General features: G+C 46.4%; 4 protein-coding genes and 1 long non-coding RNA gene across 7 annotated transcripts in view; 4 read left to right on the plus strand and 1 right to left on the minus strand.

The window, feature by feature from the left end:
- Positions 1 to 40,640: 40,640 nt before the first annotated feature.
- Positions 40,641 to 59,791, minus strand: LOC135810699 (uncharacterized). The gene is made up of 6 exons (XR_010552332.1): positions 58,961 to 59,791; positions 55,175 to 55,397; positions 51,881 to 52,039; positions 46,517 to 46,674; positions 42,011 to 42,132; positions 40,641 to 41,202 (listed from the first exon to the last, which is right to left on the minus strand). It is a non-coding gene; the product is annotated as an uncharacterized LOC135810699 (long non-coding RNA).
- Positions 59,792 to 63,122: 3,331 nt separating this feature from the next.
- On the plus strand, positions 63,123 to 70,843 carry LOC135808211 (zinc finger protein ZIC 4-like). Its single transcript, XM_065321368.1, has 2 exons — positions 63,123 to 63,136; positions 67,864 to 70,843. Exon 2 carries the CDS (start codon positions 68,094 to 68,096, stop codon positions 69,552 to 69,554), a length of 1,461 nt encoding a protein of 486 aa, XP_065177440.1. The 5' UTR covers positions 63,123 to 63,136; positions 67,864 to 68,093; the 3' UTR covers positions 69,555 to 70,843.
- Positions 70,844 to 74,463: 3,620 nt separating this feature from the next.
- LOC135808212 (zinc finger protein ZIC 4-like) lies at positions 74,464 to 94,507 on the plus strand. Of its 3 annotated transcripts, none has more exons than XR_010552063.1 (3): positions 74,915 to 75,047; positions 83,264 to 83,365; positions 91,293 to 91,324. XR_010552063.1 is itself a non-coding variant. In XM_065321369.1 (2 exons), the coding sequence occupies exons 1-2, from the start codon at positions 74,909 to 74,911 to the stop codon at positions 92,711 to 92,713; spliced, it is 1,560 nt and encodes a 519-aa protein (XP_065177441.1). In that variant the 5' UTR covers positions 74,464 to 74,908; the 3' UTR covers positions 92,714 to 94,507. The 3 variants fall into 3 exon arrangements, 1 of the variants encoding a protein (XP_065177441.1); XR_010552064.1 differs by having other exon boundaries at positions 74,921 to 75,047; positions 83,267 to 83,365; XM_065321369.1 differs by lacking the exon at positions 83,264 to 83,365 and having other exon boundaries at positions 74,464 to 75,047; positions 91,293 to 94,507.
- A 4,859-nt stretch (positions 94,508 to 99,366) lies between these two features.
- On the plus strand, positions 99,367 to 105,224 carry LOC135808217 (zinc finger protein ZIC 4-like). Its single transcript, XM_065321374.1, has 2 exons — positions 99,367 to 99,939; positions 102,598 to 105,224. Exons 1-2 carry the CDS (start codon positions 99,801 to 99,803, stop codon positions 103,833 to 103,835), a joined length of 1,377 nt encoding a protein of 458 aa, XP_065177446.1. The 5' UTR covers positions 99,367 to 99,800; the 3' UTR covers positions 103,836 to 105,224.
- Positions 105,225 to 143,794: 38,570 nt separating this feature from the next.
- The window catches only part of LOC135808214 (zinc finger protein ZIC 1-like), a 15,538-nt gene continuing 15,153 nt past the window's right edge, over positions 143,795 to 144,179 (plus strand). The window contains exon 1 of the mRNA XM_065321370.1: positions 143,795 to 144,179. This exon is cut by the window's right edge and continues 185 nt beyond it. Within this exon, the coding sequence (XP_065177442.1) occupies positions 144,103 to 144,179 (77 nt within the window). The 5' untranslated portion in view covers positions 143,795 to 144,102.

Here is a 144,179-nt window from a genome sequence, read left to right on the forward strand (position 1 = left end):
CAAAGTTCTTGTCAAAGCAGCATGCCAGTTCAAGAACATCTCGTCAGACATACATATCAATATATATCCGATGCACTCTCACTAACAAGCAGGCATAGCAGGCTACATTGGCACCAGCAATCACAAGAAGTTGTAGTGAGTGAATATTTCTATAAAATTAATAATAATAATAATGACAGCACTGGAATATCGAGGTGCGATTTCTCACGAAAGTGTGCAGAAAACAAGGGTATACAAGTAAGAACTAAGCGTGACAAGTGTGTATCAGCAACAAAAACAAAAAAGTGAGAACGAATGATAATAATAACACTAATAAACAAGAAGGTGACAAAACACATTTAGGCACAAGTGGCAACAACGTTGCCACACTACACAACAGAACATTATTTGAACAATTTTAGGGTAATAACACTATCTTTCTGGACACACAAATTCGGCTTATGAATGCGCTGACAAACAGCTTCCAAAACTTGTAACTGCAAAAGATAACCATGACGAGCACGGCACAAAACAGAAAAACAGGAATCAGAATAAGTACGACAACAGTCAGTACTAGAAACCAAATGATTGTATACTGAAGACTTGTTATTACGAGACGGACGCACACAATCTCGACTCACGCGCACACCCTCACACTCACTCTCACCCTCACTCAGCTCACCTTCTCCCTCACTGTCCGAATCAGAACCTGCTCCGTCATCCACCGCGGTTTGACTCTCCTCCTCACGTGCATCGTCCTGCGTCTCACCTTCACCACCCACGCCAACCGTGAATGCCGTTGCCTTCACGTCAGTCGTCGTCCTTTCCGATTGTTTCCTTTGTATTTTTACCGTGAATTCATAGGTCCGGTTGTAATCTGCTGTAGATCTCCGTGGTCTGTCAACAACTAATCCACAAAACAAAGCAGCAAATGACAGACCACGGAGATCTACAGCAGATTACAACCGGACCTATGAATTCACGGTAAAAATACAAAGGAAACAATCGGAAAGGACGACGACTGACGTGAAGGCAACGGCATTCACGGTTGGCGTGGGTGGTGAAGGTGAGACGCAGGACGATGCACGTGAGGAGGAGAGTCAAACCGCGGTGGATGACGGAGCAGGTTCTGATTCGGACAGTGAGGGAGAAGGTGAGCTGAGTGAGGGTGAGAGTGATTGTGAGGGTGTGCGCGTGAGTCGAGATTGTGTGCGTCCGTCTCGTAATAACAAGTCTTCAGTATACAATCATTTTTTTTATTTTTTATTTATTTATTTTTTAGTATACAATCATTTGGTTTCTAGTACTGACTGTTGTCGTACTTATTCTGATTCCTGTTTTTCTGTTTTGTGCCGTGCTCGTCATGGTTATCTTTTGCAGTTACAAGTTTTGGAAGCTGTTTGTCAGCGCATTCATAAGCCGAATTTGTGTGTCCAGAAAGATAGTGTTATTACCCTAAAATTGTTCAAATAATGTTCTGTTGTGTAGTGTGGCAACGTTGTTGCCACTTGTGCCTAAATGTGTTTCGTCACCTTCTTGTTTATTAGTGTTATTATTATCATTCGTTCTCACTTTTTTGTTTTTGTTGCTGATACACACTTGTCACGCTTAGTTCTTACTTGTATACCCTTGTTTTCTGCACACTTTTGTGAGAAATCACACCTCGATATTCCAGTGCTGTCATTGTATCGTGTCACCCTACCTTGATTGCAATAATAATAATAATAATAATAATAATAATAATATTAACTGGTTTGAGGGAAAGAGACAAACGGGAAAAGTCTGAAGAAAAAATTGACTGTCACCACCAGGACTCGAACCAGGGACCTTCGCTTGTAGCCAGCGATGCTCTAACCACTGAGCTATGGTGTAGTCGTCATTCCAGCAGAGACCGTTCAACGTTTTCTTCAGACTTCGTAACTCACACTTCCTGTGAATCCACACAGGCGGGTGGGACGCAGCCCCCACTGTAACCCACACACTTCACGTACAAACTAGCACGCGGGGAGCCCCAAGTCATTAACTGGTTTGAGGGAAAGAGACAAACGGGAAAAGTCTGAAGAAAAAATTGACTGTCACCACCAGGACTCAAACCAGGGACCTTCGCTTGTAGCCAGCGATGCTCTAACCACTGAGCTATGGTGTAGTCGTCATTCCAGCAGAGACCGTTCAACGTTTTCTTCAGACTTCGTAACTCACACTTCCTGTGAATCCACACAGGCGGGATAATAATAATAATAATAATAATAATTTGGAAAGGATTGGGAGAACTTCATATTCAAAGGATCAGTCGGGGAAGTGAACTGCCTGAAAAGAGAAAAAAACGCCAGACCCACCAGGACTCGAACCTGGGACCCTGCTTGTCATGAGCAATGCTCTAACCACTGAGCTATGGGACCAGGCTGAACCTAGAAGGCGCTGACAAGTTTTTCACTCCAAAGGCAGCTCACAACACGTGCCACACATACTGATGGCACTTGGGTCTTTTTCCCTCCCCCAGGGGACCAACCACGGTCAGTTTCTGGAAACTACCAGAGGTGAAAGAAAGTGATTAAATTTGGAAAGGATTGGGAGAACTTCATATTCAAAGGATCAGTCGGGGAAGTGAACTGCCTGAAAAGAGAAAAAAAACACCAGACCCACCAGGACTCGAACCTGGGACCCTGCTTGTCATGAGCAATGCTCTAACCACTGAGCTATGGGACAAGGCTGAACCTAGAAGGCGCTGACAAGTTTTTCACTCCAAAGGCAGCTCACAACACGTGCCACACATACTGATGGCACTTGGGTCTTTTTCCCTCCCCCAGGGGACCAACCACGGTCAGTTTCTGGAAACTACCAGAGGTGAAAGAAAGTGATTAAATTTGGAAAGGATAGGGAGAACTTCATATTCAAAGGATCAGTCGGGGAAGTGAACTGCCTGAAAAGAGAAAAAAAACGCCAGACCCACCAGGACTCGAACCTGGGACCCTGCTTGTCATGAGCAATGCTCTAACCACTGAGCTATGGGACCAGGCTGAACCTAGAAGGCGCTGACAAGTTTTTCACTCCAAAGGCAGCTCACAACACGTGCCACACATACTGATGGCACTTGGGTCTTTTTCCCTCCCCCAGGGGACCAACCACGGTCAGTTTCTGGAAACTACCAGAGGTGAAAGAAAGTGATTAAATTTGGAAAGGATTGGGAGAACTTCATATTCAAAGGATCAGTCGGGGAAGTGAACTGCCTGAAAAGAGAAAAAAACGCCAGACCCACCAGGACTCGAACCTGGGACCCTGCTTGTCATGAGCAATGCTCTAACCACTGAGCTATGGGACCAGGCTGAACCTAGAAGGCGCTGACAAGTTTTTCACTCCAAAGGCAGCTCACAACACGTGCCACACATACTGATGGCACTTGGGTCTTTTTCCCTCCCCCAGGGGACCAACCACGGTCAGTTTCTGGAAACTACCAGAGGTGAAAGAAAGTGATTAAATTTGGAAAGGATTGGGAGAACTTCATATTCAAAGGATCAGTCGGGGAAGTGAACTGCCTGAAAAGAGAAAAAAACGCCAGACCCACCAGGACTCGAACCTGGGACCCTGCTTGTCATGAGCAATGCTCTAACCACTGAGCTATGGGACCAGGCTGAACCTAGAAGGCGCTGACAAGTTTTTCACTCCAAAGGCAGCTCACAACACGTGCCACACATACTGATGGCACTTGGGTCTTTTTCCCTCCCCCAGGGGACCAACCACGGTCAGTTTCTGGATACTACCAGAGGTGAAAGAAAGTGATTAAATTTGGAAAGGCTTGGGAGAACTTCATATTCAAAGGATCAGTCGGGGAAGTGAACTGCCTGAAAAGAGAAAAAAACGCCAGACCCACCAGGACTCGAACCTGGGACCCTGCTTGTCATGAGCAATGCTCTAACCACTGAGCTATGGGACCAGGCTGAACCTAGAAGGCGCTGACAAGTTTTTCACTCCAAAGGCAGCTCACAACACGTGCCACACATACTGATGGCACTTGGGTCTTTTTCCCTCCCCCAGGGGACCAACCACGGTCAGTTTCTGGAAACTACCAGAGGTGAAAGAAAGTGATTAAATTTGGAAAGGATAGGGAGAACTTCATATTCAAAGGATCAGTCGGGGAAGTGAACTGCCTGAAAGAGAAAAAAAACGCCAGACCCACCAGGACTCGAACCTGGGACCTTGCTTGTCATGAGCAATGCTCTAACCACTGAGCTATGGAACCAGGCTGAACCTAGAAGGCGCTGACAAGTTTTTAACTCCAAAGGCAGCTCACAACACGTGCCACACATACTGATGGCACTTGGGTCTTTTTCCCTCCCCCAGGGGACCAACCACGGTCAGTTTCTGGAAACTACCAGAGGTGAAAGAAAGTGATTAAATTTGGAAAGGATTGGGAGAACTTCATATTCAAGGGATCAGTCGGGGAAGTGAACTGCCTGAAAAGAGAAAAAAAACGCCAGACCCACCAGGACTCGAACCTGGGACCCTGCTTGTCATGAGCAATGCTCTAACCACTGAGCTATGGGACCAGGCTGAACCTAGAAGGCGCTGACAAGTTTTTCACTCCAAAGGCAGCTCACAACACGTGCCACACATACTGATGGCACTTGGGTCTTTTTCCCTCCCCCAGGGGACCAACCACGGTCAGTTTCTGGAAACTACCAGAGGTGAAAGAAAGTGATTAAATTTGGAAAGGATTGGGAGAACTTCATATTCAAAGGATCAGTCGGGGAAGTGAACTGCCTGAAAAGAGAAAAAAACGCCAGACCCACCAGGACTCGAACCTGGGACCCTGCTTGTCATGAGCAATGCTCTAACCACTGAGCTATGGGACCAGGCTGAACCTAGAAGCCTGGGGGAGGGAAAAAGACCCAAGTGCCATCAGTATGTGTGGCACGTGTTGTGAGCTGCCTTTGGAGTGAAAAACTTGTCAGCGCCTTCTAGGTTCAGCCTGGTCCCATAGCTCAGTGGTTAGAGCATTGCTCATGACAAGCAGGGTCCCAGGTTCGAGTCCTGGTGGGTCTGGCGTTTTTTTCTCTTTTCAGGCAGTTCACTTCCCCGACTGATCCTTTGAATATGAAGTTCTCCCAATCCTTTCCAAATTTAATCACTGTCTTTCACCTCTGGTAGTTTCCAGAAACTGACCGTGGTTGGTCCCCTGGGGGAGGGAAAAAGACCCAAGTGCCATCAGTATGTGTGGCACGTGTTGTGAGCTGCCTTTGGAGTGAAAAACTTGTCAGCGCCTTCTAGGTTCAGCCTGGTCCCATAGCTCAGTGGTTAGAGCATCGCTCATGACAAGCAGGGTCCCAGGTTCGAGTCCTGGTGGGTCTGGCGATTTTTTCTCTTTTCAGGCAGTTCACTTCCCCGACTGATCCTTTGAATATGAAGTTCTCCCAATCCTTTCCAAATTTAATCACTTTCTTTCACCTCTGGTAGTTTCCAGAAACTGACCGTGGTTGGTCCCCTGGGGGAGGGAAAAAGACCCAAGTGCCATCAGTATGTGTGGCACGTGTTGTGAGCTGCCTGTGGAGTGAAAAACTTGTCAGCGCCTTCTAGGTTCAGCCTGGTCCCATAGCTCAGTGGTTAGAGCATTGCTCATGACAAGCAGGGTCCCAGGTTCGAGTCCTGGTGGGTCTGGCGTTTTTTTCTCTTTTCAGGCAGTTCACTTCCCCGACTGATCCTTTGAATATGAAGTTCTCCCAATCCTTTCCAAATTTAATCACTTTCTTTCACCTCTGGTAGTTTCCAGAAACTGACCGTGGTTGGTCCCCTGGGGGAGGGAAAAAGACCCAAGTGCCATCAGTATGTGTGGCACGTGTTGTGAGCTGCCTTTGGAGTGAAAAACTTGTCAGCGCCTTCTAGGTTCAGCCTGGTCCCATAGCTCAGTGGTTAGAGCATTGCTCATGACAAGCAGGGTCCCAGGTTCGAGTCCTGGTGGGTCTGGCGTTTTTTTCTCTTTTCAGGCAGTTCACTTCCCCGACTGATCCTTTGAATATGAAGTTCTCCCAATCCTTTCCAAATTTAATCACTTTCTTTCACCTCTGGTAGTTTCCAGAAACTGACCGTGGTTGGTCCCCTGGGGGAGGGAAAAAGACCCAAGTGCCATCAGTATGTGTGGCACGTGTTGTGAGCTGCCTGTGGAGTGAAAAACTTGTCAGCGCCTTCTAGGTTCAGCCTGGTCCCATAGCTCAGTGGTTAGAGCATTGCTCATGACAAGCAGGGTCCCAGGTTCGAGTCCTGGTGGGTCTGGCGTTTTTTTCTCTTTTCAGGCAGTTCACTTCCCCAACTGATCCTTTGAATATGAAGTTCTCCCAATCCTTTCCAAATTTAATCACTTTCTTTCACCTCTGGTAGTTTCCAGAAACTGACCGTGGTTGGTCCCCTGGGGGAGGGAAAAAGACCCAAGTGCCATCAGTATGTGTGGCACGTGTTGTGAGCTGCCTTTGGAGTGAAAAACTTATCAGCGCCTTCTAGGGTCAGCCTGGTCCCATAGCTCAGTCGTTAGAGCATTGCTCATGACAAGCAGGGTCCCAGGTTCGAGTCCTGGTGGGTCTGGCGTTTTTTTCTCTTTTCAGGCAGTTCACTTCCCCGACTGATCCTTTGAATATGAAGTTCTCCCAATCCTTTCCAAATTTAATCACTTTCTTTCACCTCTGGTAGTTTCCAGAAACTGACCGTGGTTGGTCCCCTGGGGGAGGGAAAAAGACCCAAGTGCCATCAGTATGTGTGGCACGTGTTGTGAGCTGCCTTTGGAGTGAAAAACTTGTCAGCGCCTTCTAGGTTCAGCCTGGTCCCATAGCTCAGTGGTTAGAGCATTGCTCATGACAAGCAGGGTCCCAGGTTCGAGTCCTGGTGGGTCTGGCGTTTTTTTCTCTTTTCAGGCAGTTCACTTCCCCGACTGATCCTTTGAATATGAAGTTCTCCCAATCCTTTCCAAATTTAATCACTTTCTTTCACCTCTGGTAGTTTCCAGAAACTGACCGTGGTTGGTCCCCTGGGGGAGGGAAAAAGACCCAAGTGCCATCAGTATGTGTGGCACGTGTTGTGAGCTGCCTTTGGAGTGAAAAACTTGTCAGCGCCTTCTAGGTTCAGCCTGGTCCCATAGCTCAGTGGTTAGAGCATTGCTCATGACAAGCAGGGTCCCAGGTTCGAGTCCTGGTGGGTCTGGCGTTTTTTTCTCTTTTCAGGCAGTTCACTTCCCCGACTGATCCTTTGAATAATAATAATAATAATAATAATAATAATAATAATAATAATGGGATGACGACTACACCATAGCTCAGTGGTTAGAGCATCGCTGGCTACAAGCGAGGGTCCCTGGTTCGAGTCCTGGTGGTGACAGTCAATTTTTTCTTCAGACTTTTCCCGTTTGTCTCTTTCCCTCAAACCAGTTAATAAAAAATAAAATAATAATATAGAAGAGAAAAAAAGGACATATGGATACGAGTTTAGAGTAACTCTCCATCACTGTAACATGATACTATATACAGTCAGAAAGTGCAATAACTAGGCACACAACTGACAGAGTACTGAGACATTCGACGTCCTGACACCTAGCTTCAACACATCTTCGTAGCGCTAACCGACAGCCTTCCAACTTGGAAGGTTCAAGGTTATGGAAAGACCAAAGAGGGGAAGGCAAGCACAACGAAAACGAGCAAAAGCTACAGTCCCAACGGAACAAAGAATGTCGATTGTTACTGGACGATGACATATATATGTATATAGTATCATGTTACAGTGATGGAGAGTTACTCTAAACTCGTATCCATATGTCCTTTTTTTCTCTTCTACATTTATTTATGGCTCAACATCCGAGTTTCAAAATAATAATAATAATAATTAAAAAGCTTCCGTGGAGATAAAAATGTAATCAACGCAATGAATAGAGTAAGCTGCGCACTCAGTACAAACATCATTAGCAAAACTTGTTTTCATGTAAATAAAGAAGCTTGTTCCTAAACGTTTTCGTTGCCATCTCATCAGAGGATGACTGTCAAATCAACAATAGCTCTAAACTCAATATATATACGCACAATGCAATGCAATTATCACATCTTATTTACAACTTCGAGTGCCGGCAATGTGAGAGCCGGTATGTGGGTAGGACCCTTCAGCACCTGGAGGCACGGATCCACCAGCATGTGCCTCTTCACGTTATGCCTGTTGAGGCACGGTCGTCAAGGCCTAGACGAGGTCGTCCCCCAAAGAATGGTACTGCGACTGGAGGTGCATCCTCGCTGGGGACGGAACCAACTGGGGTGTCGTTGTCTTCTTCGTCGGCATCGGCTTGTTCGTCATTGCCTTCGTCTTTACCGTCTCTTCCTTCTATCCCGTCATCATCGTTGGTATCTGCGGTTTCGTCTTCTTTGACTTCCTTGGTACCGTCATCCGGTGTGTCCACCTCCGGTGGCAAAAAGCGTGGCCGGCCACCGAAGAAACCACCGGATGGCGTGTCTGCGGGACCAGTGACTCGCTCTAGGGCGAGGTTGGCAGAGTCTTTATCGTCTCCGTCGTTGTCGTCATCGTCATCGTCAGCATCTTCCTCATCTCCCTCCTCCTCTTCATCAACACCAACGGCCATTGCAACGTCAAAGGGAGCATCATCGCCGCAGGCAGTGCCAGTAACGGACGTGCCTTTGGTACTGACATCTACATCAGCCTCGTCTGGATTGGCAGTAGCGGCAAGGAATGTCAGGTCGGTTTCATTGTCACGTAATTCCAAAGTATGTACTGGTTCTAGTAGTGGTGTTAGGGTGTATGAATCTTCTGTTGCTAACCATCTTGTTCAGAATAGTGGTTGTCGTTTTAGTTATACTGATGATTGCTTTTCTTTTTGGTCTCGTTCACGTAGTCAAAGGTATCTGCGTGTATTGGAGTCTATCTACATTTTTACCACCAAGCCGATTTTGTGTAGGCAGAAAAAGAATTTGTTTACGTTGAAATTGTTTGTGAATTTAGATCAGTAGTTCTCGTTTGTGGTTGCATGGTTACTTTCTAGTGGTGAATTTATCGCATCTGTTGTCACCTGATATCGTTGATTGATGTAATGTTTCTTTCAGCTCTCATTTTCTCGCGCTAGTTAGGGTCTAAATTATTACTTGCATTGTGCGTATATATATTGAGTTAAGAGCAATTGTTGATTTGCCAGTAATCCTCTGATGAGATGGCGACGAAAACGTTTAGGAACAAGCTTCTTTATTTACATGAAAACAAGTTTTGCTAATGGTGTTTGTACTGAGTGCGCAGCTTAGTCTATTCATTGCGTTGAATAATAATAATACTAATAATAAACACAGCTCGCATCTTCCCTGAACCTGTTAGACAGGAGCAGAGTCGACGCATCTGTCAACAGTGTCAAGCCAAGTTAGTCTATCTCCTGCAGCTTGGAGAGCGCTCTCCACGGAGAGATCCGCTGCCTTCAGGTCGTGCCGAATCGTATCTATCCACCGCAATGGCGGACGGCCACGGGGTTTTTATGTCGTTTGTGCTGATTGATAGCTCCAGTGCTTGGAACGAGGCGGATTCTGGACCCTCTCGCACCACATGGCCAAACCACAGCAGCCTGCGTCGCCGGCATGTGGGACTAACTGGAGATTGTTTTTTTCTGTGTATAAGTTGTTATTGGTGATGCGTTGCGGGTAGACAATCTGCAGCAGTACGCGTAGCTTTCTCCGTTGCCATTTGTCCAGTTTGTCGTTCAGCAATTTGGACAGAGTCCACAATCCACAATTGTACAGAAGGATCGGCATTATGAGGCAGTTAAACATACACAAAATTAATAAAGTATAAGGAAAATACGACATGGACAAATGAAGGTGTGGAGGATCGCCCAAAAACACTGACAAGGAGACAGTAAACGGTACACAGTACTCGCATGCATGTACAATTGCAAATATTATAATACACGTTATAGCAGCACAACGAGAAAGACCAGGTACCATAATGTTACATCAATACATTTTACAGAGTTATTTTGGGAGTAGGAATGAAGATGTGTTCGAAGCAGTAAACTGCGTAAGCACTACGTTGAGCCACAATATTAAAATAGAGTTCCCTGCAGTCAAAACAAGACACTCATACTTCTCTGGTCTAGTTCTCCATTCTTATCGCTAACATAACTTGATTTCTTACGATGGTTCTTGAGAATCGATCAATGATGTCTTGAATAGATGTCTTCCCTGAACGACTTCAACTGAGAGGTAATTTCAGTTTCAACAAGCTGGACATTGTTATTCTGTGGAGTCTTCCACAAGAAAGACAGAGCTACACACACGAAGTTGCTTGCTGTACTCAGTACATGTACCTTCTTGGAGATGAAGATATTTTCATTTCTATCTTCATTATATTTTCGTCTTTGCATCGTCGACGATGTCCACTTCTGGCTCCGTAAAAAACACAAAGCGAGTGCTGCTTGTATGCTGGATCAGTTGAAATCAGTCTCCGTTCTAGCAAGATCGGCATGCAAAAATTACTTGACTGAAAATATTCCGGAATAGCTTTTCTGAACGACGAAGCTTCAAATATGACGAATGGCACAATCTACTAGCCAGAAGGTCCTCTCAAAAGAGATTCTATCTGAAGCCTGCAAGATTTTTCGACCACCCTTCGTTTTGGAGAGGAGCCCCGACACACACCAGACTCAAGCAAACAAGTAAACTACCCGGAGATAGAGAGTTGATCGAAATATTTCTTGCTCACTTCTGAAACCTGTGAAGGAAAAAGTTTGCTGATCCCGTGAATGCCTACAGTTGAGACGTAATATTTTGACGTGGATCCTGTGACCGTTCACAGAGAAAGTCGCGGCTGTTTGTGACTGGTCATCGGGATTCAAACTGGTGTGTGACTTTATGACTGCTCTTCGGGGATTTGTGACTGTTTGATTGGTCACGGGGATCGTGATCGGTCATCGAGACGTGACTGCTCACTGAGTCCTACATACAGACATGTAGTATATTCCCATACAGGCAGGCATAGTGGGATGGTCTAAGACCATGATTGAGAAACAGTGGGTACCAGGTTCAAGTCCTGCTTGGAAGCGGAAGGAAGTTTTCCAACCGTGCTGCGACCCACAGTTAATTGGGAACTCGTGGCCTGGCACGAGGGTAACACGGATGCAGTTAATGGGATTTCGGTCTTTGACCACTTTGTGGTGGGTCTGATCTACTCACCTCCCACCGTTTAGGCGCTGCATCTGCCCCTTGATCCTAGAGGATGGTGGCGTTCGTACGGATGCGAAAACTCGGCTTCCAGCCGAGTCAGAGCGCGAACCGTGAAATTTTTATTATATTCCCATTCCGTTTTTGCTATAGTGTAGCCCTTTTTTTACTTTGTTTTACTTCGCAAAATCCAAACCGGAATTTCCTCCCAATGACAAGGTAGCGAAGAGACAAGAAAAAAGAGAGAGAGAGAGAGAGAAAAAAAAGAGGTTGACTCTCTTTTCTACTCTTCTTCTCTCCGTATTTCTGCCTCTCTATCTCTCTCTCTCTCATTGGCCCTGTTTGTGGTGCAACCTAACCCCCTCGATAGGCGAAAACCTTTGCGGAATCCTTAAACAATCAAATTACAAATTACAGTTACCTCTACAACAGCAGCGTTACAACAATGACCTGGCCGGTCGTCTCTGTTCTCTTCTGCCGTTTGTGCAACAACAGTAGACGTATGGGCTGTGCGTTACTTTCTTCATTGAGTGCATGTGGTGCTGCTGCTTATCGAATGTTTGTTGTATATAGTCTTCACCAATTCGTCTCAGCGAAGCAACATGCACCGGACGAAGCAAGGAAAGCACACTTCCACACGCTCATTGGTCGCCTAGTGTCCCACTGTGGATAACGCCATTGTTAGAGGAGAACTGTACCCATTTCATCCACTGTGCACATTTGTTTCGCTCGCCGTGAGACCTTTTCAAACATTTTGTTAAAATATTTGAATGGGTCGAGTATGTACTCCAAACGCCAGTGCAAGCATGTTGCTCCTGTTGTTGTTCACATTTACAAAACGTCGCGCCATAAACAGGCGGTTTCGCATCCTTTCATACATGTGAGCGACAGAGGGAGAGAGGGAATGAGAAAGAGAGATCAATTGAAATGGGAATACTTTACTTGTCGTGAGAAATGCTCTAACCAACGGAGCGACGGGCCAGGCCAAAACTCTAAGGCGCTGACAAGTTTTTTTTACTTCAAGGCCTTGGCAATGGCAGCTCATGGCAAAAAACCTCATGACAAGCAATGTCCCGGGTTCGAGTCCTGGTGGGTCTGGCATTTTTTCTCCCTTTCAGGCAGTTCACTTCCCCTGTTTACCTTGAATTTGAAGTTTATCCCATTCCCATTTCAGAGAATGGCAAGCAAATAATTTAAAAAGGGCGAGTCAACCTCAAGGCTAATAATAATAATAATACTTGATAATAATTGGAAACTCGGGTATTGAGCCAATAATAAAAGTAGAAAGGAAAAGGACATATGGAAACGAGTTAAAAGTAACTCTCCACCACTGTAACTAGATACTATTATACAGTCAGAAAGTGAAACAACTAGGCAAACCGTCCGCCCCACACCCCGCCTGCCGCATTGTCAAGCCGTGCCTGGGCAGTTGATATTGTCGTCCGATGGCGAAACCGCTCGCCAGTGATTGGCTGAAGATGAGGCTCCACCGCAACGTTATTAATTTTGCCACTTTCCGGAGCATGCTGGCGGTTACGTCACGTACCTCATTGTGGCGTAATGTTGGAAAGCCACCCTTTGGCTTTGGGCAAGATATGGCGTGGCACAGATCGAAACTGGCCCCACAGGCACAGCTACTGGGAAGACCAGTCAATGGCCAGCCATACCGAAGGGCAATGCCGTCCCGGAAATCACCCTTGGTCAGAGCGAATCCGTCGCGCTCCATCGGCCGGCAAGTCAGCAAACTGGACCCCCATGCTGGGAGGCCAATTGGCCAGAATAGGAAAGTTCTGCCGGCGCCGCCGCTAGGAAATCAAGCACTTTGCTCTTCGTAGAACGTCTGTTCGCTGGCGACAACTTGCGCTTCGCGGAACGAACACAATCCAACGAGTCGGCCAAGGGGAGCCTGAGAACAGACGCGTTCCACCAGAGACGCTGTAAAGGTCTTCGATGTTGTGTGCTGGTAGTTTAGTTTAGTGGGAACTACCATGCCCAAGCCACCATGTTTGTTTGTTTCTTTTATTTGAATTCGTTTAGAGCACAGGCTATTCTGCCTTCTCACCAGAGGAAAAACCTCCGGTTCCTGCTAAGAACGAATATAATATTATGAGAGGTCATAACATGATAATTTAAAAGCACAAAGTATGTGCAGTGTCATGACCCAGGGGCTGCTGAAGCCTAGTGACTGCCAACTTCCCCGTCTTGGCGCGACGGGCGAGCAGTACAGTGTCATGCCCCAGGGGCTGCTGTGGCTGTCGACGTCGGCCAGTCGCGAGGTGCGTTCGCAGGCCTTCATGCCGGCACTCGGACAACTGCAATACTTTTTTTTTTTTTTTTTTTTTTTTTTACTATTGAACACTCACTGCGTGATGAACTAAAATGAGGAGAAGAACTCGACACAATGGTACATATCCAGCAGGACTAGTACACTGACTCTCACTAGCTATATAGTACTTTGATTCTGGCACGTTATTTCTGCATTGAATAGTGATTGATTTTCCCCGCCGAATTTCCGACGCTGAATGCATGTCCAATGCGCGTCAACAGTAATTCACACTTTTCTTTTTCCCGCGTTATCACCTCAGCTGTGCCAGTTTTGTATGTGAAAACCCCCTATATAATAGCAGTTTGGTCTATATTTTTAATCATTCAACATCTACCTTCACTGATGAGCTATGTATTAACGAAACAGCTGTCTGAAGGAGTTTATCAATATCGTCTACGGAAGTGTCCTCGCAATGGTGATGGCTGTGTGCAGGAGGGTCTAGTCGGCAAAAGAGGGCAGTTTAATGGTGGAGGTGACTCAACATTCAAAAAGTATGTATATAATTCAAATGGGTGTGTGCATGTGTAAGCATGCAGTGAAGAACACACAGAGAAAACATGCAGTGATGTGTAGGGGTGCCGAGGAAGGAAGGAGCGCGATTAACACTGGTTACAAATTACAATAATATTAATTCTGTTCAGAACCAGTTTAAAGGTAAAAGCCTCCCTGTGGAGGCGAATATCGCTGGGAAGGGCATTCCAAAGAGTGCTTCCCATAAATGTCAATGACTGACGACCGGAAGGTCCAGGAAGGAAAGGCACTTGCAGGAGCCGCTGTTCCTGTCCTCGAGTAATTCGGCGATCATCCCGGGATGCTTGGCCTGTATTAGCCATTAACTGAAAGTAGGTGCAGAAAAGAGGACTTGCAAGATCATGTAGGCAACAGAAAACAAAAACAAAAACCTTGTAGTGAAAAATTTGAGTTAGGGATCGAATAGACAAGCTCACGAGGAGAGGGGCTGTGGATGCACGGCTGGAGAGTCGGAAAAGTGCACGAATTCCGGATTTGCTGGATTTGATTAAACGACTCTGCAGCTGCTGTGTCAGCGACGGGAAGAATGCATTGGATGCGTACGTTAGTCGTGCTTGCACAATGCCAATGTACCAACATCTGCGGGCTCTTATGGGCAGAGATCGCCCATGGCGCCATAGCTGGCTGATGGCGACTGACGCCTTCTGCACAACACTGGACACATATGGCTGCCAGGATAGCTGGTCATCAATGGTTACGCCAAGGTATTTGGCAGTGGAGGTAACATTTAAGGCTTGATCCTTACATTTCACGACTGGTATGCTGCCAGTGAGTCCCCGAGGTTGAATTACCATGACTTGGGGTTTGCCGGTATTCAGCAGAAGCCAGATTTCGGAGAGCCAGTCAGACAGACGTGTCACAGCCGTAGTCAAAGTCTTGCAAACAGTGTCCAGATCTGAATCAGAATAATCTAGGATGATGTCGTCCGCGAACTCCTGATGAACAACAATGCAAGGTATGACGTCGGAAATGTCACTCGTGTAAAGGACAAAGAGAAGCGGCCCAAGAACACTGCCTTGGGGCACACCTCTTGAGCATGGGACTGCATCAGAGAGAGCCTCACACACCTTGACACGCTGAGAACGACCAGACGGCAAGGAAAGTAAACCATTTCTCTCTCCATTTCATTAGGGGGTATCCAGTTACCATTGGGAGGAGCTTGTGATGAATAGCCTCCTCCAACGGCTTGACGGCTTCTGCAGCACCCTCCACTGTCCGGCAAAGAAACGTCCATTTACTCTGCAGCGCATTCACCAAAGCATGGTAGGCTGCCTGCGGCTGCGACTCAGCAAACTCACACAACTTGTTCACCTGCCCGAGGAATCCACTCACTCTGTCAGCCAGGTATTCCTCGACGAACGAAGCAGTGCCGAGGTCTGCAACAAGATAACGACAGCCATCCATCTTCACTTGAACGCCTGTGTCAGGGACTAGATTAAGCACCGCATGATACCTGTCTGGATTCACCAGAAGTATCGACTTGGTTGGATTCAAATGGTACCCGTAAGCTTCCCCACGGCTACTCAGGGAGTCCCACCACGCACGAACTGCCGGCAGTCGGCCTGCTCCGGAAGAATCATCCGCAAACCATGTTTGAATGATGTCAGCCGTTGAGACGCCCCCAATCAACGGCAGCCCCCCCCCCCCCCATGGCCCCAGCCCATACATGGTCATTGATAAGGTATCTCCCTGCGTGATACCCTCTGATGAGTGCACAATCTCACCATCAACATACAGACGGGCGGGATTACGGTATGTGTTGATGGCCGCGGTAGAGAGAGAAGGGCATGAATGACGTATATTTTGTAGACAGCATCCGCCATTCAGTCTATTTCAAAAATGCATTTGCGAAAAAAGTGGCGAGAATCTTTGGGAAAGGGCTACTGCTAACTTGCTAAAGGTATCGTGGATGGAGAAGAGAACAAAATAATGACAGTATCTTGGTGGAGCCACAAAGTGCAGCGACAGCGCAAACTAACGGTTAAACCTGCATGCACAGTACAATCATGGTAGTCATGGTAGTCATGGTAGTCATGGTAATCATGTACATAATTATATTGTTTGGTGGCGGAGTGAACTACCGTCAGCTCTCACTCTTGTGAGAGTACTCGTTCTTCCAGCAATGTGCTGAGCCTGATGAGCGGCGGTGACGCTAGAGATGAGGGATGTTGTTCTGTTTTTAGGAGACATGGCTCGGGCAAAACCCGGTGCAGAGCGGGAACGTTCAATGCTCGCTCGTTGAGAAGTAAAATAAAGAAACAACTTTTTATTCAGGACTTTGAACAATACGACCTAGACGTGCTCGGAGTGACTGAGACCTGGATTGACGGAAATGGAGTTGACACAATGGACAACGGACATGTCATGTATCGCTCTGGAGGGTCGTCTGGTCGTGCCGGTGTTGGAATACTTATCCACAAACGGCTGAAAAATAATATTGTCTCGTACAAATTCTACTCGGAACGAATCATCTCGATCCGACTCGCTATAAATCCGCGCAGGGACAGCAGAACAGTTACCGTCGTGTGCTGCTATGCTCCAACCCTGCAGCGCTCTACAAAATATCCTGCTGAAGCTGACAGCTTCTCCTCCGTCCTGAGTTCCATTGCAGGCCAAGTGAAACGGAGAGATGAACTGTGGATGCTTGGAGATTTTAACGCCACAGTAGGAAGCTCGGTCGGAGGGAGAAGTGGCCCAGTAGGTTCTTACTCCAAACATACCTCTAACAATGCCAATGGTGATAGACTCTTAGACCTGTGTGGTGAGCATGGGCTGGTGCTTTGCAACACTCTGTTCAAGCACAAATTACAGCATCGCTCCACATGGTTTGCAGATGGATTGACATACTCTGACGGCCGTGCGGTGCGGAATATGATTGATTTCATCGCAGTGAAGACTGGTGGACTAACATCAGTCACCAATGCAAGATCATATGGAGGATTCCGCACCAGATCGGATCATCATCCGGTAATTGCCGACTTTCGTCTCTCATTTGGACCAGCGAAGCCTGCGCCAAAGTCTAAGGAGCGATGCTTCTCCAAATACAACCAACCTACAGAGATAACCAGGAAACTCCATCAGTCAGCACTACTTGAAAATCTTCCGGAGATCCAGCTCTCCCAAGTATCGCCTCAAGTTATTGATAACCTGTGGGATGGCTTTGTGACGGTTGTGCATGGTGCAGCTCTAGGTGCATTTGGGAGGGCAAAGGTTGGACACAAGTCGGTCCGCGGCATGAGTACTGAAGTGTCTACGCTGTCGCAACGGCAGAAAGAGCTTCACATCCAGAAGGATGCGGAACGTGATCCTGAAAGACGGCAACAGCTAGCAAGAGAACGCAATCAAATACTGCATAAAATACGATCAATATTACGAAAGGAGGGTGACCAATTTTGGCAGGAGAAAGCAACAGAAGCAGATGCATTACGGCCCGACGCACGGCCATACTACAATGCAATTCGTAACATCCGCCAACTTCGTTCCTTGGTCAGCCAGCCACCTGTCAGACTTGCAAACAAAGATGGTGAAATCATGGCGGACATCCAGTGGAATCTCGATGAATTCCGCAAGTATTACTTGTCCGTATTCCATCGCGATGACGTCCCTGCTGCAGTCGACCACCCAGCAGATGGAGAGGTAACACCTGATGAGGAGCTATTTACTCAGGAAGAAGTTCGAGCAGCAATCTCACGGCAAAAACCGGGTGGTGCTGTTGGACAGGATGGAGTTTCCGCCGTTTTGCTGCAGGCCGGTAAAGATGCAATCACCACTTGGTTAACAACATTCTTCAACGCTGTTCAACTGGCAAAGTATTGTCCAGAAGACCTCAGACGCGGTTTGATCGTGCCCATATATAAGCCAAATAAGCCTGCCGGCTTCCCCAAAAGTTACCGACCAGTTATGCTTCTGTCGGTGATCAGAAAGGTCCTGACCGGTATTCTCACACAGCGCTGCACTACATTCGTGGACTCCTTTGTGCCTGAAAGCCAGGCTGGCTTCCGCCCTGGGCGGTCGACTGCGGACGGAGTATTCTTCACAAGAATGATGTGCGAGAGGGCCTTGCTAGGAGACTGGAGTTACTCAGCGGCGCTTTTAGATTTCAGTGGCGCATTTGATACAATAATCAGGCAGACTGCTGTTGACCGTCTGGCTTCGGCAGGTGCACATGTTAGCACTATTCAGCAACTAGTCTCCGAAACCTCTGCTTGCGTGAAGCTGGGAAAGCAGCTCAGTCAGTCATTTCCAACTAATGTTGGAGTGGTACAGGGGGACCCCCTGTCACCCCTTATTATTGTCTACGCAGAAGGTGCAATGCAGAGGATCAGAGAAGCCTGCCCAGAACAAGTCAATCTACCTACTAAGTTCACCCTGTATGCAGATGATACAACAGTGCATGACCACAGCCGGACAGCAGTTGAAGCAACCGTAGAGAAATGCGAACCCATCTTCGCAGAAGACAACTTAAAACTAAACATCAGCAAAACACAATTTGTAACAGCTACAAAGTCAGATGCCTCCTGGAGGTCGGTCAAACTGTTGGGTTCTCGTCTGGGGTCAGCGGAGGACATTGATGCACTTATCATAGTGTAGCGTATAGCGTATCCCCATACGTTAGCATATCCCCGTACGTTACTGTATTCCCGTACGTTAGCATATCCCCGTACTGTATCCCCATACGTTAGCGTATCCCCGTACATTAGCGTACGGAGTTTGCCTGTGCATTAAAGCCACTGCTCACGATTCGTTTATAGCCAGTCAGTTAATTTAGTTGCCAATCAGTTAATTTAGTTGCCAGTTAGTTAATTTCGTTGCCAGTACATTTCAATTGCCAGTTGCAGTGTGTTCACTGAGACCCGTGTGCATTTGCCTCCGAGAGAGACTGCGGCCCGCTACAAATTGGTGGCAGCGGTGGTTAAAGTCAACTTTGTCAGATTCGACCCCACCTGTTTTACGCGCTACAAATTGGTGGCAGCGGTAAATTCATTTTGTTTTATTCTATACCTAACTGTGTTACTTTACACGTTTCTCGGACCCCCATGGCTCAACCCGCTACAGCTCCGTGCGACGAATCAAGATGAGAATCATGTTTCTTGCCTTCCTGGGCTTGGCCCTGCTTATTAGCCTGCAGCACAGTCAGGGTGCTAGCGTGGATCACCCTTCTCTCCGCACGGCACTCACTGGAGACTCCAATGGCGATTCCAAGCGACCAGCTACCTACATGTATACTACCGGTGATGATGGCGAAGCTGATGAGGACGACGACATGCAGGCTGCTGACCAAGACAAGGAGGGTATTCCCCAAGACCAGCAGCGTTTGATTTTTGCCGGCACGCAGTTGGCAGACGGCCGAACCCTGAGTGACTACAACGTTCAGCAGGAGTCCACTATTCACTTGGTACTTCGTCTCCGTGGTGGGATGCAGAATTTCGTCACCACTCTTCCTGGCTAGACCATCGCTCTTTACGTCGCGCCAAGCGATGCTATCGACAATGTGAAGACCACGATTCAAGACGAGGGGTGATCTGTGTGACGCCGAGCTAGCCGCTATAAGTGACCGGCTCAACCAAGATGAAGATAAAACCTGGCTCGCCCTCCGCCATAGCTCCAGCCGCCGCCGTGGTTACTTACGCTGATTCCAGGTATGGCATTTTCTTTCCTGTCTTCCTTCAGTCTCCCTGTTCTCTTCAGTCTTCCTTTATGCGAGTGTGTGAATCCAGTTTAGTTTGGTAGGCGTCCGATCATGGTGAGCCACGGTCTACCGAGCTAACCTGGGACAATGTGTGTGACAATGCCCTTATAGTGAATACATGTAGTGATAATTATATAGTATAGTGTATTCAGTTCGGTTTTTGAACTGCGATGTTCCTGGCGGGTTGTGCCAGCCTTGTGCAGCAAGAGTGCTGTGGTTTTTCAGGTCCTATTTTGAGGACAGTTCTTTCCCCTTTTGACCCCGTGAGATCGTGTGAACCTGGTGTGCTTCTACTTTATGATTTGTTTATCAGTTCATTCTTCTGTCTATTCCAAACGTTATAATTTCCGATATTATTTGCCATATTCCGGTTGACGCTCTCCCAGTAATTCGCGATCTACTATAATGTTCACGCTACATACATGTACCTGTATTATATTATGCAAGAAGTCCATTCTGCCTATCTAGTATCTCCTATCGTCGAGTTTATTCCGACGCGACAATGCATGCCGCCGGTTTCTTCTAAATACCAACCAGTTGTTGGTGTCCAGCTATCACCTAGTATTCGAATCACGAGGACGTGATTGTATTTGAGAGGGGAGGTGTAGCGTATAGCGTATCCCCATACGTTAGCATATCCCCGTACGTTACTGTATTCCCGTACGTTAGCATATCCCCGTACTGTATCCCCATACGTTAGCGTATCCCCGTACATTAGCGTACGGAGTTTGCCTGTGCATTAAAGCCACTGCTCACGATTCGTTTATAGCCAGTCAGTTAATTTAGTTGCCAATCAGTTAATTTAGTTGCCAGTTAGTTAATTTCGTTGCCAGTACATTTCAATTGCCAGTTGCAGTGTGTTCACTGAGACCCGTGTGCATTTGCCTCCGAGAGAGACTGCGGCCCGCTACAATAGCAGCGAACTGGGCATTTTCCAGTGTATCATGGAAACGCCATACCCAGCAGTCCCGCTTTTAAAAGCATGTTCGACTGTCTCATTTTGCCAGTTCTCCTATATAACTGCGCGCTATGGACTCTAACAAAAGCCTTAGAAAGCAAAATTGATGTATGGCACCGCCGTAAACTCAGATACATACTTGGAATCATCTTTCCCAAAAAAATTTCGAATAATGCTCTTTATGCTAAAACTGCTCAATGCCCAATAAGTGCAGTCTGTAGACGCCGGCGCTTATTATGGTTTGGACATGTCATTCGTGAAGGGAAGGACGCTGTGTCCTACAAAGCCCTTCACATGGCAATGAATATAACAGATATAAAGAAGCCCAGAGGTCGCTCAGTGACCAGATGGGTAGACAACATTAGGAATGACCTTTTACTTCTCAATATGTCTCTTTTGAAAGCGGAGCAACTTGCCACAGACAGAACGCACTGGCTCGACGTTGTCGACAGATGCATGACCCTCATTTGATTTTTCATATGAGCTATATGCGTGCTGTATTATTATTATTATGTACATTATATTGTTAGATTGACAGCATGAAAAAAGGTGGAGGACACTAAAAAGTTCAGGTTTCAGTAGCTACATGACTACCAGGACGACATCCAGGGGCGATCAAGGAATACACGACGGACGTAAGGAGAAGTCTAAAAACTCCCCTAGCACAATGAGGGTCAGAACCGGGTTCAACACCCATAATTATGGTTTAAATGGTCCGCAGGGACCGGGGCTCTGCCAACCGCGGAAGGTTGTAGTAAGGTCACTGTTTCCGAACACAGTGTCCTCCACCTTGTTTCATGCTGTCAATCTAACAATATGTGTGAACTATAACAAGGTTTATCTAATACTAGTTTTGAAATAGTATTGGGTTATATAAGTCATGTCCCCGGCTCCCTCTCTCTTTCTCTCTTTCTCTCTCCCTCTCTCTCTCTCTCTCTCTCTCTCTCTCTCTCTCTCTCTCTCTCTCTCTCTCTCTCTCCCTCTCTCTCTCTCTCTCTCTTTCTTTCTCTCTCTCTCTCTCTCTCTCTCTCTCTCGCTCGCTCTCTCTCTCTCTGCTATTGGCGTGCCTGGTTGTGATGAAGCCGAGACCCAAGGTCGGCAGAGCATCCCAGACCACGCCACCACTCCTCTTATTCATGGCTCACACATGACGGGTTTACGTGGCTCTAGTAAACACTTAAAAAAAATGTACATGTACAGCCGCCCATCTGATCTGGCTGCGAGCTTGTTAGTGATGTAATGCTCTGTGTAGCAGAGGGTATGCGAAAGCACGGTCACCTTAAGGCGAAGATTTCCTTTGTTGACAATGCATGTACATGTATGGTCTCCTAGCCTGGACAGGGAGTGGCATGTCTCTGCATGAGAATTCTCAGTTGGCACGTGACAGAGTTGCCTGGTAGTCACATCATGCATCTACTGCTTACACAGCTGCAGAATGCCGTTTTCTTCTTTAAAAAATTCTCATTTTTGATTTATTTTCTCACTATTACACAGAGCCCGTGCGCCTCAACTTGCAATAGTGCTCAAATCCCCGGAATGGGCAGAGCGTTGTACGCAAGAGGTACACAAAAGGAAGTAAATAGAGCTGTTTTTTGTTGTTCCTCAGAGTTTCATGGTAAAAACCCATCATCAGAAAGACAACATAAGGAGATTAGAAAAAAGCGCAGGCACATGTATATGAAGGCAATCGTGGGGTTGTTCTTCCAGCCGGACGAAATCCGAATGATCAGTTACCTCCTCCAGGACACCGTACTGAGGGTTGTACTCCCATCCGCTAAAATATATATATTTTTAATGTCACGGTTCGCGTGAGACTCGGCTGGAAGCCGAGTTTTCCGCATCCGCCGTGGGAACGCCACCACCCTCTAGGATCAAAGGCGCAGATGCAGCGCCTAAACGGTGGGAGGTGAGTAGATCAGACCCACCACCAAGTGGTCAAAGACCGAAATCCCATTAGCTGCATCCATGTTACCCTCGTGCCAGGCCACGAGTTCCCAATTAACTGTGGGTCGCAGCACGGCTGGAAAAATTCCTTCCGCTTCCAAGCAGGACTTGAACCTGTTACCCTCTGTTTCTCACCATGGTCTTAGACCATCCCACTATGCCTGTCTGTTCTTCGCCTGTTCTTCCCATCCGCTAAGGGCCCGTCATTCCCCACTCTCCGCGGCACACCCCAAGGTGACTCGTTGTCTCCTGTTCTTTTCATTGTGTACCTTGAGGGTGCGCTGCGTGATGTTCGGCTTCTTCTTCTACCACAACCCCCTGCCGATATCTCCCTGGGATTACCAACTGAAACTGCCTACGCCGACGATGTGGATTTCCTGACTACTACTTATTCTTATTTTAATCTTCTTTTACTAGGGAATTCCCCACAGACGTCAGCGCCTTTTTACTAGGGAATTCCCCACAGGCGTCAGCGCCTTTTTACTAGGGAATTCCCCACAGGCGTCAGCGCCTTTTTACTAGGGAATTCCCAACAGACGTCAGCGCCTTTTTACAGAGAACCCTAGGTATAATTTGATGGATGAGCGAAATTCAGCTGGTGAACTAGACATGCGGCAAGACAGTGGAAGTGTATTCCACCTGACAGCGCCCAAATAAGAAATTGCACTAAAGCCATATCGGGTGTTAGCGGGGGGCAGAACAAGAGCAGCAGAGACTTGGCCACGGGTGGTGGCTGCAGTGTGAGCACCATGGGCGCGCAAGGTAAAGCGGTCTCGCAGAAGAGGACTAGCAAGTCCATTCAGGCAGCGGTAAACAAATACATAGGTTTTGTAGTTGAGGCGTTTCTCTTCTGATGGTGAGAGGCTGAGGATTCTCCTTCCAACCATATCCAACAAGCTCCTCGAATGGGATTTGAAAGTGAATGAGACAAAAACAGAGCACACGCACATCGAACGGCACACTGATCGCATTGAGGAGGAGTGGCGAACCACCAAGAAATTCGGGTCCCTATTAGGTGATGCCGAGGATATGCTACGACAACAGCAACTGGCAACTGTTGCCTTTGGTAAACTCTGGACGCTGTGAATCCGTAGGTCGCTAGTTTCGGAGGATCTCCGCATCCGGCTTTATAATGCCTTTGTGCTCACTGTACTCTGCTACAATTGTGCAACATGGGCACCAACGAAACAGCAGCTGAGCCGTATTGAGGCCTTCCACCGAAAACAGCTGCGGGCGTTAATCGGCATTGTGTTCCCGAATCGGATCAGGAGCGAGAGGCTCTATGAGCGTACCGGCGCGGTTCCTCTTGGTATTATCATCTTGAGAGCTAGGCGGAGGCTCTTTGGGCACGTCCTCCGGCTCCCGGCTGACTCCCCACCATCACTGGCCATGGGAGTGTACTTGGACGCGGACGCTGAATGTACGCGTATCGAGGTAGTTCTTAAACCAACTCGTAGCCGGAGCATCGCAGATAGTCCCGAGTTGCTGGAGAAGCACGTCATGCGGCACTTTATCGAAGGCCTTCGTAAAATCGAGAAATGCAGCATCGTAAGGGATGCGTTTATCCATGGTCGATGCGATCTTAGTAGTGAGCTGTATCAGCTGGTCAACTGTGGAGCGATCACGGACAAAGCCGAACTGTTCCGGGACAATGATGTTGTTGACCTCGAGATAGTGACCGAATTTGGTGGCGACAATCTTGTCTAGAACACATAGCAGGGAATTCCGTCGCTACCCGTGGCCTTCCTCTCGTCTACCTTCAGTAGGAGAGCAAGCACTTCTTCGCATGTGGCTGGTTCGAAGCGGTTCAAGCCATCTGCTATGCCCGGTCCCTCAGGTTGGGATAGGACATCAGGTCGCTGTGGATCACTGACAACCGAACTGAATTGGGCATTGAGGGCAGACGCAGTGAGCCGAGTAGGAGTTGAAGACTTCTTCCGACCGCAGAGGTCGTTGAGGACCTTCCAAGCTTTCCGGGGGTTGGATTGACACGTGTCCAGTAGTTGTGTGTACTTCGAAGTAGTAGGATGATTTCAGCTGACGAGCAAGCCGCTTTGCTGCTTTGCGGGCATCTGAAAATGTGTCGTAAAGTTCCGTGTCCGTAGGTTTTCGGAGCCAACGATGGTGGGCATGATTTCGTTCGCGGACTGCATCATGGTAAACGGCCGTTTTCCATGGGGATCTTGTAAGAATCTGATGTCTAGAGCTGGATAAGCGGTGCTCCTGGACAGGAGCATGCCTGTCAAGGAGTGAGGTGACCTTGTCATACCATAAAAAAGTAAAGTAAATTATCGTGTCCGTTCCCGAAGGGAACTCACGACGGCCGCTAACACCCGGTAAATCCTAGCGGCAGATGCAGCGCCTAACGGTGGGGGTGAGTGGATAAGTCTCACAACCACTGGCACAAGTACCGAGAACGACCCCATTAGCTGCATCCATGTACCCCTTGTGCCTGGCCACAAGTTCCCAGTTGACTGTGGGTAGCAGCACGGCTGGAAAAACCGCTCCCAGGCAGGACTTGAACCAGGTACCTCTCGTATCTCAATCATGGCCTTTGACCAACCCACTGTGCCTGCCTTGTCATACCATAGCTGCCACATATCTTCCAAGGATTTCGCAGTGCTGAAGTCTTCTAGACGAGAGTTGACCAAGTCCTGGCAGAGCTGCGGAAGATTTATTCCTCTGGTGTTTCGGCTAGATCTGAGTACTGGCACGGTTGGTATTTCGAAGGCAAGGGTAGCCAAGATGGGGAGGTGGTCACTGAGGCTATGCGGGAGAACGCGGCAAGAGCCCACTGCACCGTCCTCAGCCAATAGGAGGTCTATGGTGGTTCTGGACCCACCACGTCCAACACGCATCGATTCAGTGACGTGGTTCAAAATACAAAAGTTACCGCAGAAGTGTTGAAGATGCGTCAGCTGGGCGGCTCTGGAAGACGATGTGTCGATATTGAAATCTCCGACCAAAGCAATAGGCGTACCGGCCCTGGGCGCGTGGACTGAGTCCACCGCGTCAGTCAGCTTGTCCCAGTACGAGACCAGCGACCCAGGAGGTCTGTAGACTGTGCCGAGGATTAGCTTACCGTTGAGGCCATGAACGAGGAGAAAGAGAAGTTCAAGATTACCACGAGCAAAGTCCTCTAGCCGAGTAACATGAAGTGAGCTCCGTACATAGGCCGCTACTCCACCACCGAAGCCAGGTCTGTCTTGACGGATAAGTTTATAGTTTGGGATGTTGACAAGGCTGTCCGGGGTAATAATAATAATTCGCGGGATTCGCGTTGGCATCGCTTGAATGTTCAGAAACACACAAACTAGCCTTCGCTTCCGCAGGCCACCACTATGCCTATGCCTTGCACACCTTAGTGGTCTCTGAGGTCAGGAATGTCTCGGCGAGACACATTATGTCTATGTTGTGCTTGTGGATGAATTCCTTGACCTCGTCCTTCTTGTTAAGCATGTGACAAATGTAGAGGAAACTAATCTGGAGGCCCGCTATCTCAGACTGAGAAGCACTACTAGCACTGGTGATCGGGGGTGGTTCAGATCTAGTACCTAAACTATGATGATGATGCAAAGGGTTACGGGATTGAGTGAAAAGACCCGGAAAAAAGGGGGCAGCATCAGGATTGAGGTCAGACATAGGTGAGAATAATGATAAGAAGGTTATAGCGTGGATATACTAGAATAGTTACCTTGCAGGACACTGTGGCCGTTAGCAGCTTTCTCTGCGGCAGCGGATCATCATGTTGAATGCTGCGGTTGTCGGCTGGGGATACTGCTCATGGGTGAGGACGCGGGGATGGAATGTGTGTTTACCTGAGGCCAGGGTAAAACCTTCCTCATCCGGAGACGCATGGGCCGCTTTGCCCCGTGATGCCAGCCGGAAGGCTGGAATAACAGGTGTAGTTTGGCTACTGGGAATCCTGGAGCCCTGCTTCTGCTGCTGCTTAGGCAGTGGTAGCCGCGGCTGCTGGGGATCGGCCTGCTGCCCTTGGGCTGGTGCATGACGTGCCTCGCTGTGGGGAGTTGCCGCACCAGTAATGCCATGTGCGTCCGCTGTTCCAGCAGTAATGTCCGCGGACGCCACTTGCTGCTGCTGCTGCGTGTCGTCACTGAGACCAATTTCCGGACTGGAAGTTTTCTCCCAGCCACGCTTCTTTCCCTTCGTACTCAGGACGAGTCGAGCAGGAAGACGACTTTTGAATTTCGCCGAACGAGCGCTGATGACGTAATGAGGGATTAGCTTGCCAGTGGAAATGCATCTGCGCACATACATTTCACATACTTTTTTTGCCAATTTTCAATCGAAGAAGAGGTTGTTTTCTATGTTCTCTCAACGTCGTGAGCGATCCCGTCTTCTATACCCTTCCAGGTACCCTGAAGGTCCTCCAGAGGAGAATTTATCTCCAGCAAAGCGTTGTTGATCCGCTAAATTCGTCTCGAGACATATTCAACCAGTGCAGTGCTGATAAATTTAGAATATTGAATCTGTGATAATTGTCGACGATGGAGAGAGAGGTTGATAGCCGCTGTCGCAGGGAAAGTGAAGCTGCTGGAAGTAACGACGGGGAGCTTGTTAGCATCACATGTGCATCCAGACTTCAAAGCAGCTTGACGGAATCGGGGAGTACTGACTTTTTGTCTCGCCCTCAGTTTAGTGAATTTTATGACCAGAAATAATTCGATCAGGATCCCTTCTACAAGATGTGTAGTGTAGTACAGGTGATTTCTGAACTTGACGATATGGAGACGGAACAGTAGACCTACCAACAACGTGTACCTGCAGGAAATTCACCCAAGGCTATTGCTATCCTCTTCAGTGGCTGTTGTTTTTTAGTAAAAATATGTTCACTTCTCTCAACATACTCCTGCATGGCAGTAAGAAGGTGCGCTGTGGAATTCAACGCCACAATCTTCGCCCAGCTGTGGATGAAGCATGGTCAAGTCATGGCAGTACATATACTTGAAACAGATGGGAAATTGAAGTTCATTTGTGATGGGAAGTTTGACAGCCCCAGTGACCGAGTCAAGCGTTGTCTTTTGCCGTGGCACAAATTGCTGAAGAATCCGAAATGGTCTTGGAATTATGCACATGGATACTACCAAAAATAATGGTGGCATGAACCATTGTGGAATAGGACAGCTCACGGAGAATACTGGAATAGCTCAAGTATCTCTAGGTGATTGTAAATCCTGTTCTGGCTGATAGATTTGGCCTGCTGCGCCCGTCCATGTACAATGATGGTAACATGCATTTCTGTTTTCTACATATTTGCCGGCTACTATACTGTGGTATTACAGTTGCAGGTCCCTTATATAGAAATATGTTCACCCCCCCCCCCCCCTCCTACATACCCACATTCTAAAGATGAACTAACAATTTCACTGTTGGACTCGCTGGCGGCTAGAGAGCAAAGGATTAATTTATAGCAAAGAAAAGGACCAGGGAACTACAAGTTACGCTATAATGTCCACGAACAATTTCACTGTATTTAATTCTTGTAGAAGTTCCTTTTTCATATGTCTCGTCAATTTCTTTCCACATGTTGTCTTCACTAACATTACCCATGATGCTGGCTACATGTATGTAGCGTCAGTAGAATTGCAGCTCAACATCCTAATCCGCACTGCCTTCAGTCTTGTTTCTACCCACTCACTGTCAGGATCGGGTATTTCCCCTCCAATTAGTAACCATAGTACCCGTTTCTTTTTAGTTCACTTTTTCGGCTGATCTGCTCATCCCGCAGAAATGTGTCAATACTAATGCTGGCCTAACAGATTCTACAAGGCTGCTGAAGAAAGTCTTGTCTTATTCGCTGAGTCTTCCACACTCATATCGTATCTGTTTTCAAAATAATGAGATGCAGTTTTCCTCATATTCGTATGGGAATTTGTGAGCCAGTACTCGAAGTACAGATATGTGCAAGCACATCATAGAAAACAATACTCGATAGCGAAGTATTCGTGAGCAAAAATCATAAGAAAGTAACTTGAGACGCTTCTTTTAAAGTTATTTGTGGCTAGACTGAGAAAGCACAAGACAGAGTTAGTGGTACTATGCCTTGCATGTTCCAGTACATCATGTATGCATGTTCCAGTACATCATGTATGCATGTTCTAGAGTAGCGAGAAGTTCATGTCAACCACTATCTAAGTAAAGTGCTAGAAATAACGTTAGAGGCATTACTTGCACATCTGGTGGATTTTGAGTGGTAGTGCAATTTGATAATGAACGAGCGGGCGAAGCCATATCTCTGTGACTCACAGCTGTTAGCGAGCGTTTTCAAGATGACCTTCCTGTTCACCGTTGACACATTCACTAATTCTGTGGCATTTTCTGACAGTCTCCACTTCAGAACTTTCATATATTTGTCATTTAAAATGCTAAAATCAGTAAAATCTGTATAGCCAAGTGTTGCGTAGGATTGGTGTACGTGTAGTGTGACTACACTACTACTAGTACTAATACTACTACTAGTACTAATGTGTGCTGTGAAACTGAAGCGAGATTTGTATAGCATTTATAGGAAGTATCCAACCAGTGAAAACTTCATTGCCTTTAAGCGCAAGCGTAACGAAGTGAAATGTTTGTCACGTACCCTCCATCGTCAGTATGTACAGTCGGTTCATGCCACCCTGTCTTCCCATGATCGCCCTAGTCTCCATCAATTTCTCCGCCATCTCCGTAAGAACTGTAGTCGGGAGCCGATCCGACCAATGACAGCTTCAGACGGCACGGTAGCAACAGATCCCGCAGACATAGCAGACATATTGAACACGCAGTTTACGTCGTTTGGACTTCCTGACGACCCCACGTGGCCTATACCACCACTCACCCCTTCACCCTCAATACCGGCGTCCCTCCTATCATTGTGGACTGGTACAGCCCAAGTGAGGAAATATCTCCGTAATCTGAAAACTGGCAAGTCCCCTGGTCAAGACGGAATTACCAACGAAGTTTGGAGAGCTCTTGCTCCGTCTGTTGCCTATCCTGTGTCAATTATCTTGAATATGTCATTTCGCGAAGGGAAATTCCCAGCCATGTGGAAAACTGCGGTAGTCGTGGCCACCTACAAAAATAGAGGACCACGCACCACCCCCAGCAGCTATCGCCCTATCTCATTGCTCTCTACTTTATCAAAAGTGTGCGAACGTGTTGTATATGACATCATTTATGATCATGTTCGCATTTCACTTTCGCCAGCACAGTCGGGCTTTTGTCGGGGTGACTCCACCAGGTGCCAGGTTACCCGCCTCGTGCAAGACATCCAGACCACACCGCCCGGAACGCCCATAACCATGTTGGTTTAGTTTTCTTCGATCTCGCAAAGGCCTTCGACACTGTTTGGCACAGGGGTCTCTTAGCTAAGCTGCGAACAGTATATCGCATTGATGGCAAGGCTATCGGCTGGCTCTCATCGTATCTCTCTAACCGACATCAGCTTGTACGCCTCTCAACTGTGTTATCGGAGCCTTTACCCGTTACTTCTGGAGTCCCCCAGGGTTTAATCCTTGGGCAACTGCTATTTCTCCTGTATATTAATGACCTCCCCGATATTGCCCCTGGTGTCAGCCTTTTCGCTGACGACACAGCTCTGCTTTGCTCCAATGCTTGCCCTATACGACTGCACGAAGCCATGCAAGATAGCATTGGGAAAGTTATAACCTGGATGCATGATTGGAAGTTGCAGCCAAACGTTGATAAAACGGCAGCTATGTACATTTCCCCTTCTCCCCCTTCCCTGCCACTTTGTTTTCCTTCTTCAAGTGTTGCTATTCGTATTGTTGAAGAGCATAAGCATCTTAGCGTTATTATTGACTCTAAATTGTCGTGGTCACCCCATGTGCAGTATGTCTGCAAGCGCACAAGCTCCATCCTTGGGGCTCTTCAAGCCGACTGTAGACATCTTCCTCTTTCTTGCAAACGCTTGTTTTATCGTTGCTATATATTGCCCTTACTTGACTACTGTGATACTGCTTGGTCTGGCATAACTACTACTGTATTGAACAAGCTAGAAACCCATAACCGCATGCTCCTTAAAATCTTATTGATCGTCGCTTTCCCTCCGCTAGTCTTTACGAAATTGCCAAGATCAGTCCCCTTTCCACTCGACATAAGTACCACCTCTGTGTTCTCATACATAAAATATTACTAAATAAAATACCCTTGCATATGCAGGCTTATAATTGGTTCTCCGAAACACGGAATACCCGGAACTCACTCAGTCTCCCACGCGCTGCCTCCACCCTATTCACTAGATCCCCGATCTTTGCTGGCTATGTGTTTTGGGCAACATTACCAACGCAGGCCAAGACCAGCACGTCGATGGATAATTTTGTTGCTAAAATCTCTGCTCAATTATAGGTTTCATGTATATCCTGCTGGTTTGTCTCCTCCTTTGCCTTCTTTGCCTCTTATTTGTATTCTTTTATCTGTTTTACTGCTGTGGTTGGCTTTCACCCTTGTCTCAGTTTTATTGGCCGTCATCATGATGTGCCATGAGATAATGATTATAAAAACAAATACAAATTCAAATACTACTAGTACTACTAGTACTAGTACTAGTACTAATACTACTACTAGTACCAATGAACAACTTCACGGCGCTACCGCTAATCGTGCTGCAGAGGCTCGATTGGATATCCGTGCAAGGGGCTTTTGGTCGCCACAGCAAGATGCATTCTTTGATGTGAGGGTTACTCACCCCTCGGCGTCTTTGCTGTCGCGACAGGAAGTCCTTGCACAGATTTCCCGGAATGAACATCAGAAGAAGCGGGCCTATCTTCAGCGTGTTGTCGATGTCGAGAGGGGGTCATTCACTCCGCTCGTATTTTCCACAAACGGCGTATGTGGCACGGAGTGCTCTCGTGCATTGAAGAACATTGTTCAGCTGGTGGTTAACAAGCATAGTGACCTCCAGTACGCTGTTGTGATGGCACAGCTACGCTGCAAAATTGCATTTGTTTTGCTGAGGTGGTCAATCACGTGCCTCCGTGGTTGCAGAGCGTCTTACTTGAGGAAGAGAATAGGCCCATCTTTTCTCGACCAATGTCGCCTTCTGTCCATGTAACCGCCTTCGGTATTCATATGTTGGCCTATTTAACATTGGCATGCTCTGCGGATTTGTAGGCATGCTAGGCAATTTAAATATTATCCTGCAAAGTATTTTGTAGGTGCTTGACTACTATACTACGTCATGTATTACATTTGGTACATGACTTAATAATAGCCGTTTGGCATGGTACAATAACCTTTTTTGTTTTATTTTTTATTTTTAATGGCTTTCTCTTCTTCCTCGGATGGTTTACAATTTGTATCACAATTATTTGTGGGTTCAGCAATAAAGGATGTGACTACTACTAGTACCAATACTACTACTAGTACTAATACTACTACTAGTACTAGTACTAGTACAGTAGTAGTAGTAGCTACGGCTCTTGTAGATCATGACATTGTGAATGATTGCATGTGCACTCGTAGGTTAGTTATCCACACTCTAGACCACATTATTAAGCGATTATTAATATTAGCAACCATGGCAACCGAACGCAGGTGTCACATTATCTTCCTCAAAATGCACAGAGCACCCGAATGCCAGCACTGTGAGCACCTTTAACACATACATGTACATGTACCCGAATGCCAGCACTGTGAGCAGTGTGTGAGCAGTGTGTGAAGGTTGGAAATGAGTCAGTACAGTGTATGGGGTGGGGGCTCGAATGAGCTACATATACATGTACATCGCTGCATGTACGTGTATCACATGTACCATCAACACTGTTCCAGTATCCTCTCACTCTAGTCTCAGTGTTGTTTCTGCAGAATTCTGTAGCCGTGACCATGGTGACGGTGGTCCATCCGTCTCCCGAACATCTATTGTGGGTTTGTGGCAGGGAGTAATATTGCAGTACTCCTTGGTTTGTGGTATGACTGGAGATAGCAATTTACTGGAATAAACTGTGCCATCAAATCGCACTTTATCTATATTTTATCGAGCAATAAAAGTTCTTATCCCACCACTTCGTGTTGTATACAAAAACTCACCTACACTCTGTCATACTAATATCATGCTGCAACGTGTGGACATAATGCGTACAGACTTGCAACTGTCCCCAAGCAATGGCCAGCTATCATTGCCCCTCATTTGCTACTTTACTTTAGTTAAGGAGGTTTGGAGGCCGATCTGCTTTGGAATGGACACATACAGTCGTGTTCTTGTACAAGTGCAATATAGCTCCTCGCCGCATCCAGGACCAGGGCCGTGGTGTGGGTACATGCACTATGTACTCTATGGCTAGCACATTAGCCATACAGCCGTGGCCCACTTTGCAAGCAACGCAGCATTGGCCAATCTCTCCTGTCAGATCCGTTTAGCTACAATGTGAGCAATAGTTAATAAGTTAGGAACTTTTTTCATACACGGTGGCTACCCTGAGAGTGAGGACAGGGTAATGAAAGATGCAAATTAGAAAGCGCCCGAGAAACTGGATGAGTACGCTTTCATCACGTGATTCACTACGGACATCGGATTGGTAAGGGCTAGTGACTAGTGCCCGAAGAGTAGTACTGTGCGCAGAGTACTGTTCAAGTGGAGTTGGACTGCAGAAAATCGAATTAACCTTGGACCATCAAACGCATTGCTACCGGCGCAAAGGGAGGAAGTGCCAGAAAACATTGAGGCAGGCCCGAACAGTATTGGGGTGCGAAAACACTGTGCATATTGCTGTCCAGTGCTGGAACTGACAATTAGTCAAACACAGCGCTACATCGCTGGAATGTATCGGCCATTGGTGCGAGACTTGCGGGAACTCATGTGCTAAAGCAGTGGCCGCGGCTCTGATTACTGACGCAGCCACTGACGTGCAAAGTGTTCCATACAATGTCCGAGAGACACTTAAGAGGCTTACCCTATTTGGCGCAAGCTCTCCTTGCCCTTGTCTGTCAGACAACCAGCTGTGCCAGCCACTTAGAACAATTCAATCGTTTCAACAGCTGCCTCTTTCCTCAGTCAAATTCCACGTCACGTGATGAGTACTGTACTAGCTGTACAGGACGTAGTAGTGTCGTTTCTTTACTGCACGGTTGGAACCTGTGAACTTGGAAATCGTTCGGACTTGTATTGTGTGTGTACCTTTATCATCCAAGTCGTGGCCAAACAAACGAACGAACTGCTGCTAGTGCCACTAGAAATATTTATGATGTTCCTTATGCCCGTTTGCGGAGAGATAAGAACTTGCTCAAGTCACCTCTAGCATCATTAGCAGCAGGGCAGTGGTGTAGTAATATTATGACTCTGGTTGTCAGTGAATCGGTAAAGCTGGAAGTGGAAGATACAGTGTACATGACCATTGCACATATAGCGTACTATGATAGTCAAACAGTGCGGGACAGAAGGGCTCTGCGGTTCTGATGATTGCACTGTTGTGCATGAAACTTTGAGTTAGAACCACTGAGCTAGCCTTTCTGTCCGGCACTCTTTCACTGTCCTACGCTCTGCCTCCACGTCATTCTGAACACTCTTTGCAGCCTACATGTAGGTGGTATAGCGTACATGTACTTCACGTATGAATATTTGTGCATGTGCAGCATGAGGGTTTGTTGATGCAAAATCTTCGCTTGTCCACCAAACACCACCGCAGCAATCATCAATTTTTAGCCAGTACATGTACACATGCATTTTTAGGGCGGTGATACAGTCAGTCAGTCACCCTGGTAACCATGGATGCTTTCCAGCGCTAATCATACACAATGTAATACCTGTCAAGGTTACCGGTATGCCAGCGTTTGCATGTACATGTACCGGTAGTAGGCAACTGAAATCACTCGTGCCAGGATATGCTAATGTACACATGCAGCTGTATCGTGAATTCGTGTCGGCCATTTTTAAACAAGATTGGTTAATTGAGACCTCCGTGCATGGACGTGCATGTACAAGTATGAGCGAAGGAAATCCTGAAGTACGGACCGAGACAATCTACTTGTACAGTCTCTTGAGTTTGTGACGAGTCCTTCCGTGCAGAGTCTTTTCCGAGTCGGACGTCCCTCTAGCGACTATCTTCGCCAGTGCGAGCTCGCACGGCTGATACTATTGGCCTTACAAAGTTACAGCTAGTGCTAACGTTATCTTCCCACGACGAGTAACATGTGTTAAATACCTGTACATGTACATGCATTCACTTGTTTCGTTGGCTGCATGTGTCGCTGAATACGGTTGGAGGGCTTATAGTTATAAAGCACGGAAAAGAATTTTGTCACGTGACATCAACAGTGTCGTTCGTTACAGTCAGCCGTTCGAGAATTTGCCATAAACCATTAAAAGTGTGCATGTATACTATAACATCTGCGAACATAATACGACACACAACCTGGTCCCCTTCCTCCCATTGGCTTTGCCTATGCTTTAGATTGCATGCGACACATACACCGGGCCGCGGGCCGGGTAAACGCTCTCTAGAGCACTTGATGCATGATTAAGTGGTGTGGACAATACGCGTACAGAAGCAAAACATGGATCCGGATGTACCCGGTGGATTGAGTATTAGACCCGATAGAACCATGTCTTGTCCATCAAATGAAAATCAACTTAGGCACAATTCTTCACCTAATGTCCCTCACATCGTGGTTGCTGACGCTTGCCGACTCGCTGCAATTCGATTTCCGACTAAACAGTTCAAGTATGACACCAGTCTAGAGCTATCCACTCAATCAATAGTCAATCTTGCAATGCAGTGCAGCGCATGGGCGCGGGTGCGTGCATGCGTGCTTGCGATATGCACGCACGCACCTACCGACGTGAGAACTATCCCCTTCTCGGACAGGTGGTTGGTCTCTTCTGATCTCCCGGAGATCTGCATGACTGTAGTAAAGTCTAGTATTCTGTTCTGTTCCTCCAAATCCATACACTCATAGACCGAGTTCTTTGGAATGTAAAATAATCAGCTAATGTGAATCCTCAATGCCAGGCTTATGACCACGGGCGTTCAGACATCCCTGCTGTACTGTGACTATAACCAAGCGGGGTTATACTCTTGATGTAACTAATGTCCAGTGGTAGACAGTAAAAACGAGGTTAAACCCATAATGTGAGCGAAATCAGCACATGATTGGACTTGCGGCTGAAGTCATTTTCGTAAGTGAATGAATGCCATGATGTGTCTTGGCACTGTCCTGAGAGATAACCACACATTTCAGTGATGCGTGGTGGACTTCCTGGTCTTGTTGTTCTGCTTGTTGTAATTGTCAGCACACTCACCAGAGTACATGTATGCGTGCAGGCCATGACGAGTAGATATTACCATGGATACATGAACTGTTAGGGTAGATATTACCATGGATACATGAACTGTTAGGGTAGATATTACCATGAATACATGAACTGTTAGGGGTAGTTTAATAGAATCTTGTAGGACGCATCACGCAGCTTCATAAGTAAAACAACTTGTGAGCAACACTGGCTCACACTCAATCACTGTCTTTCACAGATTCATTTCAGGAAAGAACTGTTAAGGTTAGGGAGCAAGAAAGTAAAATTTAATAGAAATACCAACAAGATACGAAGGAGCAGACAGACTCATAGCTTGGTTAGTCGCACCAAGTGTCACATGACATCTAAATCACTGTACTTAGTTTAGTTTGAAGGAAAATACCATATTAACAAGAAAAGGAAAATACCATATGAACAAGAAAAGGAAAATACCATATTAACAAGAATCTGGGGAGCAGCTCAGCCTCAGGTCTTGGTTCTTGCCGGAATGCTGTCACAGGTCATCTTCAAACAGCAAGCAGCATAGCTGACAATAGCTGTGTGGAGATTGAATAACGGCTTGATGTACACACAGTATGTGGTACGTACATGTAACTAAAAATCTGTTTGTTGGAGGAAAGTATTAAAGGAGTCATGTGATGGCTAACTTATCTTGATTCACACTCCCACCCACAGCGACTAACCGTGTAGAACGATGAACGCGGGATGCATATGAAGCGGGTGAGTTCGGACTTCCTTTCGGTACTAGTAATTGAATGTTTCAAGCGTGAGATACATGTAGTGGCTTGGAAGTAGGATGCCTGCGTGTTTGGATTGCACCTGTGAGACTTTTAGTACATGTACATGCATGTTTTGCCCTGTGCCAATGCTCTGCCTTTGGGGTCCGCTGAGGGTGGACCCAATTAAAAGCATTGTTGATGATGAAAATCATGTCAGAATACTCTGTATCTTGGAAGGCAAGTTGGCGTCCTAATGAGGAGCTGATTCGATTACAAACAGGCATAGCTGGCACGGAACACGGTATAATAAACCACTACTTCTGTCCTAGAGATACAATGTTCAAGTATGTCGACAATAGCAAGGGGCTGGCAAGCTAACTGGCCAAGTTACTCTACACGAAGTGATCAATTACACGAATATCTCTGACGCAAACGATGAAACCGATTGCCACGGGTACTGGGTGGGGCACGATTTTGGAAAATCGTGATTTCATTATGCAGGTTAAAGTTAAGTATGAGATATTAAAAAAGTCCAACATATGGAACACACGTTGAACAGGCCTTCAGTGTTGAGTATCTGCTTACATTGGCCTGAGAAAGCCAGGAGTGCTTCAGAAAGCCAGGAAGTAGCAGCTTGTTTGGGATTTCGGCCAATGACCTTGAAGGATTTAATGAAGGTGACAAGGAGCGGGAAGAACTTCTCTTGCCAACGCACATGATACAGAGAGTGGAGAGTGTCGATCTGATTGGAGAGTTACATGGTACATGGTATGTGCATTCATGTTCACATCATCATGTAGTGTAATGCGTAATTTCATGTATGTCCATAACCAACTGTGTCTGCATCATGGTGGGGGACGATGCAGCTTGTGATCGTGTGAATATTACTACATTGGAGAGCAATACATCACATCAAAGTTGCCTCAAATTTAAGATGCTGGATTGTTGCTACATATATAACTGGTAATGCCCACGACCTCACAACTTTATTGTACCGTTCTATAGTGGGATATGAATGACCCCAGCCTAGCCCAGCCTAGCCTAGCCCAGGGCTAAAGTCTACAATGTACATTTAAGTGGTCAATGCGCAAAGAGCAGAGCTTTTACACATACAGTTGAACATCGATTATCCGACCACCTCTGGGCAGACAACTGTGAGGCGGTGTTCAGATAAGGCAAATGTTCCGGATAAGAAAAAACTGTCACTCACACACTTTCAGTGGTTATTACTAGCCGCACAACCTTTTTACTTTTACTTTTCAAAATTTTCGTATTTTTTGAATGCCTCACTACATGCACAGTGCGTACTCTACGGCACGTGCGCCCAAAAAAACTGTTACGGATAATCGAATGGTCGGATAGTCGATGTGCGGATAATCGATGTTCAACATGTATGAAAGAGAAGGTCCACGTGGAATATGTATAACATGTATAACTTAACTTTAGCAACTCATCCCGTTGTGCTAGTTTGTACATGGACGTGAAGTATGTGGGTGACAGTGAGGGCTGTGTCCTGCACGTCTATGTCGATTCACAGGAAGTGTGAGATATGAAGTCTGAAGAAAATGTTGAACAGTGTCTGCTGGGATGACGACTACACAATAGCTCAGTGTTTAGAGCATCGCTGGCCTGAAGCGAGGGTCCCTGGTTCGAGTCCTGGTGGTGACAGTCAATCGGTTTCCTTCAGACCTTTCCCGTTTGCGTCTTTCCCTCAAAAAAGTGAACCTCCTATTGTGATTTGTAGTTTTGATCCCATTGGCATTCACACCGGCATTGAACTGTCCATCTGCTCGCTACCGCTTTCCACTGGTTTCTACTTGTTTCCCTCCATTTCCCAATATTGCACCGATTACGTACACCGGCTGAAGCATGCGCATCCACCTCACATAATCCCGGAAAATTGGCTTAGCACGCCGGCAAGCAAAGCAGCCGCACTATACGCCTCTGGTCTGTAGGGACACAGGACATGTATAGAGAGTGCAAAGTGCAGAGCGTGATGCTAAGTTAGGTCATAGGAGAACGACAAGTGAAAACCTGGAGACAAATAAACTAGGAACCATATGGACCAGATACTGTACCCTTGGACAGAATGATTCTTATTTTAAAACCAGCCGGATTTGTGATGTATGCGTACACGTGCCAGATACACTCACTTCAAGAAGTATACAATCATGTAGTATTGTACATGTACATCGCGTACCAGCATAGTCTCCACATTCATGCACATCCATACAGGAGTCCATACAATAGCCATTATAGTTATACATCCATGCTGCGACTTAGGAGTCACGTCGTATGCTGGTCTCTTCCTCAGCTCAGCAACAACAAATACCTGTACTGCCTGTGAGACATGGCAGCCAAGGTGGTCCTGAGCTGATAAACTGAAACCATTATACTAATCACAACCTGGTCTGGCGCAGCTCGTGAGTATGCCACGGTCATGATGGAATCCTCCCTTTCTCAAAGAGTAACAATGCATTGGGAATGCAGTTTGATGTATTCATGCAGCAAGCACTGCCATTTATAAAGTGTATAGCCTTGAGGTAGGTCTCAGACGAATGCCAGCAGGCTGGTGGCCCGGAGTAGTATCAAATGCCAGAGGGTGGCAATCTAGGGCTCATCTACCGACCCGGCAGTGCCAGCTTGTCTTCTATCACTGCAGTACTGTAGTGCTCAGTGCTGTAGTGATGTGCAGGTAGACTGAATACAGTTTAGTATCGTCTAATCAGTAATCAAGAAAATCAGGTAGGATTGATTTACTTGTACCTAAAACAAAACAGTGATTCTTGCAGCATGGATGCCAATATGCAATGCAATAATGATATCGAGATCCACCGTGGTGTTTGATAACAGTCATTGAGTGGAATAGCACCTTTGGCAACAATAGGCCAAGCCTTGGACAGTCCGTTTAGTCAGCTGAAGATGTATGAAAGTGGTAGCCAGTCGAACCTGTCAGCTCCGTAGCTCCAGGCTGATTTGTATTCAACCAGGACTTGAGAAATGTCAAGTGAGGCCCCAGATCTAAGCTGATCTAAACCAAGCGGCAAGGGGGTCAGGGAATAATAATAAGGATGAGGACAGGAGAAGGCTGTGCTCAGAATCCCGGATCAAAATCGCAGTGCCTATCCGTGTGTGTACACGTACATGTGTGTGTGTATTTGTGTTGATGTGCTTGTCTTTGTTTGTGTGTGTTTGTGTGCCTTGCTAAGCGAATTCATTGATTGCCGAGAAGGGCATGTTTTTGTCAATGGCTAAATTCGGCGCCTTGGCACAAGTGATTGTTACAAGTGCCAGCAGCTGATCATGGACCTGAGGAGATGTGGGGAAGACACATTGTACAGAATAGACCTAACATGCAGAGCGGAAAGCATGCAGTATTAGAGAAAGAGAGAGAGAGAGAGAGAGAGAGAGAGAGAGAGAGAGAGTCAGAGAGTTTAACGTTCGTTAAAAACGAACAGAGAGAAAGAAAGGACGTCCGCACATTAGTGACACTACTCAGGATCAATAAAACATTAACCCTACTCGTGCACGTAGAACTCAATCTCATAAAGTATATGCTGAGCCCTACATGTACTTGAAGTATACGTACGTTGGTACTCAATCTCTTCATTCGAATTAGACCAAAATACTTGCAAGCAATATGATCTGCATGTGCATTGGAAGATGCGGAGATAATTATATTCAATTAGGCCGTTGAGTGCGACTAATGATGCGACATCTCCTTAAACACCCATTCAGACACTGGGCACGGTGTCGGTAAAAACGTCCATCACAAGTTTGCTATATGCCCTGCAGGCATTTCACCCACATGCAATTATGTCATGTAGCTAACAAATCAAGCTCTCTGCAGCTAGCATGCGACGCTACTCGGGATAACCCTATTACCATCATTAGATACCCATACTGGGCCATAGCAGACCGTCGGCGCACATTTGCAACAATCCTTTCTCCGCACGGTTGGTCGGGGAAGGCACACGCAGTTCTGGCCACAGAAATCCCACCTCATGACTAATAATAAGTATTAAAAATAGAGAAAGTGTCTGTAGTCTTCGCTACAAAAAGTGCTCAATACCTCAAAAAAGGGCAGATCTTACCACACAGGGCAGATCAACAGAGACCAAAAATCTTTCTCGTAACTCCGAGTTTCGTGTTTCAAAAAACACTCATCAGACGATAAAGCATAATAACGCTATTCGCTAGTTATATAGGGTGATTGTAATGTGGGCTAAGGCAGTGCCGCAACCACGAAGCTTGAGGAGATAATATCAGCGCTGGAATACACTGTGCGTAATATAAGTGGACGAGGGGCTGAGGTATATTGCTATAACCAAGATGGGGGATACATGTACATGTAGAGCCGACGAAGGAATTAAGTAGGTTTCAGTGGGAGTTGTGTCACGCCAATGGGATGGGTAGTTTGTTTTACATAGCAGATACCAGTGTGGATAATAGCGCAATATGCAATAAGTATTACAATTATCAAAGTAGCGCCCTGGTCCAGTGCGCAGAGAGGCGTGCGTGTGTGTGGTGCGAGGGCCGCGTGGCTCCTTGGTGATAATGTTCCTGATGTCGGTTTTCTCTGGCCAGGACTTTACTGGCGAGAACTTCTTGAAACCTGATGATCACGAGTCGCGAATTTAAGATACAAGCACACACACACACACACACACACACACGCACACGCACACACACACACACACGCACACACACTTCTTGTTCTTGTTGCTCACTGCCAAAACTGGTCACGTGGGTCTCCCCGGGAGAGGGGAGAGAGACTCAAAAGGAATCTTGGAAAGATGACTCAATTGGTTATTGAACCGCCCAACGGCCGACACCCCCTGAAATCCCCAAACTAGGGTGGACTTGGAATGATCCCACTTATGGGCTCACCACACCTCAGTAAGTGGGTGAGGACAAGGTGCAGAAAAAGGATTGACGGCATCAGGGTATCCGTCCGGGGATCCAACTGCAGTTACCCCTTCCCCCAGTGAAGGTAATACTTGCTACTAGTGTGGGTGGCTAAATCAGAGTGGATCTGATATAAGCTTCACTAGCACCATTGATTACACAAGAGTTAATCTAGCCAGAAGCAGTCCACACACACAAACGCATACACACACACACACACACACGAACACACACACACACACACACAAACACACACACACACACACACACCATAACATAAACTTGAAGTAGATTCGGTTACTGTCTTGTTGGCTTACAGTGGAACAGACACTAAGAGAGAGAGAGAGAGAGAGAGAGAGAGAGAGAGAGAGAGAGAGAGAGAGAGAGAGAGAGAGAGAGAGAGAGAGAGAGAGAGAGAGAGAGAGAGAGAGAGAGAGAGAGAGAGAGAGAGAGAGAGAGAGAGAGACTACAATGTGTTTCTGTAGTCATTAAAAGCATAGTATCACATGCATTACCCATCTTGACATGGGCTGGAGATAATGACATAGAGAGTTTGATCCTTGCCGAATAGGACTGAAAGGCGAGAGATTCAACTGGACTGGTGAAACGCAGGTGCTACGTCTGGGAACCCGAACAACTAGGAATAGTCACAGAGATAAGATACAATGCAGAACATGATGAAGTATTGCACGTCACTTAGTCCTGCAAGCACTTGGACAGTTTTCCGCAATCCAAAGGCTATGGTCAAGTCGACGTTTCAGCTTTCAGGGCAGGCTAAAGTTTTCAAGTGTCACGGATAGTGGTTCTAATTCACAGTGACACCCCAAGGGCATGGACCATGCGGCCAAGTACTAGTGGTTGTGTGCACTCACACACAAATTCACAATCACTGACACTGCACTACAATCTATCATTGCAAATACATGTACATCGGGTTGTATGGGATAACATTGTATTACTGGGATATCAACGCCATTGCTGCTATTGACGTTAAAAAACAGAGCGAGCACAAGTATCAGCCTTAGTAGGATCTAGGAGTGCATCAGTTTACGTCAAGTGCAAGTCAACGTAATGATTACAGCAGTGGTTGAAAATCCAGTGCGTGATTAGTTACAATGAGTCCAGTCAGAAGGTCAGACAGTAGCCTACTTTACTTTACTGGTAAGACGGGTGTATTCAAACAATACGACATGGAAAGAAGTAGCCTATTTTACTACTACCAATGGGATTCAGTAGGAAACGCTGACACACACAGCGTCAGTTTCGCAATGCTTCACAAGTGCTGGCATTGGTACAGTAGGCTCTGCAGTCATTCTGGCTTGAGCAATATCGGCATAATGCCATTCCAGGGTCCAAGATAATCATAACCGTCGAGTGGACCGTGTCACACAGTGTCAACAAAACATAGACTGCATGCCAAAGTGGTTTGAACAGCAGTACTGACTACAGGTCTACACATGTCAGTATGGCCTGTGTGGGAGTATGGTCATAAACACCTGGACAGTTCAGTACACATGGTACAGGCACTGGTAACGTCAATGTATTATGCAGGCTAGTAATAGAAATGCCAGCTCAAAGATTCCTGCATTCTGTAGTAAACAACATTACATGTATTGTTACGATGTAGCCTAGCCAGCCAGGATGCAAGAAGCACACCGATAAGACTGTTGTGTGTGTTGGAATCAGGCGTGACCTTTGTAAAGTACCCTGCATAGTGAAAATACAATGTCATGGACTGGCCTTGTTCAGTAATGCCAGCTGTGCTGTACATAACCAGGTACCTGAGACTAGTGAGAGGCAGTGACATCACCAAAGCAGGATGTTGTGACAGTTCATGCACTGACACTACTGTACCGGTGAGTCCAACAATTGAAGACATTTTAATTGTCTCAGTCTTTGTGGCCGGACATGCAGTAGCACAATGCAATTAGACTAGCTTTGCAAAAAGAAAGAAAGAAAAAGGGGTGTTTCCTGTACCACCGGCTGAACCCATTTTGGTTGGCTGGTGTAGCAAGCCAGTGCATGGTATACAGGGCCTATAGTCCGTTTCAAAAAGATTCGCAATCCTGGCGATCGCCCGCGGAGTTTGGTGTCTTACCGTATCAGCACTCGAGCGCTGCCTCACTGTGAACTCGAAGGAATATTCCGCGCAAAAGCAGGAAAAATGACAACTCACTCACGTTGATACAGTCATGTACGTCTGGTTTACAACAAACGAGTTCTTCCTCGTATCGATAATGGAGTCAGAGTGGACATGTCGAAACGAAAGTGTTGTAAATGTTGACGAGCGGCATGGGTCCCAATTCGTCTTGTGACCAAAATAATTTCTTTGAGTTGCGATGCAATTTACTCACCGTGTGACGAAAACTTGTGACGACATCGACACGGACTCATCCCCAAGGCCATGACTTGGTAAAAGCTATCCGTGTGACTTCGACGACTTTATGAGAAAAGCAGACGCCTGTGAACGCTGATAGAAGACGGCGTTGACTGCTAACAAACCTAATTCAAATAAATAATTGGCGATCTTGAAATACTAAAATAAATCTCAAAAAGGTACAGCGCGATGACTTCCATATTCACTCACAACATTTCAGTGTTGTGGGTGTGTTCACATGGCGTGAGCCAGTCAAGTGTCAGTCAGTTCGGCAGGAAGCGCGAGCTCCAACAACAAGTCGTTTGGTGCAGCCATCTTCTTTGTCTTGTACCAGCTTGATCATCAAAACAATGAGAAAAAGTTTGACTTGAGGATAGGTTGGGATTTGAACTCACAACTACTTCATGGTCAGCAGACAGCATTCATAACCACAAGGCCAAAAAGGAAGGGATAAATCGGGGGTTTTGATAAAAAATCGATACTGGCTTCCTGGGCAAATTGTAAACCATGGGAAAAGGCCGGAAACTTGGCCGAAATTGTAACTCCTTAACGGCTGGTCCAATAGGGCTTGAAAGTGCTACGTCCCAGCATAGCAACAATTTCAAAAATTCAGAAACTGGATCCATTTGGATCCAGTTTTTGTATGGATCCAAACACATTTCAAGCCGTCTTACTCACAGCAAGGTGATGTAGCCAGTGAAACTGACTGATTTGGCTACTGGGGGCGGGGTTACAACTGGTGGTGAAGTAAAAGTCACCCCTGCATGCGACATGAGTGGGTTGCTATTAGGCCTTGGCGGATAATGCTCGAAAAGGTGGCAGATTCTGCTTTTTTTGCACCGAAATTGGCAGAACCATACAAACCTTATGGCGGGCAATTCCTCGAATTCTGCTCCATTTCTTTATCCACATACCAAACATGCATGAAACTTACCAGAAAAAGTACCGAATTCTGCCAATTTTTCTGCCGGCATTATCCGCCAAGGCCTAGTTGCTATGCACCCACATACTGAGGCAATAGCAAAGTCACACCTTAGTGGATACAAAATAGAAATCTGATGTCAACTTACTACTCCCTGGCCGTTTTTGCCGTCATCACTTTTAAGCGCTATTGTTCCGAAACTTTCACAGAACAATTTGCCGTTCCCTAACAAGCCCTTTTATGTACTTTGTTGCCCAAATTTCCCTTGTCTTCATACTTTTTAAGACCAAAACCTGATTGTAAATCTTTTTGAAATGGACTGTAGGTGGATGTGTGGAATACCTGTGTAAGACCACTACTAGTGCACTGTACTTGCAAGTCAGTTACAGTATATCCACACACACATTACCACCTTGCACAAGCAGGGAAGCAACAGTGACAACAACGTTGGAACGTTCTATTAGCACTGCTCACAGCTTCACACCAACCCTTAAAGTACATCGCAGAGCATGTTTGTGCTGTACACGATGAGTGACGATGACCCAAGCCTTGATCTCAAGACCGGCGTCATGGAGATTCTACAGTCAGATGTGAGACCGCTGGGGGCTGGAACCCGTAACAATGCTCTCAGTTCTCAGTCAAGAGCAGTGCAGAATGTACTAATGGGGAGAGCTATACATACTTTCTCAGTGAACAAAGTCAAACCCTGGAATGAATGACCAAAATAGTTTAATTATTGTAGCATAAATTCACAACTAACTACATGTTACATGTGTAGTTCCCTGTTGTTCTCTGTGGGAGCCCAGGGCAATATCCAGCTGGGTCCTGCAAAGACACAGTTCATTTTGTAAAAGCTTGTGTATTGGAAATGACTTGGTCAGGTTAACTCAGCATGTTGGCTATTGACATATCAAGCACAATCAAGTCCGGACATCAAGAAAACAAAGGCAGCAACATTTGATTTCAGCGGGTTGTCCTCAACTTGCAATCTTGTATTTGGGCCTATATTTGAAACTAAGCATGGAGTGCCCTGATCAATCTTGCCTGCCACCCAGATCAACCAGACCCCATGCAGACAAATTCAAGAACGCACTCCCGACTTGTTTCAAGGTGATTCAAGGCAAAGGGCTGTCCCCTTGCGTGTCCCGCTATATGTACCTCTATACTCTCCCGCTATATCTCTGTATTCTAGTGTGCCTACTTAAGTGTCCATACCAAGCATCTACAGGTATGACGCCTGGCAACTGAGCCCAAAGAAGCCTTGAGCCATAACCGTTGACAGTAGCAAAGCTTAAAGACATCATAATGATAGTGGACTAACTCAACCTGACACTGTGACTGGGTGTGATGCAGCCTAACATGCTAGTATTAACTACTGTAGGCCGTGTAGGTACAATAGCCAGAATTCCACACATCATGTGAGCATATTTAAGGTGTTTTTGGCCAGCACCAGATAAGCAACGTGTCACTGCCAGAGTAGTGGACATTTGCCAGCCACCCCGCCACCCAAACACACACACACACACACACACACACACACACACACACACACACACACACACACACACACACACACACACATGCATACATACATACAGACACACAATTATACAGACACGCACACACATACACACGCATACACATACACACACACAGGCACACGCACATGCATACACATACACATACACGCACACGCACACACCTATGGATACGGTACACTACCATTTCCCCGCAGACAGAGCGTGTGGTGGCACACGGAAGCGATCTCGAAATGAGCACTTCAGAATTGACTTTCTCAATCTCCCATTAGAAGCCAGCGTCAGTTCTTGACATCAGCTACTAGCAGCCAGTCCTGCTGGAGTAACACTGCAGGAGAACACCTGGACAAGGAATAACAAAGGATCGTGCATGGAGAACTTAGAGTCAGTTAGGTCACACTGTTCTAAAATGAGGAATTCTTTTCCGTTCTACGACAAGCAGTATGGTTAGAAGTATGCTCATGCCCAACACAGGTACACACATACACACATGCACTCACTCACACACACACACACACACACACACACACACACACACACACACACACACACACACACACACACACACACACACACACACACACACACACACACACACACACACACAAGCACACACACACACATGTACACACACACTCACTCACACACACATGCACTCACGTCACACACACACACACACTCGTGCACACGTACACACACATTTTCGCACATAATTATATGTTCACGGGCAATGCAGAATACTGAGCGAAACCAGCCGCGTACGTGCATGTGGACGAAACCGGAAGGCCCAGTCCACCACGGCAGTAGGCCAAGCCACCTGTTCTGACAGACATATGTACTGACACGCGTCACAACAACCCAAGCACCCGTCACATTCGTGAACAGGAGATGAAGCGGTGGATAGAGAAGACAAGGACTATTTTCAGAGAAAGACAACAGCCCAATAAGAAGACGATAGCCCAGTTCGGTTAGAAGGTCAACATTCAAACGACAGTCCAAGTGTGATAAGACGATGCGTTCACAGATTGCAAAAGTGTAGCGACATCAGCAGAATGTTGTCAGAATTCAAATTGTGAACATTGGAGACAGGCCCACGTTTGAAAAGTGAAAGCAGAGGAATAGCGCTGCAAAGCAAAGGAGTGCAGATTGAATATGCTGAATGTAAGTGTACAGTACGACAATAGTGCTCTGGTGGTGGTGAGATGAAACGACACACATTACCCAATAGAATCTGGGGAGGGGGGGGGGGGGAGTGGATACTGCTGCGTCTCATCAATTACGTGTACCGGATTTTCCGGAGTATCAGCCGCACTGGAGTATCAGCTGCACCCAGACTTTTCGCCACGAAATACAGAGAAGTACCCTATTCCTAAAGAAGAACTGCGGACCACGGAGCTACAAATTACGCTATAATGTCCACTAACACCACCAGTTACTTTACAATCAGCTCATGCGCTAATATTGGTCGACACTGACCAACGATACTGACGTTCTACACCTATAAACTGGCAATCACCTCCAGCAAGATGTAGAACGTCAGTACCGCTGGTCAGTGTCGTGCAATGTTATCGCATGAGCTGATTGAAAAGTAACTGGTGGTATTAATGGACATTATAGCGTTAAGCGGGATTCACAGAAGCTTTTTTTGCGATGCGACACACGATGCGACGGGATCTGCAACGGACGCGAGCGATGCGAACTTGCGAAATACCATTCACAGAAGAAGTCAGCGATGCGACAACGCCTTGCTGATTTGGCGCGAAGTTCAAAGCAGGTGGGTACGTCACCACGGTATCCGCGTGGTTTGGTACAACTTGTACAAATTTATAGGCAACTCTTGAACCTTTGCACAACTTTGCTGTAGAAAAGGTCAAAATTGTACGCCAAATCACTTGTCGCATCGCAAAAGTTGAGCCAAGCTCAACTTCTGCGATGGCCCAGTTGCGTGGGGTGTGAGATGGCTGCGATTCGGGGATATCCCGGTTTCTCGGCTGTTGTATCGCGTGTGGCATCGCAAAACAGCTTCTGTGAGTCCCGCTTAACTTGTAGTTTCTTGGTCCTCAATTCTTCTTATAAATAATTAATACTCGGCTCTCCACCCCAGTCTAATTAACCTATTCATCACCGTAGTAACGTGACCATCGTAGTAAAAGTCGTACCGTGTATCGACTTTTTTGGTATGACTTCTTGGCGTCTAGAGTGCGGCTTACACTCCGGAAATTCCGGTACTGGCCGCTCTAAGTCCAATACTCTTCCTCTTCCATTGATCAGCCACAAGCCTACTAGGACATGAGTGCCATTGCAGTCAGTCACAGCGAGTTGTGCACTCTACCAACAACAGACAAGCAACAGCAGTACCATGCCATTGGCACTTGTCGTTCTAAATTTTTTTAATAATATTATATTCTAATCGCAGAGCAAGCAGGCGACACTAACCAATGCGAATGTGACCAATACAACAATGTACTGGTAAGGACAACAGGATAAGGTGACATAACACATGGAGACAAGACAAACTGAGAACTACTTTCCGTCCCTGTCTATAAAGAGTCATTATTATTAATTTTATTAAAGATGCGCAGCAAGGTACATGTATGTGTCTTACACGTTCAGGGATGTTTCCCTCTGGCTAGATATCCAGCAAGTACACTCTAACACTACTACGGTCAGGAATACAGCACTGCCTGTAGTGTATTCTGTAGCATTACACTTTGTTTAGTTACCAGTACAGCCACTCCACAGAAACATGCATGCCCATAACACCAGCTGTCAGCAATTGCTGATACATAGACCCTAAGGCAAAACAACTTCATCTCCATCTGCTACTGGATCACATGACCAGCATAGAGACATTTCTCCTTTACGTCTAATTCAATTACAACTAGCCAATACGAGGCAGTGAGAGAAGGCCAAGATGCTGTGCAGTTTGCTCAAGTTCATGGGTGCTATTCTAGGCATACTTCTACCACTTGCCGGCTAATGACCATAACACGGCATACCTTATATACAGTGTGCATTTATGTACATAGACCATGCAGTCATGTTGATTATACACACTCCCAACTAGCAGTAAAGGTACCTGGCATATGTGTGTGTGTGTGTGTGTGTGTGTGTGTGTGTGTGTGTGTGTGTGTGTATGCGTGTGTGTGTGCGTGTGAATCCGTATGCGTGCGCGCGCGTGTTTGTGTGTGTGTGTGTGTTTGTGTGTGTGTGCATGTGTGTCTGTCTGTTTTCGCATGTGGATGTGTGTCTGTCTGCTTTTGAGTGTGGATGTGTGTGTGCATGTGTGTGTGTGTGTGTGTGTGTAAATGTGTAACTCTGCCTCTAGGGTACATGGAGAATATACCGTATTTTCCAGAGGATATGTCGCGCTTTGGACACTCACAATTCACCCCAAAAAAGGTGAGTTCTGATTGTACTCTGATGATCAAATTAATGGTGATAATTATTAATACAATAGATGTAGATTTCTGTATTTCGTGGCAAAAATAGGGACTACCGCTTTAGTGATACAGCGGAAAATACGGTAGTGCAAGTCCGGCACATGTACACATACACACATGCACACAAACACCCACACCCACACACACAAACACACACAAACACACACAAACACACACAAACACACACAAACACACACACACACACACAAACACACACAAACACACACAAACACACACAAACACACACAAACACACACACACACACACAAACACACACAAACACACACAAACACACACAAACACACACAAACACACACACACACCATGCATATATCTGCAGATACATGTACACACACGCACACACACAAAAACGGACGGCAGCAAACCTCAAGCTTTCTCAACCGCCACCACATATGGAGAGCAGCAAATACTAGCAGGAACTCTGCTCAGTACTGGTGAACCCACATTCCACTAGCCCATGTACCATCCTCTGCACACCATCACGGCCTACCAGAGGCACTAACAAACCTAGATTAGAGTGGTGTAAAGGCATCCTCAGGTTCTATGCCCTCAGAAAGATAACTTGTGACTACATAAACAAACCCCAACACACACACGCACGCACACACACACACACACACACACACACACACACACACAACAGCTTGCACCCACGTACATTATACACATACATCACCGAGAGAGGGCCATGGACTATGGCTAGGTCAAGACAGGGATTCCCAAACAGCACACAGACACACACACACACACACACACACACACACACACACACACACACACAGCAAAGCCAAAGGACTTCCATAGATAAGGTATCCTGCTGTGCTTCTAACAATCAGCAACAAGTGCTTGTGTAAAGGATTGATCAGATCCTCCCTGCAGGCCCCTCACTGAGTAACTGACACGAATCTCTTCCATAAGCCACTGAATGTAAAGAATGATAAAGACGATTTCTCACACCCTCTTCCAGACCAGACCACAAGCACCTGCTACTTGATGAGGATTCTTTTGCTTTGGTCAGCTTTCAAGTTTGTCAGTGGATAAGACAGGGGGAACAATAGCCCAAACACCACACATCAACACACTGGCAGTGACTACTTTCATCCTCCTGTCCTTGATAACCCTGTGCCAGTCTATCCTTATTTATCACTACTCAATCACCCTTCAGATTCCTGTATTGCTGGATAGCGGCCTAGCCAGGTGTGCAGTCGATAAATAAATGTTGCCAGATTCAATCTGATCGACTCTGCCTGAATAGGAAGTAAGAATGTGAAATTCTGACTGCAAATGTCAAGAGTTAGGGGTAGGTTGTGTCATTATCACACCAGCGCGCGCACACACACACACACACACACACACACACACACACACACACACACACACACACACACACACACACACACACACACACACACACACACACACAAGGGGGAGTCAGCCGGCAAGGAAAAGCCTTGTGAAACGTGCCCTCCATAGCTGATGTCTGCTAGCTGGAGTGGTTGAAGAGCAATGCCAAACATGTCTTCAAACACACACATACACACACTCTGTTCACTCACCCAGTGACAGGCCTGACTGACACCGATAAAGAAAGAAGAAAGCACTTGCCCAAGTTTCGACATCACGAGCAAAAGGCCAGGACACTGGAGGAAATCACCATTATCCGGTCCCCGGGGAAAATCGCGATTCCGCGGCTGCGCTTTTTCCACAAATTTGGCAATTTTTAACACTGCATTTTCCGTGAATTTTCCCGCGATTTTCTAACTTTTTGTTTCGCTGCACACCAGTGCTGGGTTGTGAGCTGTTCATGTCACATACTGGTACTCCCGCATATGTGTAGGGTGCTCCATAGCATGCAGTTTAGACATGGCACACAGTCTTCTTGATTAAAAATACTAGCTACTAAGCAGTGTTCTGGCAGGTGAACCAGTAGATTTGCCAATCCACTTGCAAATTTACCTAAAACTGTCGTATATTCTGAGCAATTTTTCCCACGAATTTTTCCCGCAAATTTTGCTGCAAATTCTTAGCTTTTGTTTCAGCAATTTTCCCCAGGGAAAGATTATAATTGTGACTCCTAAACATACCTTTCTCCCGTAATCTCCAGACAAGGGTGAATAGCAGCTTGCATGTGCTATCACTACAGGTGTCGTCGTACTCAATCTCCGGACAGCTAGCCGTTTTGACCTTGTTAGGTCTCATCAGCGAAGCTCAGAGTTACTCGGCCGAACTGATCGCAGTGATGTCTGGTGGACAACAAAACATAATGTACATGTATGATAATCGGCTTCAGAACAGCAAAGCCAGATTACTCGAACCGTGAGAAACACAGCGAGCTCTTCACGCGGACAGGCAACTTGACGCCAACCAGAACGAAATATCTACATATCACGCACACATATACACGCATACACTCACACATACACTCACATACAGATACTCCCACAAACACGCACAAAATACATACACACATAACGTTCCTCACACATGCACACACACACATACACACACACACACACACACACACACACACACACACACACACACACACACAAAACACGCATGCACACATACACACAAGCAAAAGGAACTATCCTTCTCTTTCAGGAGACAAGAGAATAAGACTACATTCCCGAACACAATCCCTAAATTGAAGGCAACAACACTGAACCAAAGTGAAATGCTCATGACACCGAGCCGTAAATTTCCCTTGGCAACGGACCAGTCAAGAAGTTGGGTGTGCCTGTAGAACCATACACAAGCCACTTCTCCAATTTCTACATAACATTGCATTCCTGTGGGATATCAGTTACTGTGTTTCCTGCATCAAAGTGCCTCTTCCTTCTCTCTTTCTGAACGTATGTCACTTCGATACCCCCCCCCCCCCCCTTCCTCCCTGCAAGTAACTTGAACCTACCAAACCACTGGCGAAGAGATGCGAAGTACACAAAAGACCAACAACACATAGCACTTCAAAGAGAAGAACCAATCACCATGGTAACCAATCACCATGGTCGCTGAGTGAAGTGTGATGGAGTACTGTAAGACAACAAAATACGGGGGGGGGGGAGGTATATTGTATATTAAGTTTCGGCTATTCTCGCCCTGGGCAGTTTTGGCCAAAATATTGTTTTGCAAGGTTCAGTGTGACAGTGCATCGGCACCAGCTGTTAGGCGAGACCAAGATAAAATCCAGATTCCCGGGCAGGACCCATGTGAAATTGGTGCGGGCGTGCGAATTATTATTATTTTTTCCTATGTATGTATGCATGCCATGCTGAACTGTATTTTACAGGATTTTCCGTGAATTTTTATTCATTCTTTTCACAGAAAACAGGTACGCGGTTTACTCGTTCAATTTTTCTGTATTTCGCCCAACGATGGCCCTAATCTGTACATCAGGGAGTCGTATAAGCCCGGGTTTGTGCGACTCCCCCCACATGCTGGCGCAGTTCTCTGGAATTCACTTCATGCGGATATCCGAGGCGCCACCAAACTGGCCGCCTTCAAGTCAAGCGCTTTGCAACACATTCTTGCTTGCTTTTAGCTTTACGCCCATGTTTCTGCAGCTGTGCTGGAACTTCTCTATTTCGCCGCCACTATTTACCATTAGCCATGTCTCCCCCTCCTCCACCCTACACAGTGGGTCCATTGTTATCAGGCAGCTTCCTGTTTTGGTTTTCTCCACTATAAATAAAAGAATACTCCACGTCACAGACCTACTCACACGATCAGTACTGTATGAACTGTTAAATTTTTTTAAGAAATTGGCTTTGGCTAGAATTTGGTGTGGGAGGGCCCGGGAATATCTGTTTTTTTTGGTCTCGCCTAAAGGCTGAAATTATAATGCGGCCGAAATGTGTTTTAGCCCTGAGGAGCCACTTCTCCATTTTCTACATAACATTGCATTCCCAGTGGGATATCAGTTACAGTGTTTCCTGCATCAAAGTGCGCTGGAGGCGCACGGGGATATAAATCTGCATTCATGATGAGCTCAACTCATGCATGTAGCTGCATGTCCACAGAGCTCTAGCCAAAAGAGGGTAGGGGAGGTTGATTCGATGTACTGTTAATTGAATGCACTTGATTCAATGTTCAAAATGCAGATACAGTCAACTCCAGATAAACCAAACACATGTGGCCAGGAAAATACATATTTATAAAACAGACAGAATAACGAGTGGTTGCTTTTTCGTAACTCTTTCACGAACCAAATCGAATATCAGACGAAAATTGAACTTTTTTCCAAATATATTGAGCCTTCTACGGACGGTGAATGAACTTTACATGGTAGATCGTTATAATAGTGCTGAGTCGGGTAGCATTTTCTTCGGGTATCGGGTTCGGGTACTTTTCCACGGGTACCCAATCGGGTAATGTTTCCATGGAAACACCACAATGCACCCTTCCATTATGCACTGGGTAGACATGCGGAGTATCACATGAACTTGTACACGTGCACTGTATATGATGTCATTTGCGACTTTCGGTTTTCGGGTACTATTCTGTACCCGACTACCCGAGGTCCTCATGGGTAGCACGGGTACCCGACTACCCGTGCACACCCCTACTTTATAACCAAAGTTCTTTATAACAGAACTGAACTCACACCATACAAGCAACATTGTCATGACCGACATGTGACCCCTGAGCGCATGAGTGCACTTGGTATGGTCGACAGCAAACATGAGAACGACACTGGTACCAATGCTGCTGCTCCACAAACACTAAAACAACTAAAGCACTTACAAAAGCAGTATAACAACAGCACTGACGAAAAAAACAGTGCCGAAAATGCGATAATAATGCACACATCCAGCGTGGAGAAAGTGTCTGCTCTGAACTTCGCAGCTCGCGCTTCCTGCCGACTGACTTGACACTTGACTGACTCACGACTGCATCTGGAGCACACGAGAAGCCCGTCGAACCTTCCACTCGGCACACCTGCAAGGAAGCACCACTCTCTGCTCAATAAACAGTGTTTCGGGGAATTCACCCCTCATCAGTTGAACTTGAGTAGGCTAATACAATTTCTGCATTAAGTAGTGCTGCTCTCCGAGCCAAAACATCACTAGGGATACCAGCTTACAGTGATGCTCCGCTCCCCCCAGCGCAACAAACACCTCGTGAGCACCAGGCAGCAGTGTGAGTCAGTGTCGCACATGGAATACCGGAACATCTTTCATCCAGCGGGGAGTAAATAATTGGCTCTCGTCCGGAATTCTCGATCCCAGCAGTGTTGTTCCGTACTGACTGGATCATCGAAATCCAAACGGGTAACCTTTTACTAACGGTACCTGAGAGTAACCGGCTGGTACCCAGGTACCCTTTCACCCCTAAAACACACACAGCAATAAAACACCACATACTGCTGTCCTTACCTTCAGTTATCCGCTCTCATCATCTACTTGCCCCTGTCCAGTGTGCTGTGTGTACGCTGACGGAAATGGATGTGCTTACAATGCTCTTCAACCTGTGTACGAACTGTTAATGGTCACACACAGTCAAGTGTACATAGTAACACCAGGCGTGGTCCAGGCAATCCTCCACTAGAGGTTGTCATCCTCCACTAGCTGTCTTGCACTAATGAAGACTGAAACTGGCCTGCAAAAAGAAGCAACACATAGATGAACCCAACGGAATTGAACAGTGATGACCCTGTTACCATGTTTAGTGGAGCTCGACACATAAAAAAACATCACATCTACACATACACACGAACACACACCCGCGTGCGCTTGCAGGACCGACATACCGTCTATACACCAGAACTTACACATCAAGCCACTGCCTTACCACGATGCAGAACAGACTTGCGGAAAGTCATGTTGCAGTACAAGGTACCATGGAACCAGGACTCTTGCTGAACCCTGATAAAACCCAGCTTCTAATTGTGCACTGCGAGACAGCCGACATCCCTCCCAACCTGATCGTTTCTTGTAGCACCTTCTCTGTATTCCCTGGCCCCTACGTGTGCTACCGGGCATGCTCGTTAACCAGCATCTTGGCTGTGAACAGCGTACTAACAAAGTGTTCAAGGATGCAAACCGAATGCTCGCTATTTCAAGGTACGGTTTCTATGCTTTACCCTACCTGGCTGCAGACAGATGGTACTCTCTTCCACCTGAATATCACCAGGCAGCTTCCCTTGGAATATTTACCAGAAACTTGCATGAACACCAAAGGACCTGGTAACTTGTTGCAAGATGATAAGACTGTGAGGACTGCCCTGTTACAACAATATAATACTGGACACAATATCTCTATTCCCGTAGCTATGCTAAATGGTTCCTAACAACCGAGATAGGTCACAACGAGTAGATTGACTCACCGTATCTAAAAGATACAGTATGGCAACTTCAAGCACGCACAACCGACCAAACACGCCACCTGCAAACAGCAAACGGGTTCTCCGTTACGATGTTGTCAGGGCAAATGCAAAAGTGGTACAAATGTGGAGGTCCAGTGGATTCAATTGGGAGCAAACCAAGGAAAGTTGGCCTGACAACTTCAAATAACAGTTAGGCACAATTGATATAACACGGCACCCAGAAAAATCAATTCGGTACACTATTACAGGATTGCCATGGTTAATGGGCCACTGAGCATGCAATCTAGTGACCAGGCTGTGGCACCCGCTGTAGCACTAGCCAGATGTTCACACTGTAGCACTATAGCCAGGCTGTAGCACTATAGCCAGGCTGTGTCACTATAGCCAGGCTGTGGCACTATAGCCAGGCTGTGGCACTATAGGCAGGCTGTAGCACTATAGCCAGGCTGTGGCACTATAGCCAGGCTGTAGCACTATAGCCAGGCTGTGGCACTATAGCCAGGCTGTAGCACTATAGCCAGGCTGTGGCACTATAGCCAGGCTGTGGCACTATAGCCAGGCTGTAGCACTATAGCCAGGCTGTGGCACTATAGCCAGGCTGTGGCACTATAGCCAGGCTGTAGCACTATAGCCAAGCTGTAACACTATAGCCAGGCTGTGGCACTATAGCCAGGCTGCAGCACTATAGCCAGGCTGTGGCACTATAGGCAGGCTGTGGCACTATAGCCGCGGCCACAGTGCAGCAGACCTGCTGACTGCTCTCCACCACCAGTGGGTGCACACCGCCGGAGATAAAGGAGCTTCTCGAGTGCTGGCCATCGACATTGCTGGAGCATTTGACCGGGTGTCTCACACTGGTGTGTTGCACAAGGCTAGAGTGTATGGCATCTTGGGAGACCTGCATCGGTGGCTCCAAGACTACCTCTGCAACCGCACACTTCAAGTCCTCATCTCCGGCCAGACATCAGCCAGACGCCCAGTTAAGGCTGGGGTGCCACAGGGCAGTATCCTGGGCCCCACCTTATTCTTGGTCTACGTCAACGACCTTGAAGACCACCTCCCAATCGGCTCCAACCTTGCCTCATTCGCCGATGACACAACCCTATACGCCGAAATTGCAACGCTCGCTGCTGTTCCTGACAACGCTAGAGTACTCCAGGCTGCTGTCGACCTAGTATCCAGTTGGGGCTCGGATTGGAAAGTGCAGTTCGAGCCAGCCAAATCTCAGGCCCTTACAATTTCCCACCATCGTCGGGACTGGCCAATACCCCCCCCCCCCCCCCCCCCCCCATTGTCTTCAATGGAACTCCTGTCGAGGAGCAGCCCTCCATCAAGGTACTCGGCGTCACGTTTGACCATCAGCTAAAATTCAGCCAGCATATCCGAACTGTTGTAGTCCGAGCAACGCAGAGACTTGGAGCCTTGCGCAAGGCATTTCACTTGCTGACTATTCCTGTCCGGCTTCGAGCCTACAAAGCCTTTGTCCGGCCGGTTATGGAGTACTGCCCAATCGTCTGGATGAGGGCAGCTTCTTCCCACTTGAATCGGCTGGACTGGGTGCAGGAGCGAGCCATCAAGGCAATACATCCGCAATGCTGGCTTCCTAGCCTCATAATTCGCCGCACCATCGCTGCCCTCTGCCTCCTGTATAAAGCCCTTTGCGATAATTCTCCCGCTCTTCTCTCGAGAATGGCTCCACCCCCGACACACCAACCCAGGACCACACGCCTCACCCGCCAGGCTGTACGACTGTCCACCGCGCATCCCCATCAGTTACAGAATGTTCTTCCTGCCAACTCCAGGAACAATGTGAGCCGAGCCTTTCCCCACTCCGTCATCCCAATTTGGAACCAGCTGCCTACCTCTATCATTCCCCACCCATTTCACCCAAAGAACATCCAAAAGTTCAAGACAGCAGCTTATCACCATCTCCTCAGAACGAACTGGCACTGGGCCACTCATAGCATACGCGAGTAAGAGGGTACAGTGTCCTACCCTGCTTGGACATACAGTCATGTAATCTCTCCTCACGGACAGTCTCCTCTTGAATTTAAAAGTCTAACAGCGTTCACATCAATACTCAACTTATTCTTTTGCTCACTGAGCAATACAATCTTTCCATTTTCTTTCTTCTGTTTTCTTTTTCAATTTAATCCTCCCTACCCAATATCCCTTTGGTGCGTCCATGGAGCTATGAAGCCGAGACCTCTGGTCGGCGGAGCTTAATGGGCCCCACTACCACACTCCATCATTCACCCCAGTGTCTGGAGATATGTGGATTTTGTAGAAAAAAAAAAAAAGCCAGGCTGTGGCACTATAGCCACGCTGTGGCACTATAGCCAGGCTGTGGCACTATGGCCAGGCTGCCAGAAAAAGTACCGAATTCTGCCGGCGGAATCCGCAGGAGCCTATATCCCGTGCGTGGACTTTCAAACAACTACTGTACACGTCATCTACCAACATAACAGATCATAACAGATCACCCATGCTCACAAGCAAAGATCTACTGATGTGGAAACGGAAATCCGGTCGCACGTCTAACGGCCCCAGGGCGCGGGCCATGCAGCCGTGGTAAGCACGCATGCATTTACCATGATAGCCCACATCCCACATGGACATGCAGATGCTACACCGCTATGAAGTACACCAACACACAGGGCACAGAGTTTGGAGTTATACAGTCCAGTGATGTGGATGTGGATGTCATCAACCAACGCTGTACACTGCTGCTCAATGTCAGCGTCAGGCATGTCATTGACTGGCTAGATCGAATTTCACTGAACAGCACTGACTGTACTGTCATGTATGTAAACCCGTCTGTGATCGAAGGTCTTACCGGCAATATTATGAGCCAGACCAGGCGGCTTTTTCTTTGCATCCCAGGCCAGGGATCCCGTCAACAATCTTCATCATTCCTTGGTCGAGAAACTCCTGCGTCTTTCGTCCACCGGTTCCGGGTCGGTGGGTAAGGTCCCCGTCCGCACAGGCGTCTCCGCACCTCCCAGCCATCAGCTGGCATTGCCGCGGCGTGTGCTACTGCCTACAGGCTACTCTGGCGCTGGAGGGGTGGACCGATCGACCGTGGACGTGACTGCCATGGATGTGCTCCTCTGACCAGTGCGGGCGCGGTCGCTGCTTCCGCTGCGGCAACGGCCGACCGTGACTGGATTGAGGTTGGCGACCAAGTCGTCTCTAACAGTACCAGTACCGTACTTGGAAGTAACAGCTCTTGAGCAGTCCGCCAGAGCGCCTCCTGACGAGGGTCCAATGGCCTCTACCATGGCTTCGATAGCTCGTCAAAGATGACTGTTGCTTGGGGTAATGGCCTTCTCGAAAGCGTCGAGTATCGCTCCCTGTGGCAAAATCCTTGCCGGGAATTCGTCTGTCCAGCTAGCTAGCTGCTCTGTAAATGGCGTACCCCACCTGGACCATTTCCCCTCGTTTTGCTGCTTCCTTTCCTAGCTCGGTAGAGTCACGGTGAAATAATTATATTCTACTTTTTGCAACGAGCGGACCACACTCAGCATGCACTCGACCTCTTTTCGTTCGTCCCTAGGCTAGGGCCCTACTTTGTAGCCGCTCTACGTATCCGCCTAGACTCTACAATCTAGTCTTTCACAGTTTCAGTTCGTCGAATAAAAAACAAAACCGATACGAACAAACCCAAACCAACTCGACACAACTACTGAGTCTGTCTGTCATGTACTGTTATCATGGTTATAGTAGATCCCACGTGCACAGATTCAGTGGCGGGTCCAGATAGTGGTGATGGGGGAGGGGGGGGGGGGGCGCAGGGGGCCGCCGATTTTTTGGTTGATAGTTCAGGCCTCGAACGTGAGAAAAAGACGACTGCGTTCGAGCTAGCGAGAGTGTGGAGAGTTTACGCTGGATCATGGACGTAGATCTACTGCATTTACGTGAGTTTTTAGGAGTAGATCTACGAGTATAGTGTCAGAATGATTGGCTTGCGATCAAACATTGACATGCTCACTCTTTGAGTCATTCGCTTTCATATCCTTGTACTAAAAAGAAAGGAAATAATGACGTGCCAGGTAAATCTAATATTGACTTCGTACTAGGTCAAAATAGGAAATACAAGCTGATAAAAAGAGCGAGGTACTAGGTTGTAACTTGTAGGACTTTTACGAGGTTTTAGATTTATCACGAGTAGCCAAAGCATGTATTGAATCCCTAAAAAGTCTGCTGTCAAATATGCACTGAAAGTATACGTAATCAATACAGCCCATGCCTAGTGAGATATGCAGGAATATTTGACTTCCATCGCGCAATCAGGAGTGCTAATTGTGCCGTAACCATGCTTTGTAACAATAGTAACGAACACGAGAGCGAAATGTGAATCTGAAATGTACATATAAAAGAAGAGAAAGTGTTCAGAACCGCTTTCTCGTGACGATCGTCATGTCAGTGAACGTACGTAACTATGGATGGAAAAATAATTAAGTCAAACACGTAATTACAATTGTACAAGTTAGACTCGGATAGAGAGCCAAGGATTATACATGTATTTAAGAGACAATACCAAATTGTTACATGTTATCCGTGATAGAGCTTATCATCAGTTGTCGTTGAATGTCAGCATTATATCAATCAGTATTGTGCTTGCTGTTGCACCTCAGTCTGACGTCACAACATCTTGCTTACATGCATAACTGTTAGTGTTGGACACAAAACTACGAATAACGTGTAACACTTTGGTCCTTTACTTTAACTTAACATACTTACTACAAGTATGTGAAGAAGAGGTTGGTGTGACTTCCGCGATAGTTGGGGAAGTGTGTGTTATTGGAGGTCGCGGTTTTCCTGCCGACTTGAATTCTCACTTGACTGACTCACGACTGCCATCCAGAGCACACGAGAAGTCCATCGAACCGTCCACTGGGCAAACCTGCAAGCAAGCACCACTCCCTGCTCAATACACCGTGTTTCGGGGAATTCACACCTCATCAGTTGAGCTTGAGTAGGCTGAGGAAGATTTTGCCTGAAAAGCACCACTTACATTGTATAGTGCTCTCCAGGCACAAACATCACCAGAGATACAAACTACTTACAGAGACGCTCCGTTTCCAGCGCGACAAACACACACCTCGTGTACACCAGATAGCAGTGTGAGTCAGTGTCGCTCATGGAGGTGCTGAACAAGTGCTGAGGACCGTTGGCCATTCACAACGTTGTTGCCTCCAAACCATATAATACGCAAGCCCGCGCTGGGGACAACAGTGTGAAGAAGAGGTTTGTTCGACTTCGGCGATAGTTGGGGAAGTGTGTGTTGCTCCCTACATGGGAGCTCGCGGTTTTCCTGCCGACTTGAATTCTCACTTGACTGGCTCACGAGTCGAGGGGTTCACCGCATAGAATGGTTGTGGTATGACAAAGGAAAGAGGCAACGACTGTGTGTGGGGGGGGGGGGCGAGTTTCGAACTATGCACAGTGAGGGGATAATTGTATGTACATGACCAAGGATAGGGTGTACCGGACAAAGTTGCCATTTTTGGGAGCAATGGATTGGGAAGTATAACAGTATTGTGGTAATGAGTGCAACATCATAAGAATTAGTTATAAAGGTTAAAAGGAAGCTATGACTGTTACAAGTACTTTTCTCAGTGTCATTAGATGTTTTCTTCATACATGTAGTTCACTGACAAACCCAAGGTACGGGACGTAACCATGGTAATGAAGAAGACTCGCGAGCAAAGGCGACGGAGGTGTGAACCACGAAGGCGTCTTCTCCAGGAAACCGACCATCGCCGCAGCATCCAGTGTCAATGTTTTCGGGCAGTGCTAGTAGTTGTTGTGACTGATGATGTATTCTCTGTTTTGTCACGTGGTAGGTTTATGTGTGGTCATGCAGTCGTATTTATTCAGCTTTTATTTCTTGTGTACTTGCATACTGGTATTAGTTTAGTCCCACAACTTGCGATAAAATGATCAGCTGTAGCACCTACTCCACTTTTATGTTTATGTATCTATGTCATTCGGATCTTCCCAAGTAATTGTACATTGTACTGTTGAGATTCCGAATTCAAATAAGTCAATACAAAAATACAGTATGTTGCATCTTGCCGTGCTACAAATAGTACAAGCCTTTACATGCTTAGACGTAGATCTACGCTGCATCCTGAACTTCAGCAGTACTTTGAGATCTGAAGAGTGAAGGAGAATGTGTTGTCTTTACAGCTGTTTGGCAGCCTCAGTACATGTATTGGTGGAGAAGATGTGAAATAAATTCTTTGATCTCTTGATTTGATGCAATTTTATAACATTTTTGTCACCCTTTACTTTTCATGCTGTTTTGACTCTTCACCTAGACTTCTTTCTTCGTGTTATTTCTACACTTCACTGTAGTGTTGAATCTTTCAATCCTAACTCTTTGAACCCTATATCTTTATAGTTGTAGTACTTATATATCATAAGTTTTGTTATTGCTGCTTAAAATGTCCACTTCGATAATTCTGCTGATTCCCGAACATTCGCTTGACCCAGGACACACTAGCTGCATACGTAGCTTCCTCGGAGCAATAAAAAAACCTTCTGACTCGGACCGGAAGGCGGAACGACACGATGGTACCAGTCGTCGAGTCATAGGCAACGAGTACGCTTCACAACGGTGCGTCACCTATTCTTCTTTACGTTGCAGAACACCAGCAGCCACTCTCCTGTAATAGCGTGGATCAGGACTATCTTGTCGTTGCGTTGACTCTATCCGTATCCCCCGGACCAGAACTCGTTGCTGTTCTCTGGACAAGCCAGTCAACCCATTTGTTTTGGCTACCATTGTGGACCAGAAGTACAGCCAAGTTCCAGAGAATAGGTCGGCTGGTTGACGCTGCCCTAGTTGTCACCAACTCTCAGTTCGGAATGTCTTCCTCACGGAACACGTCAGAAGCAGAAGGCCACCAACGGATGACGGGAGCGCAACTACCCAGCTACACGATGGAGTATTTTCCGCCGTTGGACTCACAAGGTCCACAGGCACAGCCGGCTACTGTACAGGGTAAGGGACGAAAGTCGAACGTTTTGCAACCTGTATGCTCTGTACATAATGTCTTGGGATTTTAAGTGTTTCCGGTATGGGATAAAAAAAATATTATCCTGCTAGACCTGGTTACTGCACCGATATAATTATTTTGTTTGTAAATTGTCTAGTTCTGGCTCTCTAGCCTGCATGGGACTGCATGTTGTGTGTGTATGTGTGTGTGTGTGTGTGTGTGTGTGTGTGTGTGTGTGTGTGTGTGTGTGTGTGTGTGTGTGTGTGTGTGTGTGTGGTGTGTGTGTTGTGTGTGTGTGTGTGTGTGTGTGAGATGGGCTGTGAATCACGGCATGGAATTGTCTAAGTCAGTCAGTAGAAGCTGTCGAACACAGTCACTACATGTATTCCCCAGGAAGTACCCAACCAGTGAAAACTTCATTGCCTTTAAGCGCAAGCGTAACGAAGTGAAATGTTTGTCACGTACCCTCCATCGTCAGTATGTACAGTCGGTTCATGCCACCCTGTCTTCCCATGATCGCCCTAGTCTCCATTAATTTCTCCGCCATCTCCGTAAGAACTGTAGTCGGGAGCCGATCCGATCAATGACAGCTTCAGACGGCACGGTAGCAACAGATCCCGCAGACATAGCAGACATATTTAACACGCAGTTTACGTCGTTTGGACTTCCTGACGACCCTACGTGGCCTATACCACCACTCACCCCTTCACCCTCAATACCTGCGTCCCTCCTATCATTGTCGACTGGTACAGCCCAAGTGAGGAAATATCTCCGTAATCTGAAAACTGGCAAGTCCCCTGGTCAAGACGGAATTACCAACGAAGTTTGGAGAGCTCTTGCTCCGTCTGTTGCCTATCCTGTGTCAATTATCTTGAATATGTCATTTCGCGAAGGGAAATTCCCAGCCATGTGGAAAACTGCGGTAGTCGTGGCCACCTACAAAAATAGAGGACCACGCACCACCCCCAGCAACTATCGCCCTATCTCATTGCTCTCTACTTTATCAAAAGTGTGCGAACGTGTTGTATATGACATCATTTATGATCATGTTCGCATTTCACTTTCGCCAGCACAGTCGGGCTTTTGTCGGGGTGACTCCACCAGGTGCCAGGTTACCCGCCTCGTGCAAGACATCCCCACCGCCCGGAACGCCCATAACCATGTTGGTTTAGTTTTCTTCGATCTCGCAAAGGCCTTCGACACTGTTTGGCACAGGGGTCTCTTAGCTAAGCTGCGAACAGTATATCGCATTGATGGCAAGGCTATCGGCTGGCTCTCATCGTATCTCTCTAACCGACATCAGCTTGTACGCCTCTCAACTGTGTTATCGGAGCCTTTACCCGTTACTTCTGGAGTCCCCCAGGGTTCAATCCTTGGGCCACTGCTATTTCTCCTGTATATTAATGACCTCCCCGATATTGCCCCTGGTGTCAGCCTTTTCGCTGACGACACAGCTCTGCTTTGCTCCAATGCTTGCCCTATACGCCTGCACGAAGCCATGCAAGATAGCATTGGGAAAGTTATAACCTGGATGCATGATTGGAAGTTGCAGCCGAACGTTGATAAAACGGCAGCTATGTACATTTCCCCTTCTCCCCCTTCCCTGCCACTTTCTTTTCCTTCTTCAAGTGTTGCTATTCGTATTGTTGAAGAGCATAAGCATCTTGGCGTTATTATTGACTCTAAATTGTCGTGGTCACCCCATGTGCAGTATGTCTGCAAGCGCACAAGCTCCATCCTTGGGGCTCTTCAAGCCCACTGTAGACATCTTCCTCTTTCTTGCAAACGCTTGTTTTATCGTTGCTATATATTGCCCTTACTTGACTACTGTGATACTGCTTGGTCTGGCATAACTACTACTGTATTGAACAAGCTAGAAACCCATAACCGCATGCTCCTTAAAATCTTATTTAGCAAAGATCGTCGCTTTCCCTCCGCTAGTCTTTACGAAATTGCCAAGATCAGTCCCCTTTCCACTCGACATAAGTACCACCTCTGTGTTCTCATACATAAAATATTACTAAATAAAATACCCTTGCATATGCAGGCTTATAATTGGTTCTCCGAAACACGGAATACCCGGAACTCACTCAGTCTCCCACGCGCTGCCTCCACCCTATTCACTAGATCCCCGATCTTTGCTGGCTATGTGTTTTGGGCAACATTACCAACGCAGGCCAAGACCAGCACGTCGATGGATAATTTTGTTGCTAAAATCTCTGCTCAATTATAGGTTTCATGTATATCCTGCTGGTTTGTCTCCTCCTTTGCCTTCTTTGCCTCTTATTTGTATTCTTTTATCTGTTTTACTGCTGTGGTTGGCTTTCACCCTTGTCTCAGTTTTATTGGCCGTCATCATGATGTGCCATGAGATAATGATATAAATGCAAAAAAAACCGTCTGGCCAAGACAGTGTAAATGTTTATCAAGCCTGTTAGAATGGACTGGGATGGAGAGCCAAGGATCAATTTTTATCATTTTGTAGCAAAACAATGGACCAAGGACTCACATGTTAAATTAGCATGTTGTAACCCAATATATTTTTTTAGTGTTTATTTGAATTCGGATAGCTCAACAGTACAGAAGTACAACCACAAAGAGTACCGAATAGAAGGCCCCGAGAACGGGAAACCAAAAAACAAAACAAAAACAGCAACATCAATTTATTGATTATGCACATTGCTTGAAAGCAAATCACAACAATGATTAAGAGTTAAGCTACCTTTTAGCCATTTGATTTGACATGTTAGATTAACGGTCGTAATATTATGGTCTCAGGTATGTGGTTGAGAAAAATCGCCCTCCAGCGGAGGGTCCGGCGAACCCAAAATAATTATAATTATGTGAAATTTTATATGTTTAATGTGGTGCTGCTTGAGTGATGAACTTTGGAGGTGTGTGTTCAGCTAGCGAATGCTAGTTGCACTACTGATGCCTGTACAACGTATTCCATTTCAAGGTTGGGCAATATTAAAATTAGTTGAGTGCATGAAACTAAATCAGCAGGAAAGCCCAACGGCATTGTATAAGGATTTAGTGAGCAATTCACCTTCCCCTCCCCTCACCTTCCCCTCCCCTCACCTTCCCCATCCTATGTTGTCATTTAACTTAGAACCTTCCAATTTGGAAGTCAGTTGGTGTGCGCATCCGAGGCGTGCTAGAGCTGATAGCCAGTTAGTTGTAGAACGTCAGTACCATCGGTCATTGTCGTGCAAAGTTATCGCAGAAGCGCCTTGTTTAGTAACTGGTGGTGTTAGTGGACAATATAGTGTAACTAAGTTCCTTGGTACTTTTTCTTTTCTATAAAATTAAAAAAAGAATTTGTAACTCGGGTATTGAGCCAATAAGAAATGTAGAAAAGAAAAAAGGACATATGGAAACGAGTTACGAGTAACTCTCCACCACAGTACCAAAATACTATAATATACAGTTGTCAAGTATCCTACTGGTCTCGTCATCGTCCAGTAACAATCGACATTCTTTGTTCCGTTGGGACTGTAGCTTGTGCTCATATTCGTTTCGCTTACCTTCCCCTCTTTGGTCTCTCCATAACCTTCAACCTTCCGAGTTGGAAGGCTGTCGGTTAGCGCTACGGAGATGTGTTGAAGCTAGGTGTCAGGACGTCGAATGTCTCAGTACTCTGTCAGTTTTGTACCTACTTGTTGCACTTTCTGACTGTGTTAGTATCTAGTTACAGTGGTGGAGAGTTACTCCTAACTCGTTTCCATATGTCTTTTTTCTTTTCTACAAAATAATTTGTCAGTGAATTTTCTGTATGTTCATGGCTTTATAAAACCAATCGAAAATGAAGATCTAATTTTCCTCGCAGTATGACTTTGAATTTGTAATTCAGCTTTCTGTACAAGTATACAGTCGGGCAGTAAGTTTGACTATAGGGTGCATATGATGAGAAGTACAGTTAGTTTGTCACTCATGGTAGGATTCTTAGGCTTAGCAAATCGGGCGAGACTGGGCAGGACAACGATAGTCAAGGTTATAAGTCCCCTAACCGCCCTGCACTTTAATCTGATGTAGCAGCTAGCGAAATGTACATGTACATACTGAGCTGGTTGTTGCTGAGGCCCAGGTTGCTCGCATGTGAGAATCTATAAATTTCAGCAGATTATTTTTTATTATAAATACTGGACATGGATATTGAATTAAACTGTACTCAGTGACTTTTTACATTTTACAGGCTACGTTTTATTGTTATTGTTATTATTATTGTAAAGCTTTCCTTTTGATCTTGTCTCTTATTGTTGTGACCTTTCCACAATAATTGTGTTGCATTGTGAAAAAAACCATGTACATACTAGGATGTCAGACCTCAGCAGCTTCGCATGGCTAGCTACTATATCGGACCTTGACAGCCATGTAGAAAGAGGTCCTTGGCTACAGAGAGCAGTGCGTACATGTTCATGTACATTCTGCTTCAACGGTACCTGTATGACACGTGTGTGCGTGCATATGTGTACATGTTTACGTCATTGTGTGTGCGTGCATGTGTGTTTGTGTGACCGTGTGTGTGTGTATGATCTGTGTGTGTATGTGTCTGTGTGCGAGCGCAGGGACCATTAATTTGATAAGTGTGTGCTGAGGGACAACTCACTATTGTAAACTAAACACACATCTACGGGGCAGGACCACTTCAGTCAGTGCTTTCAAGTATCAAACAATTGCTATCATTATCTTATTTGCACATTGTCAATTTCTGCTTTGTTCTGAAACACAGCATTCGATGGGACACATCAACAGGTACAGACAGGGCTGCAAGCTGCAGGGACATATGTCACTCCAGTACAGCCTGATCCCAACATTAGCTGGACACAGCCTATTGCGAGCCAATCGCAGCCTGTTGGTCAGCAGCACAGCCATATTGGACAACCGGTCAGCACTGGTGGCTTCAGAAGGATTAGCAGTAGTATTGAGGGGCTTCAACGATCATCAATAGATGAGCCAGCAATGAGTCTCCCACCACATTCTCATCCAACCATTGGTCTTATGTCATCACCAGCCCAATTTGCGAGTCCCTACGGCCAGCAAATGAATCACCACGTCCATGCCACTGCTACCAGTGGTAATCAGACATTAGCAGCATACCTGCCATATAGTGTCCCAGCAATGCACGGCAGTATGGCCAGCTCTAACAATCCTGTGGAAATGCACGCCGGCTTTCCACAGACCACACTGAACAATCTATCACAAGGCGACGAGTATCAATCGGACAACCCCTCTGCCCCTCCAGTGTTTGGCGGACATCCCAGAAATCTGTGCGAATGGCGTGTGAACAATGGTCTACAATTGTGTGGGTTGGCTTTCTATAGTGTCACCGAACTAGCGCAGCACATAACAAACGTTCATCTCCAGCAACAGGACACTACCGAACATCCCACACAGGAGGGTAGCAATGTCTACATCTGCCACTGGGACCAGTGTACACGCACCAAAGGATTCAAAGCCAAATTTAAGCTTGTTAACCATATACGAGTTCATACAGGTGAAAAACCCTTTGTCTGCGATCATCAAGACTGCTCACGCAAAGCATTCGCAAGATCCGAAAACCTGAAGATACACTACAGAATCCACACAAAGGAAAAGCCGTTTCCCTGCACCTTCCCGGACTGTCAGAAAAGATTTTCAAATTCCTCGGATCGAAAGAAGCACATGGTCGTGCACACGAATGATAAACCCTACCAATGCAGGGCAGCAGGATGTACGAAGAGATATACACAACCGAGCTCGCTTAAAAAGCACTCCAAGCAGCATGATGCTCGAAATGCAGCCAATGGCGGAAATGCTCTTTCCTACAGTACCACGGACACCAGCGCAGAGAACAGTGGCTTGACGTCTGCGGATGGTTCTATTGCTGCGGACGGAGAAAGTGATCATGGCAGTTCGATTTCATCCGATGAGGTACTTGCAGACCGGCACCACCACTATCAACAAGAACAGGAAGAACAGCAGCAGCAGCACCAACATCAACAACACCATTTTGCACTTGTGACTTGCACGGACCAGTGTCAGCCTGCACAGCCGCAACACTTACCACTGGGAACGTCCTCAAGCATGCTGACTGTGAATTCAGCATCTACGTCATCTTTGCCTCAGTTACCTTATCATTTGCACTCTGCCCAGGCAACTGCTAGTAGTGATCTGGTCAACAGTGCACAACCAACACCACCTGGACAGCCGTCTGGTAGCTATGAGGTGTTCAGTGAAGTATACCATGACAATGCCGGAAAGGGTGACCTAGTAGTGGCAAGCCTAGGCAGTAGAGCAACAAGAAATGATCCCTTGTCTACATGTTCCATACAGACATTCCCACAGCCGCCGCCACCACCACAGCCAGAAGCAGCAGCAACAGAAGCAGCAGCTGTGCCAGCAGCTGTGCAAGAACTGACTCAAAACAAACAGCTTGTTTAGCAGCAACATACTCACTTCCAATACCCGGCAGCACGTCAGCAGTTGCAGCAACAACCTCATCATCAACATCTAGAACAGCAGCTCCAGAAGCAGGATCATCATCAGCATCAGCATCAGCAGCACCAGGAATCACGTGACCAATGTCAGCAGTCGCAAATCTATCCAACTCACCACCATCAGCTGCCGACGCCCACACACACACAGCAGCAACAGCTATCGCTGGTGGCTCACACACCGCAGCACCAGTCATCACCTGTGTCTCAGAAGCACAACCATCAGGCACAGGAACCCTTGCCTCAGCATCAGCAACAGCAGCACTCTCTCCCATCGCCGATGCAGCTGCACCAGCAGCAGCTGCCGCTGCAGCAGCATTTTGCACAGCATTCGACAACTGCTCAGCCAACACTATTTCATGCAGGACAATTGCTGCACCCTGTACTGCCCTCGCATGACGCTCACTCTCTGTCAGCACCAAGACACCTCCCAAAAAGGCAATACTAAGCAAACACACCTTACATGGCTTGAAAACACTGTTCTCATGAGCTTAACAACAGCCTTTTCAAAATGGTACTTCAGCCAGCTTCGTGAATGGATGTGTTAAAAACTGTCCACAAGGTCTTTAAGGCTCATCATCACTTTCAACTAAACGATTTTGTTATTATTATCAAGATCTAGCTAGCTCCTTAGTTTTACGGAGTTGACGATTTTTTTATTATATCTTATTCAAAAAAGAGGTATGAAGTGTACAGCTGCAAACTTAATACTCGCTGTGCATAGCTTATATGATATTGAATTATCGTATCAACGCTGTCCAACACTGAATGTGTTAAAGGTTATTTCATTAGAGATGGAGCTGGGATGTTGCTTTTTAAGCTGTGGAAATAGTCAATCAGACGACTGCCACATTTGTAGAAGTTCCTTTTTCAAATGTCTCGTCAATTTCATTTTCCGCATGTTGTCTTCACTAACATTACCCATGATGCTGGCCACATGTATATAGCGTCAGTAGAATTGCAGCTCAACATCCTAATCCGCACTGCATTCAGTCTTGTTTCTACCCACTCACTGTCAGGATCGGGTATTTCCCCTCCAATTAGTAACCATAGTAACCGTTTCTTTTTAGTTCACTTTTTCGGCTGATCTGCTCATCCCGCAGAAATGTGTCAATACTAATGCTGGCCTAACAGGTTCTACAACTGCTGAAGGAAGTCTTGTCTTATGCGCTGAGTCTTCAACACTCATAATTATCGTATCTGTTTTCAAAATAATGAGATGGTGTCTTCCTCTTATTCGAATGATTATTTGTGTTGGAGTAATTGAAGTACACATGTGCAAACACAGCACAGAAAACAGTACTCGATAATGACGTATTCGTCGGCAAAATCGTTAGAAGGTAACTAGAGACGCTTCTTTTGAAGTCATTCTTGGCTAGACTGATAAAGCACGAGACAGAAAGGTAGTGGTACTATGCCTTGCATATTCCAGTACTAGAGCACATCATGTATGCATGTTCCATTTGTAGTTATAATTACAAGATGGTGGAAAAAGCTAGGTGTCTGGAGATTTAGTAGTTTATGACTACAATCATGTTGTCATGCTCCTACCTCCGAAAGGATGTTTAACTATGCTTCAAATTTTCAACCACAAAAAATTTAATTATGCCTATAATTATGCCAGCATAATCCGCCTGTGCCTAACCATGGTCGCCGATCTGGGCGAGACTGGTGTGTACGTCGTGGTGCGAAGTAAGCACAGTACAAGTGTGCTGTGTTGATAAGCGAGTACCGCCAGGGCGACCGGACGTCTCACATTGATAACTGCGGAAATTCCTCAGCTGGTGGCAAAAGCTGCATTGAGCCCTGGGCTTCTTTCAGTGCGACGACGTGATCAGGGTTCCAGTTCCAGTACCAAGTTTCGACGTGTTGCTGGGTTGCTGGTGCTTGTTGTGGGTATGCAAGGTTGCTGAAATTGAATCCCTATTTTCAGAAAAAGCTCAAAAGTTGCTAATATCGCAGCTTAAAATGAGCGACTTCTCGTGCATAATGACACCAATAATAACCAAAAATGGAGCGGAAATAGACAACACTGTGGCACAGCACAACTACCTGCGTTATGGGGAAATGAACAGACTTGGAATAAGTCATTGTCCTTATTGTTAAACCTTCGCACAGCATTCATGACATAGCGGCATGCTCAGGGCTGCCACATACACGTACAAACATGTACATTTGTATGTACACAGTGTCTGCTCTAGGATTGCAGGACAGCCGGGTACACGTGTACCTGGCGCAACCATTTCAACCGGGTCGGAGCCGGGTACACATGTACGCCCAATGATATAAAGGCTAATGGATAAGCCGCATTTATAAAAGAGATATTTTTTTTTATAAAAGAGAGGACAGGAATTAGAAAATTACGAAAGAAGAAGAAGTATCTGACACATGTATGTACAAGCCATGTAGTCATTCCTTTCAAATTTTGAATCAAAGTTCGAAAGTGTAAAGTACCAACCGGGTCACAGGTGACCCGGTACTATATTTTCAACCAGGTCCAAGCGCCGCCCAACCGGGTGGATTACCCGGCTCACCCGGCGCTGGAGCAGACACTGATGTACAGTAAGATCAGGCGTAGAAGTCACTTCGGCAAAGAACACTTTTTTTAGCTGAATATCACAGAACCATCAGACTTACATGACTTAGGCTGGAAAATGGGTAAATTCAGGCTAGATTTGCAGATTTTTGAAAGAACGCACGTACCATTTTCTGCATGTTTTCCAAGTGGTGTAATCGCATTGTATGTGCATGATCGTGGAATAAGAACAAAACGACTAACGCCGTTCAACATTTTGAAAAATTCTAGGCTGTGCCTTGAGCTCATGCGTTCTTTGGCGCCCGATCTTACTGTTCTTCGTGAAGTACACTTGTCATGATGATTTGATGCTTAGCGATTCTTGTTGAAGCGGAGCATCACGGACACACTTCATTGGTCTCTACCAGGGCCCTTCTCTGCACAAAGTTGCGGAAAAGTGGCGAAGTATTTTGTGAAAATGAAGAATGTTGCGAAAGCTGCCAAAGCTGCGATTTCTTCCAAAACTACAAAAAGTTGGGAAGAAAGTGGCGAGCATCTTTGGGAAAGGGCTACATTGCATACCTAAGGGGGGAATTTTCCGAAAAGTTGTAGTAACTGACTGATAACAGAGTTCGATATTGCAGAGTGGATGGGAAAGAGAGGTCTGCTCTGAAACCTCATCCTACCTTATTAGGGTATTGAGCACTATTTGCAGCAAGGACTTCACACACTTTGTCCTACTGAAGAATAATAATTTTTTAAACAATCGTCGAGGGGACAGTGTTCATTGCCATTTTACTATACGGAAGAATATTTTTCTTATTGTCCGCAAACTCCAACGCAGCCACTTACACATTTCTGAAACGTAGTAGTAGTAGTAGTAGTATTGTTTTGTTTTTAGTGGAGAAACCAAAACAGGCAGATGCCTAAGAACAATGGACCCACTGTGTAGGGTGGAGGAGGGGGGAGACATGGCTAGTGGTAAATAGTGGCGTCGAAATAGAGCAGTTTCAGCACAGCTACAGAAACATGGGCGTAAAGCTAAAAGCCGGCAAGAATGTGTTGCAAAGCGCTTGACTTGAAGGCGGCTAGTTTGGTGACGCCTCGGATATCCGCATGGAGGGAATTCCAAAGAACTGCGCCAGCATGTGTCACCAATTTGGTAGAATGTGCAGAAGCAGCTGCAGGGAAGATAAGCAGGCAAATGTTGCCTCCTCGAGTTCTTCGTGACAAAAGAGGTCGAAATAAAGTTTCAAACATGTACAGTACTTCTTGAAGAATTTAGACTACGCCATATAAAGCAGAGCAAGTTAAGTTGAATGGTAGCGCGCAAGGGAGAGACATGTACACGCTCAAGCAGCGTAACAGTGGGGGTCCATGGGGACTTTACATACAGCACACAGTGCGCGCTTGAAGAGCCTTTCCAGAGGGAGCTCCTGGTGAAAAGATAGATATGGGGTATAAGCATTGGATGCATACAGAAACTCAGGCAGCACAAAGCATTTGAAATAGCAGATACCACATGAGAGGGGTAAAGATGCAGCATGGCGGACTAAGACAGCTATTTTTGCAGAAACCCTGATAGCAACATGTTGAACCATTGTCTGCCAGCTCATTGATGTGTCAAAATGTAAGCCTAGATACTTGGCCAATGGTACCACCGGCAGATCTTGACTGTTGCATGTCACGCGTAGGGCAAAGGGTGGTGCTCTCCGTCACTGCTCAACTTCAATAACTCACATATTTACACCACTATGACTGTTACCTTTCTCATCAGTGCCATTAGATGTTTTATTCATTGTATATACTTGACTGACAAACCCAAGGTACGGGACGTTACTATGGTAATGAAGAAGACTCGCGAGCAAAGGCAACGGAGGTGTGAACCACGAATGGGTCTTCTCCAGGAAATCGACCATCGTTCCGGCATCCAGTGTCATTTTTTCGGGCAGTGCTAGTTGTTGTGACTGACGATTTATTCTCCGTTTTGTCACGTAGTAGGTCTATGTTGCATCTTGCTGTGCTAGAAGAAGCTTTGTACATGCGTAGACCTACGCTGGATCCTGAACTTTGTGTTCTGAAGAGTGAAGGAGAACGTGTTGTCTTTACAGCTGTTTGGATGTGTTGGTGGCGAAGGTGTGAAATAAATTCTTTGATCTCTTGACTTGATGCAATTTTGCAAGCGTTTTGTCACCCTTTAGTTTTCACGCTGTTTTGACTCTTCACCTAGATTTCTTTCTTCGTGTTATTTCTACACTTTATTGTAGTGTTGAATCTTTCAATCCTAACTCTTTGAACCCTATATCTTAATAGTTGTAGTGCTCATTGACTAGAACTTTTGTTATTGCTGCTTACAATGCCGCTTCGATAATTTTGTTGATTCCCGAACATTCGTTTTACCCAGGACACACTAGCTGCAAACGTAGCTTCCGCGGAGCAATTCGGACCGGAAGGCGGAACGACACAATGGAACCAGTCGTCGAGTCATAGGCCACCAGTACGCTTCACAACGGTGCGTCACCTATTCTTCTTTACGTTACAGGACACCAGCAGTCACCCTCGGCTCCTGTATTGGCGTGGATCAGAACACTATCTTGTCGTTGCGTTGACTCTCTCCGTATCCCCCGGACCATGACTTGCTGCTGTTCTCTGGACAAGCCAGTCACCTCGATTGTTTTGGCTACCATTGTGGTCGAACTCTTGGAAAAAGTATAGCCAAGTTAGTTCCAGAGACTCGATCGGCTGTTTTCACTGTCCTAGTTGTCACCAACTGCCGCCGGTTCGGAATGTCTTCCTCGCCGAGCACGTCAGAAGCAGAAGGCCACCAAGGGATGATGGGAGCTCAACCACTCTACTACATGTACATACCACAGTATATTCCGACGGTGGATTCTCAAGGTCAAAGACCAACGCATACTGTGCAGGGTAAGTGATGAAAGTTAATGTTTTCCTACTTGTGTGCTCTGTACATAATGTAGCGATGACACAATGTTTTTAAAATGTGCGGTCATATCACAAACATTTAACCAAAGTAATTATGGGTTCAAAGGGTTTTCTTGACACAATCATCAGTGACATATCGTGACTAATGGGAAATTAGAGAACAACAAAAGGATTTAGTTAAACAAAAATAGAGAAAGAGGTCCAGTTTGGATTTTTTCGTAACTCAAAGTTTCATCCTACTGCAATCATCAGACGACTGATACTACAACCTGAGACAAACTATTATGAATATAATCATGCTGGATACTTGGCGCTTAGGTTGACACAATATTTATAATATTTCACTGTCCTATGGTAAAAGCTTATGCAAAGGAGGGGGTGTTAGCCAGCCATGGCAAGAGAAGGAAAAGAAATAAGGAAGAACACAATTATCGGAAGAAAATAACACATCAACGGGGGTGAAATTGATCACTATGTTGACTGTGGTGAATAGTGGCGAGAGAAGCTAGCAAAAGAGGCGAGGGACCTTACAACTTGACATGACATAATATGGTCTTTGAACGTCTAATATCGGATATTGTCTTCATTTCCATGGGAAACTTGAGCCAGTACGATAATGCAGAAATGAGTGGAGATTTGGTAAACATAGTTGACAAAGCTCTGGGAAGTACTATGCCATTGCAAGTGTGCCGTGGGGAAGTAAACCAATTGAGATGTTCATTGACAATGTTAAGTTTAATACGATGGACTAGGACGCATGGCTATCTCTGGGATAGGATAGAGATGGGGCTGCTGGAGGCTAAACTATAAACTAGTAGATCAGTAGAGGGGAATAGATTAAACATTACTCTGCACGATTCCCAAATGAAGGCAAGTATCACACAGACGTTGTGGGTGTTGCGAGGGATAAGTATAATGTTAGCCCTGACATAATATGTCAGTGCTAACATTATACTTATCCCTCGCATATTATGCCAAACCAGTGCTGACAGTGCAGAATTCTACTGTCCCGGAGCGGCAGCTGCGACTGGCTACTAACTTGTTCTACTAGAACATGTATGTCATGCTAGGTGTGAAGTTTGGTTTATTTGATATTTTATTTTTGTTGCGGCATTTTGATACTAGAGAGGTTCTGCTACACGGAACTACGTACCAAACTCCGTGTCAACTGCAGTGAAGTTTGACACGGATTTTTCGTACGTTGCACCGGTTCTGCTGTACGTAGCATGCTCGAACCATGCACGAACACCCCGCCTACTCTGTACGCTTACTTTTCAAACGGAGTCCGGTCCGTGTGAAGCGCGCTTCACACGGAAAACGGTATGACAAAATCCGTATCAAACTAAATTCCGTACCGCTGTGAAGTTTCCATACGTACTTTGGCACGTTTTACCGTGTGGCAGAACCTCACTTCTTTTCTCACTCACACGTCAGTACTGCACACATACTCACACACACACTCTCTCTCTCTCTCACATACACACACACACACACTCACACACACTCATCACAGAATAACAACTGCGGGGGGACAGCCACAGCAACGGGGGGACAGCCACAGCAAGGCTGGTTGCACTCTTGTGTCCAGAACACAGACAGAAAAACGTCCAGCGAAAACAACACCTCATAGAGTGACAGCATTGTGCGAGGTGAATCATACAGAAAAGCACAGCAATCGACAGAGCATCCGCACATTCCACACCTCGCACAACTTATAACCTGTATTGTAGCAGCAATATTGAGAAATCTATCAGAGAGAGAGAGTAACGCAGCGCTCTCACAATCATGATCTGTGTGTGAAAACCGTACAAAGCTCCTCATTGGGAGGGAGGGTGGGAAACCAGCTTGCAAAGCAAGAAAACAAAAGATGAGGGACTGCGGCGTACCAGTACGCCCAAAACTGTTGGACCTCGGTCCCAGACCTGTTCGTTCGAAAAGAACAACATTTCTTGTTTATTTCGTAAAACTCAGCCAACAAGAAATGAAAACTTCTTTTCTCACTCACACGTCAGTACTGCACACATACTCACACACACACTCTCTCTCTCTCTCACATACACACACACACACACTCACACACACTCATCACAGAATAACAACTGCGGGGGGACAGCCACAGCAAGGACACTAAAGCATAGCAGTAGAGTCACACAGCTAGCACTTGAGACACCTGCAGCAGATTGGGCAGGGATTCCTGAATGTAAGCCTTCATAGCATCACTTCTCCATCCTCCCTGTCGCTGAATGAGCCTATCTGGTACTCCTGCTGCAGCAGCCGTGGATGCACCTCCCGATCTCAAACTGTGTAAACCATACTCATCTGGGTTTACGCCGATACGCTTCAGAGCTTCACGCACTAACTCTCTTGCTCTGCTGTAGGATAGCGAGTGCTTGATGGCGGTCCTGCCCTTTACACGAGCTATACGCCCGAACAGCTTGACATGACCTTGGTGCCCTCCTTTTTCAATCAGATGCTCCACTAGCGATACCGGGCACAGGTCACTCTCCCACCGGCTGATGAACACCCAGCTACCTTGCCTCAGTTGGTCGTTCTTGCGAACTTGCAGGAAGACCGCCATATGTGATGACTTGATGGCTACCTCATCCACGAAGATGTTGGCCAAATCATCCCACCTCATCATACCGGCATAACCCAGTACTATGAGGGTTAGGGTCTGCAGGTCTTGCAGTGATGAGCTTGACAGTTCCCGATGGAGGCGCTCCAGAAGTGGTTTTGATAATGGCAATTTTCTATCCTTCGGTCGAGCCAGAGAGCGCTTGGCTGCCTGCATCACATTCTTCACCACTCCGTTAGAGCATGGGTCCGAGTATCCCTGGATATCATGTTTCCATGACAAGGCGCACACGGCTGAGACCAATGGGCTGACAGTTTTGGCATCTTGCATGATGTAGACCAGATATAGGGCTACGTGAAATGGGTCTGCTGGCAGATGAGGCACCTTCTGACGCTCTGCCCATTTGCTCCATCTACAGAAAGCAGAGTCGTACTTCTTCACAGTTCTTGGTGCCCGACTCATATTCATAATGGATGGCAGACATTGTTCCAGCGCCTTCATGTCCTCTGAGAGGTTGTCCTTGGCTGGTTCTGAACAGAGAATAGAATGGTTTCTGTCAATGCTTCCTAGCTGGCTATGTCAGAGCAGTCGACTCGTCAGCTTCCTTCTTCCCCCAGGGGGATGTCGTCGCTATACCTGGCGATCTTCCACCACTCCTGCCATTCACTCGCACCCACAGCTTTCCACTGCCAGGCAGTTGCTTACGTGCTCAGAGCACAATCACCTCCCCACAGTGGGGACATCCTGCAGCAGGACCTCGCAGACACTGCATGCACGCATTCTCGCTCATCACCACATGCTCCACAAACAGACATCTTTCCGTCAGAGAAAAACTCCAGCGGCCGGCGAATTTCAGCATCCCTCTTCTAACAAACACAGTTTGTCACTGTACAAATGCGTAGTGCATACACGTCACAAGGACTCACACTGCCCCCAAAGAAATTGTATGGACAAGTACCCTCCAGGAAGGTATCATGAGACTTTGGCAGGCTGATTGCCTCCTTAACGAAATCTGCCCACTTTGGGCCGCAACGCAACTTTGGCCACCATGGCGCCGATTGCCATTCTGGAACAACCAAAGTACCGTGGCATTTTGACACGATCAACATATCTACCACACGCCCTATCAAGTACATTGGTGGTACCAGCCAAACTCTTTCTCCGCTCCAATTCACAGTGAATGCATCAATACCCGAGCACCCCGGGTTCCACCACCTTGAGCAGAATCTACTCATTTGCTTTGTTCTGCTGCTTGCAAAGCAATCAATGCTGTGAGGGCCCCACATCGAATCAAGCCAATCGAACAATTTGGGATTTAACTGCCAGTCATCCGTATCAGACAGCTTTGAAAGGTAATCGGCCAGCTCATTTTCTTCGCGAGGCACCCATTCTGCCAGCAACTGAATACCATGCACGGCGCACAGCTTGTGAATCTCCAGTGCTTCGCTCTGCAAATGAGATTTTGAACTGCCTACTTGTATTATGTGCACGGCTGCCTGGTTATCGCTTCTGTGAATGCAAACGCCACCTTCAATCTCTTTCGACAGCGAACTCAGAACCAACAAAATAGCTCGCAGCTCACGCCATGTGGAGCTGGCACCAGCCTGCACAATTTCTTTGGTCCATTCCCCTTTAGCTAATTCAGTTCCTTTTGATGTAACTGAGAAACCTCCCCAGCCAGAGTCGCTCGCGTCGGACCACGAGAGCACTGTCACCCTGGGGTCTTTTTTCCAAAAAGGTTGACCGTGGCATTGACTAAACGAGCCAGACCAAAACTCCAGATCTTGAAGCGCCATTTGAGACCAGCTGAGTTTTGCATGCCACGACTCACGGTTCATAATCAGTGCATAAAATGACCTCGTCCTCAACCTGCACACGGGGCCCAATGCCAGCGACATAGATAGCAAATACCCCGTAAGCCTGGCCAATTGTCTGGCAGTTGGATATTCGACCTGTGACAGCTTTTCTACAAACGTCTTCAGCTTTTCCACCCGTCCCTTAGTGACCCGTATGATCCCTTCCCTCATGTCGACTTCCATGCCAAGCATTTCTACCGTCTGTGAGGGCTCCCAGTGGCACTTATTTTCGTTTGGAACAAATCCGGCCTGAACTAGATCTGATTTCAATCTTTTCGCTACTGCCTGTGCACCCTCAACTGTAGAGTGCCCACCCGACCCGTCATCCATGTAAAGCTGGCATCTGATGCCGTCCCTCCGCCAGTGTCTTAGTAAGACACGGGTTACCTTCGTGAAAATGTATGGGGCAGTGGATAAACCGAAGGGGAGAACACGGAAAACGAACCACCTGCGATCACCCCCCTTCCCCACCCAGGAGAAACCTAAGTACTTCCAATACGCCTTCGCAATTTCAATATGATGGTACCCACTCTTCAAATCGAACGTAACCAAATAATCTCCCTGAGAGTACACATTTGCCACGACCTTCATGTCCTCGAGCTTGAACTTAAAGTTTTGCAAATGCTTGTTTACATACCTCAAGTCCACAATGAGTCGTAGCTTCTTGCCGTTGTTCACAACGCCTAACGGACTGGTGACTACAACATCCTCCCTTTTTACTTCTTGAATGCAACCCTGGTTCAGCAGACTTTCCACCGAGTCACAAACAAACTCGGCATTCTCGCATGCACTGCGGTGGTTTGCAAATTCTCTTGCACGCGGGACCTCTATGAAGGGCAGTGCGTATCCATGCAGTACTATGGTTTGAATAAACCTAGATGCCCCCATCATGCGCCAAAATTGCATACATTTAGCTAGGCTACCTACTTGAACATCTTGAACACCAACTTCACGCACATCCCACCCACCATCAGCCTCCATCAAATAAGAATCAACATCTCTTTCTTCATCGGAATGAATTGGTGCAACAACAGCAGGCTTATTTTCTAGCAGCGGGGGCAGAGATGGTCTGGGTGCAGAATCTGACGAAGTGGTCAGCGCTGCCGCAGCGGTGGCACACAGGCCTGGGGGGTCTGGGGGGAACTGCTGGGGCAGGGGTTGCTGTGACGCCCGGCGTGAAGGGGATTGGGGAATTGCCCCAGCTCCTGGACGAGGTGGCTGGGGCACTGCCACGAAAGGGCTGCCTAACGTTAACAGTGGGGGCTCTTTGCTTCGTGCTTTGAATCGCAGCGATTAGCTTTTTTGACTTTTCGGAGGACGACAGGATGTCGACCAGCTCACCCCCCTCTTGAAACCTGCTGGCCGCCTCGTGGCCATGCACATCCGCCACCACCAACCATTCTTGTCTAGCAGACAGCAACGACTCACCTCTTCTGAGCCTCTTAGAGAGACTTCGGCCACCCTTCAGCTTCCGCAGGTCCCGCCTGGTCTTCTTGAGTTGGCGTTGCAGCTGCTCATTCAGGCCGTGCTGCACTTCATAAGACCTTGTCTTCCACTTTCGCGCTGACATCGAGGTGGAGGATCTTCGCGACTTCTTCGATTTTTTGAATTTTTTGGTTTTTCTTTTCCGGCGGGAGTCATCCGACGAGTCAGACGAATCTGATGACGAGGACGATGAAGAAGATGATGACGAAGAAGATGAAGACGACGACGACACAGAAACATTACGGCGTTTACGCTTGGACGAGGACGACTCATTTCCCCGTTCCAGCTGTCCCTCGAGGAGCCTGATTCTCAGGGCGCTCTCTTCCTTTTCCGCCTCAAACTTCTCCCTCATTGCATTGAGCTCCACGGTCAGCTGCGCTGCCGAGGGGGCCTTGGATTTTTTCCTTGGAGGTACCAGCTGCGCTGCCGAGGGGGCCTTGGATTTCCTTGGAGGCATAACGGAAAGGCAGGTAGATCTACGACTGACGAAATCAAGGGAGTCCAGAAAAAGGCAACCAGCTTGCAAAGCAAGAAAACAAAAGATGAGGGACTGCGGCGTACCAGTACGCCCAAAACTGTTGGACCTCGGTCCCAGACCTGTTCGTTCGAAAAGAACAACATTTCTTGTTTATTTCGTAAAACTCAGCCAACAAGAAATGAAAACTACTAGTTCACTTCTTTGTAAGGATATTATTATTCATTCGGAATAGAGATAATGAAAGTGCCAAAAACATTGCGCATGACAAGCAAGGGCCCGGGTTCGAATCCTGGTGGTCTGGCTTTTTACTCCCTTTTCGGGCAGTTCACTTCCCCTGTTTACCTTGAATTTGAACATATTTTTTTAAGTTTATCTCATTCCCATTTTGAACATCAACAAAAAATATTCTTATGATATGAAAGATAACGCTAGTATTCTAGCTGTGAGAGTAGATTGATAGTTATTATTGTGCAGAGCTAGTGATGTGATCGTAAGCGAGAAAGTGTGATGGTGAGAGTGAAAAGCAAATGTGAATACAAGAAAATTGTGAGGGCAGTGACTTTTTCTTTTTGCTTACAAAGATCAGGTTAACGGAGACGAATATGCACAGCTTTAAGCCTTTTAAAGGGTTTTCAATTGCTTGAAAGGACTAGCTCATCGTTCAACAACAAACAATTCATCATCATACTGCTCTCGACAAACAGGATGAAACAACAAATGGGTCTTGAATGTATATATCTTCAGGTTGTTCCCATATATATATTTCCCATTAGTCATGATATGCCACCAGGCGCGTGCCCTGTATGGGTTCCTGGGTGCCCGGAACCCTCTTTTTTTGCTCAAAATCGCTCAAAATGCAGGATTTTGCTTCATTTTTTAATTTTTCCCGGGAAGGCCCCCGCAACCCCCCCCCCCTTAAATGGCACCGGTGCGCGCGCCTGGCCACTGTTGATTGTGACAAGAAAACCTTCTGGACAAATAACTACTTTGGTTGAAATGTTTGTGTTATGACTGCGACCGCGCATTTTTAAACATTAAAATGTTGTTCATCGCTATAATTATTAAGATTGGTATCCCCACGCCACCTATGTACATAGTGGCTTGAGAATATTATGTTTCCAGCATGGGATAAAAAGAATATTATCATGCTAGGCATGGTTACTACCCTGATCTATTTTCTTTGTAAATTGTCTAGACCTGGCTCTCTAGCCTGCATGGGACTACATGTGTGTGTGTGTGTGTGTGTGTGTGTGTGTGTGTGTGTGTGTGTGTGTGTGTGTCCCGTGTAGTGGTATGTGCAGCGATTTCCAATCGAGAGGTTGCGGGTTCGATTCCCGGCGATTATGGCCACGCACATCCTTCTTCTCTTTCTCAGACTCCTCCTGACATTTCTTTCATTTACCCGGGTGGTTACCAACAGCCAGTGCATGCCGGAGTACAGTATGTGGTGTGATGGGTGTGGGGGAAAAAGTGGGGATCCAGTGGCCAAAAAAGCCACCTCATAGCTCTGTGGTGTAGACCAGGCTGAATTGGTGGTAAATTCTTCAACCACACGCAAGCTGTTGAGTGGTCCAACCCCAGCACAAGTTACTGTGGCTTCTGCTGTAACATCGATATCACCGCCTCCAGCAATGGGCGTCAGATGGTGCAAATGATGTGTGTGTGTGTGTGTGTGTCTGTCTGTGTGTGTGCGTCTGTGTGTGTATGTGTCTGTGTCTGTGTGTGTGCATGTGTGTGTGTGTGTTTGTGTGTGTGTGTGTGCACTGGCTCTTTCACAATCGTGCTCGCCATTTTTTTTCGTCAGAAGGCCACCAATTGATAATAGGAGCTCAACCACTGTATCACGTGGCTCAGTATATTCCAACTGTTCAATCTCAAGGTCAAAGACCAACGCTTACTGGACAGGGTAAGTGACGAAAGTCGAATGTATGCTCTCTGCATAATGTCTTGAGAATATTTGTTTCCGGCATGATTAAAGAAGAATGTTATCCCGCTAGACATGGTTACTTACCCGATATATTTTCTTTGTAAATTGTCTAGTTCTGGCTCTCTAGCCTGCATGGGACTGCATGTGTGTATGTGCGTGTCTGTGCCAATGGTCTTCCGCTGCATTGGAAGGACTGTGCGGTGTCCGACCTCAAGTTCCATGATTTATATGGTAGCTGGTATGCAACTGTACGGGAATCTCGCACCGAGTGGTGGGGAGTATACACCTCGACAGAGGCTGATGCATCTTCTACGCACAATATGCTTAAAGCGGAAGTATACTCTAAAATCAAATTTTCACCAGTTGTAGTCTTCTGGGTGCTGAGTCGAATGGTCTTGGTCCGAGGAAGCTGCGACGCTCCCTTCCTTCTTTTTTCCCAATTGAACCCGCGCACTTCCACCGAAAATGGGTGACTGCGCCCTACTAGATGGTGATTTGTATGCAAAATGTCACTAAAAGTGCTATGTCGTTCTTATAAAAGCACGGATGACCGCGATTGGCCCATATGTTGTAGTCTTTTGGACGCTGAGTCGACTGGTTTTGGTCCGAAAAGGCTGCGATGCAGCGCTCCTCCTTTATTTCCAATCGAACATGGTTGAACAAGCGGTCACGTGCTCCTGGGTGCCCAAATCACCTGGTCACCGCGCCCAACTTTCACACCAAGGTTCAACTCGAGTGACAGGACTGCACCCAAAAAAGGTCAAGCAGGCTAGTAAGTTGTACCCTGCAGGCACGGTGACCAGGTGACTGGTGTACGCAGGAGCACGTGACCGCTTGTTCAACCATGACTACAACATATGGGCCAATGGCGGTCATCCGTGCTTTTGTAGTATCCCTGCCCGACCAATACGGAAGCAGTACGGAACTAATACGGAGGTTTGCCTGATGTATAGTTAGTGTATCTCCGTATGTAAGCGTACGGCGTCTGCAGCATAAAAGCGGCTGCGCATTTCTGTTTTGATGAAGATGAGATTTTGATAATAACGAGATATTCAACCTCGGTGTGCACCGGAGAGAAAGTCAGTTATTTTGCCGCTTCTTCTTTCACTAATAATTATATCTCAGGTGTGTACCTGAAAGTAGAATAAAAGTAATTCTTGTTAATTGCACCGCGCCTACCACTCGGCTACCCATTACATTGGTGTCAGCGGTGTAGTTTTAAATAAAACAACGTGATTCGACCCCAGACCCCCATGGCTCAACCCGCTGCAGCTCCCTGCGACGAATCAAGATGAGAATCATGTTTCTTGCCTTCCTGGGCTTGGCCCTGCTTACTAGCCTGCAGCACAGTCAGAGTGCTAGCGTGGATCACCCTTCTCTCCGCACGGCACTCACTGGAGACTCCGATGGCGATTACAAGCAACCCGCTACCTACATGTATACTACCGGTGGTGATGGCGAAGCTGATGAGGACGACGACATGCAGGCTGCTGACCAAGACAAGGAGGGTATTCCCCAAGACCAGCAGCGTTTGATTTTCGCCGGCACGCAGTCGAAAGCAGGAGCCCACTCTTCATGTACTTCGCCTCCGTGGTGGGATGCAGATTTTCGTCAACACTCTTCCTCGCTAGACCATCACTCTGTACGTCGCGCAAAGCGATGCTATCGACAATGTGAAGACCACGATTCAAGACGAGGAGGAAGGTCATTTGTCTGACGCCGAGCTAGCCGCTCTGAGTGACCGGCTCAACCAAGATGAAGATAAAACCTGGCTCGCCCTCCGCCATAGCTCCAGCCGCCGCCGTGGTTACTAACGCTGATTCCAGGTATGGCATTTTCTTTCCTGTCTTCCTTCAGTCTCCCTGTTCTTTTCAGTCTTCCTTTATGCGAGTGTGTGAATCCAGTTTAGTTTGGTAGGCGTCTGATCATGGTGAGCCACGGTTTACCCAGCTAACGTGGGACAATGTGTGTGACAACGCCCCTTATACTTCCTCCGTTAACAAAAACTTCGTGATGGATTTTGATGGATATGAAAACACTTAGAACAGGTCAAGAACAGTTTGTATCGACTGCAAATCACTGGACGAAGGTGATTCAGTCTATGTACAGCGTCTTTACAAGAGAAACTGTTGGCGGAATGAGCAGAGAGTTCAGTTTGCGTCGCTTTCGCTCGATTAATTTTTGACCTGCGCCGCTGTCGTCATCTGCTGCGCGCTAGTCGTCATCTGCTGTACGCGAGTCGTCATCTCTCTCGAGTCGTTGTTCAGCTCGTTTCAGCCTTGCCTCGGCTTCTTTGGTCACACTCCGCTTGATGTCGCCGTCGTTCAAGTAAGTTTGCTTTCAAGCTGCGTGATCCGCCGCGATGGCGATTACTCGTTTCCACCAGGGAGTCGTGAAAATTATTTTACGACTCCCTGGTTTCATCTTCGCTCTCCAGAACTCCGCGAAACAAGGAGTAAAGGCACAGCCAAACTGATTCCATTTTCTCTAATGGATACCAGCACTGAACGGCAGCGGCTAGCAAGTCCAGTCGACTTTCTTTAGCCACGAGACTCGCATCGGACCGCAGACTTCTGAAAGAATGCATGGTCATCAGCATTCGAATCTGGGCTTTGCGCAGGTTGAACAAGAACTTTAGTTCAGAATTATTTTCATTGAGCCGTGTGATCGGAGCAGCTCCTTGTTCACTCGCTCATTGTGTGGGCTCGCTGCTCCGTTTTATCGCTCTCTATCACTCTCCAACGTACTCAGTGCTAAAGTGGTGGAGACGCCAAGCAGCGCAATATCCCCTTGGAGAAGTGGTATTTCAGTTTCGCTCGCCATGACTGTCATCACCTATGTTTCCACAGCGCAACCATCGACTCCGCTCGGCTTGTTGTGAAAGGTCGCTTTCCTTGCATCGTACTTCTGTCATAGCATTCCAGGGAAGGCCAAGAAAGTGATTGCGACTCATTTCACGGCAGTTTGTTCCCAAATCAGCCCCTCAAAATTCCATCACGAAGTTTTTATGAACGGAGGAAGTAGTTATAGTGTATTCAGTTCGGTTTTTGAACTCCGATGTTCCTGGCGGGTTGTGCCAGCGTTGTGCAGCAAGAGTGCTGTGGTTTCAGGTCCTATTTGGAGGACATTTCTTTCCCCTTTTAACCCCGTGAGATCGTGTGAACCTGGTGTGCTTTTACTTCTATTTTATGATTTGTTATCAGTTCATTTCTTCTGTCTACTCTAAACGTTATCATTTCCGATATAATTTGCCATCTTCCGGTTGACGCTGTTGTTCGTAACTCCTCACTAATTTTTTGAAAATCACGAGGGCGTGATTATCTGTAGGAAGGGAGGGTGTAGTATCCCTGCCCGACCAATACGGAAGCAGTACGGAACTAATACGGAGCTTTGCCTGATGTATAGTTAGTGTATCTCCGTATGTAAGCGTACGGCGTCTGCAGCATAAAAGCGGCTGCGCATTTCTGTTTTGATGAAGATGAGATTTTGATAATAACGAGATATTCAACCTCGGTGTGCACCGGAGAGAAAGTCAGTTATTTTGCCGCTTCTTCTTTCACTAATAATTATATCTCAGGTGTGTACCTGAAAGTAGAATAAAAGTAATTCTTGTTAATTGCACCGCGCCTACCACTCGGCTACCCATTACACTTTTATAAGAACGAAGTGGCGCTTTTAGTGACATTTTGCTCAGCTTCCTCGGACCAAGACCATTCGACTCGGCACCCCGAAGACTACAACTGGTGAAAATTTGATTTTAGGGTATACTTCCCCTTTAAGGGGGCAGCCTACCCATAAATATCATATGGCATTCAATTGACCGTAACTTTGGTGTTTCTCAATGGATTTGAATGAAACTTTGACCACACACTCGTGCTACGAGGTCGTACCTTTGATACAACATCCAGTGCTGGGACCTCCACAGCAAGCCATTTCCACAGCGCTGCAAACCAAATCCAGGATACCCTCAGAAACCGGCAAAGACTACCACTCACGTTTCACTACTGCCTAGTACTGAGTCCTACCTGACTTCTTGACACGACTCAAACTTGCCAAAGTCACTAAATCAACGTCAACTACAATAATCAAGCCACATATCTGCAACGTCACGAGGGTGCTGGCAGAAGTCCTGCTGCACGGCGGCGGGCGAAGCTTGGAACAAAATTCTGCACACTTTCGCGTATTTCCATCATACGACAAGTTGCGCACGGTCTGCTCACATTCAATTACAGTGCTGCCAAAAAATGACAGCGTGCAACTAAAAAATCTTTCCTTGCAAGGGCACGTTTTCGGCCATAACTCTTGAACGGCTGGTCAGATCGGGACACAATTTTCAGAAAATTTGCAGCTATTCATGATCTTTCAACTGACGTAGCACTCAATATGAATTTCCAAATTCGATTTTTCAGCGAATTTTTGGGTAGTCTGCCACCTTAAGGGTGCGGCTGCTGCTGTCAACTGCTCTCTGTGCAAGAGGACTTTCTCGCACCCCCAGGATCATACCAGGCACAAGTGCACTGCAGAGTGTGCGAAGCCAGTGAATGAACAGCGCAGAGCATGTCAGTGTGATCGCTGCGGCCGTTGGTTCTTGAGCCTTGCCCGTCACAAGTGTGTGACTCAGTCCCCAGGCACAGGGGAGCCGTGTTGTGGTGCAAACTGTGTCCTGCGGCCGTTGCTTCCATTGAGTCTAGGGCAGGAATAGACACCGCTACTCAGGTTCTCCCTAGATCACAAGTCGGTCCCGTGGTAACAGTCTTAGATGACCTGAATCCTGGCGACTTCCTCCTCGTTGTTTGTGTCCCGGACCTTGGTATGACGACGTTCTCATATTCTCTCTCCGTTGCCCGTCTGGGGCCCACGTGGCCTTTGTGGCAGTGGCTTGACAGGACAGGACAGGTGTGTATGGGTGTGTATGGGTGTGTGTGCCAGCTACTTCCGTTGGTTGGTACACTTAGGCCAGATAGTGCTTGGTCTGTTGCCAACAGGCTCGGCTGCTTGAAGGTGTATTGTTGTACCTGCCACCTTTGTTGGTTTCAGGGTTCATAAACCTATTTTAACCATGAATTACATCTGGCTAGTCAAACTCTTGTGTAGGCAATGGTGCTAGTTTGAGCTTTTATCAGATCCACTCTGATTTAGCCATCCACACTAGTAGCAAGTATTGTAGAGGGCCGCAGTCTCTCGGAGGCAAAAATACAACTGGCTGCTATTTAGAAAAAAACTGGCGGCATGCATGGTCGCGTCGGAATAAACTCGACGATAAGAGATAGGCAGAATGGATGACTTGCATAATATAATACAGGTATGGAGTCGTAAAAATCTTGAATCATGGTCTTCACATTGTCGATAGCATCGCTTTGCGCGACGTAAAGAGTGATGGTCTAGCCAGGAAGAGTGTTGACGAAAATCTGCATCCAACCACGGAGACGAAGTACCAAGTGAATAGTGGACTCCTGCTGAACGTTGTAGTCAATCAGGGTTCGGCCGTCTGCCAACTGCGTGCCGGCGAAAATCAAACGCTGCTGGTCTTGGGGAATACCCTCCTTGTCTTGGTCAGCAGCCTGCATGTCGTCGTCCTCATCAGCTTCGCTATCAACACCGGTAGTATACATGTAGGTAGCGGGTCGCTTGGAATCGCCATCGGAGTCTCCAGTGAGTGCCGTGCGGAGAGAAGGGTGATCCACGCTAGCACCCTGACTGTGCTGCAGGCTAATAAGCAGGGCCAAGCCCAGGAAGGCAAGAAACATGATTCTCATCTTGATTCGTGGCACGGAGCTGCAGCAGGTTGAGCCATGGGGGTCTGAGAAACGTGAAAAGTAACAAAGTTAGTTATAGAATGAAGCAAAATGAATTTACCGCTGCCACCAATTTGTAGCGGGCCGCAGTCTCTCGGAGGCAAAAATACAAGGGTCTCAGTGAACACACTGTAACTGGCAATTGAAATGTACTGGAAACGAAATTAACTGATTATGGAATTAACTGACTGGCAACTAAATTAACTAACTGGCTATAAAAGAATCGTGAGCAGCAGCTTTGATACAAAGGCAGACTCCGTACGCTAATGTACGGGGATACAGTACGGGATATGCTATACTCTAAACACTAAACGCTATACGCTTTGAAGTTACCAGCGTGCCAACGCTACAGTATTACTTTCACTGGGGCAGGGATAACTGCAGTTGGATCCCGGGACGGATACCCTAATGCCGTCAATTCTTTCCTTGTCCTCACCCACTAAGGCCCCGGTCACACCGAAACAAGCCACTTTGGGCTTGTTATCGCTGGCGCTCAGCTGGCTTGCGTGATCCCTGTGACGCGGTCACACCAGACCTTGAGTGCAAAGCTTGAATGGCTTGTTTTTCTTACCCGCCAAATTTTGAATATCTCGAAACACACCAATGTTTGCAAGAAACTGGAGAGCAGAACGTTCGCGATCTAAAACTGTACTTGTTCTAGTGTTCAGTTTTGATGAAGAAGCAAAGGAAGCCCGGATTCTGAATTGCGAAGTCGTGCTCTTTTTATTTGTTCGGTGTGCATGGACGCGATGGTTCGGGTGGTGTTTCCTGATGTCGAGCTTTCTGCCCCGCCGGTTGCCATTATTGAACTCAGTTGCAATCCACTCTCTTCTTCGTACCCGGCTTTCTTCATGAATTCGGTCGTGAGTGTGGTGCCTTGTCTTGGCCTCAAACCACAGCTCCAACAATCTACGCAGCAGTCTAGAGGCACAGCGGCAGAAATCCATGGTCGTCGGACAAAATCCAAATCAAACTGAATACAGTGTAGTTGGGGTAGACAGACTCACGGTCAAAACCAAAGGCACAGGGATAGCACGGTTCCACGGACACAAGAAAGAACATCAATATCAGTTCATCATGTCAACTAGTTACATGGTGTGCTCCGGAGCTCCAAGCGCGCACTCAAATTATTTTTTGAATTTCGGCTTTCAGCCGCTTGTACAAGCTGTGGCTGAAACAAGCCGGAAAAAACCGGCTGAGAGTCAGCCACGGCTGAAAGTCGCTTGTAGGACATTTTTCAGCCACTTCCATGGTAATAGTGACGTAAACAAGCGCTTGTTTCGGCTGAACGGCTGAATCGAGCTCGGTGTGACCGCGGCCTAACTGAGGTGTGGTGAGCCCATAAGTGGGACCATTTCCAAGTCCACCCAGATTATGGGGATTTCAGGGGGTTTTGGCCGTTTGGCGGTTCAGTAGCCAATTGAGTCATCTTTCCAAGATTCCTTTTGAGTCTCTCTCCTTTCTCCCAAGGGGAAACCCACTTGACCAGTTATAGCAGTGACGAAGTACAATTATGCGTGTGAATCTGTGTGTGTCTATGTGGCTGTTTTGATATTGTATATTCTGTTGTCTTCTCCCCTTCTGACAAGTAGGTTGTGTACTTGTTAAAAAAGAAAAGGAAAAAAAGTGTTTGGTGTGTGTGTGTTTACAAGTTGTACAATTATGTGTGTGCGTCTGTGTGTACGCGTGTGTGTACGTGTGTGTGTACGTGTGTGTGTATGTGTATGTGTGTGTGTGTGTGTGCGTATGTGTGTGTACTAGCCCATTCCTAAACACGCTCGCCACTTTTTCTCAATTTTTGGTTGTTTTGGAAGAAATAGTATCTTCCGCAAGTTCACTCATTTTTGCAACCTACTTCGTGTCCTTTCCGCAACCTTGGCCCCATGGCCTAATGGCCGCTAAAACTCCAAAATTCAAGTCGCATATCATGACTCGCACATGTTGGACAAATACATATTCACTGATATGCTGAGGGACAATTCACTATTGTAAAACTAAGCACACATCTATGGGACGGGACCACTTCAGTCAGTGTTTTCAAGTATCCAACAATTGCTATCTTTAATATCTTATTTGCACATTGTCAATTTCTGCTTTGTTCTGAAACACAGCATTCGATGGGACACATCAACAGGTGCAGACAGAGCTGCAAGCTGCAGGGACATATGTCGGTCCAGTACAGCCTGATTCCAACATTAGCTTGACACAGCCTATTGCAAACCAACCGCAGCCTGTTGGTCAGCAGCACAGCCATATTGGACAACCGGTCAGCACTGGTGGCTTAAGAGGGATTAGCAGTAGTATTGAGGGACTTCAAAGATCATCAATATTGGAGTCAGCAATGAGTCTCCCACCACATCCTCAACCAACCATTGGTCTTATGTCATCACCAGCCCAATTTGCGAGTCCCTACGGCCAGCAAATGAATCACCACGTCCATGCCACTGCTACCAGTGGTAATCAGACATTAGCAGCATACCTGCCATATAGTATCCCAGCAATGCACGGCAGTATGGCCAGCTCTAACAATCCTGTGGAAATGCACACCAGCTTTCCACAGACCACACTGAACCACCTAGCAGAAGGCATGGAGTATCAATCCGACAAACCCACTGCCCCTCCATCAATACCAGAGTCACCAGTGGGTATCCCACCACATCCGCAGCCAACCATTAGTACTATGACATCACGGAACAGTGTCCCAGAACTGCTTGACACGATGGCTAGCTCTAACCATCCTGCGGAAATGCATGCCGGCCGTCCAAAGACCCCAGTGAACCATCTGGAACAAGGCGGCGAGTATCAATCGGACAACCCCTCTGCCTCTCCAGTGTTTGGCGGACATCCCAGAAGTCTGTGCAAATGGCGTGTGAACAACGGTCCACAATTGTGTGGTTTGGATTTCTATAGTAACACCGAACTAGCGCAGCACATAAGCAACGTTCATCTCCAGCAACAGGACAATAGTGAACATCCCACACAGGAGGATGGCAACGTCCACATCTGCCACTGGGACCAGTGTACACGCACCAAAGGATTCAAAGCCAAATATAGGCTTGCCAACCATATACGAGTTCATACAGGTGAAAAACCCTTTGTCTGCAATCATCATGACTGCACACGCAAAGCATTCGCAAAATCCGCAAACCTGAAGATGCACTACAGAGTCCACACAAAGGAAAAGCCGTTTCCCTGCACCTTCCCGGACTGTAAGAAAAGATTTTCAAATTCTTCGGATCGAAAGAAGCACATGGTCGTGCACACGAATGATAAACCCTACCAATGCAGGGCAGCAGGATGTACGAAGAGATATACACACCCGAGCTCGCTTAGAAAGCACTCCAAGAAGCATGATGCTCGAAATGCAGCCAATGGCGGTAGTGCTCGTTCCGACAGTACCACGAACACCAGCGCAGAGAACAGTGGCTTGCCGTCTGCGGATGGTGCTATTGCTGGGGACGGAGAAAGTGATCATGGCAGTTCGATTTCATCCGATGAGGTACTTGCAGTTCAGCACCATCACCGACATTAACAGGAAGAACAGCAGCAGCAGCAGCAGCACCAACATCAAAAACACGGTTTTTCACTTGTGACTTGCATGGACCAGTGTCAGCCTGCACAGCCGCAACACTTACCACTGGGAACGTCCTCAAGCATGCGGACTGTGAATTCAACATCCACGTCATCTCTGCCTCAGTTACCTTATCATTTGCCCTCTGCCCAGGCAACTGCTAGTAGTGATCTGGTCAACAGTGCACTGCCAACACCACCTGGACAGCCGTCTGCTAGCTATGCCGTGTTCAGTGAAGTATGCCATGACAATGCCGGAAAGGGTGACCTAGTAGTGGCAAGCCTAGGCAGTAGAGCAACAAGAAAATTAATGATCTCTTGTCTACATGTTCCATACAGACATCCCCACAGCCGCCGCCACCACCACAGCCAGAAGCAGCAGCTGTGCCAGCAGCTGTGCCAGAACTAACTCAAAACAGACAGCTTGTTCAGCAGCAACATACTCACTTCCAATACCCGGCAGCGCGTCAGCAGTTGCAGCAACAGCCTCATCATCAACATCCAGATCAGCAGCTCCAGAAGCAGGATCATCATCAGCATCATCAGCATCATCAGCATCAGCATCAGCATCAGCAGCAGTAGGAATCACATGACCCATGTCAGCAGTCGCAAATCTATCCAACTCACCACCATCAGCTGCCGACGCCCACACACACACAGCAGCAACAGCTATCGCTGGTGGCTCACACACCGCAGCACCAGTCATCACCTGTGTCTCAGACGCACAACCATCAGGCACAGCAGCAGTCTACATCACAACAGGAACGAGTACAGGAACCCTTGCCTCAGCATCAGCAACAGCAGCACTCTCTCCCATCGCCGATGCCGCTGCAGCAGCATTTTGCACAGCATTCGACAACTGCTCAGCCAACACTATTAATTTCATGCAGGACAATTGCTGCACCCTGTACTACCCTCCCATGACGCTCACTCTCTTTCAGCACCAAGACACCTCCCAAAAAGGCAATAATAAGCAAACACACCTTAGACGGCTTGAAAACACTGTTCTCATGAGCTGAGCAACAGCCTTTTAAAAATGGCACTGCAGCCAGCTTCGTGAATGGATGTGTTAAAAACTGTCCATAAGGTCTTTAAGGCTCATCATCACTTTCAACCAAACGATTTTGTTATTATTATCAAGATCTAGCTAGCTCCTTAGTTTTACGGAGTTGACGATTTTTTTTATTATATCTTATTCAAAAAAAGAGGTATGAAGTGTACAGCTGCAAACTTAATACTCGCTGTGCATAGCTTTTATGATATTGAATTATCGTATCAACGCTGTCCAACACCGAATGATTTTTAAGGTTATTTCATTAGAGATGGAGCTGGGATGTTGCTTTTTAAGCTGTGGAAATAGTCAATCAGACGACTGACACATTTGTAGAAGTTCCTTTTTCAAATGTCTCGTCAATTTCATTTTCCGCATGTTGTCTTCGCTAACATTACCCATGATGCTGGCCACATGTATTATAGCGTCAGTAGAATTGCAGCTCAACATCCTAATCCGCACTGCCTTCAGTCTTGTTTCTACCCACTCACTGTCAGGATCGGGTATTTCCCCTCCAATTAGTAACCGTTTCTTTTTAGTTCACTTTTTCGGCTGATCTGCTCATCCCGCAGAAATGTGTCAATACTAATGCTGGCCTAACAGATTCTACAACTGCTGAAGGAAGTCTTGTCTTATGCGCTGAGTCTTCAACACTCATAATTATCGTATCTGTTTTCAAAATAATGAGATGGTGTCTTCCTCTTATTCGAATGGTAATTTGTGTTGGAGTACTTGAAGTACACATGTGCAAACACAGCACAGAAAACAATACTCGATAATGACGTATTCGCCGGCAAAATCGTTAGAAGGTAACTAGAGACGCTTCTTTTGAAGTCATTCTTGGCTAGACTGATAAAGCACGAGACAGAAAGGTAGTGGTACTATGCCTTGCATATTCCAGTACTAGAGTACATCATGTATGCATGTTCCATTTGTAGTTATAATTACAAGATGGTGGAAAAAGCTAGGTGTCTGGAGATTTAGTAGTTTACAACTACAATCATGTTGTCATGCTCCTACCTCCGAAAGGATGTTTAACTATGCTTCAAAATTTCAACCACAAAAAATTTAATTATGCCAATAATTATGCCAGCATAATCCGCCTGTGCCTATCCATGGTCGCCGATCTGGGCGAGACTGGTGTGTACGTCGTGGTGCGAAGTAAGCACAGTACAAGTGTGCTGTGTTGATAAGCGAGTACCGCCAGGGCGACCGGACGTCTCACATTGATAACTGCGGAAATTCCTCAGCTGGTGGCAAAAGCTGCATTGAGCACTGGGCTTCTTTCAGTGCGACGACGTGATCAGGGTTCCAGTTCCAGGGCCAAGTTTCGACGTGTTGCTGGGTTGCTGGTGCTTGTGGTGGGTATGCAAGGTTACTGAAATTGCATCCCTATTTTCAGAAAAAGCTCAAAAGTTGCTAATATCGCAGCTTAAAATGAGCGACTTCTCGTGCATAATGACACCAATAATAACCAAAAATGGAGCGGAAATAGACAACACTGTGGCACAGCACAACTACCTGCGTTATTGGTGTACTAGCTGTGCTAGTACTTGTTAGCAACAATCCGAACTAGCGCACACACTGCACTGCATTGCTTTGTACTGCATTCAAGACTGACGTCATGCGCTGTGTTTTGCTGCGTAATCACAAATGGCACCAGCCCATTTTGCGGAAAAGAAAACAAATCTTGCTTGCCCTGTTGTGCTCTTCCAGACAACGGATCGCGCTTCAGCAGTGTTTCTTTCCCCACCATCCCTCCCTATCCAACTTATTCACACCATCATAATTATCGTACCCACTAATCGGGTCCACTCTCACAACTGGTGTTATCTAGCTATTTGCTGCGGCTCTGCCTTGCGCTATATATTACATCCATTTAGCATTGCAGCTCTACGTTGAGCTAACAGCAGCTCTACTTTGAGCTAACAGCAGCTCTACTTTGAGCTAACCGCAGCTCTACTTTGAGCTAACAGCAGCTCTACTTTGAGCTAACAGCAGCTCTACTTTGAGCTAACCGCAGCTCTACTTTGAGCTAACCGCAGCTCTACTTTCAGCTAACAGCAGCTCTACTTTCAGCTAACAGCAGCTCTACTTTGAGATAACAGCAGCTCTACCTTGAGCTAACAGCAGCTCTACTTTGAGCTAACAGCAGCTCTACTTTGAGCTAATCGCAGCTCTACTTTGAGCTAATCGCAGCTCTACTTTGAGCTAACAGCAGCTCTACTTTGAGCTAACCGCAGCTCTACTTTGAGCTAACCGCAGCTCTACTTTGAGCTAACAGCAGCTCTACTTTGAGCTAACAGCAGCTCTGCTCTGAGCTAACAGCAGGTCTGCTCTGAGCTAACACCAGCTCTACTTTGAGCTTCAAACCAGTTGTTTCGAAACCAGCACTCCTCAATCCAAGGATGCCTCTTTGTTGACTTGTTTGTGTGAGGGATGGGGCTAAAGGGAAATGAAAAGACTTGGAATAAGTCATTGTACTTATTGTTAAACCTTCGCACAATGGAATAAGAACAAAACGACTAACGCCGTTCAATATTTTAGAAAAATTCTAGGCTGTGCCTTGAGCTCATGCGTTCTTCGGCGCCCGATCTTACTGTTCTTCGTGAAGTACAAGTGTGCTGTGTTGATAAGCGAGTAACGCCAGTGCGACCGGACGTCTCACATTGATAACTGCGGAAATTCCTCAGCTGGTGGCAAAAGCTGCATTGAGCCCTGGGCTTCTTTCAGTGCGACGACGTGATCAGGGTTCCAGTTCCAGCGCCAAGTTTTTAGGTGTTGCTAGGGTGTTGGTGCTTGTGGTGGGCATGCAAGTTTGCTGAAATTGCATCCATTTGTTCCAGAAAAAGCTCAAAATTTGCTAATATCGCAACCCAAAATGAGCGAGTTCTGGTGCATGATGACACCAATAATAACCAAAAATGGAGCGGAAACAGACAACACTGTGGGACAGCACAACTGCGTGAGTTATAGGGAAATGAACAGACTTGGAATAAGTCATTGTCCTTATTGTTAAACCTTCGCACAGCATTCATGACATAGCGGCATGCTCAGGGCTGCCACATACACGTACAAGCCATGTAGTCAGTCCTTTCAAACTTTGAATCAAAGTTCGAAAGTGTAAAGTACCAACCGGGTCACAGGTGACCCGGTACTATATTTTCAACCAGGTCCAAGCGCCGCCCAACCGGGTGGATTACCCGGCTCACCCGGCGCTGGAGCAGACACTGATGTACAGTAAGATCAGGCGTAGAAGTCACTTCGGCAAAGAACACTTTTTTTAACTGAATACCACAGAACCATCAGACTTACATGACTTAGGCTGGAAAATGGGTAAATTCAGGCTAGATTTGCAGATTTTTGAAAGAATGCACGTACCATTTTCTGCATGTTTTCCAAGTGGTGTAATCGCATTGTATGTGCATGATCGTGGAATAAGAACAAAACGACTAACGCCGTTCAACATTTTGAAAAATTCTAGGCTGTGCCTTGAGCTCATGCGTTCTTTGGCGCCCGATCTTACTGTTCTTCGTGAAGTACACTTGTCATGATGATTTGATGCTTAGCGATTCTTGTTGAAGCGGAGCATCACGGACACACTTCATTGGTCTCTACCAGGGCCCTTCTCTGCACAAAGTTGCGGAAAAGTGGCGAAGTATTTTGTGAAAATGAAGAATGTTGCGAAAGCTGCCAAAGCTGCGATTTCTTCCAAAACTACAAAAAGTTGGGAAGAAAGTGGCGAGCATCTTTGGGAAAGGGCTACATTGCATACCTAAGGGGGGAATTTTCCGAAAAGTTGTAGTAACTGACTGATAACAGAGTTCGATATTGCAGAGTGGATGGGAAAGAGAGGTCTGCTCTGAAACCTCATCCTACCTTATTAGGGTATTGAGCACTATTTCCAGCAAGGACTTCACACACTTTGTCCTACTGAAGAATAATAATTTTTTAAACAATCGTCGAGGGGACAGTGTTCATTGCCATTTTACTATACGGAAGAATATTTTTCTTATTGTCCGCAAACTCCAACGCAGCCACTTACACATTTCTGAAACGTAGTAGTAGTAGTAGTAGTAGTAGTAGTATTGTTTTGTTTTTAGTGGAGAAACCAAAACAGGCAGATGCCTAAGAACAATGGACCCACTGTGTAGGGTGGAGGAGGGGGGAGACATGGCTAGTGGTAAATAGTGGCGTCGAAATAGAGCAGTTTCAGCACAGCTACAGAAACATGGGCGTAAAGCTAAAAGCAGGCAAGAATGTGTTGCAAAGCGCTTGACTTGAAGGCGGCTAGTTTGGTGACGCCTCGGATATCCGCATGGAGGGAATTCCAAAGAACTGCGCCAGCATGTGTCACCAATTTGGTAGAATGTGCAGAAGCAGCTGCAGGGAAGATAAGCAGGCAAATGTTGCCTCCTCGAGTTCTTCGTGACAAAAGAGGTTGAAATAAAGTTTCAAACATGTACAGTACTTCTTGAAGAATTTAGACTACGCCATATAAAGCAGAGCAAGTTAAGTTGAATGGTAGCGCGCAAGGGAGAGACATGTACACGCTCAAGCAGCGTAACAGTGGGGGGTCCATGGGGACTTTACATACAGCACGCAGTGAGCGCTTGAAAAGCCTTTCCAGAGGGAGCTCCTGGTGAAAAGATAGATATGGGGCATAAGCATTGGATGCATACAGAAACTCAGGTAGCACAAAGCATTTGTAATAGCAGATACGACATGAGAGGGGTAAAGATGCAGCATGGCGGACTAAGACAGCTATTTTAGCAGAAACCCTGATAGCAACATTTTGAACCATTGTCTGCCAGGCTAGTGCCAGCTCATTGACGTGTCAAAATGTAAGCCCAGATACTTGGCCGATGGTACCACCGGCAGATCTTGACTATTGCATGTCACGCGTAGTGCAAAGGGTGGTGCCCTACGTCACTGCTCAACTTCAATAACTCACATATTCACACCACTATGACTGTTACCTTTCTCATCACTGTCATTAGATGTTTTATTCATACTATATACTTGACTGACAAACCCAAGGTACGGGTCGTAACTATGGTAATGAAGAAGACTCGCGAGCAAAGGCAACGGAGGTGTGAACCACGAATGGGTCTTCTCCAGGAAATCGACCATCGTTCCGGCATCCAGTGTCATTGTTTCGGGCAGTGCTAGTTGTTGTGACTGACGATTTATTCTCCGCGTTGTCACGTAGTAGGTCTATGTTGCATCTTGCTGTGCTAGAAGAAGCTTTGTACATGCGTAGACCTACGCTGGATCCTGAACTTTGTGTTCTGAAGAGTGAAGGAGAACGTTGTCTTTACAGCCGTTTGGATGTGTTGGTGGCGAAGGTGTGAAATAAATTCTTTGATCTCTTGATTTGATGCAATTTTGCAAACGTTTTGTCACCCTTTAGTTTTCACGCTGTTTTGACTCTTCACCTAGACTTCTTTATTCGTGTTATTTCTACACTTTATTGTAGTGTTGAATCTTTCAATCCTAACTCTTTGAACCCTATATCTTAATAGTTGTAGTGCTCATTGACTAGAACTTTTGTTATTGCTGCTTACAATGCCGCTTCGATAATTCTGTTGATTCCCGAACATTCGTTTTACCCAGGACACACTAGCTGCAAACGTAGCTTCCGCGGAGCAATTCGGACCGGAAGGCGGAACGACACCATGGAACCTGTCGTCTAGTCATAGGCCACGAGTACGCTTCACAACGGTGCGTCACCTATTCTTCTTTCCGTTGCAGGACACCAGCAGTCACCCTCGGCTCCTGTATTGGCGTGGATCAGAACACTATCTTGTCGTTGCGTTGACTCTCTCCGTATCCCCCGGACCATAACTTGCTGCTGTTCTCTGGACAAGCCAGTCACCTCGATTGTTTTGGCTACCATTGTGGTCGAACTCTTGGAAAAAGTATAGCCAAGTTAGTTCCAGAGACTCGATCGGCTGTTTTCACTGTCCTAGTTGTCACCAACTGCCGCCGGTTCGGAATGTCTTCCTCGCCGAGCACGTCAGAAGCAGAAGGCCACCAAGGGATGATGGGAGCTCAACCACTCTACTACATGTACATACCACCGTATATTCCGACGGTGGATTCTCAAGGTCAAAGACCAACGCATACTGTGCAGGGTAAGTGATGAAAGTCAAATGTTTTCCTACTTGTGTGCTCTGTACATAATGTACTTGTGTGCTCTGTACATAATGTACTTGTGTGCTCTGTACATATGTACTTATGTGCTCTGTACATAATGTACTTGTGTGCTCTGTACATAATGTACTTGTGTGCTCTGTACATAATGTACTTGTGTGCTCTGTACATAATGTACTTGTGTGCTCTGTACATAATGTACTTGTGTGCTCTGTACATAATGTACTTGTGTGCTCTGTACATAATGTACTTGTGTGCTCTGTACATAATGTACTTGTGTGCTCTGTACATAATGTACTTGTGTGCTCTGTACATAATGTACTTGTGTGCTCTGTACATAATGTACTTGTGTGCTCTGTACATAATGTACTTGTGTGCTCTGTACATAATGTACTTGTGTGCTCTGTACATAATGTAGCGATGAACAATGTTTTTAAAATGTGCGGTCATATCACAAACATTTAACCAAAGTAATTATGGGTTCAAAGGGTTTTCTTGTCACAATCATCAGTGACATATCGTGACTAATGGGAAATTACAGAACAACAAAAGGATTTAGTTAAACGAAAAAAAAGGGAAAGAGGTCCAGTTTGGATTTGTCGTAACTCAAAGTTTCATCCTACTGCAGTCATCAGACGACTGATACTAAAACCTGAGACTAACTATTATGAATATGTTCATGCTGGACACTAGGCGCTTAGGTTGACACAATATTTATAATATCCTATGTGTCCTATGGTAAAAGCTTATGCAAAGGAGGGGGTGTTAGCCAGCCATGGCAAGAGAAGGAAAAGAAATAAGAAAGAACACAATTATCGGAAGAAAATAACACATCAACGGGGGTGAAATTGATCACTATGTTGACTGTGGTGAAAAATGGCGAGAGAAGCTAGCAAAAGAGGCGAGGGACCTTACAACTTGACATGACATATAATATGGTCTTTGAACGTCTAATATCGGATATTGTCTTCATTTCCATGGGAAACTTGAGCCAGTACCAATTTTGCAGAAATGATTGGAGATTTGGTAAACGTAGTTGACAAAGCTCTGGGAAGTACTATACCATTGCAGGTGTGCCGTGGGGAAGTAAACCAATTGAGATGTTCATTGACAATGTTAAGTTTAATACGATGGACTTGGACGCATGACTATCTCTGGGATAGGATAGAGATGGGGCTGCTGGAGGCTAAACTATAAACTAGTAGATCAGTAGAGGGGAATAGATTAAACATTACTCTGCACGATTCCCAAATGAAGGCAAGTATTACACAGACGTTGTGGGTGTTGCGAGGGATAAGTATAATGTTAGCACTGACATATGCCAAACCAGTCCTGATAGTGCAGAATTCTACTGTCCCGGAGCGGCAGCTGCGACTGGCTACTAACTTGTTCTACTAGTATGTCAGTATGTCATGCTAGCTGTGAAGTTTGTTTTCTGTCATATTTTTTTGTTGCGGCATTTTGATACTAGTTCACTTCTTTGTAAGGATATTATTATTCATTCGGAATAGAGTATTAGAGATAATGAAAGTGCCAAAAACATTGCTCATGACAAGCGAGGGCCCGGGTTCGAGTCCTGGTGGGTCTGGCTTAGGCCTCGACCAAATATGCTAAAAAAAAGAGCATATTATGCTCATCGCATATCAGGGAAAACGTCCATAATATGCCAAAGGCTTAGCAAGATATGCAAAAAGATATGCCAAAATGTGCCAAAATATGCTCGACATAAGCAGAACGTGTAGATCATTTCAGTAAAATTACAACCTTGGAATATTCACTGGCTTCACGGTTATCATGCTTATGGTACAAATCAAAACACAATCATGCGGAATAGTATGGCTGGGGTGTGTCCCCAGCAACCGTAGCGATAGTGTTTATCCATGGGGAAATGTAGCAAACGCCTCAACCATTCCAAATTCATCCAAAAAGGCATTTCTGAACGCATCTTGTCCATAATATGAATATTTTGTCCTCGTTTTCTTCAGAATGGTTGATAAATATGGTGGTAAAGACACACCTGGCAATATGGCGGTAAACACACGCCTGCCCACACACACTCTCTAGGCTGCAAAGTTCTGGCACAGAGCTCTCCTTCTCACCACCACCACCAACAGTTCGCGCCTGGCGCCTGGTCGATGCATGGCTGGCGGTATCCGGCATAGCAGGCTGGTACATCAAGTAGCGCATGGCACATAGATGATGACACAGCAACGACATGGCTCGATTGCGACGTACGTTTCGTCCCAGCTGGACTCATCAGGCAATCTTCTTCATGGATGTCTTCATACGGAGCTTGACTCGGGAGAATGAAGTTGAAGACACCACTGCAGCTGTACTTATGGTTCATAAATATGGTGGTAAAGACACACCTGGCAGTATGGCGGTAAACACAGTAAACACATATTTATCAACCATAAGTACAGCTGCAGTGGTGTAGTCAACTTCATCGCATATCATGACTCACACATGTAGGACAAATACAAACTCACTGATATGCTGAGGGACAATTCACTATTGTAAAACTAAGCACACATCTATGGGACGGGACCACTTCAGTCAGTGTTTTCAAGTATCTAACAATTGCTATCATTAATATCTTTTTTGCCCATTGTCAATTTCTGCCTTGCTCTGTAACACAGCATTCGATGGGACACATCAACAGGTACAGACAGTGCTGCAAGCTGCAGGGACTAGTGTCACTCCAGTACAGCCTGATCCCAACAATAGCTTGACCCATCCTTTTTCAAACCAACCGCAGCTTGTTGGTCCGCAGCACAGCCATATTGGACAACCTTTCAACAGTGGCGACTTCAGAGGAGTTAGCAGTAGTATTGTGGGACTTCAACGATCATCATTAGTGGAGTCAGCAATGAGTCTCCCACAACATCCTCAACCAACCATTGGTCTTATGTCATCACCAGCCCAGTTTGCTAGTCCCTACGGCCAGCAAATGAATCACCACGTCCATGCCACTGCTACCAGTGGTAATCAGACATTAGTAGCATACCTGCCATATAGTATCCCAGCAATGCACGACAATATGGCCAGCTCTAACAATCCTGCGGAAATGCACGCCGGCTTTCCACCGACCCCACTGAACAATCTATCACAAGGCGTCAAGTACCAATTGGATAACCCCTCCACCCCTCCAATGTTTGGCGGACATCCCAGAAGTCTGTGCGAATGGCGTGTGAACAACGGTCTACAATTGTGTGGGTTGGCGTTCTTTAGTGTCACCGAACTAGCGCAGCACATAAGAAACGTTCATCTCCAGCAACAGGACAGTACCGAACATCCCACACAGGAGAATGGCAATGTCCACATCTGCCACTGGGACCAGTGTACATTCCCCAAAGGATTCAAAACAATATATAAGCTTGTGAGGCATATACGAGTTCATACAGGTGAAAAACCCTTTGTCTGCAATCATCAAGACTGCACACGCAAAGCATTCACAAGTTCCGCAAACCTGAAGATACACTACAGAGTCCACACAAAGGAAAAGCCGTTTCCCTGCACCTTCCCGGACTGTAAGAAAAGATTTTCAAATTCTTCGGATCGAAATAAGCACATGGTCGTGCACACGAATGATAAACCCTACCGATGCAGGGCAGCAGGATGTACGAGGAGCTATACACACCCAAGCTCGCTTAGAAAGCACTCCAAACAGCATCATGCTCGAAATGCAGCCAATGGCAATCGTGCTCTTTCCTACAGTACCACGGACACCAGCGCAGGGAACAGTGACTTGACGTCTGCGGATGGTTCTATTGCTGCGGACGGAGAAAGTTATCACGGCAGTTCGATTTCATCCGATGAGGTACTTGCAGACCAGCACCACCACCATCAACAAGAACAGGAAGAACAGCAGCAGTAGCAGCAGCAGCAACACCAACATCAACAACAAGGTTTTGCACTTGTGGCTTGCATGGACCAGTGTCAGCCTGCACAGCCGCAACACTTACCACTGGGAACGTCCTCAAGCATGCTGACTGTGAATTCAGCATCCACGTCATCTCTGCCTCAGTTACCTTATCATTTGCCCTCTGCCCAGGCTACTGCTGGTAGTGATTTGGTCAACAGTGCACTGCCAACACCACCTGGACAGCCGTCTGATAGCTATGCCGTGTTCAGTGAAGTATGTCAGGACAATGGCGGAAAGGGTGACCTAGTAGTGGCAAACTAAGGCAGTAGAGCAACAAGAAATGATCCCTTGTCTATATGTTCCATACAGACATTCCCACAGCCGCCGCCGCCACCACAGCCAGAAGCAGCAGCAGCAGCAGCAACAGAAGCATCGGCTGTGCCAGCAGCTGTGCCAGAACTGACTCAAAACAGACAGCTTGTTCAGCAGCAACATACTCACTTCTAATACCCGGCAGCATGTCAGCAGTTGCAGCCACGACCACCATCAGCTGCCGACGCCCACACACACACAGCAGAAACAGCTATCGCTGGTGGCTCACACACCGCAGCACCAATCATCACCTGTGTCTCAGAAACACAACCATCAGGCACAGCAACAGTCGACAACACAACAGGAACGAGCACAGGAACCCTTGCCCCAGCATCAGCAGCACTCTCTCCCATCGTCGATGCAGCTGCACCTCTGCAGCAGCATTGTGCACAGCATTCGACAACTGCTCAGCCAACACTATTTCTTGCAGGACAATTGCTGCACCCCGTACTGCCCTCGTATGATGCTCACTCTCTGTCATCACAAAGACACCTCCCAAAAGGCATTACTAAGCAAACACACCTTACACGGCTTGAAAACACTGTTTTCATGAGCTGAACAACTGCCGTTTCAAAATGGCACTGCAGCCAGCTTCGTAAATGGATGTGTTAAAACTGTCAATAAGGTCATAACTTTCAACCAAACAATTTGGCAATTATTATCAAGATCTAGCTAACTCCTTAGTTTTACGGAGTTGACGATTTTTTTTATTATATCTAATTCAAAAAAGAGGTATGAAGTGTACAGCTGCAAGTTTAATACTCGCTGTGCATAGCTTTTGTGATATTGAATTATCGTATCAACGCTGTCCAACGCTGAATGTTTTGAAGGTTATTTCATTAGAGATGGAGCTGGGATGTTGCTAATTAGGCTGTGGAACTAGTCAATCAGACGACTGACACATTTGTAGAAGTTCCTTTTTCAAATGTCTCGTCAATTTCATTTTCCGCATGTTGTCTTCACTAACATTACCCATGATGCTGGCCACATGTATTATAGCGTCAGTAGAATTGCAGCTCAACATCCTAATCCGCACTGCCTTCAGTCTTGTTTCTACCCACTCACTGTCAGGATCGGGTATTTCCCCTCCAATTAGTAACCATAGTACCCGTTTCTTTTTAGTTCACTTTTTCGGCTGATCTGCTCATCCCGCAGAAATGTGTCAATACTAATGCTGGCCTAACAGATTTTACAACTGCTGAAGAAAGTCTTGTCTTATGCGCTGAGTCTTCAACACTCATAATTATCGTATCTGTTTTCAAAATAATGAGATGGAGTTGTCCTCTTATTCATATGGGAATTTGTGAGCCAGTACTCGAAGTACAGATGTGCAAGCACATCATAGAAAACAATACTCGATAGCGAAGTATTCGTGAGCAAAAATCATAAGAAAGTAGCTTGAGACGCTTCTTTTTAAGGGGGCAGCCTACCCATAAATTTCATATGGCACACACTCCTGCTACTATGCTGGCCCTCAGGACATGATTTACAAGTTCTTGCGCCTCACTGACAGGCTTTCCAGGCCGGAAAAACTCAAATTTCCGGCATAGTGCCACGGTGTGCGAGCCACCCAGGAGCCAAACAAATGCATTTACATTTTTTTCACATTTTCGTGCTCATTCTGTTCGTGCGCGGGACTCAAACCTAGAACAAGTCCAGAAGCAGCCATGGGTGATGGGGTAGGGCCCCTCAACGAGGCCCTGGAATCTGTCACAACGGAACGAGTGGGCGTTCTCTCACACACACCCACAGACCCAAGTCAATTTTTGAATTTTTTTAGGTTGAGCACGTGCTACGAGGTCGTACCTTTGATACAACATCCAGTGCTGCGACCTCCACAGCAAGCCATTTCCACAGCGCTGCACACCAAATCCAGGATACCCTCAGAAACCGGCAAAGACTACCACTCACGTTTCACTACTGCCTAGTACTGAATCCTACCTGACTTCTTGACACGACTCAAACTTGCCAAAGTCACTAAATCAACGTCAACTACAATAATCAAGCCACATATCTGCAACGTCACGAGGGTGCTTGCAAAAGTGCAGCCCAATACGTGGCTCAAAACCCTGATTTTTTGGACTTGGAGCAAAATTCTGCACACTTTCACGTGTTTCCATGATACGACAAGTTGCGCACGGTCTGCTCACATTCAAATACAGTGCTGCCAACAAATGACAGCGTGCAACAAAAAAATCTTTCCTTGCAAGGGCACATTTTCGGCCATAACTCTTGAACGGCCGGTCAGATCGGGACACAATTTTCAGAGAATTTGCAGCTATTCATGCTCTTTCAACTGACGTAGCACTCAATATGAATTTACAAATTCGATTTTTCAGCGAATTTTTGGGTAGTCTGCCACCTTTTAAAAGGGGTTTGGGGACAGTTAGGCCCAAAAATTTAATTTCAACATCAGCCCAATCTGACATCAGGTTTGAATAGGTACAGCCTTATATTTTCACTTAGTAACATCAGGTTTGCAATTGCCTGAATAGGTCTTGCCAAAAACACAATTTTCCTTGATACCACACAATATCGCAAAATCCGAAAATTGATGAGAAATCGTCCATAACACCAGATAGGACAGAAAATATGACATAAAATTACACAGACTGTTCGAGGTATTTACTAAGATGATATCAACACCGAAAAATGTACACTTTCGTTGACGATGGGATCCACGTCGTCATTTCCTGGAGAAGAACAAAAAGACGCAAAAATGAAACTTTGAATATTTTTTGCAGTTTATTTTTGAGTTTGCCCCATATATGGATACTTCAAATACGTTCTATAAGTGGGTTGGAACAGGTTTACCGCGGCGAAAATAGGGGTCACCTTGCATATTCTGGAGAAAAATCCAAAAAACTGTCAAAATTTGCCTAACATTGGTAAATTCACGTATCTACAGTGTACATGTATATTGCTTGTACTGCTCTGCTGCTGCTGCTTTGGTCATAGCTTATTGGATTTTTGGCTGTTAGGTGTTGCATAAACTCGCTAGAGCCCTCGGCGTTCAGAACAATATAAGGATGGAATAGCTGAACTAGTGAATTTGCCGGAAAACCCTGGGTGCACACATTATCAATAGCTGCTTTTCTCCATGATTACTCTCCTGTTGCTACTTGGTTTTGATACATGTACATGTAGCTGTGATAGCGCTTAGCACAGCCCCATATCAAACTACAATGAAAGCTGACATGTTGGAACGAATCGAACAACATTGAGTCCTCTTGTTCTTCAACTATACGAGCCATGAAGCTAGAAAGACCTGGCTCCAGAAGATGTTACGAGAGATAGGAGAGTCTCCAGCAGGCAGCGCATCCATCTTCAGGAAGTGGAAAGAGCAAACGGCATGGTCCTTGGTTGAGGTAAATGCTGAATGTTTGATTTGTCCCAACCAAGATTTCAGCACTTGGTTCGTCACGATTTTCGCTTGCCAGCTAACCTCTCCGCACTCCAGCTTTCCCCTGTCGGTGTCACGTCCCAGTACACAACGGAGAGGACTACTAATAAACAGTTCACGGCACTAACAGCCTTGAACACAGTACTTCTTTCACTTCGTGAATACAAGAAGACAACTGAAAATGACACAATTCTTCACTGATCGACCTTCTCTCTCACGGAGCTAAGCAGAATGTGCGTCACCACCTGTAGTCGCCATGGAAACGGGATCAGGAAATCGGCGATATGGCAAGTTTCCCTTGCCGTACGCAAGCGAGAGATATACCATCGGAACCGATATCCAATTGTCTTTCATCTGAGGCCTACTTGAAAAATCGATGCACTTCCCCTTTAACTTCCCCTTTAAAGTTATTTGTGGCTAGACTGATAAAGCACGAGACAGAAAGGTAGTGGTACTATGCCTTGCATATTCCAGAACATCATGTATGCATGTTCCATTTGTAATTATAATTACAAGATGGTGGAAAAAGCTAGGTGTCTGGAGATTTAGTAGTTTATAACTACAATCATGTTGTCATGCTCCTACCTCCGAAAGGATGTTAAATTGTGCTTCAAATTTTCAACCACCAAGTTATGCCAATAATTATGCCAGCATAATCCGCCTGTGCCTATCCATGGTCGCCGATCTGGGCGAGACTGGTGTGTACGTCGTGGTGCGAAGTACAGTACAGTACAAGTGTGCTGTGTTGATAAGCGAGTAACGCCAGTGCGACCAGACGTCTCACATTGATAACTGCGGAAATTCCTCAGCTGGTGGCAAAAGCTGCATTGAGCCCTGGGCTTCTTTCAGTGCGACGACGTGATCAGGGTTCCAGTTCCAGCGCCAAGTTTCGACGTGTTGCTAGGGTGTTGGTGCTTGTGGTGGGCATGCAAGTTTGCTGAAATTGCATCCATTTGTTTCAGAAAAAGTCAAAACGGTTGCTAATATCGCAACCCAAAATCAGCGAGTTCTGGTGCATGATGACACCAATAATAACCAAAAATGGAGCGTAAAGAGACAACACTGCGGCACAGCACAACTGCGTGAGTTATAGGGAAATGAACAGACTTGAAATGAGTCATTGTCCTTATTGTTGAACCTTCGCACAGCATTCAGGACATAGCGGCATGCTCAGGGCTGCCACATACACGTACATGACTGATTGTGTATGTACAGTAAGATCAGGCGCAGAAGTCACTTCGGCAAAGAACACTTTTTTTAACTGAATACCACAGAACCATCAGACTTACATGACTTAGGCTGGAAAATGGGTAAATTCAGGCTAGATTTGCAGATTTTTGAAAGAACGCACGTACCATTTTCTGCATGTTTTCCAAGTCGTGTAATCGCATTGTATGTGCATGATCGTGGAATAAGAACAAAACGACTAACGCCGTTCAACATTTTGAAAAATTCTAGGCTGTGCCTTGAGCTCATGCGTTCTTTGGGGCCCGATCGTGCTGTTCTTCCTGAAGTACACTTGTCATGATGATTTGATGCTTAGCGATTCTTGTTGAAGCGGAGCATCACGGACACACTTCATTGGTCTCTACCAGGGCCCTTCTCTGCACAAAGTTGCGAAGTATTTTGTGAAATGAAATATTCTGCGAATGTTGCGATTTCTTCCAAAACAACAAAAAGTTGGAAAGAAAGTGGCGAGCATCTTTGGGAAAGGGCTACATTGCATACCTAAGGGGGGAAACGTTCCGAAACGTTGTAGTAACTGACTGATAAAAGAGTTCAATATTGCAGAGTGGATGGGAAAGAGGGGTCTGCTCTGAAACCTCATCCTACCTTATAGGGGTATTGAGCACTACTTGTATTTGCAGCAAGGACTTCACACACTTTGTCCTACTGAAGAATAATAATTTTTAAACAATCGTCGAGGAGACAGTATTCTGATTTATTGCCATTGTAAAATACTGAAGAATATTTTTTCTTATTGTCCGCAAACATCCAACGCAGCCACTAACACATTTCTGAAACGTCACTGTGTTACTTCAATAACGCACATATTAACACCATTATGACTGTTACCTTTCTCATCAGTGTCATTATGTTTTCTTCATACATGTAGTTCACTGACAAACCCAAGGTACGGGACGTAACTATGGTAATGAAGAAGACTCGAGAGCAAAGGTGACTGAGGTGTGAACCACGAAGGCATCTTCTCCAGGAAACCGAACATCGTCCCGACATCCAGTGTCAATGCCCGACATCAGCAGCATCTTTGTATCCTTGTGCAAAAATCTTCCTAGCCCAAGTCCCGAAACATATTGCCAAGTACAACTGGTTTGTTACCACTAGACCAACACGCAATGCCTTATCACTGCCCCGAGCTAGTTCCTCTCTGTTTTTGAAATCCCCTTTCTTCTCAGCATACTCCCTTTGGTCTAACCTGCCTACTAGCATTAAGACATGCCAGGATATCAGGAAATTCACAGTCCAGCTTTCCACACTGTCTCATCCGAAGTGATCCCATGTATTATTAATGTGCCTCCCTTTCTTTTTCTCTCCCTATCTCCTTTCCCTCTCTGACAGCATCTTTCTTTTTTTTCCCTTTTAGCTTGCCGTGGTTGGCTATCACCTGACCTCTCATGTTTATTGGCAGTCTTCGGACGGGCCAGGAGATGTTGAATAAATAAATAAATAAATAAATGTTTTCGGGCAGTGCTAGTTGTTGTTGTGACTGTTGATTTATTCTCTGTTTTGTCACGTGGGCAGGCAGGCATAGTGGGATGGTCTAAGACCATGATTGAGAAACAGAGGGTACCAGGTTCAAGTCCTGCTTGGAAGCGGAAGGATTTTTTCCAGCCGTGCTGCGACCCACAGTTAATTGGGAACTCGTGGCCTGGCACGAGGGAAACATGGATGCAGTGAATGGGATTTCGGTCTTTGACCACTTTGTGGTGGGTCTGATCTACTCACCTCCCACCGCTTAGGAGCTGCATCTGCGCCTTGATCCAAGAGGGTGGTGGCGTTCCTGCGGATGCGGAAAACTGGGCCTTTGGCCGAGTCTCACGCGAACCGTGAAATTTTTTTTTTTTTTTTTGTCACGTGGTAGGTCAATGTTGCATCTTGCCGTGCTAGAACTGAGAAGCTTTTTACATGCGTAGACGTACATCTACGCTAGATCCTGAACTATTACTTTGCGTTCTGAAGAGTGAAGTAGAATGTGTTGTCTTTACAGTTAGCTGTTTGGCAATACATTGTATTGGTGACGAAGGTGTGAAATAAATTCTTTGATCTCTTGATTTGATGCAATTTTAAAACGTTTTGTCACCCTCTAATTTTCATGCTATTTTGACTCTTCACCTAGACTACTTTCTTCGTGTTATTTCTACACTTCATTGGAGTGTTGAATCTGTCAATCCTAACTCTTTGAACCCTATATCTTTATGGTGCTAGAACTTATATTATATCATAAGGTTTGGTTATTGCTGATTACAATGTCTGATTCGATATTTCTGCTGATTCCCGAACATTCGCTTGACCCAGGACACACTAGCTGCATACGTAGCTTCCGCGGAGCAATAAAAAACCTTCTGATTCGGACCGGAAGGCGGAACAACACGATGGTACCAGTCGTCGAGTCATAGGCAACGAGTACGCTTCACAACGGTGCGTCACCTCATGATTCTTTTTTACGTTGCAGTAAACCAGCAGTCACCCTCCTGTATTGGCGTGGATCAGGACTATCTTGTCGTTGCGTTGACTCAATCCGTATTCCCCGGACCAGAACTTGCTGCTGTTCTCTGGACAAGCCAGTCAACCCATTTGTTTCGGCTACCATTGTGGGCGAAAAAGTACAGCCAAGTTCCAGATACTCCGTTGGCTGTTTGACACTGCCCTAGTTGTCACCAACTCTCTGTTCGGAATGTCTTCCTCGCGGAACACGTCAGAAGCAGAAGGCCACCAACGGATGACGGGAGCTGAACTACCCAGCTACACGATGCAGTATTTTCCGCCCATGGACTTACAAGGTCCACAGCCGGCTACTGTACAGGGTAAGGGACGAAAGTCGAACGTTTTGCAACCTGTATGCTCTGTACATAATGCCTTGGGATTATGTGTTTCCCGTAGGCCTTGACAGATTATGCTAGCATGATTTTTCGTATAATTCCTACCAAAATCGAATAATCGCATAATTCGAGGTAAATTGCATACGAATCGCATAAAATTGGAATAATCCGCCTGTTCGCATCAAATTCCATACAGTTGTACATGTTCTACAAGTACAAGTGCAAATAGATGCACCAGGAAGGCATAGGTTTACGACTCCCTTGATAACAAAGATATTATTATTATTAGAAAGGAAAAAGACATTTGGAGACGAGTTAAGAGTAACTCTCCACCACTGTAACGGAGATGTGTTGAAGCTAGTCGTCAGGACGTCGAATGTCTCAGTACTCTGTCAGTTTTTTGCCTAGTTGTTGCACTTTCTGACCGTATATAGTATCATGTTACAGTGATGGAGAGTTACTGTTAACTCGTCTCCATATGTCTTTCTCCTTTCTACTTTTATTATTGGCTCAATACCCGAGTATCAAATTATTATTATTATTATTATTAACAGGTTTGAGGGAAAGAGACAAACGGGAAAAGTGTGAAGAAAAAATTGACTGTCGCCACCAGGACTCGAACCAGGGACCCTCTATTATTATTATTATTACATTAAAACGAAGGTAAGTTATGGGTCGCAAGTATCCACGCAAACACACATCCAGTCATAATAAGGCATTTGTCATAAGTATCCGAACGTTTTCGGTCCCTTCTCATCAAGGATTATACAGGGAATGGCTCAAGTTGGAAAGACTAAAACTTATATAGCGTAAAGATAATTAGATAACAACACTCGTGCCCGTACCAATAATTATTGTCGTGAGTTGTACAGTAATAATGTTTTCTCAATATTGTCACGTGGTAGATGTGCGTTGCATTTGGCTGTGTTAGAAGCTTTGTATATCCGTAAGTTAGATCCTGAACTTTGCGTACAGAAAGAAAATGTGTTGTCGCTACAATTCTTTGGTGTTACTCCACGTCGAGGTGGTAACAATGTAACTTAATTTGCTCACTATGATTGTTAGGATTGTTGTTGTCACTATTATTATTTTCCTTCGAGTTTTGTGTCGTGCTGAACTTGATAATTTTCCACCTTGTCACGAGTGTTATCTAATTATCTTTACGCTATACAAGTTTTAGTCTTTCCAACTTGAGCCATTCCCTGTATACTCCTTGATGAGAAGGGACCGAAAACGTTCGGATACTTATGACAATACTCATAAAAAGGACACACTTCAGGCTCATTACAAACATCTTGAAAGTTTTTGTCTTCACAAGTATACTTTCAAGCCTTCTCATCAGGTGAAATACAGGCAAGGGAAAAGGAACACCTTCTTACTGTATTTAATCCACTGTTCCTGTTCCTTTTCCCTTGCCTGTATTTCACCTGATGAGAAGGCTTGAAAGTATACTTGTGAAGACAAAAACTTTCAAGATGTTTGTAATGAGCCTGAAGTGTGTCCTTTTTATGAGTATTATCGCATTTTTGTCTCAGAGGAAACTATATACTTATGACAAGTGCCTTATTATGACTGGATGTGTGTTTGCGTGGATACTTGCGACCCATAACTGACCTTCGTTTTAAAGTATTATCCGCCTCCGACCTCTTTTAAAAATTATTATTATTATTATGTTATGGTACACCGTACGGCCATGTAGCTGCCACAGGTGGAAGCAGTATTAGGCTTTGATGTATGCTTTTATCACATTGCTGCATAGGTCTTTCCAGTCTTGTCGTGACTGGGAGATGGCATGGAGGTTCTCCAGTTCCTCGCGTTTCTTGAGCGACCCCCCGATACGCTGCAGGTCCTGGTGCAGACTCAGTGGCAGAGTGGTACGTGGCCGGCCCCGCCAGGTGGCAGCGAAACTTGGGTTTTCGAAGTATGCTGCTATCATAACGCGTGCTGGTACGTCGTCGTTTAGTCTCAGGACATGGCCAAAGAGCCGCCACCTCGCTCTCACAATGGTTTCCCAAGGGGCTGGGAGTTGGTGCGTTTATACAGCTCGCTATTTTTGATGACTTGAGGGTACTTGATCCCGACGACTGTTCTCAATTGACGTCTTTGGAATGCTTCCAATCGCTTGATGACATTGCTAACATATTTTGTGAAAATAATATCCTGTAAAAGAATAGGAATGTAAACAATATACCTGTGAAAACACAACATTTAATGCTACTAACACAACCTGTGACTACAATAATCATGAGATCAACCCCAAAACATTTCTTGAGGTTTACTTTCGTAGAGTTTGCAACTTTGTGTTCCTCAACACAACTTGCAGCTTTCTTCAAAAATATCCTCAACCTTGGTTCTGTCCTAGATCGTATAAACATGCATTCATTGTTTCGTCTCATCATTATGGAGCAGCTTATGCGAAGGCTACCCAAGCTTGCTTGGCGATGCCAACGCGGAAAAGCCTATAATAATAATAATAATAATAAAAAGCTTACGTGTTCTCGCTCCACATATACTGGCATACACAGAGACATAGACAGCAATAGCGACAACACACAAAGTGAAGGGTAGTTGGCCGCAGCCAGATGTGAACCGGATAACGAGTGAGGTATGGAAGCAAAAGCAAGGACTGAGAACAGAGTTTCTCAGATAGAATAGGCGTGCCAGTGGATAGCAGAATAGGCCATGATGCAGAACCACTTGGGACCGTCAGATTAATTTTCCTGGACCGAGCCAGCCGGGAAAAAACCCTCGCGCCGACGGACGCATTTGTGAGGGAAAAAACCGGGTGTATATCCCCAATGGCGAATAGGCATCATGTAGGCATGGCAAGTACATCACGGCAAACAGTGATAAAAAGCATCGACAATATGCACAGAAATAAAGGGTGGGAGGGCAGGGACACTGGTGAGACTCAAAACTGACTGAAGAAGTCAGGAAAATAAGCGACAACAAAGAACACACCAGATGCCATATTTGCAACTGAAAATATTTCGCGAGAAATCATTTCTCGCCTATCTCGCTGCGCTCGGCCGGCGAGAAATACAACGAGATAAAAATGTAATCAACGCAATAAATAGAGTAAGCTGCGCACTCAGTACAAACACCATTAGCAAAACTTGTTTTCATGTAAATAACGAAGCTTGTTCCTAAACGTTTTCGTCGCCATCTCATCAGAGGATTACTGGCAAATCAACATTAGCTCTAAACTCAATATATATACGCACAATACAAGTAATAATTTAGACCCTAACTAGCGCGAGAAAATGAGAGCTGAAAGAAACATTACATCAATCAACGATATCAGGTGACAACAGATGCGATAAATTCACCACTAGAAAGTAACCATGCAACCACAAACGAGAACTACTGATCTAAATTCACAAACAATTTCAACGTAAACAAATTCTTTTTCTGCCTACACAAAATCGGCTTGGTGGTAAAAAGACTCCAATACACGCAGATACCTTTGACTACATGAACGAGACCAAACAGAAAAGCAATCATCAGTATAACTAGAACGACAATCACTATTCTGAACAAGATGGTTAGCAACAGAAGATTCATACACCCTAACACCACTACAGTCGTCCCTCTCTAATCCGGCGCCTTTTGCTACGGCATTTTCTGCTGGATTAACGAGGGTGCTGGATTAAGAAATCCTGCCCTCTGACCCGGCCCTACCCAATTGCATGCATGTATCATACGTCAAAACGCAGGGTTTTGCCGTGTCGACCCCAGTATTTGGTGCACGGCTTTATATTCTCAACTTTTCTCCAGGAATATACACAGTGATAAAGTACAACAGAGAACATGTTCACATGTATACGTACTCTTGCACACACACGCACAGTCGATTTACGACTGCCGGATTATGAAATCAAACTACGTGCAGTTTGAGCGATTCGTTTCAAAAAGTCACTGCCGGAGGCGGAATTCAAGTGCCGGATTAAGTTGTAGGAATTGAACGAAAAAATCGGTTTCGTCAGAAAGTGCGCCGGTTGGCAAGGGTTCCGGATAAACAAGTGCCGGATTAGAGAGGGACGACTGTACTAGAACCAGTACATACTTTGGAATTACGTGACAATGAAACCGACCTGACATTCCTTGCCGCTACTGCCAATCCAGACGAGGCCGATGTAGATGTCAGTACCAAAGGCACGTCCGTTACTGGCACTGCCTGCGGCGATGATGCTCCCTTTGACGTTGCAATGGCCGTTGGTGTTGATGAAGAGGAGGAGGGAGATGAGGAAGATGCTGACGATGACGATGACGACAACGACGGAGACGATAAAGACTCTGCCAACCTCGCCCTAGAGCGAGTCACTGGTCCCGCAGACACGCCATCCGGTGGTTTCTTCGGTGGCCGGCCACGCTTTTTGCCACCGGAGGTGGACACACCGGATGACGGTACCAAGGAAGTCAAAAAAGTTATTACCACCAAGCCGATTTTTCTGATATCATCCTATTCAATATCACCTTCTCTGATGAGCCTTATGAAGGCGAAACAGCTGTCAGGAGGAATTTCAGTATCTACCTGCAACCCTCCCTTGGTTGGTGTGTGTGATGGCTACTGAGGGTAGCAGTGAGTCGGCTGTGAGAGCGCATGGAGGAGTGGAGAGGAAGAGTTCTTTGCATATTATTATTATTATTATTATTATTATTATTATTATTATGGAGTTGGCTTTATTTCACTCACGTTGTCATGACATGAGGTAAGAACCCCATCACCGGGCCAAAAGAGACCAAGGGTAATGAGAGAAAAAAAAATAGATAAATGGCCAACGCAATGAAGACCGAAGCAAAAAGGATTGTAAAAACCAAAGCAAAAATATTGAAAGCCGACGCAGAAACTGAGAGACGGACAGAAATAAGCAGTACGATGGAGGATGCTAGGACATATTCGAATACAAAAAGATGGAGGAGGACAGGACATATTCGAATACAAAAAGAGTAATTACAAAAATGGACTACCAGTACAGGAATAGACCTGTAGAAATAGAGGAAGAGATGAATGCCGGACATACTCAAATGGCAAGAGAAAAATCAGGCTGTGAGAACCGTCATACTGCACATTCATGGATGTCAAAGCAAATGCGGTATTGGAGGTTTATACAGACTAGCTCTACCCGTAACATGAGGAGCCTAATGCCGAATGCCAAGAACCGACTTGATGATGTTCAGCGTGCCCAGGATAGCACATTGCTGAGCCCTTTCAATGCGCAGAGTGCCTGCCAATGCCAACACAAAGTGTGAGAGGGACACACCAGTCAGTCCACCAAGCGCCCCAACAACCAGGGGCACAACGCGGACATCATCCACATGCCAGATGCGCCGCAGCTCTTGGCAAAGGGGAGCGTACTTTGTTATTTTTTCGGCGATTTTTGTGGGCACATTCTGGTCCAGTGGAACACTGACATCCATCAGCAGCACCTGTGTGCTGGACCGCAACACCAGGTCTGGACGGTTGTGGCGCACTTGCGTATCCGTTGGGATATTGAACTCCCACAGGAGCTTCATGTCAGGATTTTCCGTGACAGGCACAAGATGATGCTTCAGCGGGTTGCTTCCCGGCTGACCCAGACCATGCCGCTTGCATAGTGCCCAATGCACCAACTTGACGAGCGTGTCATGCCGTTAGATATACAGTGTTTTGGCTAGGGCTGGGCAACAGGCCACAATGTGATCAACTGTTTCTCCGCGAGTGCCGCAAACTCGACAAATGTCCACAACGTCTCCCCGTCCAATGACCGTGACCTGATAGTGCCTGGTCGCAATGGCCTGATCCTGTACAGCCAGCAAGAGTCCCTCTGTCGCAGGCCTGATCGTTGGCGATTTCAGCCAGCGAAAACTCAAGCCCAGGTCCAAGCCAGCATCAGAAGCTCGTCTCCAGAACTGGCCATGGAGAGGCTTACCTTGGATAACGGCCAGGCACCGGAGAGCAACGGCCTTCTTGACAATGACTTTTGTGGCAGTCTCCAAGTCGGGTAGGTCAAGTTCACCCAGAAGTCTGGAGGCTTGACGTGTAACTGATTTTGACGGTGCCACATCATTGTCGTGATGGCGCTTAACAGCAGCCAACAGTGGCACGTTTGGGTGGGCTTGTAGGTACCGCGCCACCCGGACACGGGTTCTATCCAGGAGATCCCGGAATGATAGAATTCCTCGACCACCCATGTCACGAGGCAGGTGGACCCTGGCGGCAGAGTCCTTGGGGTGGCGGGCTTGTGCTTTAAACAGTGCTTGGCGGGTCTGTCGGTCGAGTTCTTCTATCTCTGCCTTTGTCCACTCAACAATGCACAGAGAGTAGAGGATGACTGGAATGGCAAAGGTGTTGATGGCTTTGACCAAGTTCCTGGCGTTCAATTGAGACGAGCATATCAATTGAAGGCGGCGGCCGAACTCAGCCTTTGCTGTGGTCTTCAATTCGGTGGCGTGAAAATGTGCTGATTCCGGGACACCAAGGTACCTGTAGGACTCCTCCGCCTGCAGCTTAGCAATGGCGTGACCCTGGAGTGTCTGGAGAGCAGACTGCTGATCGCTCTGGGCTCTTCCCCGTTTCATGGTGAGCCAGCTAGACTTTGCTGGGTTGAATCGCATACCAATGCAGTCGCCCATTGACTCCACAACATTGGTCATGGAGAGCAGATTATTGTCGTTTCGGGCGAAGAGCTTCATGTCGTCCATGTACCACAGGTGCGATACAGGGCACACCTGGGCCGGTGGGCCACAGCGGTAGCCAAGACCCGTCCTGGTCAACTCGCCACTGATCGGATTTAGAGACAGGCAAAATAGCAGTGGAGAAAGGGAATCGCCCTGGAAAATGCCACGGTGGATAGATATTGGGCGACTGAATGCACGGGGTGTTTGACCAGGCAGTACCATTTGCGTTCTCCAATGATCCATCATGCTTGAGATGCATGAGACAAGATTGTTTGCAAAGCGGTAGATCAACAGGCATCTCCGGATCCACTGGTGAGACAGGCTATCGAAGGCTTTGCGGAAGTCCACCCAGCATGTCGAAAGATTCCGACTACGGGATGCTGCATCCTCTAGAACCATCTTGTCGATCATTAGTTGGTCAAGGCATCCACCACGCCCTGGAGTACAGCCAACTTGCTCATCTGCAAAGATATCCTCTGAAGATAAATGGCGCCACATGGCAGCAGCGAGTAAGGATGTGAATATCTTGCTAATCGTTGGCAGGCATGTTATTGGGCGATAATTCTCGGGCCTAGAAAGGTCTCCTTTCTTAGGCAGTAGAGTGGTGATACCAAACGAGAACCAGGCCGGCGACTCTGTCTCTGCATCCAGGATTGATTGAAAGGAGACCACAATACGCTCGTGGATAGACGGAAACTTCTTCCACCAAAATGCATGGATCTTGTCCCGTCCTGGGGCTTTCCAGTTGTTTGATTTCTTCAAGATGTCCCTGAGGTCCTCCAGTTGAAGAATGACACGGTCTTGTTGTTGAATCTCCTCACAGTCCCTCTCCAAATTATCAAGCCAAGCACCGCCACGCAGCTCCACGGGTTCTTCCAGTATAGATGACCAGAACTCAGTAACAGCCTCAGCCGATGGATGCGCAGCAGCCTGGTCGACAGGTGGCTGCCCAGGCATTTCCGTAGACTTGGTCATATTGCGGTAGAACTGACGCTCATTCGTGACGAAAACACGATTCTCCGACCTGCGTGTTGCCTCTAGCTTATAGCGCCGGATCCGTGCGGCTGTTGCTTCTAGCTGCATTTTCGTATGCTCCAGTAGCTGGCGGGCCTGATCCAAAGTCTGGACTTTATATTGCCGGTGGATCCTGTGCTGCTTGATGTTGGTGTCAGAGAGGGATCCATCACGCCGTAGACTTGGTCATATTGCGGTAGAACTGACGCTCATTCGTGACGAAAACACGATTCTCCGACCTGCGTGTTGCCTCTAGCTTATAGCGCCGGATCCGTGCGGCTGTTGCTTCTAGCTGCATTTTCGTATGCTCCAGTAGCTGGCGGGCCTGATCCAAAGTCTGGACTTTATATTGCCGGTGGATCCTGTGCTGCTTGATGTTGGTGTCAGAGAGGGATCCATCACGCAGGAAGCTGGTCAGCCGGGAGACGTCAGCCCTCAGTGCACAAACACGTTTTTCAAGGCGTTGTCGCCAGGCAGGCAAGGAGCGTTCTCCTCTAGCTGTGTCAGGGGTACCATCTGTATTGATATCCAGCAGTGAGAGTACAAGCTTGGCCCCAGCATAGACCATGTCACTGATCTGGCCAAGCGAGGTGGTGTCATCTCGCAACCCACGGTCACACTCCAGAAGTCTAGGGAGTATCTTGTTCACACGGGCAGTGGCAGATGCCAGAGACTTCCTGGCCACGTGCCTAGGTACTGGTAGGCTCGACCTGGATTCTGGAGTAGTTGCACCGCACTGTTCGTAGATTTCAACAAGTTTGGCGTAAAGTGGTGTACTGTCTGGCTCGAACGCACCCAGGGTATTATTATTTCTCCTTTATTCACTTCTTTCGAAGGCGATAAGCCAGACCCACCGGGAAATATTTCCATGGGTGGGACAGCAAAAAGAAAGTGAAAAAACAAAAACAAAAATAAATAAATAAATAAAACCTAAAAACCAAAGGGACAAGAACTAGTTGAAGGAAGAGGAAGAAAGGAAAGAAACTCAATCCGAACTCCAACATCAAAACAATAATAAAGAATTTGCAGCGACAGGCAAAATACATCAACCAATGAAGGGAGTAGTAACAAAGGAAATATCAGTCTTTATCAGTCGTTATTCAAGTCTCTTAGCTATTGAACATGCAAACGCAGCAGAGGTGCATCTACATGTTAAGGATAGTTCTCAGTATTTTAATCGAACCTTGTATAGCCTCCTGTTGCACAATAGCCAGGTCTCCTCCCTGCACAGTCCGAAGGCATTGAGGAGTCTCCCCCACCAAGCCTCCCAGGGCACCGACAACCACAGGGACCACGTCAACCTGGTTGAGGGACCAAATCCTCGAAATCTCCCGCTTCAAATCATAATATTTCGAGCGCTTTTCAGCCATTTTCTTATTGATGTTGTTCTCACCAGGAACGCTGATGTCTATAATGTAGGCGATGCGCTCCTTGTCATCAACAAGGAGCAGATCGGGCCTGTTTGCTGATAGTTTCAGGTCAGTTGGGACCGAATACTCCCAATAGAGGCGATACTGATTACTCTTGACCAATGCCTTGAGCTGGTGGTCGAATCGTGAAGCACCAGTAGGTAGATCTCGTGCTTTACACATTTCGAAGTGCACATACTTTACTATCCGGTTATGTCGTTCAATGTAACTGGTCCGAGCCAGAACTGGGCAGGCACTGACAATGTGGTCAATTGTTTCTAAGCTGCCCTTGCAAAGCCTGCAATTGGCATCAGTTCGAGGAATTGACTTCATTATGGCGTATTGGTAATTTTTCGTTTTGAGGGATTGGTCTTGTGCTGCCATAATCATGCCTTCAGTTGAAGGTTTCAGTGTCCTTGATTTCAACCACATGAAGGTAAGCTCCTTATCTAGGCGATTCTCCTCCAATCGGCTCCAATACCTCCCATGCAGCGGCATAGTGGAAAGTGTTTTGGATTTTCGCTCAGCGCACGCTTGTTTAATGGTATGCTTATTGGGTAAAGCTGGTCCAGCTGCTGGCAGATCCAAACTCGACAGGAACTTAGCGGCCTTTGCAGTTATTGAGTGGCTTTTTGTTGTAGGTTTTTGTTGATGATACTGATAAAGCAGGCTTATTCTGTCTATTGGGCTGGTACTCATGTAGCGGGCCAGGCCACACATGCTCCGGCCGTGCATATCCTCACAAGAGACCAAGCCCCGGCCTCCATCTCCCCTCTTCATGTAGAGCCTGTTGACTGAGGCTTTGGGGTGGTGAAATCCAGACGCAGTCAAGGCTGATCTTGTCACTCGATCTGTGGTCTTGATTTCAGCCTCGGTCCAATTTACGATTCCATAACTATATGTCATAACCGGCAGAGCATACGTATTGATGGCCTTGATCATGTTTCGCGCATTCAATCCACTGTTAAGAAGCAAATACAATCTCTTTTTGTATTCTGCAGTGAGTTGCGTCTTGAGCTTCGGGTGAGGTATCATGGCTGCTTGCACTACTCCAAGGTACTTGTATGTTTCATTGAGTCGTAGCGACTCTGCAATGGTCTCATCGCCAACCTGGATAGAGCATCCTTCATCTGGTTTTCCTCTCCTGACGTGCAGCACGGCACACTTGGCCGGGTTGAGATTCATGCCGATGTCATCACCAACGCCACACACGGTAGACACGAGGGTAGTCACATCCTTTGTAGTTTTCCCATAGAGTTTAATGTCGTCCATGTACCAAGAGTGATTGATAGACAACTCGGCGTCTCTGCAGCTGACTCTGTATCCCAAAGGCAATCGGTTGAGCTCAAAACTGATTGGGTTTAGCGCCAGGCAAAACAGTAACGGGGATAATGTGTCACCTTGAAATATGCCTCTTCTTATTGAAATGTTGCCGGTAGTGACCCTGCATCTTCCCTGGTCGCATATGTGCATTGTCGTTCTCGAGTTCCGCATGCTACGAGCAATAGTTGTGACCAAAGACGGGTGGAATCGATACATCGTCAAAGCATGTAGAATCCATTCATGCGACACACTATCAAATGCCTTTTTGAAGTCCAGGTATGCCATGACCAGATTTCGCCCTTTCGTATGGGCATCCTCCAGAATCATCTTATCCACCATCAGGTGCTCCTTGCAACCAAGACCAGCTGCTGCACAACCGCGCTGCTCCGTTGCAAGTATTTCATGTTGATTGATGTGCTGCCACATAATCTTCGATATGGCGGCGGTAAAGAGCTTGTACTGTATCGGAAGACACGTAATTGGTCTATAATCTTTGGGCATTGCCGAAGGTGGAGAAGTCTTAGGAAGGAGAGTAGTAGCGCCAGACGTCAACCATCCCGGAATGTCACTGTGGCCATCTATCACCCTCTGGAAGGCTCTCCGAAGGTAAGAGTGCAGGCTTGTCAGCCTCTTCCACCAGTACCCATGCAACTTGTCATGGCCCGGAGCCCTCCACAAGGCTAGTTTGCGCAGGCAGTCAGCCAGGATGTCCTGGGTGATAACTGCGCTACTCTGCACAGGGACGTGTTCTTCATAATATTCTGCTTGCCTTACATACCACTCACCAGCGGTGAACGGCGCAGGTGTAGACAGAAGATCACTCCAGAATTCGGTGGCTTCACCCGCCTCTGGAAATTGCGGCGTCTCCAATCGATTTGAAGCACCACTAACAGGGTGTGCAGGCTCCCGAAGCGTCCGGTAGAAAGCACGCTCATTCATTTGGAACATTTTGTTGGCTTTTTTGGCCTTTTCATTTTCTCGGTATCGACGCATCCTGGCTGCTAGCGCAAGAAGTCGATCTTTCTTTCCCTGTAGCTTCATTTCCAACTCGTCTGTGTTTCCGACTTCAACTTCATATCTCCTCCAGAAGTCATGATGTTTCTCCGATGGATATCGTAGCATGCTGGTGAGTCGGGAAACATCCGAGCGGAGTTGATCGATTTCCTTTGTCAATCGGATCTGCCACTGCGGCGGATGGTCCTTGTCACTTCCGTTTTGCTTGGCATTGCCAGTCGGATGATTCTGACTGCCTTGGATAGTCGATATGCAAACGCAAGCACCAGCATACACAAGGCAATTGATCTCATGGAGCGACGCCTCACCATCAGGAAATAGCCGGCGACACACAAGCCTGAGCTGAGAGTTGACCATGGCGGTAACACTGTATAATAATTTATTTTGTACATGCTTTTTTGTTGGATTAGGGAGGCATTGTCGCTGTGCCATGTCGGCCACGACCTCTGCACGATACCTCTTCTCTAACTCCTCCGTTACATCACTAATCTCCTTGGGCAGCAGCTCATCTTCCAGGTTGTACTGCTCAGCATCAGTGTTGGTGGCGTTTTCTACAGTCGGTAGATTGGGTTCAACACCACACGCCACATCATCACTGTCATCACTGTCATCACTAGTACTAGGTAACTCACATGTACACGTACCATGGGGTGAACTGCTTCCACATGCACAAGCGCACACAGCCTGGCCATGCGGTGTCATGTCAGCAGCAGTAGTCGCACCAGCAGCAGCAGCAACTGCACTAGCTGTAGTAGCACTAGTAGTAGTACTAGCAGTTGCAGAAGCACCAGCCCCACCGCAGCACCCCGCCAGGCCACGGTCGCCTAGCGCTCCAGTCACCATGGCTTCCTCACATAGCACATCCCGAGACGCCTCTGGACTGGTCTCCGTCCTTGCTGGTTCTTCTGCCGTGCACTGCTGACGAATGGCCTCGACATCGGCGGAGGAGAGTCGTCCGCTCTTCCGAATTTCTCGCAACTGGTTGGCCAAATTTACCTCGCTTACCTGTCTCTCCAGGCCCCTGCCACACCAAGCATCGTGCATTCGTCGCATGTACCCACGAGACTGGACACCTCGTAGCACTCAGCCAACACTCTCACTTCCTCCTCCGACCAGCGCTTTCTCCGGGCCCCCTGGCCCCCATTTCCATCCATTATTGAAATAAGTATTACAATGAACAAAACGTTCAATTTCCTGAGCGGACGAGCCATTGAGCAACGCTAAGGAAGCTCTGCTCATCAGAGCTCAGAAAGTGCAACCGTTCACATCGTTAGGAAAAATTATTATTATTATTATTATTATTATTATGACGACTTTATTCACTCCCAAAGCAGAAAAAAGAAAGCTTGAAAGGAGGCATGAAGCACAGCACCGGGATCCATATGACCCAAGGGTGGAGCACCAATCAATGAAGATAAAAGAAAATCCTGAACCAAATTTTGAAAAACTTCATGAGAGAAAAATTCAAGTATACCAACTTCGATACTCACATAAAATCACAGTCATGTATAACAGAACTACTCAAGTAGTAAACACCAAGCATGCTGCACATGGGACACTCCAAGCAAGACAAACTCAGACGAGATAAAACGGCATATGCAGAGAAAGACAATACATGACTGGGGGCATATGGCAGAAATTCACGCCTCTCGGCTCGTCACACAGCACATGATGCACCACAATCATAAAACACACAGACTGAGACACAACGAGACATTACGGGCAGGCTAACATAAGGTCAACCGACCGTTCCGACCACGCCACTCTCCCATCCATGACCAGTCACCGACCGCACAATTCTCAGGGTGCCCAGAATAGCACATTGCTGCAGCCGCTGGATCACGGACGCGTGGAGCCCAAGGCTTAAGATGTGGCTGCGGCTCGTTCCTGACACACCACCCAGAGCACCAATGATAACTGGAACAATAGTGATCTTTTTGTTCCAGATCCTCCTCAGCTCTGCTGCCAAGGGCAGGTATTTGCTGATCTTCTCCTGCACCTTCTCATTGACCCTGTGGTCCAATGGGACACTGACGTCCAAGAGCAGTGCCGATCATCCAGAACCAGCACCAGGTCTGGTCTGTTCGCTTTTATTACTCGATCTGTGGGAATGGAAATCTCCCACATCAGCTTGCAACTGGCAGAACTTGTGACCTGCACCAGCTGCTTACTGCTGGGTAACCCATGCTGCTTACACAGCGCACGATGCAGGGCCTGGACCACAAAGTTATGCCGGGCAATGTATGCAGTCCGTGCCAGGGCTGGACAGCAGGCGATGATGTGGTCCATATTTTCTCTGGGTGCACCACATACACTATTATTATTATTATTATTATGACGACTTTATTCACTCCCAAAGCAGAAAAAGAAAGCTTGAAAGGAGGCATGAAGCACAGCACCGGGATCCATATGACCCAAGGGTGGAGCACCAATCAATGAAGATAAAAGAAAATCCTGAACCAAATTTTGATAAACTTCATGAGAGAAAAATTCAAGTATACCAACTTCGATACTCACATAAAATCACAGTCACAGTTATTATTATTATTATTATTATTATTATTATTATTATTATTATTATCGTCATCGTCCAGTAACAATCGACATTCTTTGTTCCGTTGGGACTGTAGCTTTTGCTCGTTTTCGTTGCGCTTGCCTTCCCCTCTTTGGTCTTTCCATAACCTTGAACCTTCCAAGTTGGAAGGCTGTCGGTTAGCGCTACGGAGATGTGTTGAAGCTAGGTGTCAGGACGTCGAATGTTTCAGTACTCTGTCAGTTTTGTGCCTAGTTATTGCACTTTCTGACTGTATAAAGTATCATGTTACAGTGATGGAGAGTTACTCTTAACTCGTATCCATATGTCCTTTTCTCTTCTACATTTATTTATGGCTCAACATCCGAGTTTCATATTGCACACCTGATGAGCCGTCACGAACCATACGGCGAAACGTACGTCGTGTGAAACAACTTGTTTTGTAGTCAACTAGTCCATCACAATGTCATTCATGAGGAGTACTGTAGGAGTTTGGCTTTCGGCTTGTACAATTCGTTTTCGCAAAGCTTCCCTTTCTTTACTTATCTTTGATATTTATGACCCACCCAAGTTGGGTGGTGTGCTGCTTTGCTGCTTCGAATTGTAGTTAGACCGCTTTGTCAAATATCGTACTGGTCTCGTCATCGTCCAGTAACAATCGACATTCTTTGTTCCGTTGGGACTGTAGCTTTTGCTCGTTTTCGTTGCGCTTGCCTTCCCCTCTTTGGTCTTTCCATAACCTTGAACCTTCCAAGTTGGAAGGCTGTCGGTTAGCGCTACGGAGATGTGTTGAAGCTAGGTGTCAGGACGTCGAATGTTTCAGTACTCTGTCAGTTTTGTGCCTAGTTATTGCACTTTCTGACTGTATAAAGTATCATGTTACAGTGATGGAGAGTTACTCTTAACTCGTATCCATATGTCCTTTTCTCTTCTACATTTATTTATTATTATTATTATTATTTAAATAACCGACGAGGAGACAACAGTCGTAAAATAGCAATGAAAAATATCAATTGTGCACTCATAATCATGTATAAACAATTAAAATGAAACAATTCCAGAACGTTTTCGTGTGACCATCATCAGTGGAACATCGTCACATAGTAAGAATCACTAAAACAACCAGTTATATAGCTAGAGTAACATGAAAAGAAGCGTGAGAATGCAGCACAGCTAGCGGTTATGCATAACGCGTGTAGTGTGAACCTTTGCAGTGTATCTGAGAATGGTAGCAGTAGATGAATGTGGCAGCTGTGAGTGCGTGTGAACAAAAACTGGTGAGTGCGTATTATTTAAAAAGTGTGAGTGCTACAACATTTTCTTTTTGCTTGCATAGAACAGGGTCACGTGTGCGAATATATACAGCTTCCAACACCTGCAACTGCTTAAAGAAACGCGCGCGACAAATAACACTAAACCAGGAATCGTCAAACAACTTACGACAATCCGGACTGGACACCAAATGCTTGTAGATGGCAGACTTGCTCTTGTCGATGTCGAACTCCTCCTCGTCCGTATCACTCTCATCCTCCACTGAGCAAAAAGAAAATGTTGTAGCACTCACACTTTTTAAATAATACGCACTCACCAGTTTTTGTTCACACGCACTCACAGCTGCCACATTCATCTACTGCTACCATTCTCAGATACACTGCAAAGGTTCACACTACACGCGTTATGCATAACCGCTAGCTGTGCTGCATTCTCACGCTTCTTTTCATGTTACTCTAGCTATATAACTGGTTGTTTTAGTGATTCTTACTATGTGACGATGTTCCACTGATGATGGTCACACGAAAACGTTCTGGAATTGTTTCATTTTAATTGTTTATACATGATTATGAGTGCACAATTGATATTTTTCATTGCTATTATTATTATTATTATTATTATTATTATTATTATTATTATTATTATTATTCTAACTGGTTTGAGGGAAAGAGACAAACGGGAAAAGTCTGAAGAAAAAATTGACTGTCACCACCAGGACTCGAACCAGGGACCCTCGCTTGTAGCCAGCGATGCTCTAACCACTGAGCTATGGTGTAGTCGTCATCCCAGCAGAGGCCGTTCAACATTTTCTTCAGACTTCGTAACTCACACTTCCTGTGAATCCACACAGGCGGGTGGGACGCAGCCCTCACTGTAACCCACACACTTCACGTACAAACTAGCACTCGGGGAGCCCCAAGTCGTAAAATACTAACTGGTTTGAGGGAAAGAGACAAACGGGAAAAGTCTGAAGAAAAAATTGACTGTCACCACCAGGACTCGAACCAGGGACCCTCGCTTGTAGCCAGCGATGCTCTAACCACTGAGCTATGGTGTAGTCGTCATCCCAGCAGAGGCCGTTCAACATTTTCTTCAGACTTCGTAACTCACACTTCCTGTGAATCCACACAGGCGGGTGGGACGCAGCCCTCACTGTAACCCACACACTTCACGTACAAACTAGCACGCGGGGAGCCCCAAGTCGTAAAATACTAACTGGTTTGAGGGAAAGAGACAAACGGGAAAAGTCTGAAGAAAAAATTGACTGTCACCACCAGGACTCGAACCAGGGACCCTCGCTTGTAGCCAGCGATGCTCTAACCACTGAGCTATGGTGTAGTCGTCATCCCAGCAGAGGCCGTTCAACATTTTCTTCAGACTTCGTAACTCAAACTTCCTGTGAATCCACACAGGCGGGTGGGACGCAGCCCTCACTGTAACCCACACACTTCACGTACAAACTAGCACGCGGGGGAGCCCCAAGTCGTAAAATACTAACACCCGCGATATTCATGTTAAAACAAAATGGCGTCACGATTTATTGAAAGTGGTATAGTTGGTGGTACGAGTGTTCAAAACCATTTGAACTTCATACTGTTCGTCTTCTTTTTGACATGCTCTCTTTCCATCGTCCTTAGCTTTTGTTTGTTGAGAGCTGTTTTGGCTTTCTCCTATACCTCTGGGGGATGCCAAGTGATGGTTTTGAGAGGCTGGTGATGGCTGTGAGCGAGAGTTTGCCGATCGGCGTCGTCCTCGCTATAGCGATGAAAATACTAGTTACTGCGCACCTGGCAGATATCACAACACGTCGGAGCGTCCAGGAGCAAAGGAATCTTGGGTTTTCACTGGAATCTAGTTCCTCCAGCATCGTGTAGCCCACCGTCGGTGAATGGCGGTCCAGAAAGGTCGAACCTGGTCTTCTGCAGCATCTCGCAGTCCTGCGAGGTACACTGAATACGCCTGTCATGTATTCTACAAATAAAAATCACGAAGTAGTGGACTTTACAGTGATGAGTCTATCCTCAGGTATGCTGCAAAAGACGCAGGAAATGTGACTGGTGTCTGTACACTCAGTGACTGGACGCCAACACCCCAGTCTTCTCCTGCAGGATCTGTTTGACATTGACATTATGCAGTAGGTCGGCATTGACCTGGTTTGGCAGCTATCGTAATAGTATCTGCCTGGTTGGATGTAGCAGGTTGGTGTTTGCTCGTCGTCCAGTCCGGAATTTTCTTGCAACTCACGGTGGAGTACGCGCAGGGTTTGTGATCATCCCTGTTCACTTCAATATTATCAAACACAACGTTCCCTTTGTCACTCATCTTATCCTGAGTACTGAATTTGCTGACAATATTGCACCACACTTGTCACAACCTACCGCCACTGCTGGCGGTGGCGACTGGTTCGTCAATGGCGGTGACCAGGCTGACTGACTAGCTTCGAGACAGCGGCCTCGTTGTCAACCCCGCGGCAGCCTAAAGGTTGATTTTATCGATCCAGCCTCAGCGCCATGTTGACGATGCCCTAGTGACTGTGTGTCATGGATTGCCTTGCCATCAGCGGTCATTGCCGTCCACCTTGGTGCAGCCCTCAACAACTGGCTCAGCCCATGGGAGTCTCAAGTGGACAAAGTTGTTGCCAAAGTAGCTCACAAGATTGGTGCATCGTGGTGTAGGTGAGCACATAACTAGGACTTCCCAGCGCCTATTTGTCCAGGCTGCGATTCTATGTGACATGCTGTACTGCACATTCTTTTCAGCACTGCAAGGCCGGCAGCTGGACCGACTGCAGGGGCCGCGCACATGCAGGCCGCCTGTTAACAGTGCAGCATTCTGGAACGTTCCTTCCTTCTGAGATCCGTGGAATAATAACTTTTTTTGCTTCAAAGCAAGTTGCTTACCTTTCTGTTGTGCTCCCAGTGTCCTTACAACAATAGCCTACAGCAATGTTTTATTTTCCTTTCCATTCCCCAACCAATGAATACTACGATGTCGATTCTATTTCTGAATACTTTAGTGTGTGCCCGCGCACGCACGTGTGTGTGTATACCTCACTCGCCACTCGAAGTTCTGTTCCCCATCACTGGAACACTGCCTGTTCTTTCAGGACCTGCCATCATCTGCGGATGGGCATTCAATGATTGTATTGTGTGTGTGTTTCATTCAGAATCAGATCCGCGATCGTTGCTATAAGAGAAAATCTGTGGGTTCACATCCAGTGCATTTGTAGATTTGCGTGCTTTTCTTCCCACGGGCGCATACATGGGACATTGTGTGTGTGTGTGTGTGTGTGTGTGTGTGTGTGTGTGTGTGTGTGTGTGCGTCTGTGTGTATGGGGATATTGTCTGTATCGGCTTTTGGTACTAATGTTCAGGTCTGTGCTTGCATGTGTGAACATGAAATTGTTCGGTTCTGTGCATGCTATTGCTATGTTGTATATTATTGTATGTATGTGTGCATTTCCACGAACAGTGTAGATGAGCGTGGAGAGTGCATTCATCCCTCATAAACCACTTCCCCTTGGGCTTACGAGAGTTTTTTCTGCGTACCTCTCATTTTTGTTTGTTTCTCTCTGATACTGTATTGATGCCGGTACCTGTACCTCGATGTGTTCCTCTATCTGCAGTCACCTTTAACCTTCGGTCAAGTTAACGTTTATTGTGCTCTATTTATCGTGCGAATCAAAATAAACAATAACACAAGTCGTGCTAGAGTGACGACATGTGCGTGTAGTAGGGTTGATGCGATGGGACGTTATAATTAGGTGGAACAGAACACACATTGGGCAGATTGATTGGGCATCATTGATTGTGCTCAGTCTAAACAGTGAACATAATAATTATCTCCAGTGACAGACTGTAGCGGCTAGCCTCCAATAGGTAGCTGGCACTAGTCGCTACTGCTTGTTTGACAGGTGCTGCCAGAACCCCTGTTGTGTCATGCTATAGATGCACATGCCCTATTCTGGGGCATACTGAGGTACTTTGATTTTGTTGACTGCATGTAGACAGCATCCAATCGTAGTACTCGTAGACCTTGGCTCTTTGTAGGTCAACCACCATCGCATGGATCGATCGGTGACTATGCACTTGGTGGTTGGAATAGCCCGCGCTGAACAGATCTTGCCATGGCCCAGGGAGTGAACTCGCTTACTCGACTATCCCGGTTTAAGTTAACCAGCATGAGTGGTGCAATTTGTCCATACCATGTTGCAAGCTCACAGTTGTTTGGGCAGGTTTTGAGCTGCACCACGAAACAAAGCGAAATAACGGCATGACTGTAGAGCAAGGAAGCGGCGAGACGGCACTTCCAGGACGAGACAGGCAGTAGAGATGTGTTCACAGCACGAGCAACCTCTCAAACCCTGCCGGTACTCCACAGTTACAAGAAAATGTCGGACTGGACGACGCGCCAATGCAAACCTGCTACATCCACCCAGGCAGATAGCTGCCAAACCAGGCCAATGTCGACCCCGGCACTGCATACCGGTATGTCAATGTCAAACAGATCCTGCAGGAGAAGACTGGGATGATATTGGCGTCCAGTGTACGGACACCAGTCACATTTCCTGCGTCTTTTGCAGCATACAGGATAGACTCATCACTGTAAAGTCCACTACTTCGTGATTTTTATTTGTAGAATACATGACAGGCGTATTCAGTGTGCCTCGCAGGACTGCGAGATGCTGCAGAAGACCAGGTTCGACCTTTCTGGACCGCCATTCACCGACGGTGGGCTACACGATGCTGGAGGAACTAGATTCCAGTGAAAACCCAAGATTCCTTTGCTCCTGGACGCTCCGACGTGTTGTGGTATCTGCCAGGTGCGCAGTAACTAGTATTTTCATCGCTATAGCGAGGACGACGCCGATCGGCAAACTCTCGCTCACAGCCATCACCAGCCTCTCAAAACCATCACTTGGCATCCCCCAGAGGTATAGGAGAAAGCCAAAACAGCTCTCAACAAACAAAAGCTAGGGACGATGGAAAGAGAGCATGTCAAAAAGAAGACGAACAGTATGAAGTTCAAATGGTTTTGAACACTCGTACCACCAACTATACCACTTTCAATAAATCGTGACGCCATTTTGTTTTAACACGCATACGGTCCACTGGTTTGAGGGAAAGAGACAAACGGGAAAAGTCTGAAGAAAAAATTGACTGTCACCACCAGGACTCGAACCAGGGACCCTCGCTTGTAGCCAGCGATGCTCTAACCACTGAGCTATGGTGTAGTCGTCATCCCAGCAGAGGCCGTTCAACATTTTCTTCAGACTTCGTAACTCACACTTCCTGTGAATCCACACAGGCGGGTGGGACGCAGCCCTCACTGTAACCCACACACTTCACGTACAAACTAGCACGCGGGGAGCCCCAAGTCGTAAAATACTAACTGGTTTAAGGGAAATTATTATTATTATTATTATTATTATGGCAATGAGTAGGACGAGCTGAAGCGACATGTGGACTACTTTATTAACAATGTAAGCGATGGAGACGATGCAAGAAACAACCTAAAGGGTAAGGAAAAATACATGTAAGAAGAAAAAGGGCAATGGAAAAATAGATGATTCGAACAAGTTTTCGTACAACACTCTTCAGGAATTTAATTAATAAAGTAGTCCACATGTCGCTTCAGCTCGTCCTACTCATTGCCATATTAAAATTATTGTCTCCTCGTCGAATTTTTAAATTATTATTATTATTATTATTATGAAAAAGCTTACGTGGAGATAAAAATGTAATCAACGCAATAAATAGAGTAAGCTGCGCACTCAGTACAAACACCATTAGCAAAACTTGTTTTCATGTAAATAACGAAGCTTATTACTTGCATTGTGCGTATATATATATATATTATTGAGTTTAGAGCTAATGTTGATTTGCCAGTAATCCTCTGATGAGATGGCGACGAAAACGTTTAGGAACAAGCTTCGCTATTTACATGAAAACAAGTTTTGCTAATGCTGTTTGTACTGAGTGCGCAGCTTACTCTATTTATTGCGTTGATTATTATTTTAACTGGTTTGAGGGAAAGAGACAAACGGGAAAAGTCCGAAGAAAAAGTTGACTGTCACCACCAGGACTCGAACCAGGGACCCTCGCTTGTAGCCAGCGATGCTCTAACCACTGAGCTATGGTGTAGTTGTCATCCCAGCAGAGGCCGTTCAACATTTTCCTCAGACTTCGTAACTCACACTTCCTGTGAATCCACACAGGCGGGTGGGACGCAGCCCTCACTGTAACCCACACACTTCACGTACAAACTAGCACGCGGGGAGCCCCAAGTCATAAAATATTAACTGGTTTGAGGGAAAGAGACAAACGGGACAAGTCCGAAGAAAAAATTGACTGTCACCACCAGGACTCGAACCAGGGACCCTCGCTTGTAGCCAGCGATGCTCTAACCACTGAGCTATGGTGTAGTCGTCATCCCAGCAGAGGCCGTTCAACATTTTTTTTGATTATTATTATTATTATTATTTGAACAAACGGCAAGGAGACAACAATTTGATAACCGCAATCAGTAATACAAGCTGGATCGACATTTGTGTACACTTTATTCATGTAATGTAAAACTGTGGAGACAATGTGCAATAAAACGATGAAAATGTGAAGAAATGGTGTAGAGAAAATGAGGATTCAAACAAGTTTTCGTACAACACTCATCAGGAATCTTCGTTGTAGTAAAGGACAATGATAACAAAATTGAACTATTATAGAAAATCTAAGTTAGAGAAATAACACTAAGAACAACAGCAGTGAAATTTACAAGTGTGAATTTTAACAATGAAAGCGAGAGCAATAACGAATGCTTGTACTAACACTAAACTTGCAACTGAAAAATGAACAAAGAAGAGAAAGAAAGAAGGAAGGACAAAGTAGAAGAGAAAAGAACATATGGATACGAGGTAGTGGATTCGGCGTGCTGAGTGGTGTTGGCGACCAAGATGTTCTTGGACCAGCGCAGTACCCTGACCCTATTGTAGATTTTTCTGACTTGAAAATTCAAAAATCGGATTTTGCTGTGTCTTGCGATTCAGAATACATACTTTTGTCGCTACATCATCAAAACGGTTGCGGAGATATAGGCTTTCCAAAAAATTGAACCAAAACTACGAAAAATCTAAAATTCAGTCAGGCACCAAAGGGTTAAGAGTAACTCTCCATCACTGTAACATGATACTATAATACAGTCAGAAAGTGCAATAACTAGGCACAAAACTGACAGAGTACTGAAACATTCATATAACCTTGAATACAGCCTTCCAAGTTGGAAGGCTGTCGGTTAGCGCTACGGAGATGTGTTGAAGCTAGGTGTCAGGACGTCGAATACTTCAGTACTCTGTCAGTTTTGTGCCTATTAATTGCACTTTCTGACTGTATATAGTATCATGTTACAGTGATGGAGAGTTACTCTTAACTCGTATCCATATGTCCTTTTCTCTTCTACATTTACTTATGGCTCAACATCCGAGTTTCGAAGGACAAAGTGATAACAAATAACAGCAATACATTACACCTAGAACATTAACTGCTTTTCACTGCTGTTGTTCTTAGTGTTATTTCACTAACTTAGATTTTTTATAATAGTTCAATTTTGTTATCATTGTCTTTTAGTACAAGGAAGATTCCTGATGAGTGTTGTACGAAAACTTGTTTAAATCCTCATTATCTCTACACCATTTCTTCACATTTTCATCGTTTTATTGCACATTGTCTCCACAGTTTTACATTACATGAATAAAGTGTACACAAATGTCGATCCAGCTTGTATTACTGATTGCGGTTATCAAATTATTATTATTATTATAACATGTCCAGTCCACTACAATCAGTGACCAGGGTGACGGTCCAAGCTAGGTGGACGGTGCGTTGACCCCGTTGAACTTTTGCTACTATAGTACAACGCCCTCTAAATAAATTCAGCTGTTATTTTGCACAGAACCATCATATACATTAGCAGCATGATGAGCATAATGCGGCATAATATGATAACTTTCAGCATAAAAATAGCATCATTCTGCAATTTTTTCAGCAAAGCAAAAAGCATAATTTCACGAAAATATTAGCATGATCTGTCAAGGCCTAGTTTCCGACATCGGATAAAAACTTGAGAATATTGCCTGCTAGACATGGTTTCTGCCCCGATATATTTGCTTTGTAAATTGTCTAGTTCTGGTAGTCTAGACCGTATGGGATTCCATGTGTGTGTGTGTGTGTGTGTGTGTGTGTGTGTGTGTGTGTGTGTGTGTGTGTGTATGTATGTGTGTGTGTGGTGTGCGTGTGTGTGGGTGTGCATGTGTGTTTGTGTGCCCGTGCATGTGCATGAGCTGTGTGTGTGTGTGTGTGTGTGTGTGTGTGTGTGTGTGTGTGTGTGTGCGTGTGCATGATCTGTGTGTGTTTGTGTGTGTCCGTGTGCGAGTGCAAGGACCATTAATTTGATACAACTTTTTCGCAACCTTTGGTTGCTTTGGAAGAAATAGCATCTTCCGCAAGTTTACTCATTTTTGAAACCTACTTTGCGTCTTTTCCGCAACTTTGGCCCCATGGCCTAATGGCCGCTAAAACTCCAAAGTTCAAGTCGCATATCATGACTCACACATGTAGGAAAAATACATGCTCTTTGATATGCTGAGGGACAATTCACTATTGTAAAACTACGCACACATCTATGGGACGGGACCACTTCAGTGAGTGTTTTCAAGTATCTAACAATTGCTATCTTTAATATCTTATTTGCACATTGTCAATTTCTGCCTTGCTATGTAACACAGCATTCGATGGGACACATCAACAGGTACAGACAGTGCTGCAAGCTGCAGGGACTAATGTCACTCCAGTACAGCCTGATGCCAACAATAGCTTGACACAGCCTTTTTCAAACCAACCGCAGCTTGTTGGTCAGCAGCACAGCCATATTGGACAACCTGTCAACAATGGCGCCTTAAGAGGAGTGAGCAGTAGAATTGAGGGACTTCAAAGATCATCAATAGTGGAGTCTGCAATGAGTCTCCCACCACATCCTCAACCAACCATTGGTCTTATGTCATCACCAGCCCAGTTTGCTAGTCCCTGCGGCCAGCAAATGAATCACCACGTCCATGCCACTGCTACCAGTGGTAATCAGACATTAGCAGCATACCTGCCATATAGTGTCCCAGCAATGCACGGCAGTATGGCCAGCTCTAACAATCCCGTGGAAATGCACGCCGGCTTTCCACAGACCCCATTGAACAATCTAGCACAAGGCGTCGATTATCAATCGGACAACCCCTCTGCTCCTCCAATGTTTGGCGGACATCCCAGAAGTCTGTGCGAATGGCGTGTGAACAACGGTCTACATTTTGTGTAGGTTGGCTTTCTATAGTGTCACCGAACTAGCGCAGCACATAACAAACGTTCATCTCCAGCAACAGGGCACTACCGAACATGCCACACAGGAGGATGGCAACGTCCACATCTGCCACTGGGACCAGTGTACACGCACCAAAGGATTTAAAACCAAATACAAGCTCGTCAGCCATATACGAGTTCATACAGGTGAAAAACCCTTTGTCTGCAATCATCAAGACTGCACACGCAAAGCATTCGCAAGAGCCGAATACCTGAAGATACACTACAGAGTCCACACAAAGGAAAAGCCGTTTCCCTGCACCTTCCCGGACTGTAAGAAAAGATTTTCAAATTCCTCGTATCGAAAGAAGCACATGGTCGTGCACACGAATGATAAACCCTACCGATGCAGGGCAGCAGGATGTACGAAAAGCTATGCACACCCGTGGTCGCTTAAAAAGCACTCCAGGCAGCATCATGCTCGAAATGCAGCCAATGGCAGTCGTGCTCTTTCCTACAGTACCACGGACACCAGCGCAGAGAACAGTGGCTTGCCGTCTGCGGATGGTTCTATTGCTGCGGACGGAGAAAGTGATCATGGCAGCTCGATTTCATCCGATGAGGTACTTGCAGACCAGCACCACCACCATCAACAAGAACAGGAAGAACAGCAGCAGCAGCACCAACATCAACAACACCATTTTGCACTTGTGACTTGTACGGACCAGTGTCAGCCTGCACAGCCGCAATACTTACCACTGGGAACGTCCTCAAGCATGCTGACTGTGAATTCAGCATCCACGTCATCTCTGCCTCAGTTACCTTATCATTTGCCCTCTGCCCAGGCTACTGCTGGTAGTGATTTGGTCAACAGTGCACTGCCAACACCACCTGGACAGCCGTCTTATAGCTATGCCGTGTTCAGTGAAGTATGCCAGGACAATGCCGGAAAGGGTGACCTAGTAGTGGCAAGCCTAGGCAGTAGAGCAACAAGAAATGATCTCTTGTCTACATGTTCCATACAGACCTTACCACAGCCGCCGCCACCACCACAGCAAGAAGCAGCAGCAGCAACAGAAGCAGCAGCTGTGCCAGCAGCTGTGCCAGAACTGACTCAAAACAGACAGCTTGTTCGGCAGCAACATACTCACTTTCAATACCCGGCAGCATGTCAGCAGTTGCAGCAACAACCTCATCATCAACATCCAGATCAGCAGCTCCAGGGCCAGGATCATCATCAGCATAATCAGCATCATCAGTATCAGCAGCACCAGGAATCACATGACCAATGTCAGCAGTCGCAAATCTATCCAACTCACCACCATCAGCTGCCGACGCCCACACAAACACACAACAGCAACAGCTATCGCTGGTGGCTCACCCACCGCAGCACCAGTCATCACCTGTGTCTCAGATGCACAACCATCAGGCACAACAGCAGTCTACATCACAACAGGAACGGGTACAGGAACCCTTGCCTCAGCATCAGCAACAGCAGCACTCTCTCCCATCGCCGATGCAGCTGCAGCAGCATTTTGCACAGCATTCGGCAACTGCTCAGCCAACACTATTTCATGCAGGACAATTGCTGCACCCCGTACTGCCCTCGCAGGTCGCTCACTCTCTTTCTGCACCAAGACACCTCCCAAAAAGGCAATACTAAGCAAACAAACATTACACGGCTTGAAAACACTGTTCTCATGAGCTGAAGAACAGCCTTTTCAAAATGGCACTGCAGCCAGCTTCGTGAATGGATGTGTTGAAAACTGTCCTTAAGGTCTTTAAGGCACATCATCAATTTCAACCAAACAATTTTGTTATTATTATCAAGATCTAGCTAACTCCTTATTTTAACGGAGTTGACAATTCTTTTATTAAATCTAATTCAAAAAGAGGTATGAAGTGTACAGCTGCAAGTTTAATACTCGCTGTGCATAGCTTTTATGATATTAAATTATTGTATCAACGCTGTCCAACGCTGAATGTTTTTAAGGTTATTTCATTAGAGATGGAGCTGGGATGTTGCTCATTAAGCTGTGGAAAAAGTCAATCAGACGACTGCCACATTTGTAGAAGTTCCTTTTTCAAATGTCTCGTCAATTTCATTTTCCGCATGTTGTCTTCACTAACACTACCCATGATGCTGGCTACATGTATAGCGTCAGTAGAATTGCAGCTCAACATCCTAATCCGCACTGCCTTCAGTCTTGTTTCTACCCACTCACTGTCAGGATCGGGTATTTCCCCTCCAATTAGTAACCATAGTACCCGTTTCTTTTTAGTTCACTTTTTCGGCTGATCTGCTCATTTTGCAGAAATTTGTCAATACTAATGCTGGCCTACACTCATATCGTATCTGTTTTCAAAATAATGAGAAGGTGTCTTCCTCTTATTCGAATTGGAATTTGTGTTGGAGTACTTGAAGTACACATGTGCAAACACAGCACAGAAAACAATACTCGATAATGACGTATTCGTCAGCAAAATCGTGGGAAAGTAACTAGAGACGCTTCTTTTGAAGTCATTCTTGGCTAGACTGATAAAGCACGAGACAGGAAGTTAGTGGTACTATGCCTTGCATATTCCAGTACATCATGTATGCATGTTCCATTTGTAGTTATAATTACAAGATGGTGGAAAAGCTAGGTGTCTGGAGATTTAGTAGTTTATCACTACAATCATGTTGTCATGCTCCTACCTCCGAAAGGATGTAAAATTGTGCTTCAAATTTTCAACCACCAAATTATGCCAATAATTATGCCAGCATAATCCGCCTGAGCCTATCCATGGTCGCCGATCTGGGCGAGACTGGTGTGTACGTCGTGGTGCGAAGTAAGTACAGTACACGTGTGCTGTTTTTTTTTTTTTTTTTTTTTTTTTACAAAGACCACTTAATGCCAAACAATGAGATGCAGCTAGGGGAAGCACGCACAACCTGAATCGTGGCAGTGGTGGTGAGGTTTAGGGAGCTCCGCCGACCTAGGGTCTCGACTTCATAGCCACCTAGACGCACCAAGAGTGGGTGGGGAGGGAGAGCGAGAGCGAGAGAGAGAGAGAGAGAGAGAGAGAGAGAGAGAGAGAGAGAGAGAGAGAGAGAGAGAGAGAGAGAGAGAGAGAGAGAGAGAGAGAGAGAGAGAGAGAGAGAGAGAGAGAGAGAGAGAGAGAGAGAGAGAGAGAGAGGAGAGAGAGAGAGAGAGAGAGAGAGAGAGAGAGAGAGAGAGAGAGAGAGAGAGAGAGAGAGAGAGAGAGAGAGAGAGAGAGAGAGAGAGAGAGAGAGAGAGAGAGAGAGAGAGAGAGAGAGAGAGAGAGAGAGAGAGAGAGAGAGAGAGAGAGAGAGAGAGAGAGAGAGAGAGAGAGAGAGAGAGAGAGAGAGAGAGAGAGAGAGAGAGAGAGAGAGAGAGAGAGAGAGAGAGGGAGAGAGAGAGAGAGAGAGAGAGAGAGGAGAGAGAGAGAGAGAGAGAGAGAGAGAGAGAGAGAGAGAGAGAGAGAGAGCGGAGAGAGAGAGAGAGAGAGAGAGAGAGAGAGAGAGAGTGAGGGAGGGAGAGAGGGTTGCGAAATTGTTAAAGTAAAAATAAAAGGAACATTGAAAATATGAGATGATTGGTGAGGTGACTGCAGCCTCAGCTATTTGGCCAGCAAAGTCATAATTGTTACAGTAGGCCAGCTATTACATGAACAAGGGAGCTACTGTGCCGCAACATAGAGCGAGGGAGAGTATATAAGCTAGCGAAAAAACTTCAATAAAGACACTGTCTCAGACGCGGTGTGTGCACTATGACTGAGGTGGGTGTGGGAGGTCTGCTAGAGGCTCTCAGTCGCCCAGCTCCAGTGGTGCAGCTGGAGGTGACGGTGGACACGGCACTTAAAGGCTTGCAGGCCCTCCAGGTGTGGGGGTCTCAGCAGTATGCTTTGGGGCAGAGCATTCCATGTCTGCACAGCGCTGGCAGGAAATGCGCGAAGACAGCTGTTTCGGGTGCGTGCTGGCAGGTTAGTCGATAGCTGGTGTGGGTGCGTAGGCTGAGCAGACACGCGGGTGGGCTGTATGTCCTGAGGTCGACGTTGGGCACCAGGGGGGAGGATCTTCTTTAGCGGGCTGTCCGCATCTAGGCAGAATAGCTTGTACAAGTATGCAAGCGAGGCCACTGTCCGCCGCAGAGATAGACTAGGGAGCCAGGAGCCCGATCCGATGATGTGGATGGCTCGTCGCTGGATCTGGTCTAGCTTGGCCAAGTGTGAGGGTGGCGCACCAAGCCAGACCAGGGGACAGTACTCCAGCACAGGTCGGACAAATCCATTGTAGGCTCGGAGTCGGCCAGGGGGTTCTAGGATAGCAGAGGCCTTCCGCAGGAAGCCTAGGCGTTGCTGTGCTCTGGAGCGGATCGTGCGGATGTGCTGCGCATATGTCAGCTGGGAGTCAAAGGTGACGCCCAGGAGCTTCAGGTGGCCTGCCTCGCTGACTGGCGTAGCGTCGAAAGTGGTTCCCGGGAGCTGCCAAGGCTGGCGATGATGTGCGATTATCATGGCTTGGGTCTTGGAGGGCTCAAACTTGATCTTCCACTCCATGCCCCAGCGAGACAGTGCATCCACACCCTGTTGCATGATAGCAGAGCTGCCAGGTATGGACACTCTTGAGGTGATGAAGTTGAAGAGCGTAGTGTCATCGGCATATGCTGCGATGTCCATTCCAGGAGGGAGATGGTCCTCGGCGTCATTTGTGTACAGGATGAACAGTGTCGGTCCCAGGATGCTGCCCTGGGGGACGCCAGCTCTCACCGGGTAGGGCTGAGATAGCTCCCCACCAACAGCTGCGGTTAGGTTCCGGTTGCTCAAGTAGTCGCGGAGCCAGCCAAGCAGGTGACCAGCTACGCCATAGCACTCTGCCTTGTGGAGCACTCCGGTGTGCGAGACACGGTCAAACGCACCAGCCACATCCACTGCGATCACCCTTACTGCACCACCGCTTGCGGCCACCCTGCCCCACTGCGAATTCAATAGGGTGAGGATATCCTGGGTGCCAAGTCTGCTGCGGAACCCATACTGGCTGTGGGAGAGGATATTGTTTGACTCAAGGAATTTCCTGAGGGCACGGTTGACGATAGCCTCCATCACCTTGGACAAGATGGGGAGGAGTGAGATAGGTCTGTAGTTGCTCACATCAGATTTCGATTTCTTCTTGTGGACGGGTACAACCATGGCAGTCTTCCATAGGGTAGGCTGGCGTCCTGCCCGAAATGACTTGACAAACAGTTTCGACACAGGGACTGAAAGTTCCTTGCTGCACTCCTGCAAGACTCGGCCAGGCAGGCCATCTGGTCCTGTGGCTTTTGCAGCGGAGACCTTCCTGAGCTCGCGCTCGACCGCACAAGGTCGGAAGTGCACTGTGTGGAGCTGCGCATCTGAGCGGCGACGAACTGGTGGGAGCGCGTCTGCCTGCAAGTCATCCGTACCCAAACTGCACTTTGACGAGAAGAACTTTCCAAAAGCCTCAGCTTTCGCTGCGCTCTGCCTGACTTCGACACTGTTGGCCTGGGACAAGGTCGGGATCTCCGAGGAACGGCTGCTATGGCCACCAGCACGTTTGATCGTAGTCCACCACTCTCGGCTGTGTTGATAAGCGAGTAACGCTAGTGCGACCGGACGTCTCACATTGATAACTGCGGAAATTCCTCAGCTGGTGGCAAAAGCTGCATTGAGCCCTGGGCTTCTTTCAGTGCGACGACGTGATCAGGGTTCCAATTCCAGCGCCAAGTTTCGAGGTGTTGCTAGGGTGTTGGTGCTTGTGGTGGGCATGCAAGTTTGCTGAAATTGCATCCATTTGTTTCAGAAAAAGCTCAAAAGTTGCTAATAGCGCAACCCAAAATGAGCGAGTTCTGGTGCATAATGTTTAATGATGCCAAAAATCACCACAAATGGAGCGGAAATAGACAACACTGTGGCACAGCACAACTGCGTGAGTTATAGGGAAATGAACAGGCTTGGAATGAGTCATTGTCCTTCTTGTTAAACCTTCGCACAGCATTCATGACATAGCGGCATGCTCAGGGCTGCCACATACACGTACATGACTGATTGTGCATGTACAGTACGATCAGGCGCAGAAGTCACTTCGGCAAAGAACACTTTTTTAACTGAATACCACAGAACCATCAGACTTACATGACTTAGGCTGGAAAATGGGTAAATTCAGGCTAGATTTGCAGATTTTTGAAAGAATGCACGTACCATTTTCTGCATGTTTTCCAAGTGGTGTAATCGCATTGTATGTGCATGATCGTGGAATAAGAACAAAACGACTATATTAAACGCCGTTCAACATTTTGAAAAATGTTCTAGGCTGTGCCTTGAGCTCATGCGTTCTTTGGCGCCTGATCTTACTGTTATTCGTGAAGTACACTTGTCATGATGATTTGATGCTTAGCGATTCTTGTTGAAGCGGAGCATCACGGACACACTTCATTGGTCTCTACCAAGGCCCTTCTCTGCACAAAGTTGCGGAACAGTTGCGAAGTATTTTGTGAAAATGAAGAATGTTGCGAAAGCTGCGATTTCTTCCAAAACAACAAAAAGTTGGGAAGAAAGTGGCGAGCATCTTTGGGAAATGGCTACATTGCATACCCAAGGGGGGAAATTTTCCGATGCGTTGTAGTAACTGACTGATAAAAGAGTTCAATATTGCAGTGGATGGGAAAGAGGGGTCTGCTCTGAAACCTCATCCTACCTTATTAGGGTATTGAGCACTATTTGCAGCAAGGACTTCACACACTTTGTCCTACTGAAGAATAATAATTTTTAAACAATCGTCGAGGAGACAGTATTCTGATTCTTTGCCATTTTACACTACTGAAGAATATGTTTTCTTATTGTCCGCAAACATCCAACGCAGCCACTTACACATTTCTGAAACGTCACTGCTCAACTTCAATAAATCACATACTTCGAAGTATTCACACCACTATGACTGTTACCTTTCTCATCAGTGTCATTAGATGTTTTCTTCATACATGTAGTTCACTGACAAACCCAAGGTACGGGACGTAACTATGGTAATGAATAAGACTCGCGAGCAAAGGTGACTGAGGTGTGAACCACGAAGGCGTCTTCTCCAGGAAACCGACCATCGTCCCGGCATCCAGTGTCAATGTTTTCGGGCAGTGCTAGTTGTTGTGACTGATGATTTATTCTCCGTTTTTTCACGTGGTAGGCCTATGTTGCATCTTGCCGTGCTAGAGCTTAGAAGCTTTTTACATACGTAGACATACATCTACGCTGGATCCTGAACTTTGCGTTCTGAAGAGTGAAGGAGAATGTGTTGTCTTTACAGCTAGCTGTTTGGCAATACATTGTATTGGTGACGAAGGTGTGAAATAAATTCTTTGATCTCTTGATTTGATGCAATTTTACAACATTTTGTCAACCTTTAATTTCCATGCTGTTTTTGACTCTTAAGATCTTCGTCTAGACTACTTTCTTCGTGCCATTTCTACACTTTATTGTAGTGTTGAATCTTTCAATCCAAACTCTTTGAACCCTATATCTTTATGGTGGTAGAACTTATATTATATCATAAGGTTTGGTTATTGCTGATTACAATGTCTGCGTCGATAATTCTGCTGATTCCCGAACATTCGCATTGACCCAGGACACACTAGCTGCATACGTAGCTTCCTCGGAGCAATAAAAAAACCTTCTGATTCGGACCGGAAGGAGGAACGACACGATGGTACCAGTCGCCGAGTCATAGGCCACGAGTACGCTTCACAACGGTGCGTCTCCTATTCTTCTTTACGTTGCAGGACACCAGCTGTCACCCTCCTGTATTGGCGTGGATCAGGACTATCTTGTCGTTGCGTTGACTCAATCCGTATTCCCCGGACCAGAACTTGATGCTGTTCTCTGGACAAGCCGGTCAACCCATTTGTTTTGGCTACCATTGTGGGCGAAAAAGTACAGCCAAGTTCCA

This window comes from Sycon ciliatum, chromosome 2 (assembly GCF_964019385.1).
Source record: "Sycon ciliatum chromosome 2, ocSycCili1.1, whole genome shotgun sequence".
NCBI classification, from domain to species: Eukaryota; Metazoa; Porifera; class Calcarea; order Leucosolenida; family Sycettidae; genus Sycon; species Sycon ciliatum.

Coding starts and splice junctions, on each gene's coding strand:
- LOC135808212 (XM_065321369.1), top strand. CDS start 74,909: ATGTCTTCCTCGCCGAGCACGTCAGAAGCAGAAGGCCACCAAGGGATG. Junction 75,048..91,292: donor ACCAACGCATACTGTGCAGG/GTAAGTGATGAA, acceptor TCTGAAACACAG/CATTCGATGGGACACATCAA.
- LOC135808211 (XM_065321368.1), top strand. CDS start 68,094: ATGAGTCTCCCACCACATTCTCATCCAACCATTGGTCTTATGTCATCA.
- LOC135808217 (XM_065321374.1), top strand. CDS start 99,801: ATGTCTTCCTCGCCGAGCACGTCAGAAGCAGAAGGCCACCAAGGGATG. Junction 99,940..102,597: donor ACCAACGCATACTGTGCAGG/GTAAGTGATGAA, acceptor TCTGTAACACAG/CATTCGATGGGACACATCAA.